General features: G+C 36.8%; 1 protein-coding gene across 1 annotated transcript; it reads left to right on the plus strand.

The window, feature by feature from the left end:
- Positions 1-65323: 65323 nt before the first annotated feature.
- Positions 65324-121207, plus strand: LOC134671238 (connectin-like). The gene is made up of 3 exons (XM_063529036.1): positions 65324-65390; positions 118111-119149; positions 119645-121207. The coding sequence occupies exons 2-3, from the start codon at positions 118120-118122 to the stop codon at positions 120139-120141; spliced, it is 1527 nt and encodes a 508-aa protein (XP_063385106.1). The 5' UTR covers positions 65324-65390; positions 118111-118119; the 3' UTR covers positions 120142-121207.
- The last annotated feature ends 7165 nt before the right edge of the window (positions 121208-128372 follow it).

The following is a 128372-nucleotide window of genomic DNA, read 5'->3' on the forward strand; positions in this document are numbered from 1 at the left end:
TGAGTAGGTACATTAGAACCTTGCTAATCCGTATGGGCAAGAAACCGGCCGTTGACGGATTACAGAGGTTTCCGGTTTATCACTATGGTATTAAATCACTTAATAAGTAAATATATGTATAAAAATAATAAAAATGTTCTTCTGTTTCATATTTTCGCTCTTAAGACGATCAGTGCTTCTTACCTAAAATAGGTAGGTAGTAGCAAAACTCAAATTGAAATTCTACTGCGTTTAATGTCTTTTACTGATAAGATTGGAAATCGAATGGCGTTCCGTTTAATTTTCTCTCACTGTTCTTGATAAGCAGCGTGGATGACCGCTTTTCCATGCAAACGTAGTTCCCATTTTCCTCTCTGGATATTGACATTCACATTGTGGACATACGACCTTGGGAAGATCGCTAAAAACAATTTGCATTGCGTGCCATGCCATTACAGTAACCATTTCGTATAGCTTGAATTTAGGCTGCGTTTCCACCAGAGATGTGCGAGAATGCGTAGCGAGGGATTTGTTTTTAAGAACAAATAGAATCACTGGACGTCGAGGGAGGAAAACAAATGAAGTGATTCTATTGGTTCTTAACAAGCTCAACCCTCGCTACGCATCTTCGCACATCTCTGGGCGAAACGCAGACTTAAGCCCTCGTATGTGAGCGCAGATCCGCGTACGAGGAAAATATTAGAAAAAAAAAATCACGGCACACGAGAGGTTAAGGCAAAGATGTCCTTCACCAACTGTGAATATAGGAAGGTAGGTATATTACCATAAGTACGAGTACATTGCCAAGCCAAAGTCGCCAGCAACATGCTGAGATGAGACCATTTCGTGACACTTTGTCTTTTTTATGTTTCTCTGTTTTGTATAAGTTTCTACTGTGTGTTTGTGCTCACGAATAAAATTATTTCTATTCTATTCTATTCTACATCAGTGTTAGGAAGCTCATTGGACGCGAACCCAGGATTCTATACACAATAAAGTACAAATAGACCGCTGTAAGTTACCAACTTGTACCCTAACATTACTGCATTGTTGCGTTGTATTCAAATGAAATCCGTGACTCCGTAGCACACATCTCTTTTTCTGCATGCATCGGGCAAAACGTAGGATTTAACTCTAGGTATCTTGTGTATGCGAGCTTTGTTTCAAGGCCTTTTTTAGACACAAAACAATACCTATATTGTTTCCCGGGTAACGGATTTTTTGGTTCAATGTATTCATTTTTATATTTCAATGAGGGTTAATGTTTTCTGAGTATAAAAACACTGTTTATCTTGGCTGAAATGGATATAGTTAGGATAGTCTTAGCAGAAAGAAAAAAATAATAAACAATAGAATACAGTCTGTAGGCTTAGCACATGCAGGAGCGCCGCTACAGTAAAAGTGACATTCCATTTCCAACTGCAGCTGCAATACTGTTCATTTTACTATGGAAACGCGTCGCTGTCATTGTCAATTTCCATAGTAAAATGAACAGTATTGCAGCTGCAGTTGGAAATGGAATGTCACTCTAACTTGCGCGCGAAATAGACTACCCGTTCCGTTCCTCTCTAATTAATACAGTAAGAAAACAGACGGGTAGTCTATCTTGCGGCGAGATCCTGTAACTGTAGCGTTTTGATCAGATCAAGCATTTGCATTAAAAAAAGTGCCATTATTGAAACGGAACTGGTTTTGTAGACCAGAACGGAAATCCACAACGACACGTATTTCACGTTTGGTTATTTGATTTATCTGTTAAGTTTGTTAAGCAAGTAAGGTTTTAAGCAACATTTTTGTTAAGGTCAATGTGCTGAAAATGAGTTCCAGGAAGAATTGAGGAAAATAATTATATTCGGCAGGGAAGTATAGTATTGTATATTATGTAGTAGTAGTCGTATCTTAGGCAAACTAAAATCGGTTTTTGTATTTTTATCTCAACAAATCAAGCATTTGCATTGAAACAGTGCTCTTTTTTTAAATGGAACTGCTGATGAAGACCAGAAAGGAACACTTTAGACTCATAGGTCGTTTTTATCACATTTTGTTCCTATTCATAGACATCATCATTGTCCTGTCACATCAATAAGATGATGGTTTAAACAGCGTCTATATTAAGAGTGCTGATTTATACTGCTTCGGCTCGATTCGGGAAATGAATTAGAGATTCACTAGATACGATATAGTAAAGATATATGTGACGTCCCACGGGAAAAAGTTACCTTATGGTGGTTGGCGCTTAGGCTATTATTAACGCCGCTCCAATATTATTGCGGCGCTATGCGACGTAAGCGCCAGCCGCCATAAGGTACCTTACCGTGGAACGTCACATAACGTCACATAATTCCCGAATCGCGCCGATAGAATGAGTAGACTTGTAGAGCTTAGAATTTATATTTCTCTACAAATAAATAAAATTATCCAATCCAGTGGTTTCAGTTATAAACTGTAGCAGTAAAACGCACTAGTCCCTTTTGTTCCCATTTGGCCTCAGCCGCGCGTATCGAATTCCATTTGAATTCGATTTCAAGTTGTAATTTAATATACTGTGCCTATTGTGTTGTGAAATTAATTTGATAGGTATTTGATTGAAATGTAACGTGACACTTATTTACATACATTTATGGTAACATTCCATTTCTAACCGCAGCTGCACTACTAGTACTGAACGCGTCGCTGTTATTGTCAATTTACATAGTAAAATGAACAGTAATGCAGCTGTCGTTGGAAATGGAATGTTACCCTTACCCCCTTATTCACAAACGCGCTACAAGCCTCAATTAGCTAATAATCGTTTGTCTTTATCTGTCATTTTGACTTATGTATTTGCAAGAAAGGGATAAAACATAAGTTTACTAAATCAGGCCCGAAAAGTTTTATGAATAAGGGGGGTATGTAGAGTTATTATGCAGAAATATTTAGGGAGTGAGAATTTTAGGTGGTTTATAGTGGGACATAAAATAGTAGAAATTAAATGAAATGGAACTAAAAAAATCCATACTAAAGTGTTGCCGTGTTTAAGAATTTTACGTCAAAAATGTGAGAGTTGCGTAGAAAGTGGTGCCCTCATTAATTTTCTACATTTTTTTTTGTCGGACTTATAATCTTATACGTTTAATTTAATCATGTTTTTGTCTCGATTAGGGCTGATTTAGACGGTGCGCGAACTCGCATGCGATTTTAGTTACATTGCGGACTGTTGGTTACGTCCAATTCAACCGACCATAGCCCGCAATGTAATGAAACTCGCATGCGAGTTCTCGCATCGTATAAGTGAGCCCTAGTGATGACTGACAACTGACATAGGTATCAAAAAAACCGGGCAAGTGCGAGTCGGACTCGCGCACGAAGGGTTCCGTACCATAATGCAAAAAAAAAACAAAAAAAAAGCAAAAAAAAACGGTCACCCATCCAAGTACTGACCCCTCCCGACGTTGCTTAACTTTGGTCAAAAATCACGTTTGTTGTATGGGAGCCCCATTTAAATCTTTATATTATTCTGTTTTTAGTATTTGTTGTTATAGCGGCAACAGAAATACATCATCTATGAAAATTTCAACTGTCTAGCTATCACGGTTCGTGAGATACAGCCTGGTGACAGACGGACGGACGGACGGACAGCGAAGTCTTAGTAATAGGGTCCCGTTTTACCTTTTGGGTACGGAACCCTAAAAATAAACCGACGCAGTTCTCGTTTAGCTATCATAATACTCGTAATATAGCAAGAGTTATTTGTTTCACTAGGGGGCAAAATTGTTATTTAACCACCCTCTTAATATCACGGAAACCATTCTACGCAGACGACCTTAGATAATGGTAGTGAACACGTATTGTGTTAATATAAACAATATCACAGCTACCAAACAATAAGTAATCGCGTATCATCGCCCACACTGTTAACTGTCCAAAGGTGGACCTTATTACAAAAGGCATAAGGTCCACCGATGGACAGTTAAGAGTATTGCTGTCTGTACCTTGACATCCTTTGAAGATATCCTCTTACTTAAGTCCTTGAGCTCCGAAGCGAGTCACACTTTCTTTTGTTTCGTGTTCTTGGCAATCTCGACGTAAGAAATTAATCTTCGTTCTCGCACGCACCAGTTAAGTGTGACAGTGACAGAAATCTTTGATCTACGACTGTAGGAACAACTGTGACTATGTTTGAGACGAGGGTGGGTCAAACAGATCACTGTGTTACGTTCTTTCCTGTAGATATACACAAGAGTTAAGGGCTATAAAGGTTAATTTTCTTATTTAACCCATACCCACGTAAAAAGGTCCTCCTTTTATTTACAGAACTATGATAAAATCATTACTTACATGCCCACAAGCTGTTAACTGTTGCCCACAGGAGAGAAAAATGTACAGTTCGCGCGAACACGCTAGTTTTCTCTCCTGTGGGCAATAGTTAACAGCTTGACCCACGTGGGTAAATACTAGATATTATGATGTTTTTTTACGCTCAGAGGTATTCAAACTAATTTTTGAATAAGTCACTGTAAGAACCTCTCAGTTTTAGGTATTATAAATTACTTATGATATCTATTCTACTTAAACAGCTATTTTGTTATCAGCATTTAGGGTATAGCAGTGGTTGTGCTTACTTAAATTTTGAAGTAAAACAAAAATTTCGACTACACAGTTTTCTGTTTTGTCGCATATTCCGTCATCTAGAATTCAAGTCTAATATTCACTTACCGTTATATTGTTCTTAAAAAAATACAAAAGAATAACATAATGTTTAACAGTTTACCCTTGATAAATATAAAAATATTTGTTTATTGGAATGCTACGCAATTATTTGACCTTTTATTAATGTAAATGTTTTGTTTTGTGAATAACCTAAGTACATTCAAAATATTTTTTCATCAGTCTATGAAAATAATTTATTGGCATTTAAGGCATTTTTGTGGTAAAATCGTTTTCTCCAATATGCTCGGAAATGTTCACCTTACTGTAGCAAAAATAGTACGGGAAGTTCTTCGTTAATGTCAAACTCTAACTAAAAAACATCAAACTATCGCTGTCCTGTTCTAGCGGACGGGAAGTAAAAAAACACTACAGTAATAACTTATTACTGTAGTGTTTTTTACTTTTTAATAATAAAAAACGCAAACAGCCAATTATTATTGCCGCGAGCCGCTTCTACACGACCCGATCAGCTATCATTTCACGTGTATGATCGTGCGAATACTGCTTAATAAAATCAAAGATAATAATCTTTATATTTTTTTTTAATCTCATCCTTGTTCATAAAGCTTACATAGTTTGTCAAAGGACTTTCTCAGTTCAAACATAGACAAAGAGAATCATACTATCTTTGTCTTACACTAGTACTAGCACCCAAAAGAAAAGGATGGGTGTAGTTTTCCTGGTTCTTACTGACTGAAAAGTTGGTTTGACAAACTATATTGCGCAATTATATTGAATGAACGAATATTGAATGGTACTGAATGGCAGAATAAGTTTGTGCCTTTAACTTTTAAAAATTAATTAAAGAGGGAAATTGTTTTTGACATTTTGGATGTGAAGGTTTGATTTGAGTGATGCTTGATGCTTAAATAATAATTATTTTAGCTTATTTCCTCGCATGTTTGGAGAAAAGCACTATATATGCCTCGGCAGGAATAGCAATTCGTGGATTCGTCTTCTTTGTCGGACTCCGCTTCGCGTCGTCCGACAAAATCGAAACTCATCCACGAATTGCCCTTTCCCGGCCTCTGCAATAATGTACTATTACAATAGCAAAATCTTTTCTCCTTGTTTACATCGGTGACTTTCGATGCCTTTTATTGTCTTTTATCAGTCTCGTTGCCAGTAATAGTTATTTGTTTTACAAGGGGGCAAAGTTGTTGTTTAACCGCTCGTGCTAATATTGATACCCGAGCAAGCGAAAGATTCCAAAATTGAACCACAAGCGTAGCGAGTGGTTCGAAAAATGGAATCTTGAGCGTTGCGAGGGTTTCAAAGCACGAGGGTTAAACAAAATTTGCCCCCGAGTGAAACACAAAATTTTTCACCACACCAACCCGAAGCAAATATTAAATGTTAAATATCAAACAAAATCAAACCAAATCAAATCCAAATGAATGTTATTACATATTTATCATCCAAAATCATCATTTAAAAGTCAATTCTGCCAGCAAACGTAAGAAAACAACTCAAAATTTGCATTAGATTACTTTGCTTCACATGTGAATAAAATTCAACTTTGCTATCAGTGTTTGAAGTGCAAAGTAAGCCTTACCGAGCTGGTGTGGTGAAAAATAAATTAGTCCCTAATTACAGATGTAGCGCATTATTTTTTGCCATCGTATTTTCACGGAAACGCACGAACGTGTAAGTAATGCCATTCCAGTCGAATGCTTAGTCAGGCGTGTCTCACTCCGCGATTTCGTCGCTTTGCTACAGGTAGCTAAAAGTACATCCGTTCGACCCCAATTTTGGGGTTTGCCATAAGCCGCGCGTGGCGCTGTCGCCACCTAGCGGCGATATCTGTGCTGATCGTGACAGACGCGTTTTGTTAGAGAGTGAGTCTTCCCTACCTAGTACTATTATTTATTCTGTGGTACTACATAGCGCTGCAAAGGGCAATCAAAATCTTGACAAGGTATAGTTTTGTAATAAACCTGAAGTTGATAATCACGATTTGACATCAAATGGAGGCCCTGTTTAGTTTTCACCATTTTGCCGCCGCAGGTCAACGAGATCTGCATAATAGAGAGGTAGGAAACTCAAAGTGACAGATCAAGGGGCCGAAATTCAAATTGCGTGTCAGATTGGATTTCAAGTGACGGTGTAAATGGGTCGACAGAGTTGCCGTTAGTAAGTGACACCATCTAGGATAGGTAATACCAAAGACATATGTACCTTCGTATAAGATGAATCCCACCAAAAACATAAATGTTAAAGAGGAGAGCCAAGTCCAATACAAAAATTATGCTTGGCTGTAGCGGAGTCAGTTATGAAATTGACCCAAAAAAATTTTATTAAGCTATGAGCTTCATCACATATGATCTTTGAGTAATTCTAAGCATTTCAAGCCTGGGAGGCCATAAGGGGAGGGGGGGTACAAAGATGGCCGCCACCCGTCATCATTCAAAAAAATCTGTTCTGGTCCTGGTTACTAGGGCAAGTTTGGTATCATTTTCGTATAAACCGAAGACGTAGAATTCATTGCTGATATTTGTTTTTTTCAGCTTCATAGTAATTTTACAAGAAAAACGTAAAAAGATGAAAATTTAGGATGGAGATATTTGCTTTGAGAGCTAATAACTTTTGTATAGTAGCCAAAAATATCATATAAAAAATACTATAATAAAGCGTAATTCATGCAGATTCTAAACATATACACGTTGAGTAATATCCTACTGCAAAAAGATGGTGAAAAAATTATTAAGTGACAGCAGCGCGGGTAGTTGGACTTTCGTTTATCTTGCGGACCGTCGTTTATCTTACAAAATGATCGAGTACGAGTATCTACGTAGGTATGCTTACTTTGCTAGATTTTATGATGACGAATAAAATACTTTCATCCAGACATAATTCATCATACAGACATAATTTTATGCACTTTAATTTTAATGCACTTGCAACGATTTGAGTGGGGCCTTGTGTTATTTGACCGGTGTTTTCTGTAAGGTGGAGGTAAGTACGTACTTCCCCAGTTGGGCTCTGCTCGGATCGATCTGGAATGACATCCGCTGTGCTGTGCCCTACCACACAAAGCGAGATGACATTTACAGTGCCCATACCTCTCTTTTGAACGTAGTTTAAGGATATACCCGGGTCCAAAATTGGGTCCGAGAAATAACTATTATAAATGAAATTATTCTAATAAAATAGCGCTCTTATTTTTGCTGATAATATTAAAACACTATTTATGAGAGAAATTGTACTACTTAGGAAGAGGCAAAATATTTATTTTCACGATAATGTTCATGCTATAACTCACTTTAAGTAATTTTATAGGAACTTACTTGTTGTTTTTAATAAATAACTTCAACCTGCACATAACATTCATTTGGATTTGATTTGGTTTGATTTTGATTGATATTTTACATTTAATATTTGCTTCAGGTTGGTGTGGTGAAAAATTCTGTCTTTCACTCGGCGGCAAATTTTGTTTAACCCTCGTTCTTTGAAACCCTTACAACGCTCAAGATTCCATTTTTCGAAGCACTCACTACGCTCGTGGTTCAATTTTGAAATCTTTCGCTTGATCGGGTATCAATATTAGCAGGAGCGGTTAAACAACAACTTTGCCCCCTTGTAAAACAAATAACTATTATGCGGAGAGCTTACATTTAGAAATCATAACAGCTATGTATATTTGTCATACTAATATAGGTTATGCAAGTATGACTTGGTGACAAACCAACGAAGCCCCGCCTCGCGGGGCTTCTATTTTCTGCTCTGAGGGATAAAAGGTAACTAACGAACCTAACCTAACCCAACCTGAAATTGCGGTTGTACATGATCTTATTTGTTAAGCGAGCTGCCCTCCTCTTTAGACATGGGGATACCTGTGTCTATTTTTTTAACCTATACCAGAATTATGTCTGTGTACTGGAAACTGCGGACATTAAATATACAGAAAGCATTTTATTCGTCATCATAAAATCTAGCAAAGTAAGCATAGTTACCTACGTAGATACTCGTACTCGACCATTTTGTAAGATAAATGCCGCCTAGCGAGAGTCCAACTACCCGCGCTGCGGTCATTTAATAATTTTTTCACCATCTTTTTACAGTAGGATATTACTAAACATGTATATGTTTAGAAGCTGCATGAATTGTGCTTTATTATAGTATTTTTTGTATGACACTTTTGGCCACTATACAAAAGTTATTAGCTCTCAAAGCAAAAACCTCCATCCCAAATTTTTATTTTTTTACGTTTTTCTTGCACAATTACTATGAAACTGAAAATAACAAATATCAGCAATGAATTCTACGTCTTCGGTTTATACGAAAATGATACCAAACTTGCCCTAGTAGCCACCAAGACCAGAACAGATTTTTTTGAATGATGACCGGTGGCGGCCATCTTTGTACCCCGCCCTCCTCGACTAGACGCACGCTTCTTATCGCCTCCGAGGCTAGAAATGCTTAGAATTACTCAGAGATCATATGTGATGAAGCTCATAGCTTAATTAAAAAATTTTGGGTCATATATGGCAGCGATCCGTAACTGACTCCAGTACTGTGGGCTTCGCCGCAAAAAGAATGGAGATGTAAATGAGTGCCAAGTTCTATGCAAAATCCAAATATGTATTTATAGGAACAAAATAACGTTATGATACTTATAACAATTGCTGATTTAAAAAAAATGTGAGATCTAAAAGTAGGTTAGATTTGACTTGGGATATCAGTGTAAATAATTTCACAACTTAGAGGATATAACCAACGGAGACGCCATGTCTAAAATTTTCGGTACAAAATAGTCTGCCGTTTTTTGCGGGGGAGGGGCACATCAAACGTATAGGTACGTCATGTCAGATAAACGTCAGTCCATACATATGGTTGACATGTGGTTGACCATTGGCCGCCTATTTTCGACAGAGGGGAACGCCTGTTAATGGCGGCTCCATTGTTAATTACTCCGAGTTTCACAACGATGTAACAACGGCCTACTTGATCTTAAGCTTAAATCAAATGTCATCAAAACGGACATCAATTAGGTTGCCGAGTTAAGCTATCATCCGTATCCGACAGTGTACGTCTAGATCAGTACAGTTAAGTCGTATACAGGTTGAGCCATAATCCAAATGGCTCATCGACAGAACCATGGTATATAACGCTCGATAGATATCCTGCATATAATAATTATATGAACTATATGAATAGGGTATTTGACTGTAGGTAGGTATTTAAAATAGATTATTTTACCACATGCATGAAATAAAGCACCAGGAGATTAATAGAGAAACGTAGACAGAAGTTATTTTTAGACAAAATTTCATTTTATAACCCGTATAAGACTATAAAGAGTAAGTAATGTGATCGTGACGTCACATGCTAGTGTTTTATATAAATTCCATAGTAGCAAAATCATTTTAACAGTTCGATAAAAGAAACTGAGCGGCTACCGCGAAAACCGAAATTCGGAAATTGCGGGGTTCTTTCTCTTTTACTCCAACGAAGGCGTAATTAAAGTGACAGAGAAAAATCCCCGCAATTTGCGAACTTCGATTTTCGCGGTTATAGCCCTGATTTGACTAGTACCTTAGTCACATACCTATATATCACAGCTTCTTGTAGCCAAGCTTTCAACGACGCCGTATCTGACGTTAGTAATTTCTTACCAACCGCCTATGTTTAAAGGTAGATCTCACAGACAAAATATTCTCTAGACTGAGCATAGTCGCGCTACCCCCTCTGCCACGCATACGGTAATTTTACTCCATGTTCGAGTCGAAAATGTCTTTGTGTGATATCCGTGTCTTTGAACGGACCAATCTCGGCACGGGACTTCGCTCACCTCGTCCCGCGCACCCTCGCATTTTTCGCATCATCGGTTGCAAGAAATAATTGCTCTAAACTCGGTCTAGTCCATGGTAGACCTATAAAGAGGCAAATTAGATATTTGCCTATTTTACCTTAAATGAAATATCACTGCACTAAATTACTTTACCCTTTTTAAAACCAATCAAGAGGGAAAGAAATGGTATTATGACCTAAGTCGCCAGTTGGTATTGCGGCTACTATAGTTGAATCAGTTTCCTTTCCAGTAAGGTAAATATGCGCCTTTATTGTATCGTAGGTATAACATATCAGCTCAAGGCTGTAAGCCGTCTATTAACTCCGTCCTTGGCACACAATGGTCAATCTTGACAGGCTCGAGTATCATTAGCCGCGCCATAGCCTTTGACAGACACTTAGCTGTTTTGATAGATCATCGAAAATGCCCCCTTTTTGTCTCGTCTTACTTGTAAAAGTCGTGTTGGCAGAGAAGACAGACTAGTCACTTCTATTACTCGCATACAAAAAAGCCTAGAAAAAAAGAGTACAAATTAAAAAGTGGTAAAACTGTAGTGTCGTCCCTTTTAAACCAATTTATACATATATGAGAAAACGGGACGACACTACAATGTTGCCTTACTTTTTAATTTCTACTCTTTTGCCAAGCTGTACAATGAGAATTGGTCCAGGCATCTGCCCGGTAAACAGAGGACGCTGGTTTGATTCCAGCTCTGGACGCTGGAGGTCTCCGTATTTTTTTTCCCTTCGTATCGTTTATTTCGATTTTAAGTTTAATTGTACTAGGTATTTAATAAAACACAAATTAAAATATTTTTGACATTTAATTTGTTCTGAGAATGAGAATTGGATTTGAAAGCACCACACAACAGTAGTAGCAGTAGATTTTTATTAACCTAATATATTAATTAATCAATCAATGATAGAGGTTTTTAGTCTTGAATATTTACTAGATTCTGGAAATGCCACTTTGGAAAGAAAAAAATGGATCGATTTTAAACCGTTGTGAGACATAAAAACATTTTATTATTTTTACTGTTTAGACTCATTTGTGTTTAGTCACTCGCACGACACGTTTTTGGAGAGCCTAGGTCTCCTTTCTCAAGCACTAACAGTGCGAGCAGCTAAAGGAGACCTAGGCTCTCCGAAACAGGTACGGCTGCCGTACCATCAAGATGACAAGCGTTTTTCGAAAACGCCAGTCGTAAAATAAAAAATACAGATTGGAAGATAGATCACCCTGCCAACGTATAGATTTTCAGAAGTATAGTATAGAAAGTTTGTGCCTATAAATGTCCAACAAGAAAAATAGGCTATTAAATGACCCAAGGAAGATGCATAGGTATCTAAGGCTAACTCACATTGAAAAAGTTTTAGAGCCACATAATTCAAGTGTTTTCCAACATGAACAAAAGTGAAGAGGCTCTTCCTACAAAATTCGAGTCAAGACAGCCTTAAACAAAAATGATTTATTACTGCTGTTTACTTTGACACTTTTATTAGGACATTTTTAACAAACTACAGAATAGATATAAGAGATTGAACAATCGGAGACATCTCTTAGTTTTAATTGCTTTGCAATATCATTAAGGAAACCTCTCAGTTGACTCTGAGGCCAATTTGAACTTTGAACTTGATCTCTACCTCTAAATGATGTCATTTTGTTAAGATTCCCGCGCGCTTTCGCTCGTTAGTGCTCATACATTAACTGGCGTGAGCAAGACTTACGGGTGAATGATAACAATCGGACTCATTTAGATAATGTACGAATCGGCCTCCGGAATTAATTGACCTAATTTATAAGGAAAAGGAAACATTTCCAAACAGTCATCATCTTAGCGGTTTTCAGATTATCTATAATCTCGGTTACTGACCCCTTAAATATAATGTTGTGTTGTTTTTTCAGCTTCACTAGGCACTAGCAAGAAACTTGGCATGACAACTTAGCGTGATCCAGCTCTATCAATCTGTATGCTGAAGCTAAGCTAAAACGTGTATTGATATCAACAATTGATATTGATATTGATTGATATTGATATTTATTGAAATCAAATTTTACAGCATTACAGCTAACACCAATGCACTGTAAAATTAAGTAAGTAATAATAAAGCGATTAATAAGCTACCTATTGCATGTTTGATTCGCAAAACGTTAAAAATCTTTTAAAAGTTTATGAGTTTCGTCGGCAAAGAAGTCGGAGTTAGGTGCAAAAGACAAGAAATTATTAAGGAGTTTACCATGATATTTGAATCATATTATTGAGTTACGCACGATAACTCCCGCGCTACAAACTGAACGATACCTATAACTAGTCTTACTGAAGGTACATGCCATTTCGATAAATACAATAGAGCTTCCTCTCACAATGGTGTGTGATCATTGTCAATTGAACGAAGTTCTGGAGCGATGCTATCGAAGTGAGCATTGCACGGTGCATTATATTTATATTCAATACATTTGGTCCTTTTATTTTAGGGGTTAAAAAAGATAAACTGCCCGATTCGAACTTTCAGATACGTCAAATAATAGATCTAGAAACGATAAGGATTAGATGTGTCAATGTCGAAAGTGACGTTTTTGTTTGAAGAAACGGCACATTTGACACTGGCATATATTACCTAATCCATATCGTTTCTAGATCTATTAACTGACGTATCTTAAAGTTCCGATCGGGCCGACATTCATTGTTTTGTTTCACATGTACACAACACCTCATACAGGATGTAAGGCATATTGTTTTCCTTCGTATTTTCTCGGGAACGCTCCTATTTGTCATGCTTTTTTGATCAACCTCAGTACTGTACCGAGAACGACTGAAATAGAAGACACGTTTTCGTGAAAATACGAAGGAAAATAATTATGCACTACATCTGTACCTAGAGAGCAAGTAGACAATTGTTATTTTAGTTGTACATGTTAATTCGTCATGATCTGTCAGTGTCAGTCAAAAAGTGACTTTTCTTCAACCAATACCATCACGGAAACTGTCTGACAAACTAAAACACGAATACTCGTAGGCGTGGTAGTTTTTTTCTCGATCTTACCCGTCCGATTGTTTCAGATTGTAACCTAGCATTATAATGTAGCATATGTATAACCCTATAGGTACTATAATTAGCCTCATGCATGACTTTTATTTTAATTTTAAAAATCATTATTTATGTCGTTTGAACACCAGATAAATTAAAAATACGTTTATAAACCTTCCCATAGTATTATTAAAAAAAAATTAAAAATGTTGAAATAATTTGCGCTGTTGAAACGCTCATAATTTTTGGCGCGAATTCGACAGAACTGATGACGTCACTCAGTGTGAACGCAACTGACGTTTGCTACTGGCGAGTCAGGTCATAATGCCATCTCTTGGTTGGTCTTAACAATTTGTTGAAACGAGTGATGTCACGTGACGTTTCGACTAATGGAGTTGCGTTTCGGTCACTAGCTTTTCGCGGGCAAAATTTTTGTACTTTTTATTAACTATATTTAGCAATTAAATGATAACTTAATAACAGAAATGCATTTGTAACATGATATAACGGCAACAAACACACGAATAAAAAATATTTCGTTCAAATGTAAACTTCATGCATGAAGCTAATTATTATTATTAACTGACCGCCGCCGGAGGATACAAAAGTCAATCGAACGCCGCTGATCTGAAAGTAATTTTACCGAACAATAATGAATGAACGATGTCAGGAATTTTCTTTTAGATTTTGCTCATAATATGACGTACATAATATGAAACATATTAAAATGTATGCAGCGCCGTTTTATGGAAAATTATTGATGAAGCCAATTGAATGAGCTGTTGAGAGACCATTAAATAAAGTAAAATAAAAATAGCCTTTAATCCCTGAAAAGTTTACATAATTATATTAATTATGAACTTATTTAACGTATAAAAATACAGTGAAACCTGGATAAGTGGGATCTCAAGGGACGAGCAAATTTGTCTCACTTAAAGAGGTTTTCCACTTACCCAGGCTCCCAGTTAGCCAGGTACAAATACATTTCTGTCTCATTTACAGAGGGTCCCATTAATAGAGGTGAGAATAGAGGATATATCTCAGTTATAGAGGTGGTAAATAAGGTATTTTGTAATTATCTTTAAATGTATAGGTAAAATAATCCTTGTCCCTAAATATTTTTAAGTCGGTTTAAATATTTCTTTGAATTTATTTTGAATGATTTTCCAAAGGATACATTTTTTCAATTAAATTTGATACGGACTTCATTGTGTCTTAGAAATTTATTAAATGAAAATTTGTTTATTCTTGTTAGTTATCAAGATTTCAGCTTTCGTTTCGATAGTTTTAACTACATAAAGTAACTAAATGAACCTTGATGTCGTTTAGACACAATTAGAGGATTGGATAGACTAAGAGTTAGTAAGAATACGGAAATAGATCAATAAAGTACAAGTTAGAGAGGTCATAGATTAACGTTATCTCAGATACAGAGGTAATTCGTATAAAATTCTAGAAAAACAATTAGGAAAATGTAATCTTATAAATATAGTCTCAGTTAAAGAGGTAAAATACACTCATTGTCTCAATTATAGAGGTAAATGTGACTATAAAATCACAACAACTAATCCCAGTTATAGAGGTTCGTTTTTTCTCAGTAACAGAGGTAATTCAGTGCTAAAGTGTCGGGACCGCACCATGAGTCCCAGCTATAGAGGTTTCTCACTTATCCAGGTCCCACTTAACCAGGTTTCACTGTAATAGGAAATTAGGCGGTAAACAATTAGTTAAGCGGAGATCATCCATTTCTGGACGAAGGCCTCTTTCATCTCATGCCAGTTGTTCATGTGTTGGGCCCCGTCACTGGTTGGGCCAGGCCGGTCCAGTGGTTTCCGGCAACTGACATAAGATTTTTGTTTTTAAGTTTTTTTATTAAATTATAAAGAGAGGAAGAGGAAGACCTATAATATATTATTTCAACCAAATAAACGAAAAGGTTCAGGTCGTGTCATACCAGAAGGTTAAGGAGTTGGCAAGGAGTTTTAGAAATATGATTTCGGTAAAATTCAAATACTTAAATGGAGTTTTCAGAATAAAGTCAATGTAAATGTAATTAACTTGCATATTATATTAATAAATCTAAGATATATTTTCAATAGGAAGATGCATTTCGCTTTATAATAAATAAACGCGTGCAATATTTTGCCGACCCATACAAAAGGATAGCATGGAATTATTTAATTTACAAATGGGTCCAGTAGTGATATGTATTTTTTTATAACCACAAAAAAAATTTACGTATTTTATTGTATGACGCGATTTAAAAAATGATATTTAATGTAGTAGCCTTCTCTACCAGAGACTAATTAATTTTAATTTATTTAAAAGTTGGTGTAAATGGGTTTCAACGTTTTTAACAACTTCTGGGCTAGTCTTTATATAATAACGTAGTAAAAATTCAAACGTACACTGACATCACAATGATATTTGAATTATGTTATTTAGTTATCGCGTATCTTGCCCGCGCCAATATATGTACGGGCACGGACAAGTACCTACAAGCGAAATGTACTATAACTAAATAACATGTTTTAAATATCATTCCGATGTCAAAGGCGAATTAACCTATTTTAGTGCAAACAAGGCAAAGCAGTATCACTTGTCTCTTTGAATACACCGAATTAGGTACCATCGTATCCAACTATATATTTGTGCACCTTATGCCTTTTGTAATAAGGTCCACCGATGAACAGTAAAGTTAGGAGTGTTGCTCTTTGTACATCGTTTGTCATTTGAATAGTGGATAAAGGAAATCCTCATTATCGAAAATGCGTTCAACGTAGCTTTGTAGTGTTACTTGGAAATGGGATTAACATAGATTCCCTTGTTTGTTTCGTGGAAATCAATGTAATACTGATTAAACAGGGTAAATAGGTACAGAAAATTGGAAATGTGAGTAAAATACGGAATCATTTAATTAAATACTTCGACGAAATAAATTTTACAACACTGTTATTATGACGGACAGTTAATATTATGAAACTAGCGACCCACCCCGGCTTCGCCCGAGTTAACAAATTATACACAAACCATCCTCAAGTATGATTCTATTGATAGGTGAAAATCGCATTAAAATCCGTTCAGAAGTTTTTGAGTTTATCGCAAACATACAAACAGACAAACGCGGCGGGAGCTTTGTTTAATAAGGTGTAGTGATTGTGTAACTGTGCCTAAAACCAGTGCTGTTGTTTTTCATTAATTCATTCCCATTTGTCCCCGCCTGGTGTATGGTGGTGGTCACATGGGGCGGGGACAAATGGGAATACACCCTAAAACCAGAAGTGGAATATAACCAATATACATTCCCCTACTTAATTTAAACCGGCATGTCAAGACTTGGTAGTAATATACCCATTCCTAAATCTTTCTTCCGAAAACTTATACTCTTCTCTTGTACTTCCATTAAAGTTTGAATTAAGACGAAGGTGGAGAACCCGCGCGTAAATTGCCTTTTCATACAAACGTATCTAGTCCTCATTTTCATTCTAGATATTACCATTATTGAAAATATTTTGACACAATTTGTTGTAAGTACATCAACCACATCTAACTTCGTCGGGTGATAAGCAAAAATCACTAAGTACTACCTATCAAAAAAATAAAGTAACAATGCACTTTATTACACTTGTAACACGGTTTATTGTCAAATAATTTCAATGGTGTTTGTTAGTGACTTTTGCTTGTCACCCGACGATTTCAAAATTTGTATGTAACCTGTTATCATCATCATCATCATCATCATCTCAGCCATAAGACGTCCACTGCTAAACATAGGCCTCCCCCTTCATGATGGGGGGTGAATGCCATAATCGCCACGCTTGGCAGGCGGGTTGGCGATCGCAGTCGAGTACACAGTACACCGAATTTGAGGGACGCTGCTGCCCGTCCACCGGTAGTTTTGGACGTAGTTTAAGGACCGGATCCACCGGGTAACCTGTTATACGCACATAATTTTTACAATAATCAAAAACTCGAAAGAAGGTAAACGTAGGTCACTATGTTTAATATATACATCAAATTAGGTAAAAATATTTTCAATATCCAGAGAGGAAAATGGGGACTACTTTTGTATGGAGAAACGGCTGTCCCCTTTCCACTTAATCAAACCAATTTCTGTTCAAAAGAGGTACCAAGCCCTTAAGTTAGAATACGAACACTTCGTTAACCATACCATCAAAGTATGCAAAATAGATCGACGGCATTAACTATAGTCCCTTCCAGATAATTTAAGCTTAACATTAAATTCACTTTGTTCGCAGCACCTCCACGTTGGGTGCCACGGGTTTGGTACAGTTATGACTCGGAGACTGCGCGAATTCAGTACCCCGCGAACCTCCGTACAGAACGGCCGTGTTGTGTGAGTGACGTTCCAATCTGCGCTTTGCGCGGCAAATGTGATTTAAAAAAAAAACGGTGAGTGCGGTGTTCCATTGTTTTTTTAATCGGTGTCCTGTGGATGTGCTGGCCATAATTTGTCGTAAGCTTTTGAATTCTCTCGAGTTTTTCGCCGTTCTTTGACAATAAAGCGGCGTGAGGGCTTATTAATACTTTGTGATGATAACTTGGGGATTTCGTGATGAAAAAATTGAATTTTTGAATTATATGAAATGTATTTAAGCCTTGAGATACCTATATAGCGGCTTAAATTTCTAACCATAAATTTCTACTTTTATCTATAAGTTATATACAAAAAATGCTTTAAGATGTCAAGATCTACACTTTAAAGGAAAATGTCTAAAATAAAGTTAACGAGCCACTTTTATTACCTAACACCTTTTAATAATTTCAAAATAAACGTTATTATTTTATATTTCATAAAGATGAAAGGGGCTAGAATGGAAATAAAAAGCTCGTGAAAGCTGTCAGCATCACTAAGCATCACTTCGTCGTCTCCAATTACCGTGGTTATTTAGTACAAGGCTCTTTTGTACAGTTTTTTGTGACTCTACTATTTAATTTAATTAGCATATTATTAAAATACCGTTGCTTTTTTCAGTTTATAAAATATGTAGCCTGTATTATAACACACGCAATATTAATAAAATACTAGGTATATTATTGTCTAAAACTAAAGTTTTTTTTTGGAAAATCGTGTGTTTTTACGCAAACTAATAATGAAGTTAATAAGAGTCTCGACCAACACCTAGAGAGACTCTCGCTGGGTGGTTGGATCAAGGGTCAGATGCAGAAGGCGGTAATTTTGGACACGGCGCGTATAGTACGTCGGTTCCTCACTCTGCGGCCCTGACCACCGGCAGCTTGGGCCCTGCCCCGCTGCCGGCGGCACCCTAGGTTAGGTCTTTTATAATGTGTTTATATGTATTTTTTATCGTTTTGTAAGTGTTTTTATATTTTACTTTTATATTCATATTAAAATTAACCTAACTTAAGACGAAAAATGAATAAAGAGAAGTTATATAAGTATTTAACCATTTTAACGTTTCTATAATAAATAAATTACGAATAAAGCTCAAACTATACGCGTAATCTCGTAATGCTTAAATAATTTCAGTGCCTAGATATTTAAATGTATTAAAAAAAATACATAAGTACTGAATATGTTCTTACCCTACTTATGCGAAAATAGAGTACTAAGTATGCGTTTCGGTTAAATATAAGCAATAAATAATATATCTGTACATTTTAAGAGTAAGCGTATCTTTATATATCTTTATTTATTGACCTGTACCTATAGAAAATTTAAAATTAAAACTCATCTTCTGAGTTTTAATTTTTCAATGGCACACTATTATAAGTCCTTTTTATTTCAAAGAAACTATCTATGTATAACATATTGAATATAAAATAACTTATTAAAATAAACTACTATATAGTCAAAATATTTAATAAGATTACAAAATGGATAATATTGTGGTAGAAACATTACTTATTTTATCTATTTTACCTTACTTTACCACTTGTAGAATATTTTCATCCTTATATTAATTTTTTTGCCGTTAACATTATCAGCAAAATAAATATTTATTCAATATGAAATCTCGTTTAATACTCTCTGTAATATCGTTAAAAACTCATTTACAAAGATAAATTTCTCTTTCACATTTTCTTGAATTAATTTCATTTCGAGAGAGGACTCTAGAAACGCTCTTCTTTTTATGGTCTTTGGGATATTCTGCATTTCCCACGAGGTTTTTCTGTTTTCCGAGAAAAACTACATTTTATCCTTAGATTCCGTTTTGTAAGCGTGTATTCATACATTTGTATAATTGTTTTCGCTCGTTTTGTTTGTATAGTGTTTTATAGGTTAACTTTGCGCTCGTTGTTCTTAACTGATCATGGTAAGATTTTTGACTGAACTGAGATTTTGGTGAGCGCTGGAGGCCTAGCGGTAAGAGCGTGCGACTTTCAATCCGAAGGTCGCGGGTTCAAACCCCGGCTCGTACCAATGAGTGAAGGAAAACACCGTGAGGAAACCGAATGAAATCTCAATAAGGGCCTAGTTTATCCTTTGGGTTGGAAGGTCGGATGGCAGTCGCTTTCGTAATAAAAAATAAGTTCAAAAACTAAAACCCGACTACTGCAAATCGCGCTCTAAAAAGTATGAAACAAGATAGAATTCTTATCTAAAATTATCAAGCAGGAAATATTATAAATGTTACCATTTTTTTATATAAAAATACAACGTAATATAATTTACTGAATTTTTTATATATTTACAGAGATTCAGAGGATCGCCGTGGTCGTATGCCACGATAGGTACAGTACATAGCATTATTATTACTTATAGTGTAGTTAAATCGAGGTGAACTGCTGGTATCTAGTTATACTTGTTTGCTTTCTGTGCACTTCTATTTCTATTTGAGTTTGTTAACTGTTGATTTAAGATAAAATATAAGAGCGCACCGCCAACAAACTGTTGTACAGTTTGGCGAAATTTTTGTTACTGTGTATGTATGTGTTTTTTATATAACAATAAATTTAAAAAAAAAAAAATTATAAACTTAAAATAAAAGTAATGTGGCATACGACCACGGCTATCCTCTGAATCTCTGAATATATAAAAAAATCAGTAAATTATATTACGTTGTATTTTTATATAAAATAAATGGTAACATTTATAATATTTCCTGCTTGATAATTTTAGATAAGAATTCTATCTTGTTTCATACTTTTTAGAGCGCGATTTGCAGTAGTCGGGTTTTAGTTTTTGAACTTATTTTTTATTTAATTAATTTTGGGGTCATGATTTCGTTACTAACTTTTTGAAGTCACTTTATATTACTTTTGCGAGGGCGTCCTCAGTACAGAAATGCACGCAGAGCGCCGCCTATATCGGGTTACGCCGGACTCCTTTAGTGCCTATGAGGGCGCCGATGGCGGCTGTCTTTGGATCGCGTTGGTCAGGTTACGCTCGACACTTTTAGTATGAGGGCGCCGAAGGCGCCCGGCTTTGGAACGCGTACGTCGGGCTACGCACGACACTTTTAGTATGAGGGCGCCAAAGGCGCCCGGCTTTGGAACGCGTACGTCGGACTACGCCCGACACTTTTAGTATGAGGGCGCCGAAGGCGCCCGGCTTTGCAACGCGTACGGCGGGCTCCGCCCGCACTTTTAGTATGAGGGCGCCGAAGGCGCCCGGCTTTGAAACGCGTATGTCGGGCTACGCCCGTCTCTTTTAGTATTAGGGCGCCGAAGGCGCCCGGCTTTGGAACGCGTACGTCGGGTTACGCTCGACACTTTTAGTATGAGGGCGCCGAAAACGCCCGGCTTTGGAAAGCGTACGTCGGGCTCCGCCCGACTCTTTTAGTATGAGGGCGCCGAAGGCACCCGGCCTTGGAACGCGTACGTCGGGCTACGCCCGACACTTTTAGTTTGAGGGCGCTGAAGGCGCCCGGCTTTGGAATGCGTACGTCGGGCTCCGTCCGACTCTTTTAGTATGAGGGCGCCGAAGGCGCCCGGCTCTAGAACGCGTACGTCGGGCTACGCCCGACAATTTTAGTACGAGGGCGCCGAAGGTGCCCGGCTTCGGAACGCGTACGTATCTTGTAAAAAATTGACTGTTTCATACATTTTGGCTGATCAGGACTTCTATACCTATTCACGTTATAAAATGCTGTAGGACATTAAAAAAACACCATGTATAGCGGCCAAACAAATTTCTTTTGCAAAAACCTTCTTGTATCGCCGTAGTCGCGTAACACGCGGATAGAATCCAGAGCGCTTGTAGATTCATAGTTCGAATCACCTAACCGATAAATTAATGTTTTATCTGGCGCATGCAAGCAAAGCCGGATGCAAAAGCTAACCATATTTATATATTTGAAATGTGCTAATTGAGCTCTTTCCAATGATGTATAACACATCATCATTACTTTATTTTAGTTTTTTGGTTCGTGACTTTATGACCTCTAGAGGGCGCAGTGTTCATTTTTTTGTGACGCCATATAACCTATAACCAGCGGACGATTAAGACGATTCAAATGACACATCGTTTGTTAAATTATAACAAGTACTTTAGAAGTTATGGGGGAACAGATGAACATACATACATACATAAGTACATACATACCCACATACATACCGGTCAAAATCATAACCCTCCTTTTGCGTTGCCGTAGTCGGGTAAAAACTAGTGCATAATTCTTGGGATTAGTTGCCAAGCGGACCACAGGCTCCCATGAGCCCTGGCAAAATGCCGGGACAAAGCGAGGAAGATGAAATAAGAATTGAATTCGTTGGTTCAAACTTTTCGTAGGCACACAATCTTAATATAGAGCTATAAAGCGTGTCATAGAACATAATTTATTAGATTTTTACGCGTTTTGTTGTACAAAAAATTATTGCTGCTGACTATACAGTCGCCATAGGAAATATCGGAGGGGCTGAGGTGCTCAAAAATATCTGAAAACGTATTTTAGCGCCTTAAAAAGCATGTTTAAATGTTTGTGACTGTACAAATAAAATTACACCCATAGGGATGCGCCTGAAATTATGAACTCGCTGTATTATTGAGTTTTCTCGGAACTCGTATTTCAAAATACGTTTTCCGATAATTTGATATTTCCACCGGGATACTTTGGTTGTGTATAGAACGAGTTTCTTATGGCATTTCTCGGATTTTCTGTATAATGGATGACTCACGTTAGACCGAGCCGTGTCCAGGCCGAAGCTTCCAGCGCTTACTTTTCTATGACATGACATGCGATCACGTGATGCTTTCCATAGAAAATACTGCACCGGAAGCTCCGGCCCGGACACGGCCAGTCTAACGTGAAGTCATTCTTAATCTAATCAGTATCAGAGGTTGCTATCAACAGTTTGACATCAAACCGACCGTTTGCTTTTTGTCTGCAAAGTATGTATATAAGAAGGTAAAAATCTACCGAATAACTTTGCGGGGGACTAATGTGAACAATTAATCACTAAATTCCCAATGATAATACGGTTCGTCAAGATATAAAGATGTCATATGCGCATGTTCGCGTCAGATTGCGCGTTTACGAGTAATATTACGCATTTGACGACCGGTCTGGCCTAGTGGGTAATGACCCTGCCTATGAAGCCGATGGTCTCGGGTTCGAATCCCGGTAACATTTATTTGTGTATGTGATAACACAGATCTTTTTTCTTGAGTTGTTTTCTATGTATTAAAGTATTTATATTTTCCCACAACACAAGCCTTCATAAGCTTACCGTAGGTCTTATTCAATTCATTTAAAAATGGCCTATAATGTTTAGTTATTTATTTATTTAGCAAAACTCGTGCAAGACTCGCGTAAAGCGCTCGTTTTATAGCAAACTACGTACTTACGTAGCATATTCGCTAGTTTGGTTGCACCTACATATTTATACATATAGAAGTGCTCTTGATAATCCGAAATCTATTTGGATTTCGTTCCTTTCAAACGCTGTAGGATAAGCTTATGCGTTCAGAAATAGATGCTTTAACACATTCAGTGCCAGTCCCGTGCTACACTATAGAACCCGCCTAGCGGGTCGCCGGCAATTAACGTGTTAAATGAAATCAATTTAGGTATTACCACAGAATAAATAATAGTACTAAGTACAGAAGACTCACTCTCTAACAAAACGCGTCTGTTACGATCAGCAGAGATATGGCCGCTAGGTGGCGACAGCGCAACGCGCGGCTTATGGCAAACCCCAAAATTGGGACCGAACGGATGTACTTTTAGCTACCTATAGCAAAGCGACGAAATCGCGGAGTGGGACACGCCTGGTATTACAGAGAATATTTCCATACGAAATTTTAAAACGAATTACTTAATAAAATATGATTAAATTGATTAAAGACCTATACAAACACAAAAATCAATATAAATGAAAATAAACTATTCTTAATATTGAGAGTCGGTTGTGTCTCACCGCTGGGCAAAGGCCTCTCCCCTTTTTTTCCATTTCCCCCGCTTTTGAGCAATCCTCGGCCATTCTTTTAAAAAGGAGTCCAGCTCGTCTGGCCGTCGCCGACATGATGCCAAATCACCGTTTTGAGTAAAAAAAAATGGTTGTCTGTAAAGTCGGTTAACGGACGATAATTTTGCGTGATAACGTCATAAGAAAACATTACCATTACATTACGTAACGTTACCATGGAGATCTGTCCACAACGTGACACTTTTTCGTGCATGCTACCGTTGTTCATCGATTTAGTTACAAGACGTTATCACGTCAAAATTATGTATAATCCTTTAAACCTTTAAACATATGACGACCAACGACATATGACTTACGTGCCAATATCGCCGACGTATGCAAAACCGAGTGGCATCTACCCTTGTGCTGGAATGCGCATTACTTCCCTTGGGAGCAGTTACTAATGGCCGGGTTGGGAGGTCAAGCCCAAAAATGTGCATAACATTTAAATGACGTGTGTTTAAGGGTAGGGGATGACGGCTTCTCTTTCTCTATACAAACTACTAACGGCGCGAAATGAAATATAGATTCACTAAGTATGAAATAGTAAAGATATGTGACGTTCCACGGCAAAAGGTACTATTGCGCCGGCTGAATATTGGAGCGGCGTTAATTATAGCGTAAGCACCATCCGCCATAGATTTAGATTCAGATATTTATTCTCATAGTATTAAATTACATTATAAATTATGCTAGACTAATCTACATGAATTTATATTATGATCGTCATTCATATTTACATAATATTATTTAATACATACAAATAAAAAATGTCTTACAATAATTAATCTTATGTCAACAATTTATCCATTCATGTCAAAACAAAATACGGGAATAACTAAGTACGACTACGAGTATCTCTTAATGATCGTCATGTTCTAAATAAAAAAAAACTAGGTACACATTACAATATACATAAATCAATAACTGAGAACATGTCAAATTTATACGATTCAAGGTACCTTTTGCCGTGGAACGTCACATATCTTTACTAGTTCTTATCTAGTGAATATCTAATTAATTTCCCGAATCGCGCCGTAAGTTTAAAATAGGGCCTACCCAATTTTAGCGTCCAACATTTAGCGCACGCACACGCGCACGTCACGCACACGCAAGCCAGTGTGGCTCGGCCTTTAACCTCCTGAGACCCAGAAGCAATTGTCTGGAACTTGAATTTGAACCATGGTTGTGAGTTGTGGACTAAAGCTACCTGATTTTACAATACATGTTTTTATTCTGCCAATGTCAATTATTAATTTATTATCATTGAACACCTTTTTAGGGTTCCGTACCAAAAGGGTAAAACGGGACCCTATTACTAAGACTTCGCTGTCCGTCCGTCCGTCCGTCCGTCCGTCCGTCCGTCCGTCCGTCCGTCCGTCCGTCTGTCACCAGACTGTATCTCACGAACCGTGATACCTAGACAGTTGAAATTTTCACAGATGATGTATTTCTGTTGCCGCTATAACAACAAATACTAAAAACAGAATAAAATAAAGATTTAAATGGGGCTCCCATACAACAAACGTGATTTTTGACTAAAGTTAAGCAACGTCGGGAGGGGTCAGTACTTGGATGGGTGACCGTTTTCTTTTTGCTTTTTTTTGTTTTTGTTTTTTTGCATTATGGTACGGAACCCTTCGTGCGCGAGTCCGACTCGCACTTGCCCGGTTTTTTCAAACTACACTTCAAACCCAGGCTTATTGACTTTAGAGTATCTATGTTTCCACTATTTCCTTCACATGTAATCTTTGTAAACAACCCTCAGGAGACAAACAATCACTTAAAGTGTTACCTTTCGTTCTAACGTCTCCTTTATTCGATCGGACAGTGTGCGGTCAAAAAGGTAAAATAAGATGGCAGTGTAGCAATAAAATGTACTTAGCTGATAAGGGAAGCAGGGATGCACTCATAAAAATTTAACTAAATAAAATATGAAGATAAGATAGTTCTTTGCTATTCAGAGGTGTGTATAGAGGTGTTATAGATAAGTAGGTAATTTCAATCGTGTGTATATTTCTTCTTTCTTCTTTTATTTTGGTGGGATGACGATCTGCGAAAGACTGCAGGCAGATGCTGGATGCGGCAAGCTGAAGACGCCCTGTCTTTGGCGCTCTTTAGGGGAGGGCTATGTCCAGCAGTGGACTAATATAGCCTGATGATGATGATGTATATTTCTTGGGTTACATGGTTAGTAGACGAAAGATGGATAAACCAAATTACTATGTTACCTTCCAAAATATAAATAGTAATGACAGCAACTAATATAATATTGTTGTAACGATTCACTACGATTGTTGTTCACAGCGATTTTTAACAAAAATTGTTAGTATTTTTTTGTGATTTCGGTGCTATCAACATTTTAACTATTTTCAACGTCCCAAGACTATGGGTCACAAATGCAGATACATTTTCTACACCTAAAAGCACAAAGCATCGACTATATGAAGTTTGGTACGAAAGCTATCATGGTCTTATGTTAGCATTAAACTTTTCAGAGCTAGCGATAAATCAAAACTAAGTTGAAGTAACACGGAGAATAGCCATGCTCAATATCTGTAAGTTAAAGGATTGTGCTGGAGATTTCATATGTGAAAGTTCAGGAAATAACTCCGATTGTAGGTCAGTTTACCCAAAGAATTGAGTTAATATACGAGTAATGTTTACTAGTGACACGCCCCAGCTTCGCATAGGTTACACAAAACTGAACAAATTTTACACCTAAACCTTCCTTACGAATCTCTCTTGATAGGTGAAAACCGCATGAAGATCCAATCTGTAGTTTTCGAGCTTATCGCGAACATACATATACGACGAACATATACTTAGCTGACGCTGCTCAATGCGCTCCTGACATCGGCACCTGAATGTGACTTGTTTGCTTGGAGATGGGCGACTGTGTGCCGTGAATGTCTGAAGTTCTGCGAGATGATGGATAACAGGCTGTCCAGCATTTATGTTTAATGTCACCTTATATATTTCATGTGTTTGTATATTGTGTGTGTTGCAATGTTTAATTTCTCGGTGTATTGGCTTGTCTGTAATGCCGTGTAAATATATTGTTAAATAATAAATAAATAAATACACAAGTAGACTGACGGGGCGGGTGACTTCGTTTAAGGTGTAGTGATGTAGCCGACCTATGTAACTATGCTTTTCTTTGACAGCCCAAACGGCATGAAGGATTTCGTGACTCGTGAGAGACACAAAAGCAAGGAGTGATAAGAACATTGACATAGATATCTAGGGACTGGCCTTACGGACAATAATTATGAAGCATGACAGGGGCCAGTACAGCGGTGTGACACCGGTACAACGCGATTGGTTGACGAGTACGCATTACGCGCGCTATTGGTCGCAACTAGTTGCGTTAGACTGCACGATTGGCTGGAATTCGTGGGTCACACCGCTAAACTAGTACCATTTTTAGTGCCCGTAAGGCCAGTCCATACCTATATACGTTAATGGATAAGAATATATTATTATCCCTCCATCTTAGTATTTGTTGTTAAAATACTAGGAATATTTATTCAGAAAAAAGTTTTGCCTTGGTATTCTCGCGTTTGAAATTTAGCTATGATAAGCAATAATTACTAGGTATAACTAACTCTAATCCACGCCGTACGACATAACGATTAACGATCTCTATTGAATCTTTGTAAAGTTTTAATAAATATTTTTGTCGTATTAGTAGGGGAGGTAGGGGACCAATTGGGCAGTCGGGAGGCTTTAATTCAGTAATAAACAACACAAAAGGAATTAACCAAAAAAAAAGAAAAAATCCATTGTTTTAAAAGTGTCGTTTCTACCCATCGAACCTACTCTATGCCTGCAAACAAAACTCAAAAGCGATCCGCAATCACATTACACATAACTCATAACAATGTAACGTAACTCGGCCACTCTTAACAAAATTGTTCCGACTGCGTTACCGCTCAGAACCGAAAAGTAGTAAGTCCCAACGAATAGGGTAACGAAATGACCTTTCGAGTTGTGAAGGCTCGTTGGAATTTGTTCGAGTTTTTCACGTCCATAGGCAGCGGAATAGTTGGAGCTAGTGTTGTTCGATTACATTATTTCATTGAACGATGTTATTTTAGTTAGTTTTTTTTTCCGCTTATTTTGTTAATCGTAATTTACAATTGAAGTAATATTATCTCTTCTTCTTCCTTGCGTTATCCCGGCATTCCGCCACGGCTCATGAGAGCCTGGGGTCCGCTTGACAACTAATCCCATGATTTGACGTAGGCACTAGTTTTTACGAAAGCGACTGCCATCTGACCTTTCAACCCAGAGGGTAAACTAGGCCTTATTGGGATTAGTCCCGTTTCCTCACGATGTTTTCCTTCACCGAAAAGCGACTGGTAAATATCAAATGATATTTCGTACATAAGTTCCGAAAAACTCATTGGTACGAGCCGGGGTTTGAACCCGCGACCTCCAGATTGCAAGTCACACGCTCTCACCGCTAGGCCACCAGTGTTTTTGAAGTAAAATTATCTGTGCGATAATATTTTGAGGTGAGTGTTTTTAGGCTTGTTGTTTAATTTTGAGATATAATCACAATAAAAAAATACAATCATTAAAAGTCTTTAAGAACTAAGAAATAATTTAGCACTAAACTTAAATGGATCCACTGATTAACAGTCCGCCGGACGGTATCGGCCTGTCAGTTAGAACAATATTTTGACAGTTCCGAACAACTGACAGGCCGATACCGTCCAGCGGACTGTTAATCAATGAGCCCCTTAAAACTATAAATAAAGATAAAAATAGTTAAATATTCGAATGGGCATAATTACAAAGCGCTTATGAATGTCCAATAAAGCTACACCGGCTCTAACCCTAAAAACTATTCGAACAAACCACCCGCTTGCTGCATTTCCGCGTTGAATCGCATACATATATAATATTGTTGTTTGTCTGTCGATTGGGGGTTCGCAAGGTTACATTTCTGCCCTGCTTATTCAATGTGCAGTACTTGCATGAAAATCATCGTTTAAATAAAGAACTAATTCAAAGAGAACAAGATAAACAATTGCATGACTTTTCAACTGCAATTACTGCGTATGTTGTTAGCACGGCAGATTTGTACATACCAACATAAATCACCGACACGTATGTTAGTTAAAGTAATATTTAACTGGTCACAAACTCACCACGACCCCTCCCTAGTCGCAGCAAATGGCCGAACGGAAACGGAACAATGTTGGGTTAGTGAGCGATGGATGAATGGCCATCACTTAGCCAACTGTTTTTTTGGTGGCGCGAAGTCAATTAGATCTTTTTTTATGGTGGGCTATTTGGGCTGCTCAGGTTCTGTATCCCTACTGTAAATTTTTATTCGATAGCGTGTCGTTACGTACGCGTTTGCGTTAAGTGTCAAAAACGTCCTGCTTGGCGCGCAGCTCGAAATCACATACAAATATAGACAAACACAAAACGCGATTTAACGCGGTTGCGAACTAGGGAATGCTCCCGGTACTGAGTTAGTATGGCGAGAACCGGGAATGCCCGGTTCTGGTACTGTATTTGTATAAAAAACCAGTACCGGGAGCACTCCCTATTGCGAACGCATGTCACGCTATCGAAAGAAATTTTCACTATGAGTACTGTTGTGACAAAATTTTCTGCGAGCATTTAATTGACAAGTGATATCATCTTCGTGGTGTTTAAAAAAAGTTTTCTATATTTTTCTACCGTTCTCGGTTGCCGGGCGATAATTAATATTAATCATGTTATACTGTTGAATAACAAGCTTTCTTTTAGTAATAATGTGATATTATCGTAATTATTGTCGTGTTATCAGCATGAAAACAATAATTAGGTAAAAAACTTCTGTCATGCATCTAAAAATAATATTTCTGACAAACCAGTGGCCGTGGGTTCAAGTCCCACACATCATCATCATCATTGGCCACAGCATCTTTGCAGATGATAGTTGCAGCGACTGAAGAAAGTATGACACAAGACAATGAATATATTCACTTAATTTATTTCTTAGCATAATAGCATCGTTCGCAGGCGTTTCTGTTTGATAGAAAATTAATGTAGTGTAGAACATAATTGGTAGCTTAATACATGCATGCTAATTGTTTCTGGGGCCACTGCAACATAAGCCAATCTGCAACGACGTCAAGCCACGTCGAGTGACGTCGTGTGACGTACAATGGCGTGACGTTAACGGTCCAGTTAAAGGCGAACTGTTCCACACATAACTGCCACTGGAACCAGTTTAAAATTGGGTTTTGAAACACAAGGAAACGGCTAATAATTGAATGAGTTGTCCTATAACTGGTATCTATGAATGAACTGCAAAAATAAATATACAAACTAACCCAAACTAACAATTCTATGGATAAAATTTATCTGAGATAAAAAATAAAATAAATATCGTGACTTTTCAAATGGTACTGAGAGTCACCAGTATTAGTTGGCAATCACCCAAACAATAGTGATCCAATTGTCGTATCTAGATAATTTTGCAACTAAAAGTGATCTAATCGTCATATCTGGGTCATTTAGCGACTGTGACTTCATGAACCTGTCCCGGACCGTAAACAATAAATCCTTATCTCGTAGATTATTGAAAGGGTACGTAATATCCACACGATATTGGAAAAGATAAACTAGATTTTGTACGCTTGGGCGGGTAGGTAAATTAAATATACTCGGGACAATAAATTTTTTTACTGAAAATGTTAAAGAAAGTTATACGTTCCCATTGTTCAACGGATTTCTATCAATATCAATAGTAGCTTTGTGAGCTGTAGAGATTGCGTTCTTATTTTGAAGAATTTCCTAAACTTGAAAGATTATATTTATATTTACCGAACTTGCTTTGGTTCGGCGAATTTAGTTTGCGAATCGGTTGTGAAATTAGACCTGCACAGCAGACCATCCAGAAAAATGTTTCCTCATACAAGAAAAGTGATTTATTTGTGATTTATGCCACATCTTTTAAAAATACATAAATAACTTTCTACCACATGGGAAATATAAAATTGTGTTATACGAATTACCAAGATATTACATTTATTACGTCAAAGGGAAAAAGTTAATCAAATACCGCTGTGAAACGAGGTATTTTTATTCAAACTTAAAATCTATTCAGAATCCGATTTTGAGATAAAACTTGATTTCAAACTTAACTAGCAAAGCTACTGCAAAATGCCGGTTAAATTTAAATGTGGAAGAGAAATAGAAATACCGGGAAATCGCGGTGGATTGTGGGTCATTTGAGGTATCTTACTAATGAATCGGGATGATTTGGAAACAATAAATATTTGAACGACTGGCAGAAAATAATTAAGTGTCAGATAACGAATAAAGAAAAAATAATGGTATTATTGATGGAATTTAACTGATTTTTATTTGATGCGACTGATTGAAAGCCGCTAGCTTTGCCGCCACCGGCAGCTTGGGCCCTGCCCCGCTGCCGGCGCACCCTAGGTTAGGTTTTTTATAATGTGTTATATGTATTTTTTATTGTTTTTTGTGCTTTTGTATTTTACTTTTATATTCATGTTATATACAACCTAACTTAAGATGAAAAATAAATAAAGAGAATAATAAATATATTGGAAAAAAACTGCAGTAATTTATGGAGCCTATTTCAATTTAATAGATCGATAAAAACTACAAAAAATTTAAATAGTAATTTTTATTTATTAGAATAAAGTGAAAAATCATTTATTTACAAACAAGATTCTCGTATATGCAGTGGTATTACTAAGTGAAATTAATTACTAGCTTAAATCTAAAATAGCTGGAAGAGATCGCTTTTTAGCGATAAGACCACTTGTTTACCTCTGCTTGTATTTTTGTTTTCTTGTATTGAGGCGTGCAGTAATAGTACATTACTACAGAGGCCGGGACGAAAGGGGTTGCCGGCCGAAGACATATAGACGGCCGAGCGAAGCGAGGACGGATAGGTCTGAGCGCGGGCAACCCCATTTCCCGCCGAGGTATGTATAGTGCTTTTCTCAAACATGCAATGAAATAAATAAAATAAAAAATCCACGAAACCCAAGTTTTATTTATAGAAAAAACTAAAAGTAAACTACACCCAAAATATAACCAACACGTACCTATATCATTATCACGCGTATGTTTTACACGAGTCGTGTATTTTTACTACCCGTACATTTTCATGTATCTTTGATTTTTTCGCCTTGTATCCGTCTGACTGTCGTTTTCGTCACATAAGTTTACATAGTATTTCATATTGATATCATGTTTCACATACATCGTTGCTTTATGCATGGAGTAAATAAGTATAATTTCCAGTGTTGACGAATTTGTAGTTACATTCATTTAAAATATGCCACAAAACTGTTTCTAATAAACTGTAAGCCATTTTTCTTAGTTTCTCAAATAATAAAATTGCCATAAGCAACCATATACATACTTCGTCTTTGACTTGGCGGCAGAGGCAGCAAGTTATTTAAAATCAATTCTGCTTACGCTGCCAATTCCAACACTTACGATTACAATTAATATTCATTTCATTATTTCGTCGGAACTCATATTAAAGTCAAAAAATCAACAACGCACCATAAATCCAATAAAACAGAATGAATATTTTTCAACTTTACCTCCATAACAATTTAAAAAATATAACTACGCGTGTTTGAGCAGACCGTTTTACCGCTAACGTTTAGATGAAATATTTTAAATGTTTTTATTTGTGTAGTTAAATTCATAATTTAAAATTATAAAATTATAGAATGTATTATTTATTAAGTTTATGTTGATTTTATACAAATAAAACTGCAAATTATAGCAAACATTGTTTTTTGTTTTTTTTTATAGGCGTAGTGGCAGAGTGTCATTGCGAACCATAAAGCAAATACTGCCTCTAGTTTTTTTTAATGGATGAATGCCACGATGCTGTGTCACAAATATCTGTGAAATGAAAATTAAAAAAGAGGACTTTGCCGGCCTAGGCCTGGAAGATGTGTATGAAATTCCATTAACGACCTTTTGTCCTAGCCGCACCTGAAACGTCATACTTCGCAGCCTATTATAAGGAACATAACATCAATATTTCATTGCATGTTTGAGAAAAGAGTATTTGTATTTAATTTTATTGTATTGTATCCCCATGTAGTATTTTGTACAAGAAGATATATTTTGCTATAAAAAGATAAATTAATAAAGTCATAGTAACTCAATTTTTTTATGTCCCGGGTAGGATACGTATAATTGACTTCCAAAATCAGGAGTTACTGAACAAAATAAACCGTTAGACAGTTGGATACTTTTTTTTACCTGTAGGTATTATCAACAGTTTTTGACGCAAATCTAAATTATAAAGTACTTTAAAAATATTTCGTATCCCAATTTCTGTCCTCACTTAACGAGTAGGTAATCCTTTTTAGTACCTAATGGAATAAAATTAGACTTATTGGATTTGTACTTGTACAGTAATGAGGTTCTAAATAAGGACGTTTTAATAGGGTTCATATTTACTTTAGTTGTGGTTCTCTTCTAATAACCTTATACTTCAAAACCAGTATATATTGACCCGCGATTTAACGTAGATGTTACAGATATTGAGTATCCTCTTATATTGGTTTGGTAATAATAAAGGACCGGCTAACAATGTGGTGACGAGTTGTTCAGTTACGTTATTAATCTCAACGTTTAATGAAAAGATGAAAGACAATATGAAACGTTTGGTTTCTGAGGTATAAGGGGATGTGACACGTGCCACGGATAGTGCCAGTAGTTCCGATATTAGGTGGAACGTACCTAAATAGAAACTTCAAAAAGAAAATTAGGTAATAATCCAAATAGGTACTTAAATAAAATTATGTAATAATTCCGAGAATGGAGAGTCCATTTGTTGGAATAAAGGATTTTTTTTCATGTTCAGATTTTTTTTTAATAGGAAGAAATATAAAGCATTAACTCCTCCGTATGTACAATTTTATATCGTGCTATAAACAGTGGCGGATTTGCAGTTTTTGCCCCAGGCCCAGCCGCCCCTTTTTTATGCGATGCACCGATGGGTGCATTTATTGACTACATTTTGAGTTATTTCTCGTTATCATCAGCGCATTTTTTGTCACAATTTGCCCTAATATCTTGCCGCGATTGAGCTAGGCTTCAGCCTATTAGCCTTATTAGTGCAAAGCCGCCAATAAAGTTTAAATAATATAAATAACAATAATATTGCGAGCATATCAAGAATATTAAATAAGTAATATATCACCCGACACTGTCAGTCTCGCTATGGTGTGATAACAATTGACAGTCTGTCAGTGGTTAATGGTTTTCACCGTAGCGAGGCGCGTGACATTTGGTTGATAAGGAAGAATAAATTACCCTAGAGATTTAATAGAAATTTATAAACGAATCATTCTTGGATTCTCTTTAAGAGCTAAAGTAGCGTTTCTGGCATTGCTTACACTTTTCTAGTCTAATAGGACTTCGGGATTGATTTTTCCTCACTACTCCATTTGATTTGGTTACCCTGTTTAAGAGTACCTACAATTTACAGTAAGCAACTTGCAAATCAGTTGTAGATTTTGAGGTAACGCGATTTGTGTTCCGACTCCACGTACTTGAATCTAGGCACTAATTTCATTCCTGCAGCCGCTTCATATCAAAACGTCGTATGTCTGTATGGAGTTGGAATGGAGGTACGACTTCATGTAATTTATTTCCTTTGAGGTTTGTTGGTAGCCGAAAACAGATTAGATGTAGGATAACGTTTAACGTGTGTTTGCCTTAAACGGTGAAGTTGGACAACTAGTTTGGTAAATGTTCAACACTGTATAATTTACTTGATTTTGTATGAAACCTCTGTAGCAGTAAGAGGTTTAAATAAGGTTGGCAAATTGCTTACCGTTATAGCATACGCTGCGACGAATATATTCATGAAATTTCCTGAAATTTTTTTTTTCATTACTTTTCAGTCTTACTCTTGTAAATGCAAGAAGGCTTATAAAATAATTTTCCGATAGGTGAAATTGTTCATGTTGATAAAAATATTTATAATAGGTATAGCATTGTTGTTTACTCGATCAAAAGTAGAAATAATAAGGTCGAAATAAATAAAAACGAGGTCAATTAAGAGTCAAGTGTCAGAAGAATGAATGTTGTCTACTTTAAAAGAATGAATACATATTTTTATTTAAATAAAATTTTGTTTTACATTCTAGGAAATTTTAATATTGTCTTCGGTTACCGCGATAGTTACCTACTCATGAAATAAAACGTATATTGAATTTATACTACATCCCGATGTTTCGAACCCTTTACAGCGTTCGTGGTCAACGGGTGACTGAAGAAGAACTACAATGTGCAAAACTACCCACATACAAAAATAGTGATTAATGAACCATCACAAACTATAAATTATAAGCCTGGTTATACATGCAAAATTGGTTCACAAGGCTACATACATCACAGCTTATAGTTCAGTAAAATTTATAGTTTATGATGCCGGCCGTGCCCGGGCCCGATCTAGCGTGAATCATCCTTTAGTCTTATGCTTTAATGAGAATCATATCAAAGCACGTCATCCGCAGATGACTCACTAGGATGACCACGTCCTAGTTTCCAAACTGCCATTACGTCCATTACTAGATTTTACCGCGTAACTGCCTCTAATCTTGTCTAGTGCGTCCATGAGTTACGACTCCGAATTTCCCTTGAGTACCGCTTTACTGTTTCATCGTGTGGCCACACTACTTATAGAAACGCAATTTACTGTCTATTCCTACTATTCCTAGTTTAACAGGCATTCTCTTTTAGCTGTCAGGTACACGAATGGTTAGTTAACTGAGTGCCTAGCCAAGATGACAATCGTTTTCGCTACGACAACGAAACTCTTGCTTCTAGTGGACCAATACCAAGTTTGGGCTCCCCTAGATACGATATTATGACTGATTTTTTTGTACGATATATTTACTGTAAATAATTCTTACGTGATAACCTCATATCTAATCCCATTTAGTATTTTTTGCTGACGGCGGGTCAAAAATTTTGTTTTGACATAGTACGAGTATCTGTGTGCCAAACGGCTAAACTGTACATCAATTTGCGGTTTTTTTTTGCGTACACCTTCCACTAATCGTATAGACCGGGAGATAGTGACACATTTTACTGGGTCATTTGTACCAGTATGGCGGTTCGTCAGGGGTCTAAGCATGTAATGAAGGAAAGAAAAATGATGGTCATAGCGCTGGTACCGGCGGCCCAATCGCGTGGGCGTTAGTCGAACGTGTCGGATAAAATACGAGTGTCGAACGATTTGTGCCACAAAAATCCTCGTATTATTCGATAGTCCATAAAAAAGAAGTAGACGGTAGCGTAATGCCATACTTCTCCGGTGTGACTTACAGCCCGCCATACTGAGGCGAACACGTTAATTTAAAAACAACAATTCAATCATTTGTGCCAAGCTAATTTTTGCACAGGTGATCATCGTCGAGCAGCCATTCATGGACATCACCATGCCATACTTTTCGGATGGTTCCAAATGGCCGCCATACCGCCGCAAAGGAGTTAATATTTTTTTTATTGCTGACGAACCGCCATACTGGTACAAATGACCCAGTAAAATGTGTCACTATCTCCCGGTCTAGTAGGCAGGATCACTACCAACTAGGCTATAATATAAGGCCGTCAATGTATTAACCCAATTCTACCAAGTGAAACGCTTGCCATACTAACCTATATTTTTCAGTGTTGGTTATCAAAGTAAATTATCGGAGAAGCTGGTTGCCAAGTGAATTCCAGAGAGTTCCGTAATAAAAATTAAAATTATACCCGCTATTGTATTTTGCTGACTGTACTTCGCGTCGTTTAAGTAAAGTGCACTTACATTAAGTGCACTATTTTAGAATTTTTAAGCTAAAGGAAGAAAATAAGCGGGACCTACTTACTTTTATTTATTACGAGGAATGAAAGTATATACTGCTGGAAAGTTAACTGTAACTTTTTGGCCAAGATACTTCAATACTAAGAGGGGAAGTATAAACTAGATACTAACTATACTCTCTACTCTATACTCGATACGTTAAATTTTTTTATTTGTATTTGAGGATACGTCAAACGAAGTTTTTAAGATACGTCAAATATTACATCTAGATACGATATGGATTTATGTCAGTGTCAAAGTGACGTTTGTTGTGTTTTGTTTCAAGAACCCAATCCATAGTTATTATCGTACCTAATCTATATCGTATTTAGATTATTCTAGATGTAATATTTGACGTATTTTAAAGTGCGAATCGGGCAGATTTACTGTTTTTCTGTTACTATAAATTGTCTAGAGAATGTGTGAAGAAAAATTGTTAAAATGAAACTCATTGTTGTACCGTCACATTATCAGCATTACAAAAGGCTCATACATATACATACTTAAAAAATACATATAAGCAAAGAAAGAAGAAAGGCTGATCTTATTCTCGTTACAAAAAATCCGACATAAAACAAAATTGTTTATGCATTCAATTCTCTTATTTATGAGTTAAAGACGTGCCTGCGTTAGTAACCATACAAAAGCGATATATCTTCGAACACACGTCGGTATCATTCATACAGGGTGTCCTTATAAAATGGCCATAAGCATAAGCCACGGCGTAAGTACCTGCCTGTGACTCATTAAATTTTGTTTTTATCTATTTGACAGGGTCATATTTCAACTGGCAATGTTGATATTTTCACGCCAAGAGAAAAAAACTGACAAAGGTCTTATTTTAGATACAGAAGTGGTAAAACATATGCCTTCCGCACCGAGCAGGTCCAGGGTCAACTCCGGGTCCTATTAATAAGTTTTAAATAATAGGATCTTGTGTTCGAAATATTATTTAAGATATGTCAGAAGCTCTTCGTACCCGAATAAATCAAACAAGGACTAGGTAATTTCCCTTGCGTCATGTCAGATTGAACTAGTTTTCTCGTTAGTTCTTGGGCTTAGGCAATTTGTGTAAATAGTTAGATATCTATTAGGAATTTTAAATTCAAACAGATACTTGACTTGGAAACTCCTCATTAGTTTCCAAACAGTTATAAAAATGAGTAATTGAATGAATTTAGTGAGCAAATAGCACAAAAAAGTAAACAAAATTATTACAACTTAGAATCCCGTTGGAAAAAAAATAATAAGTTATTATTGACATTGACGCACAGTACAGTTATTGGCACTCTATATATTTTGTCGGAAGTTACAGATGCCAATCATGGGCGGAAGAGGGGAATTTACCCTACTATGCAACGCCACAAATAAATAAATATTAAAGGACGAATATGAATATTATTTAGATACACAGCATTCAGAGAGGCAATTCGGCCAGCCTTCTAGGCACCCTATTAAGCGATCACGACTTAGGGCATTTCTTATTTTTAATTCTTTTTTCGTTTTACCTACTTGTGTTTCGTTGCACCAAATAATTTTCTAGATACAAAGTAAATCACTCACACTCGTACTCAACTACTCATTACAATCGATCCCCAATTTCAGCACACCCTGTATACGTTATATATTGAGGGGAAAGAGGTGTGTCAACGCCACAATGAATGGCCCCACATCCTGCCCTAACCCGTAATTTATGAATATTATATGTATTAGTATTTTGTAATGTGGCATTAACATATTCAGCTTGATGTTATTTTGCAGGTAATGTTCAACTACACGCCTTTTGTTTTGTTAGGCATAGTATTTTGTTAACAAGTAAATATGTTCGTGCAATAAATCGAAGTTAACACTAATTTTCTAATTTCAATTTCAATGGGTGTGTTTTAGTCTATGTCGTTTCTTATAATGAATGCGGTAGTATTTAAATTTTTTTATTTAATTCAAAAATGTTAACATGTACATTTGAATAGGTAGTTGACATATAAGCACACATGCAAGTTATAAAATATAGCATAGCACTGATGGTAAACTAGAGTAAGTTGTAGCCTCAAACCCTAAATAAATGTCTTATTATTAGATATCATCTTCAATTATCTACCCGTTTATTTGATACGAACAGAAGATACTAGTGATGTGCAGTAACCAAAAATATCTTTGAGGAATATTCTCTACAACAGGTTTTTTTTGGCATAGAAACATCACCAATATATGTATATTTTATTCAAGTTGGAAGTAACGGATTTGAAAAGATTTTTCTATTGCCCGTTCCTAACGATTTCAATCTAGTTTGGACACCTTATCTGCAACACCCAAGCAGATGCTCATATTCCCATTTACATACCATTCCAGACCATTTTACAGACCATTCCCCGGTTAATATATCTGTGATAAGTTATATAATAGGCTATACCACATTTTTAAAAATATATAAATCTTCGTATAGCTCCAACTGGTATTTTTATTTCTTGAAAATAATATCGCAACATGCTTATAATTTTTTTATAAAATTTCGCAATAATAGGTAAATGTTCGCACCATAAAGCAGCCGTCATTCTTGTGACGTCATAATAGCAGTGCAGTAAACGTCAAATGTGCAATGAAAGCTTTTCGCCGTTGTTATAAATTTAACACTTGTTTCTGCTATGAAAGGTCAAAAATCCTTAACAGGTATTTAGACAGACTTTCGAAGTCAAAAATGTACTAATATCTTATACAGGGTGGCCAAAAAATAAGTGCATTCCCGTTGCCAGGGTGTATTTGGGATTATACTGAGCAATTTTTATTATGGGACCAACCCCTAAACCGAGAAAAAAAAAATTGATTGTTTCATACATTTTGGCTGGTCCATTTTCTCAAATTTTTCATCCTGATTTCGGGGCATCCTGAGTCCCATAGTAAAATTTGCTTAGTATAATCCCAAAATCTCCCTGGCGACGGGCATGCACTTATTTTATTGTTACCGTGTATATAATATTCCGTCGCTCTGTCGCCCAACAATAATGGTTGCCATCTAAGAATACGAATAATAATTGGCAGACACATCACTACGCTATACGGAATGTACGGCACCGAGGCTTATTCACTCAGCGAAACACGTTTTCGCTCTTACGTTGCATGGCCGTAAACGCGAATGCTAGTTTATAATAATACTCCATACGGATTAAAGGTGCCTACAAATGTATATAGCCACATATCTAATAGTTTAAATACTGAATATCCTATTATTATTGCTAGTTCAATACTTTATATTTTATGACAGGAGAAGAAATCGCCAGATAGTTAAGAAAACGTCGCTTATGGACACCTGCAATACCAAAGAATCAATAAACTATTTACGAGAAGAGTGTTAGTATACTTATTTTTTACTACTTTGCCGGCTACATTTTTGTCCAAACAGATTACGTGCAGTACTTATTTAATATTATTACAAATAAATAGTGTTATATACCCACTAAGTCGGTAAACAATTATTGTATTCTGTATGATAAATAAGATTTCGAAAGGTCCCAAGAATGCACTTTATTAGTTGGGGTCTGCATTTGTCCTTTAACCAGACAACACAGTGAATCCTTGTAAAATAAAATAAATAAATAAATAAAAAAGAGTCCGCTAGAGTTAAAACCATCCATAGTCTGTATAAGCCGCTTACCATCAGACAGAACGCACGCTTATTTTCCTCCGTTATGGTACAAGCAGCAACACTCCTAACAGTTCTAACTGTACATCGGTGGACCTTATTACAAAAGGCATAAGGTCCACGGATGTAAAGTTAACAATGTGGGCGATGGTACAGTCAACGGTATAAATATGGGTGTACAAATCATTTCAAAAATATGTCCCATAACTCTTATGTCAGTGAATTAAGAACTATGGGACATATTTTTGAGTAAGTTGTCTACACCCATATTTTTACCGTTGACTGTACTTAAAAAAATATGAACGGCCCCACGTTGGGCGCCAATATTTTATTTTTGAACTTCACTTAAAAATATATACTTACCTACTTAGTTCTCATCAAATAATGATTTAATGACTCCTGAGGTCACTGTACCCAATTTACGTAGCCGCTGTGTTCACCTTCCTTATTACAAAAGGCATAAGGTCCACCGATGTAAAAAACGGCCCCACGTTGGGCGCCAATATATATTTTTTGACTTCACTTAAAAATGTCTATGTACCTACTTAATTCTCATTAATTCTCGTTAAATAATGATTTTATGGCTCCGGAGGTCACTGTACCCAATTTAAGTAGCCGCTGAGTACACCTTCATTTTTTTTACCTAACAACGTTTGTATAACTAATTGATGGGCTCACCCAAAGACGAAAGCTTTTAGGAGTAAATATTGACTTTGGTGGATTCCAAAAAATAAATTAAGGCCTTTCTAAGGTTCTCGGTCGAATCTAAATTAGTCAGTAACCTTATTTCCTCAAAGGGAATGATAGGTTTTTAAGGTTTACTGCCAAGGATTGAGTTTGAGAAATGTTGAGTTAAGATTTAAAATGAAGTACCCACCTATTTTAAAAACCTGACTACCAATGGGTCATAGGATTGATCAAGTTAGCTTACTTATCATAATTACGTAGTATCCTCGCACTTTCCAGGGTGCTGGTCCGTTTTAAGGGTAAAAACGGGACCCTATTACTAAGACTCCACTGTCCGTCTGTCTGTCTGGTCTGTCTATCTATATCTCATGAACCGTGATAGCTAGATAGTTAAAAATGTTCACAGATGATGTATTTCTGTTGCCGCTACGAGTATAACAACAAATGCTAAAAAGTATGGAACCCTCGATGGGCGAGTCCGACTCGGGTTTTTTAAAGAAAAAGTAGCAATTCACTTAATATTATTTTATTCGAGATAAATTTTCTCTCAACGTTACAGGGTGAACACAGGAGCAAATTCCGACTTATAAAAGTTATTCCAATTTACTCATGCATTTCACTTAAACAAATCCTGTCCAGGTTCAGCCCAAAACAAAAACCTTTCCTTATCTTTTTTTCGTCACAACAATTGATTATACTCGTAAATAGATGATATTGATATTTTATACGTCAGATAATGGAAATGTAGTAAGATATTTGCACCGACAAGGTATAACATTACGATCAATATGGTAAGAATCCGACCCTGGGCTGCATTCAGATTTACAAAATGGGTTATTGATATGATATTACTCTCAGTACAACTTGCCCGTATATTAAATTTATTATAACACTTTACACTCTCGCGTTTTCTGTGTACACAATATAATATAATATTTTTATTATTTATTTTCCGTGACCACAGCTGGTGCAACTTAGCTGAAACGTCGGAATTTAAGGTAAAAACAATGAAATTATATCACGGTAGACCCGTTTGTGTAATTAAATTTATTGGTGGTAGTGCGTAATAGAGAGTATCCGTATCATGTCAAATCAAAATATGATTTATAAAATCTCAATGCCGGCCCTGTTCATACATTCCTGTTTACGGTTTGGGTATCAACCTTTGAAACAGGAAAGGGAAAGGCTTCGATATCCAAGAATATAAAGTACCTCGAGACGCACCCTGTACTCTGTATCTATAGGTATTTCAATAAAAGTAAACAAACAATTTGTACATTTTCGAGTAGTTAAGACATTTATTGGTATTCAAACAAATACAAAACCGCCTGGATCAGTCACTGAACGACCTGACTTCAACCTACAATGTTTGATCATGCAGTATTTTCATCTACCCTCAACTGACTTAAGGAGACATTTGAGGGTAGATTTTGTTTACTTTTATTAAAATACCTAAATATACAGACTATAGTTGTGTGTAAATATTTTACTTTTATACACATATTATAAATAACTTACAGATGCATTGCATAATTGTTTTCCTACGTATTTTCTCGGAAACGTTCGTATGTATTTGTCATAATACTTCAATCAACCACAGTGCTTTTTGTACCGAGAATGATTGAAACAGCAAGACCTGTAGCCTAAAAAAAAACCGGGCAAGTGCGAGTCGGACTCGCGCACGAAGGGTTCCGTACCATAATGCAAAAAAAAAGCAAAATAAAAAAACGGTCACCCATCCAAGTACTGACCCCGCCCGACGTTGCTTAACTTCGGTCAAAAATCACGTTTGTTGTATGGGAGCCCCACTTAAATCTTCATTTTATTCTGTTTTTAGTATTTGTTGTTATAGCGGCAACAGCAATAATACATCATCTGTGAAAATTTCAACTGTCTAGCTATCACGGTTCGTGAGGTACAGCCTGGTGACAGACGGACGGACGGACGGACGGACAGCGAAGTCTTAGTAATAGGGTCCCGTTTTACCCTTTGGGTACGGAACCCTAAAAAAAGGAACGTACCTAATACCTATGGAATATCCATATCAAATAACAAATAAATATATTTTTGTAGCTATCATTGGTAATTAGTATCAATGAGATGAGCCATGATTGCCGAGACAGATATTTTATTACCGTGTATTTGGACGAAAATAACGACCAGATCGAGGGATTACATTATATCAGTCCTAATGGATAAAGGAAATATGAAACTATAAGACGTATTTTCTGTGAAGCGTCCATCAATATGTAATACTGGCTTCTACCCGCGATTTTTAGACACGTTGCCATTAGTTTTCTCCTGTAGATATAACAAAGCAGTTATAATTTTATTGTTCGACTCTGCGAAAAGGCAAAGGTTATGTAGGTGCAGTAGCCATCAGATATAACGGAGCGGCCGAGGTGCTCAAAAATATCTGAACACTCACACTAACACATTGATAATAGAGGTGTGTTCAGATATTTGTGAACGCTTTCGCCGCTTCGATATATCTGATGGCGACTTTACCCAAAACGTACACACTTATCTTATAATAGACATGACATGTGAACGAAAATTCTCAGTACTTTGACAATTATTAACAAACGGGTTCTATAGAATTTGAACTAAATAGGCCTCAAAGGTTATGTTAGTCAACTAATTTTAACACTAGAATACAAAAGCCATAATAAAATACTTACTACGATTGTCTCTACTCAATACTCACTTCTTACTTATTAAATACTAACTCGACGAAAAGTCGAATTCACAACTTCAGAAAAGTGCCATAACATAATTATATTTCAAACCAGATCAGATGTTATTATTACACATGTTACGGTACAACAATATTATAGCATTGTTGACCAAGAAACATAGTTGACCTTGGATAGTTAGTGAAAGTAGTTATAAGTTAAGGAGGCTTGACCAAAGCCATAAATGTGGTTGAGAACGACCTACCCAATGACTTTTATGGGAATTTTATTTTCCGCTGTGCGGTCACTGATTTTTCCCGTGCCCCATTTATATTTACGGATAATAGGGTAAATAAAACGGTTTATCTGTTTATTTTTTGTAGAAATTGCTTTATGAGGTCAAATGTTTTAGGGTCAAACAGATCACTGTGTTACGTTCTTTCCTGTGGACACACACAACGTTAAGGGCTATAAAGGTTAATTTTCTTATTTAACCCTAACCCACGTAAAAAGGTCCTCCTTTTATTTACAGAACTATCATAAAATCATTACTTACATGCCCACAAGCTGTTAACTATTGCCCACAGGGGAGAAAAATGTACAGTTCGCGCGAACACGCTAGTTTTCTCTCCTGTGGGCAATAGTTAACAGCTTGTGGGCATGTAAGTAATGATTTTATCATAGTTCTGTAAATAAAAGGAGGACCTTTTTACGTGGGTTAGGGTTAAATAAGAAAATTAACCTTTATAGCCCTTAACTTTGTGTGTGTCCACAGGAAAGAACGTAACACAGTGATCTGTTTGACCCTTAATAGCAAGTTTATTGCTAGGCTTCATGAATTTATTTGTGTCGCTTGTTATTGAGGTAAAATGTTTTGTAATATGCGATAACAAACTATTCAAAAAATCGTATAGGTTTAAGATATATTAATAAGTTTCAGCTATATAAATATCTTAATTGCTTTTATTACAAAATTAATTAAATTGCTTTGCAGACTTTTATTACTAAAATGTCAGGCGCTCAATTTGTTATCATACATTTTCCACTTTTATAAATTAATAACAGCAACACGAACAGAGGCAATCAATTAAGTTGATGAAAATTTCGTTATTTTTAACCCTCTTAATTTAGCTCGATTAACCTGAACTGTAAACTGAAATAAATGTCATATAGTATGAAATAGTTACCATAACCCCAGTGCCCCAGGTTGGAATCGAACCAGCGTCCTCTGATATCGCGGCAGGCGCCTGTGCCGATCGGCTATAGGTCGAATTTTTCCAAGTATATGCACTCCTTACTGAACGCTTATGACGCCCCCTGGCCTTCCCTAAGGTAGAACAGTATGGTTCGGACCCTCTAACTGGATCATCTCAGGTGATACCGAGTTAGCGAGAGAGATGGCGCTGCCATACTTCTAGTAGTATTGATTGTATTGATTGATTGATCGATTGATTATATGTGACGTTCTCAAGCAAAAGATACCATCTTGTCATTTACCATAAGGACGAAATTTGCTTGTATCTCTATACTAAATAACCTGTCAGAGCGTCCTTTTGGTAAGTGACACATATTATGTACAACCATCATAATATTCCGTACTGTACAGTAAAAGTAACTGTAGTATGTATGTACAGTCGTCATCAGATATATCGGAGCAGCCAAGGTGTTCACAAATATCTGAACACGCCTCTATTGTCAGGACGCTAGAGTGCGGATTAAGGATGGTGACTGGCTTAAAGTAAGTAAGTACTAAATGTAGGCCGTGACGACCTTCGTCGTCCCATTGTCTGTCGTATAGGACATCTTTTTTAGTTTATGGTCTGCGCACGCACTAATAAGCGGGGCAGGAGGCTTTTAAATGAGACGAAACCCTATAAAAACCGGCCAAGTACCAGTCGGACTCGCACACGAATGTTTCCGTACCATTAGGTACGCAAAAAACAGCGCCACTTAAATATTTATTATATTCTGTTTTTAGTAATTGTTGTTATAGCGGCAACAGAAATACATTATCTGTGAAAATTTCAACTGCCTAGCTATCACGGTTCATGAGATACAGCCTGGTGACAGACAGGCTTTTTAACTGTCACATTTGGTTTAAATAACATAATAATAGGTATAAAGTCATGAAGTGGAAATCAGTGAATATTATAACACAATGATAACGTAAGGTATACACCATTTTCATTCCAAGGGCGACCATACTTCACCAAAAATCCCAAACAACTTATTTTCCGGGTAAAAAACCGTGATTGTTAAATTGACGGGAAAGCCGGCCGATATTAATACTGAAATTAATAAAAAGGTTCTTCCCCACACTTCTGCGGCTTACATAAATTTTCCTCCATGCCCAAATTAATTTATACTCGATACCGGCAGGTGGGGGACACCTTTGGAATTTTTTTGGGTTTCGGCCTGACGGACAAAGTTTTCGGGGATCTGTATAGGTATTTGTATAATGTAAACTACACAAATATACATATATCTATTAGGTATGTTCAGCTCTATGTACACAGAAATGCACGTAGCTTTTGGTAAGCACTTGTAGCAAATTATAGACTTAACTTGTTGCAATAATAGATATAGTGAAGTTCGATCAAATTATATGAGTTAAAAATGGAACAAAACAATTATAAATATAAAGAGTGGTGAGTGTCGTGGAACACTCGGTTGGAACGAAGTTACGAAAGGATGGTGACGTTGTTGCTCATGCTCATATACTTATGACGCCAATATTTGACATTTGCATCTTCGCACTAGTATGGCTTGTGACGGTAAATCTTACACTTTTTTTCGCCCGGAAACCGTCTAAGGAACTTCGTTCCAAAAACACAAAACTAGCTTTACACAAACTTTAATATAATAAGCTGGCTCGGCTCAGCAAAGGCCTAGCTGTCAAGGCAAAGCCCACTACAGTCGTAAGAACGCAAACTTTAGCCTTGGCGGCTTGAGCCTTTAATGCTCAGTCCTAACTCACACGAGACCTTTTGAATCAAGGCCGCGATTTGGGAAGGGTCTTTGTGTTATGTCACCAGCGATGTCGAAATTTATAAAGTTAAATACCATCGATAAAATATGGAAAATACGAATAAAGTAATGCTAGAAATTATATTATGAATGAAAATGAGTTATATAAAAAATAAGTTCAAAAACTAAAACCCGACTACTCGCGCTCTAAAAAGTATGAAACAAGATAGAATTCTTATCTAAAATTATCAAGCAGGAAATATTATAAATGTTACCATTTTTTTCTATAAAAATACAACGTAATATAATTTACTATTTTTTTTATATATTTACAGAGATTCAGAGGATCGCCGCGGTCGTATGCCACGATTATAAACTTAATTAAAAGTACAGCTTGGCAAAAAAGAGTAGAAATTAAAAAGTGGCAACACTGTAGTGTCGTCCCTTTCAAACCAATGTATATCAGAAAACGGGACGACGCTACAGTGTTGCCACTTTTTAATTTCTACTCTTTTTTGCCAAGCTGTAATGTGGCATACGACCACGGCTATCCTCTGAATCTCTGTAAATATATAAAAAAAATAGTAAATTATATTACGTTGTATTTTTATAGAAAAAAAATGGTAACATTTATAATATTTCCTGCTTGATAATTTTAGATAAGAATTCTATCTTGTTTCATACTTTTTAGAGCGCGATTTACAGTAGTCGGGTTTTAGTTTTTGAACTTATTTTTTATTTAATTAATTTTGGGGTCATGATTTCGTTACTAACTTTTCGAAGTCACTTTATATTACTTTTGCGAGGGCGTCCTCAATACAGAAATGCACGCAGAGCGCCGCCTATATCGGGCTACGCCCGACTCCGTTAGTGCCTATGAGGGCGCCAATGGCGGCTGTCTTTGGAACGCGTACGTCGGGCTACGCCCGACACTTTTAGTATGAGGGCGCCAAGGCGCCCGACTTTGTAACGCGTACGTCGGGCTCCGCCCGACACTTTTAGTATGAGGACGCCGAAGGCGCCCGGCTTTGGAACGCGTACGTCGGGCTACGCCCGACACTTTTAGTATGAGGCTTTGGAACGCGTACGTCGGGCTCCGCCCGACTCTTTTAGTATGAGGGCGCCGAAGGCGCCCGGTTTCGGAACGCGTACGTCGGGCTACGCCCGACACTTTTAGTATGAGGCTTTGGAACGCGTACGTCGGGCTCCGCCCGACTCTTTTAGTATGAGGGCGCCGAAGGCGCCCGGTTTTGGAACGCGTACGTCGGGCTACGCCCGTCTCTTTTAGTATGAGGGCGCCGAAGGCGCCCGGCTTTGGAACGCGTACGTCGGGTTACGCTCGACACTTTTAGTATGAGGGCGCCGAAGGTGCCCGGCTTTGGAACGCGTACGTCGGGCTACGCCCGAATCTTTCAGTATGAGGGCGCCGAAGGCACCCGGCTTTGGAACGCGTACGTCGGGCTACGCCCGACACTTTTAGTATGAGGGCGCCGAAGGCGCCCGACTTGGTAACGCGTACGTCGGGCTCCGCCCGACACTTTTAGTATGAGGGCGCCGAAGGCGCCCGGCTTTGGAACGCGTACGTCGGGTTACGCTCGACACTTTTAGTATGAGAGCGCCGAAGGCGCCCGGCTTTGGAGCGTGTACGTCGGGCTACGCCCGACTCTTTTAGTATGAGGGCGCCAAAGGCGCCCGACTTTGGAACGCGTACGTCGGGCTACGTCCGTCACTTTTAGTATGAGGGCGCCGAAGGCGCCCGGCTTTGGAACGCGTACGTCGGGCTCCGCCCGACTCTTTTAGTATGAGGGCGCCGAAGGCGCCCGGTTTTGGAACGCGTACGTCGGGCTACGCCCGTCTCTTTTAGTATGAGGGCGCCGAAGGCGCCCGGCTTTGGAACGCGTACGTCGGGTTACGCTCGACGCTTTTAGTATGAGGGCGCCGAAGGCGCCCGGCTTTGGAACGCCTACGTCGGGCTACGTCCGTCACTTTTAGTATGAGGGCGCCGAAGGCGCCCGACTTTGTAACGCGTACGTCGGGCTCCGCCCGACAATTTTAGTATGGGCGCCTTTGGAACGCGTACGTCGGGTTACGCTCAACACTTTTAGTATGAGAGCGCCGAAGGCGCCCGGCTTTGGAACGCGTACGTCGGGCTACACCCGAGACGTTTAGTATGAGGGCGCCGAAGGCGCCCGACATTGGAACGCGTACGTCGGGCTCCGCCCGACTCTTTTAGTACGAGGGCGCCGAAGGCGCCCGGCTTCGGAACGCGTACGTATCTTGTAAAAACATTGACTGTTTAATACATTTTGGCTGATCAGGACTTCTATACCTAATATTCACGTTATAAAATGTTGCAGGACATTAAAAAAACACCATGTATAGCGGCCAAACAAATTTCTTTTGCAGAAACCTTCTTGTATCGCCGTAGTTGCGTAACACGCGGATAGAATCTAGAGCGCTTGTAGATTCATAGTTCGAATCACCTAACCGATAAATTAATGTTTTATCTGGCGTATGCAAGCAAAGCCGGGTGCAAAAGCTAACAATATTTATATATTTGAAATGTGCTAATTGAGCTCTATCTAATGATGTATAACACATCATCATTACTTAATTTTAGTTTTTTGGTTCGTGACTTTACGACCTCTAGAGGGCGCAGTGTTCATTTTTTGTGACGCCATATAGCCTATAACCAGCGGACGACTAAGACGATTCGAATGACACATCGTTTGTTAAATTATAATAAGTACTTTAGAAGTTATGAGGGAACAGATGAACATACATACATACCCACATACATCGACGCTTATCATTAACAGTGGCACAACTCAAAATGAAATGCTATTGCATTTAATATTCTATCTTTTACTGGTAAGATTTAAAATCGAATGGCATTTCATTTTGTTTTGTGTCACTATTCATGATAAGCAACGACATACCGGTCAAAATCATAACCCTCCTTTTGCGTTGCCGTAGTCGAGTAAAAATGATAGTTTGGCTAGTGCTTGAAAATGGAGTTCTACTATTAGACACCTATGATCTCCGAAACATATCGTGCGAGTGACTAAAATACGACCGTGAGGTAAACCGTACATAATTACTTAATTAGTTTAGTGTTAGTATTACTCACGACAGTTTAAATTCGATTAGAAAAAACATAGTTACCTGTATCAGAGATAACTGCGGTTCGATAACCGTCTATCAGTGTCAAAGTCACATTTCCTCAACCAAAAACGTCACTTAAATTTTGACACTGATTAATCTTATACCGCAGTGATCTCTTAGAAGCATTGTTCGAATAGTGCCGATAGTCTGAAGTACCTATTTATGTTGTGTATACCGGTACAAACCTAACAACTAATCACGACACAGACTAAACAAGTGACATAAATAATAATCATATAATTTGCATGTCCCACAGCCGCGGGATAAATCAATTTTATTGTCTGTGGAAACTAGGAGCAGCTGGTGCGTGCTGGGAAACACAGCAATATTACAACTGAGATTAATAACTGCGCGGCTGACGGGATGACGTGGCTGGGGCAACTGTTGTATATAAATAAATAAACAAGTATACTTAAGTATGGGTAACGGAAAAAAAAAACATTCATGTGAGAGTGACTCGCGTCCCAAACCCTTTTTTATTTTAACTTTCTTTACGTGGACCCTATGCTTAATATTAATTTATTTATGTTAAACGTCCGTTTTTGGCTCACAATCGCATAATATAATGTACCAAATTTCGCCTCAAGCAGTCCAGTAGTTTCGGGGCAAATTGGCTGTGACCAGAAGGACGGACGGGTTCATGAGTGATATAGGTTTCCGTTATGTTTTCTGGACTTATATAATTATTTGAAAAAATATTCCTGCCGAGTTACTTGCGCCGGGCTATGCTGTAGGGTTAGAACCGGTGGTAGTTTCTGACATTCATAACATTAGACAAGTGCTCAATTGAAAAATAAAGTTTCATTTTCACTTTCGTTTTTAGGTATACAACCCTAAAAATAGCAGTTACTGCATGTAAACCTAGGAGATGATTTAAGGGGCACACAGATTACCGTTTGCCGGACGATATCAGTTGTTCAGCACTGTCACCTTTTACGATTAACTGGCAGACTGATATCGTCCGGCGAACTGGTATAATCTGTAGGCCCCTTTAGAGTAACCACAATACCATTATTGCCTCAGGTGTGCTGAGCCTTCATAACGTCGCATCCTGCTTATCTCCAGCAATATCTTTGGCCACGCTCCAACTTTGTCTAACTGTTCGTACCTCGGTTTCGACGAGCCGCCGCTATGATGGTATTAGCAATAATACTCTTAAGTGACTATTGGCAGGCGTGGCTCACTCGCGATATCGTCGCGTCGCTATAAGTACATGCGGCCCACACCAATTTTGGTGTCTGATCATAGTAGGTACGTGAGCCATACAGTACATATATAGTTTCTGGATTCTGATATATGAGACGACTTATTTTTTCTAAGTGGCCAGTTTCAGGAATTCTCAGTACTTATGCCCTATCGCTAAGTAACTATCGCGCACCGCTACGGAACGGACGCCTGCACGCGCTTACGTTTGTATCTCTCGTAATAGACGCGTTTTGTTAGTGAACCTTCTGTACACTATTATTATTCTGTTCTTTTGGTTGAACTTATATTCTCTTTGCATTAAGGCTTACGAATGTCAGTTATAGTATTTTTCACATAGATTGCGTACGATGACAGTTGTCATCTCAATACATTTTTGCATTAATAAAAAGGCTATGAAGATGACAGAAATGAGGAGATCCGTAAACGAACTAAAGTCACCGACATAGCCCACCGGATTAGCAAGCTGAAGTGGCAATGGGTAGCCCACATTGCGCGCAGAGAAGATGGCCGATGGGGTCGAAAAGTGCTCGAGTGGAGACGGACTAGCAAGCGCAGCGTAGGACGTCCACCCACAAGATGGACGGACGACCTTGTTAAGGCCGCCGGAAGACGCTGGATGCGGGTCGCTTCCAACCGGTACGAATGGAGGTTTAAGGGGGAGGCCTATGTTCAGCAGTGGACGTCTTATGGCTGAGATGATGATGATGATAATGAAGATGACAGCTGCCACCCTACCAAAGCTGTGTGAAAAACACCATGTATCTGTATGGATAATGGTACGGGAAACCAGGGAGAAGCGACTCCGTCCGACTGTTTCCATCTCAAAGCGATTCTTACATTATTAGTTTCCTCTACAAATAATGTGACCTATCCTTCTTCATTTCCAAATCTTAGTATGCCGCTCAAGCCTTTCGACTATGTGCTCTAGTTACAAACGATTTGGGCTGAAAATACTCAAAAGGGTTTTTCCGTTGCAATTTTCATTGCTATTTGTTTCTTAACCGAAAATAAAAAACAATCTCATCTTTTCCTAAAATTCTAATTTTCCGGACGTAGGTAATTGGTGTTTTTACTCACCCAAAGTAATTACAAAATAGGTACTCAAAGTACTGAAAATATTTTTACGTTGTGTTATTGTTTTGGCTTTCAATATCAAAAACCTTCATAAAATTTAATTCATTGAACTTTAGACAGGCATAATTATTCTAATAAGTTTGTTTTGCCTTTGAATTCCATTAAAAGCTTGTTACTTTTTAAATTTACAGTCCACTGGTTTATTCTTTCGTCTACCGGGTGTGGCCTGTATTTTAATATTAACAAATCATCATTCTTTTCGTATACTTATTAATTAGTTATACTGGGCATTTACCACAAATCGACAACCATTGTGCCTATTTCGCGTGAAAAACGAGGTAGCGCTACTCTAACCACTCCAGCTCCTCCACAAAACCTAGCAGAGTTTTCAGGTTGCTAACTGCCTTTTTTTATTGTGCACAGAGACCGCTTCCTTTATAATATACTTTCCTTATTTTCATCAACCCTTTTACAATATATATGCCAAAATTCTCCATTAAATTCCCCTGTATCTCCTAAGAAGTTAAGCGCAATAAGGTAAGCTAATCTCAAAACGAATTACTTGAAATGTAATTAGGTAAGCGAGCGGGGATTGTTCCAAAGGGCTTACGGCTCCGTCGATGGAAGCTTATGATCAGACTGTGTGTTCCACTAGGTAATGTTAAGTCAATTTACGGACAAGCCAGTCTAATGTGGCCTTGATATTTCCCGTGATAACTTTTCTACGATATGCAATATAATCTAAAACATCTCTCTCACACAGACAGGCTTCCCATATCAATATTCCTCATTTTATACGAGGGGTTTCCCAAGGGAGTGTATTGGGACCTTTACTGTTTTGAAACTATGCGTATTAATTGGTCAGTTTACCTAAATAGTTATGTTAAACTTAACATTTGTTTAAACAATTAACTGGTACGATAAATAAAATAACACATGACATTTCCGATAGTATCTATCGACTTCGGTTTAAAGATCTTTATTTCCCAAAAGAATAACAATAATTCACTTATTTGAGAAGAGAAAACAACATGCATAATTTTTTAGCTATGATACTTAATCTATGCTTAATCTAAGCTAGCGAGCGTAAACATTAATACAATCACAAAACCATAAAAGTTACAATTTGCCGGTAGGATTATAAAAGCATACAAAACAAGTTTAAAGGTGAACACGATCGCTGTCTACTTGGAGCGCGCGCAGCGCTCAGCACTGTGTGATGCGTCATGCGAGCGTAGTAGATAAGTTTTACACGGATATAAGGAGTTTGGAAGTGTCTTAATAATAAGTGCGTACGTACATTGCATTTGCCGAGTTAAATTAACTAGTAAGTTGAGTAGTTTTATATTGTATGTGTATTTTACTGAACAGTTAATGAATGGTTAATTATTATTTATTTATTTAGGATTATTGTGAACAGTTATATGATGGTTTGAGACAAATATTTATTACCCGTAATTTTATTATGTAGTGTTTTTATTTTTATGCGTATTTTTTATTTTGTTTGTTTATTTACTTTATTTCTACGTAGGTAATCTAATGTAAGTGTAGAGGTATATTATATATATAAGTATATATATATATAAAGTGAAAGTATATTCATGGACGGCTTGAGAGATATTGTTTTAATAATCTTTTAAATGTGCGCAACGATTTGGCATCTTTGATGTCATTTGGGAGTTTATTGTATAAGTTGGCTCCCTCGTATAATATGCATTTTTTGCCATAATTGGTACGCGGGGGGCGTAAAATAAGGTTATTAGCGTTCCGTAGTTTAATTCTTTGAATTTGTTGCTTTTTCGTAAAAGAGATTTGTATATGCAAGTCATTTGATAATATTTTTCTTATAAGAATGCAAGTGTAATATACGTAGGCATGGTTAATGGTCATTATTTTGGTGTCTTTGTAAATTTTAACTGTTGGCGTACGGAAGTTATAGTTAAATAAGACTTTGATCAGTTTATTTTGAGCTCGCTGTAGACAGTTCAAGTTAGTGGGAGGGGCGGTGCCCCATATCTCAATCAGGTATTCAATATGTGGCTTCACGAGTGTGTTATATATTGTGTATCGGACACGTTTCGGAAGGCATCGTACTATACCCTTGAGTGAACCAGTTAAGGAAGTTATTTTATTTCTTATTTTGTCAATTTGCGGTTGCCATGTTAATTTTTTGTCCAGTATGAGACCCAGGTACTTTTCCTGGTCAACTTTATTAATAAGCTGATTGTTTACTATTAGGGGCTGGTTACTCGGATTTTTTTTGTTTTTTGGCGCAAATATTATGTAATTCGTTTTGCTAATATTTATGGTTAAGAGATTATTTTGAAACCACTTATTGAGTAGATTTAGGTCACTTTGAGCATCAGCTATTATGTCATGAATAGAGTGGCCGTAGTAAAATAGGCTAGTGTCGTCTGCATATAGGGTAGTGTCGCCTCTTAGACCTATTTTGCTGATGTTATTAATATATACTAAGAAGAGCAAAGGACCCAAAATAGAGCCTTGAGGGACACCAAACGTGACATTGCGCGGACTACTTTTATGTTCACCTATTTTGATTATTTGCTTGCGGTTTTCAAGGTAAGACTCGAACATTCCAAGGACCTTACCACCCAAACCAGCCTCCCTCAACTTATCTAGAAGGACCTGATGGCTGATAGTGTCGAAAGCCTTCTTTAGGTCGATAAACACCCCCACCGCAATCTTTTTTTGGTCAATACTGATTTTTATTTTGGTCACAAGATCTATGGTGGCGGTTAAGGTGTTTGATTGTGCTCTAAAACCATATTGCTTCGGGTAAAGGAAGTTTATCGACCTAAGATGACCTTCGAGACGTTTGTGTAACAAAGTTTCAAGGATCTTTGAGAGTACCGGTAGAACTGATATAGGGCGGTAGTTTCCCGGATCTGATTGAAACAAATGACTTGATGAAAACAAAGCAGGCTCCTCTTGCTAGGCCAAAGGTATGGATCATTAGAACCGCTGTTGGTCTGTAAGCGTTAGGAATGTCAACTTAGCCCCTGATTAAAGCCCGCCTTCACCAGCTATATCGCCATCGGAATTGATAGGAGGTTTATCTTCGATTCGTGTTTCCTTCGTATTCTAATTTTACAGCAATTTAAAACTTAGATAAAGGGCTTGAATTCTATTTTCGTTCTCTTCTTCCTCGCGTTATCCCGGCATTTTTGATGGGAGCATGGGGTCCGCTTGGCAACTAAACCGAGAATTGGCGTATTAGGCACTAGTTTTTACGAAAGCGACTGCCATCTGGCCTTCCAACCCAAAGGGTAAACTAGACCTTATTGAGATTAGTCAGGTTTTCTTCACGACGTTGTCCTTCACCGAAAAGCTGGTAAATATCAAATGACATTTCGTACATAAGTTGCGGAAAATATCTCTGGTACGAGCCGAGGTTTGATAATTATCTCTAGCAATACCGCACTACAAACGCGCGTCACTGCAGATCCGTAAAGGGACCCACTGATTAACAGTCCGCCGGACGGTATCGGCCTATCAGTTAGAACAAAATTTTGACAGTTCCGAACAACTGACAGGCCTATACCGTCCGGCGGACTGTTAATCAGTGGGCCCCTTTACACCTTTTAAAACAAAGTCACCCGCCGCATCTGTGTGTTCGCGATAAACTCTAATAATACTGAACAGATTATCATGCTTTCACCTATCAATAGAGTGGTTCTTGAGGAAGGTTTAATAGGTGTAATTTGCTAACCCGTGCGAAGCCGGGGTGGGTTTCTAGTTATTCTTAAAGTTGTCTATCCACACTAGAATTCGGTCTCGCCATGTGATTTAATTAAACCCGCTAAGGCACGTAGGCAAAATAACTCATGTCCGCCGTCCGAGCATTTAGGTCAGTTCTTGCTATATCCTAGCTTTGTTCTAAAAGGAAATGTCACCGTGCTCATAAATCGTGTGTCGCCTGTAATGTTAGACAAAGACGCATATACAAAGATGGCGTATATACAGTGTGAAAAAAGTTAATGGACCCTGCAGGGAAAGTTGGTATAGTCACACCAATAAAAGTCTGCAACGGATTTGATAGCCCACGCAGTGTAAGTGTTATTTATACGTCATAATTTCATAGAAGTTTGATAATTTCATAGGGCTATCAAAATCGCTGCAGACTTTTTCCGGTCTAACTCTAACATCAAACCTTAAGTTAGCTCATTTTACTTCAAGGCAAATTATTTTATTTTTACAAATAAACAAAACTGCATTCACAGATTTTTTTTATTCGCTTGTCTCGCCCGGGAATCGAACCGACTTAAAATTCAAAAAAAATATTAATATTCGATTTTATAGATATTTTGTACGATATTCGAGTTTTTTTGTGCGATATGGAATAAAATAGTGTTTTTTTAGCCGGGTCGATTCTCAAGCGAGACTCGCGTTGTCCCGGCAGTTAGCCGTGGCTCATGGGAGCCTGGGGTCCGCTTGGCAACTAATCCCAACAATTGGCGTAGGCACTAGTTTTTAGGAAAGCGTCTGCCATTTGACCTCTTACATCTTACATATTATCTTACATCTTAGTTAACTATGATGATATGGAACTCTAAAAGGAGTATTTTCTAAAATAGTACTTCCTGTCTCAGAGAGACAGAAAAAGCGTTTCTAGGAACGTGACCAGGCGCCTCACAGGCAGCGTAATATCGCAAATAATCTCCTAGTGAAATTGTGACACTGTCTCTGGGAACTCACAGAGTATATAATATTCGTTTCTTACAGTAACTGGACTTCATATAATTCTATGAAAATATTTTTTAACTACCAACTTATTAATTAGCTTAGGCTTAGCCAATTCTTGATAGAAGGTAGATACTGCACTAACATTAGAAGCGCAAGTAACTTTGTAATAACCACGTTACACTAGCAAAAGAGCACATTGTTATTTAAGCGTTAAGTTTTTGTTTGAAGAAACGTCACTTTTGACACTGACATATCTAATCCATATCGTATATCTGAAAGTTCGAATCGGGCCGTAGAACTAGTTTATTAATGGCGTCTTAACTTACTTAACATAACACAAATCAATTTCAGAATGCAGCAAAGCCTTCAACCAGTCTTTAGCTGACCATAACACATTCTTACCAACCGCCTCAGTTAAATGGCAGGCCTATGCTCTGTATCTTTAGGTATTTAAATAAAAGTAAACAAAATCTACCCTCAAATAGTTCCTTAAGCCAGTAAAGTTGCGGGTACATGAAAACAATACATGATCATGTCATCATAATGTACATAGGTTAAAGTCAACGACTTCGTCCAGTGACTGATCCATGCGGTTTTGTATTTGGTTGGTTAACCAATAAATGTTATAGCTACACGAAAATATAGAAATTGTTTACTTTTATTTAAATAAAAAAGAAAGAAAGAAAGAGGTGTGTCAGGATCGTAGCAAGTGGAAATCCGTGGTCTCTGCCTACCCCTCCGGGAAATAGGCGTGATTATATGTATGTATGTATGTATGTATTTAAATACCTAAAGATACAGATTATAGTTCCGCTACTGCTTTTGCTTGTTTGTGTGATGTGGGCAAGCGGACCATTGCAAGCATGTGTGATCAGTACGCACGAGTAGCCAAGTATACGTTGACGCCAGCCTCTCTACTGGCGCGAAAACCTCTGCCGAGAATTCTGAACGGATGCTGATACGCGGAAAAGGTTACGGTAAGCGAGGTTTTGTGGACCGTTAGGCTTATTTCGCCCTATAGGTAATGTTAGACATTTTAATGTAAGTACTTAACTATACTGTTAGGGTAGGAAAAAAGAAACATATCTGACATAAAATAATTTCAAAAATGACGGTTAAATATACTAATTACTTTATTTATTATGGAGGTAATCTTCTGCCGTTATGTTAGGCGAAACGTAGTGGTAAGGAATGGGCAATAATACGGGTATACCTGGTGGTATAGGTGATCACTACCTATAACTACTTATAAAAACTATTGGCATCTACATATATCGAGAACTTTTAATAAATTGCCACAACATTTATATCAGGATCGAAGAGAATACATAGGAGAAATAACATAAAAAATCCAAAATAAAATCGTCGCTGGGAAAGCTATGCGTACATACAGTGGTTCCGTAGTTCGTAGTATTTCTGAAAGCTCCTCTACACGATGGGCCAACGCCGGCCACTCCAAGGGACGCCTTTATGCGTTAGAAGGAGCAAGTGATATTGCTATCTCATCCTACCGCATGGCTGCGTCCCTTGGAGTGGCCGGCGTTGGCCCATCGTGTAGAGGAGCCATGAGAAGCATGTTATCATGTTTCCAGTTAAATAATCTTCTTCACGTTCACGTGTTATTCCGGTCGGATATACCTTTGTTTCTAGGAGGAGGAGGGGTGTCAAGAGACCAACACGTGCAGAATAAATTATTGTTCCGCGAAGAAGCGGTTGAATAATTAATAAATACAACCGAATTATTACTTCCTGTCGTTCATAATATGGTTTTACGATACACGTCTGTTGTATACAGTGAAACCTGGTTAATTGGAACCTGCATAAATGGAAAACCTCAATAATTGCAACCAAAAGTCCGGTCCCGGTCCCTTGCGACCAAAAGGCCTCTATAATTGAAATTTTGGAACCTCTATAATTGCAATTTAGATTTTAGTGCTTTTCGTAATTTTGCCTCTATAATTGACCACATCGCAACTTAAGACCTCTATAATTGACACTATGCAAAAAAAATCCGTTATTTTTGCTCTTGTTTTTACCTCTATTACTGAAACGAGTCTTGCTTACTACCTCTATAATTGAAATAATGTAGTTGTAGACAGCAGAAACAATATTTTCTCCATCCAGAATTTAATTTAGTTATTGGGTATCTATCACAGCCTGTAGTAGGTGAAATAGTTTTGATCAATAAAAAACAAAGTATGCTTTTTACATTCTAATAAAACTTTCTTCTACAATTCAAGGGAATTTTTGAAACCCAAATGATAAGAAAATAAAGTGGTAATTAATGTAGTGTAAAAGTGCAAGTATAGACAGAAGCAATATATAGACCAGAAACCCAGAACGTAAGCGTCTAAATCTACTTTAAATGGTCATTTGCACCTCCATAAAAGAAATTTGTCAGAACGCAACCTCTATTAATGAAAACCTCTATAATTGACACAACGATTTTTTGAACCTCGTTAATTGACACGACCTGCTTAAATGAAAAACCTGGTTAATTGACAAAAACTGGCCGGTCCCTTGAGATTGCAATTATCCAGGTTCCACTGTATTCCGTTTCGGTATTCTCATATGAATAAAACATACATGTTCACTTAAATAAGAACTTAGTAGTTTTAATCCACAATTTTTAATTGAAAGGTTTTTCCAAAAACGATGGAATGAAATTTCGGAGCAATTTAGGACTATGTAATAAAATCGGTATTTTTTATTATATCAAGCCATAATTTTTAAGGACCATCATTGGCAATACCATTGTAGCAATTGCATTCTTCATAATTAACACATATCTACTTTAGAGTCGCTTAGCTAACTTTGCATGACATTTGCAATGACAAAGTGCGGAAATGTCACCATTAATGTCCTATGAAAACGACTTCCTTCTATTTGAGTCATCACTTTGTCCTATTTGACTCGTGGAGCGCCCTAGTATCACACGTGTAATACTAACTCAATTTGGGTTGTAGCGACTCAGTTTCAGACGTGTGTTACTACAGATCAATATATCAATATCAATTCGGTGCTAACTTAGCTTAGACGGTCTCTAGATCTGATCATTTTACTCTAGTACATACAAGAGCCGAGAAAACCCGACTCACCCGAGTTCACGCAACAAATGTGACCAAATCCTTATTATTTCTAAGGCTAGATAAAAGGGATTTCGGCCGCTTCTTTCAATAACATATAATTGAGTGCATTATTATATTCTTTGGGAGTTTTCTTGTTACTTCGGGACTCGGTTTTGGCCGAAATTGGCCGCAAGGGTAACGATTTATGTCAATGACATAATCAGGAATAGGTAGTTTGCTTATTGGTAGGTACCGTGATAGCTAGCACGGTTCGTGAGATACAGCCTGGTGACAGACGGACGGACGGACGGACGGACGGACGGACGGACGGACGGGCAGCGAAGTCTTAGTAATAGGGTCCCGTTTTACCCTTTGGGTACGGAACCCTAAAAATAGTGAGTTTTCCCAGAGAGATGACCTAGTTAGCCCACATATTATTATTGTGATGTTGTGGGCCTTTGAGTGTCGCATCGACCAGCATTGATCTATTGTGGTAGCCCACATATAGCAAATTTCATCGAAATCGTTAGAGCCGTTTCCGAGATCCCCGAAATATATAAATACATATATATGTAAGTATACAAGAATTTCTCCTTTAATGGTGTAAGATATAATATCTAATTTTCATAAGTATACAATAGAAACATTTTCACCTCCAACGTTAAATTTTATTTTATCACTATTTAATCTAGGGAAGTAGGTAGGTACTTCAGAGGCTATTATCTGCTCATCTTTTGCCACAAATCATAATAAAATCAGATAACTCCAAAGCATTCGTCGCGAATAAGTTCAACCGTTCCACAAAATATCTACTCATCAAAAAAAAAAGCCAAAATGCCAAAGGGAGAAAATCAAAGAGATATATTTTAGTAGACCACTATCGCGTTCTGCGTTGTATACCTACATTCATGGACAGATGTTATCAACATTTTCAGAGGGATGAATCCAAGGACATTTTTCTAAAGGTGTTTTGTTTTTAATAATCTAAAGCATTTATTTTACGTTTAAGAGACTAGTTAATTTGAATACTCTGAATATAAGCGGAAGTCTTTTCAGTTAATTAATAATGCTTTAATCCATACAATTGATTGATCGATTATAATGCTATGGGTTGAGTATTCGAAAAAAAACTAGCTTAATTATTTTAATAGCACAAAGACTCCTAGGCCCAAGCTACTCGTGACGCAGCAGTGAATTAACGTATAGAGTATAGCGGCAATATTTACAATTTTTATACAACATATTGAAAACAAGAGCTTTTTAGAAAAATATGTGTAAGACGCTGATAAAGGATTTTTACCAATTTCTTCCGATCCCTAAATCTAGATTTTAATTCGTAGTGTTTATGCACCTAATGGTGTGTCTCAAATGACTGCTCCTATGCAATTAAAACTGCACGAGGCAATGCGCTTGGTGCGGAACAGAATTAAACCCATGGAGGAACCTGGTCTTCAACAGAAGGACACGATGTCACGATCCTCAGCATTGAGGGACCGACTGAAGAAAATGCATCTATCAATAATTCAAGACCAAAAAAAGTAAGACAATGTTGCCACTTTTTACTAGCGCTTCTTGTATTTATGTAAAAATAAGTAAATAAAAGTAGGTACTTTTTTATATCGTAGGAGTAAAATTACTAATAAATAACTTAGCGTGATTATTTATCAAAAGGAATTTACTATTCTATTTTACAAACAAATTAAGTAAGTAAGTAAATACACTTTATTGCACCACAAAGAAAAATACAATAACAGATTTACAGTGTAAATAATGATTATTACAGTGAAATTATTGCAGTGGCAACATTGTCTTACTTTTTTGGTCTTGATTACGTTTTGCAGTTTAAATATCTGTGGCCAAAACCCACTTAGCGCAAATAGTCGCGGCAATCTTACACAACGAGGCATTGTTCACAACAATGGCGTCTCCGATATTTCGAAGGATCATTATCTGTTCCATAAACAATGGCCTGAAATAATGAAGCGACAGTGTGGGTGAAAATCAACATTTTAATTGCACATGTGGCTTGAATACTAATTGGTCGCTGCGAGTGTGAATGGTTCCCCATTAGATAGTTTTTAGGGTTCCGTACCCAAAGGGTAAAACGGGACCCTATAACTAAGACTCCTCTGTCCGTCCGTCCGTCCGTCTGTCACCAGGCTGTATCTCACGAACCGTGATAGCTAGACAGTTGAAACGTTCACAGATGATGTATTTCTGTTGCCGCTATAACAACAAATACTAAAAAGTACGGAACCCTCGGTGGGCGAGTCCGACTCGTTTTTTCAGTATCATGCAGGTTTTTTTTGAGTCAAACACATTTCTGAATAAAATCATTTCTGTGGACAACATCACGCCAACGGGACATGTATCCCGCCGGTAAGGGTGCAGCGTAAAAATTAGCTTTACATTCACATACACAAAATAAATTAAATAAAGTAAATAAAATGTATTGTGTTGCAAATTGATCTCTTTAGGTCTGGAGAGTTATTTAGATTGGACGAGTGAATTTATTCACTTTTAATATATTTCTAAGCTTCATAACATCGTTTGCAGACGTTTCTGCTTAATACAAAACTAATTAAACATTTGCTTTATTAAAGTATTCAATTATTAAAAACAGGCAATAGAAGGTTGCTTATCTACATAACTAATTAAATCACAATGTCAATTTTAGATTTGGAAAATAATAAAACTTTTGTTTTTACAATTAAATTATAGCAAGATAAAGTAAATCTGCCTTGCATGAGGTTAGCTAAAGAATTTTTTTTCTGTAAAAGTTATTATTCGAAACTATTCATTCTAAATTCTAATTTAACTTAAAGCTAAATTCTTACATGCCAAATAGATTTCTAATGCAAATATTTTATTTCAACTCAAATCTTATACGAGTAAATGCAAAATTAAATGCTTTTCTATTCCTAGTCAACGAATACAAAAACGTAAAGTGATAAACGAAATACGCTGCAGAAAAATCTTAAAAGATCTTATTCCACTTTCAAGTTCTAATTATTTACTCTCAAAGTAATCTGAAATCATGTAAAATATAAATAAATCCTAGGCGTAAATATTCAATGTGAAAATATCGCGTTATTTTCACCAAGCCCTGAATAAATATTTACGTACGACTGAGTGTGTTAATAGCAAAATACTGACGGCGCGATTCGGAAAGTGAGCTAGAGATTAACTACATACGATATAGTAAAGATATGTGACGTCCCCGGATAAAGGTACCTTATGGCGGTTGCCGCTTACGATTTTTACGTCGCTTCAATATTATTGGGGCGCTGTGCGACGTATGCTCCAGCCGCCATAAGGTACCTTTTCTCGTGGAACGTCACATAACTTTACTATTTCATATCTAGCCAGCCGCCATAAGGTACTTTTTGCCGTGGAACGTCACATATCTTTACTATTTCATATCCAGTGCATCTCTTATTCATTTCCCGAATCGAGCCGTGAGTTGCCAAGTAATGTTAAAGCGGTGGATATTTACCTAAAGATACATACCTTAAGTCTGAAGAAATTGCGAGAAAACACGTGTTTATGACAAGAAAAAATATATTCTCATTTCAACTTAGCTTATTATTATGCCAAGAAATATATCGAATTACGCGAAAAACTGAAATTTGACGTAGAATAGAATAGAATTGATTTATTCGTAAGCACAAACAATCGGTACAATACATTATATACAAGAAAACACAAAATAAGATTAAAGTGCCACGAAATAGCCGCCGTAGGATTTAGTATTCGATTAGAAATGTAAGTACCTACTTAGTAGAAGCAAACGATTAATATGTTTCCCGAGTTTTAAATGAATTAGCAAAATAATGATATTATTCTATTATAACGTTTGTTAACATAATTTGCAGTGATACAATATTATACAGTTTTTCGACATTTAACTGTACCTACCTTATTCTGCTAGGCGGGTATATAAGTCCCACTGAACAAGTTTTAAATGAAATTTAACTTGAAAGCAGTAACGAATTATTATTATTTTTACCATACCAGCTCTTAAAGGCTCTCTTCTAAAACTGGTGAGGAAGTTTCCTTTTATTCACAACTGTAGCAAAGTAGTTTGATGAAAATTTTGAACTGTAACTCGTGATGGCTAGTATGTTTGACGATTAAGTCTGTAAAAAAAATCCAATATGTCTTATACTCGTACCTAATTATTCACCTTGAGGACTAAACTTTAAAAAACACTATCACTTTTAATCACCATTCTTTTTCCTGTGTCAACGATATCATTTAGCTTCGTAAAATCGCGTCTCAGGTTTGTAAACTCAGATTTTTCTTTTTCCCAGCACATACGAGAGCAAAATGTTAATGAGCTATCGTAACACGACGTCGAGTTTTTTTCTGAAGGAAACACACAACACGCCTCTTATTAGACGCCTTTGTTTATTATGAGATTGCATACTTTTACACGCAGTACGGAATTGAAGTTTGGGGCGCTTTGAACGAAGAAAGCGTTACGATTACTAGCGTGTAGTAGTTGCTTGGCTGCGGTAGGCCTTGTGTTATATGCTTTGACAGAAACTTTCGGGAAACCCGTACCTATTACAACCTAGTTTAATGCAGAATGAAATGTCTCTAATGTCTGTCATTTACTAAACATAGGTACATAGCATAAGTATATATATTTTATTGTCACCTGTCCTATTTTATAGTCAGCAGCCCTATATTAAATGAGCAACGCGTTAAGCCCTTGCTACACGGTCGCCGGCAAGCCCGCAGATCGCGTGGCCTTGGCCGGTCCCGGACCGGACAACAAAATTTGACCAAAACTGACCAAGGACAGACCAAGGTCAGACGGTTAGAAGGCTTGTCGGCGACCGTGTAGCAAGGGCTTTAATAGTATAGTCAGCCAAGCGTAAATATATAAGAGATAGTATTATTTAACCATACTTTTGACCGCAAACTGTACAATATGTACATGTAATGTGTTGAAACCTTTTGTATACTTACACAGTGGTTGCATAATTATTAAGATGGGAGTTTTATTTTGATTGTAATAACAGGTTATGAATTGGATCTGGATTTGTTATGAAAAGCATCTCTCAGCTGTCAAGAGTGACATTTCTTCGATCAGAAGAACAAAAACATACCAAATTCGTGAACCTGTTATTATAATCAGAATAAGCTTTCATAGCAGTAGACTGCTGGGTAAAAAATGACCTTTAACGCGTTCGCTGGCAATACGTCGACAGGCGGGGTACTTGTAGGCTTAACGACGCTTAACACTGTTATTATTGTCACAGAATGTGAAATACAAATTTCTTATGTTATTTCATTCTTTATAAGGAGCCAGACTTAATGAAAAATAGGCAAACATTCACATACACAAGTAAAAACTTAAGTGACTTTTTTATTTTCAGGCATGCGACGGCTTCTTTTGAGAGGTTATTGCTGTCGACAGTCTGTCCCGAGCTGTTTGTGAGAAGGTAATATAAGAAAAACGTCACAATTTTAATCTCTTTATTTATTCACTTCTATTACTACCTAAAAATACCTAAAATATAAATTAGCTTTGAGTTTTTCTTTCTCTGCGTCTATAATTTCTTTTGCGTCTTTTATTGAGAAAATTTACATTTGTAACATGATCGTAATGATGTTGTTATATTTTAGTTTGGTTTTCAGCTTGTGGGAGTAAAATAAATAAATAATAAATATTATAGGACATTATACATAAAAACAGTACCTAAGCTCAATAAGGCTTGTGATGATGATGAAGAAGAATAAGTAAATACTTAAATACATAAAAAACACCTACCTATGACTAATGAACTAATTTAATATCCGTGTTCATTACACGAAAAACTGTCCCTACCAGTATTTGAACCCGGGACCATCGGCTTCTTAGGCAGGGACACTACCCACTGTCTAGACAGGTCGTCTTTAATGCATGTATAGATAGCAATCACATTATTTATTACTAAATAATTGTTGAAATTTTATGAACACTTAATTTTATTATTTTGCTCATTTTACAGCCCTCATCTTATATTAAGTAAAATGTTTTATTTTCTTTCAAATACTTCATTTTACATTATATTTAACTTAATCAAGCCCCATAACAAAATATAAACTAATGAATAACACGGAAAGTGAATAGAAAGTGATGTGTCCATCACAAAATAAGCTTTTAAATAAATGTCACGCGATATATTGCTATCCCCTTGTCAGGGCTGAGACATGGTCGCTTGTATAAATCGGGTCATAGCGATAAACGACATGAGAGGTCCTTCTGGGAATCCTTGGGGAAGGCCTTCGTCTAACGTTTGACGGCATTTGGATGAAATGATATAAGTCATTTGCGTTACTGTATACATAAAACATTAGTATGAAACATTTAGATACAACATACACATGAGTATGTTACATACAGTGAATACACACAGTGTTACCGTAACTTCACAGGAACATATCGGTTTGACGTTTTGTAAATTTTGCCTGAACCATTACTAAAATAACCTACTTGTATTGCGTAAATGGCATTCGATCACTTAACATCACTTCACCAAGTGGCACTCAAACCGACCCACACCCTAAGGGTCCCTGTGACCTCAATACACCTCAATAGCTGACGTTTGTCAAAATGGCTATTTGCTCTAAAGGTATCTGAATAATTAGCCATGAATATGCTGAAAGGGTCTTTTGTGTTAGGGAGCTTAGTTTAGTTGGAAATAGTTTCACTTGGAGGGATTCGAATTACAGATCGATAAAATCAAATATGCCTACGCTATATATATATATATGTTTTATCGAGAAATAATTATAATTTTATCTAATAATATTATTGAACTAAAAAACTAAACATTTATTACGTCCAAAAATATTATTACACGATATAAAGTAGATATCTATATCGACGCTATATTGATATATTAAATAAAATGGGGAAGGTCATTAGTGCTTCAATTGGATACGAACTGGCATGTTCAGCTTTCGAGTACCTATGGCCATAACCACCCGATTAGGGCAGCATGCTTCAATTGAAAAACCGGGCAAGTGCGAGTCGGACTCGCGCACGAAGGGTTCCGTACCATAATGCAAAAAAAAAAAACAAAAAAAACAAAAAAAACGGTCACCCATCCAAGTACTGACCCCTCCCGACGTTGCTTAACTTTGGTCAAAAATCACGTTTGTTGTATGGGAGCCCCATTTAAATCTTTATTTTATTCTGTTTTTAGTATTTGTTGTTATAGCGGCAACAGAAATACATCATCTGTGAAAATTTCAACTGTCTAGCTATCACGGTTCGTGAGATACAGCCTGGTGACAGACGGACGGACGGACGGACGGACGGACGGACGGACGGACGGACGGACAGCGAAGTCTTAGTAATAGGGTCCCGTTTTACCCTTTGGGTACGGAACCCTAAAAACTAAGCTAAGAGACCTGAAATAAGCGGCAGATTCCTATAGCAGACCTGTCTCCGCGTGTATTGGCTCGCCTTTCCTGTGGGATAAAACAGTAAAGCCAAGAAGGTAATGTAGGTGCTGGGCATCCATGGGTTTCCTTAATTCCGTCCCAGGCGGTGTAATGTATGTTTATTTATTTAAACCTTTGGAAACAAACAGGCAAAAACAACACATATAGTAAATCAGATAACACATTCACAAGCCACACAGATTCCACTAATGAATAATAACAGTTATGTTGCTCAGAATCTAACATTAATACAATTCAAACTTAAACCTAATTTAACATTAATAGAATTTACAACATGAAAAACTCGAATACATAACTTGAATTGTTGTAATAACATAAAAACAACATGTGAACATTGGAAAGTATGATGTGTTATAATTACTACTGTACGTTTTATTGCAGAAACAAACTGTTGTAATGATAAATTAAATATATCAATATCAGAAAATGTTACAAATAGACGCAAAGTCCAATGATGATGAAGCTAAGATACTATTTCATATGTGTATTCTGGCACTTTACATAGTAATCCTCCAATTTCTATTATTTTTTTAATACAATTTCGAATAAGCCCTTTTTGATTCTCCGTGGCTTTTGATGAAGAGAATACCTACTTACTTTATAAAATAATTGTTTCGGAAGTTGAAAATATTATTCTTTTACAATTTTTAGGGTTCCGTACCTCAAAAGGAAAAAACGGAACCCTTATAGGATCACTCGTGCGTCTGTCTGTCCGTCTGTCCGTCTGTCACAGCCAATTTGCTCCGAAACTACCGCACCAATTAATTTGAAATTTGGTACACATATGTAAGTCTGTGACCCAAAGACGGATATGTAACGTCAACAAATGAATTTTAAACATAGGGGCTACTTTTGGGGGGTAAACGATAAAATTAAAAAACAAAGTTTTGAAAACTACATCGTGTTACATATCAAACGAAAGAGCTCATTTTGAGAATCTCAAATATATTTTACTTATAAATTTACGATAAAAAGTTTAGAAGTTATTCAAGAAAATAGACAAAAAATTACCATTCCCCCCCCTCTATCTCCGAAACTACTGGGTCTAAAATTCTAAAAAAAATACACAAAATAGTCCTTTACCTAAAGATGACAGGAAAACCTATTGGAAATCTAGAGTCAAGCGTGAGTCGTATTTAAGAACAAAAATGCGGTTAACGTTTTTTAGGGACACAGCCGCAATGGTTTAAGTGAAACGTGATGTAGACAGCTATTGCGAAGGCCCTAGGCCGATATCCGCATAAGGCCGAAGGCCCGAAGCGTCCCAAAGAGGCGTGCCTTTAGCTTCAAGCGTGAGTCGGACTGAAGACAAAAAATGCGACTAGGCTGTATCTGGCACATAGCCGCAATGGTACTTGTAGTACAGTCAACAGCAGAAGTTGCTAAGCGGGCGAGGTGTTCAAAATTACCTTGACATGCTCTTATTGTCTTAACTATAAAGTCGCGTCCAGATCATTTAAAACCACTCGCCCGCTTAGCAACTTCTGCTGCTGACTGTACTGATTGATTAGGTTACTATTGTTACGTGTTTTAAAAAGCACACTAGGTTATACAGGGTGGCTAAAAAATAAACTAAGTGTATTCCTTGCCAACGTGCAACCCTGAAATCGCGAAGAAAAATTTGGCTGTTTCATACATTTTGGCTGGTCCGTTTCTATGGGAGGATACTTCTATTTTCGCGATTTCGGGGTTGGTCCCATACTAAAAGTTGCTCAGTATAATCCCAAAACCTCCCTGGCTATGGGAATGACACTTATTTTTTGGCCACCCTACCACCATTGCGATTGGTGGATTTGGAATACCTACGTACCTATTATCTCTCTTCGGCCTTCGGAAGTTGTAGGAAGCGCGACCCGTCGGACACTTGTACTATTGTTCGGCATTTAATCTTCAGAGATGTAGAGATGTAAGCCACCACGCCAGAAAACTTCATATTACACCTGGTTTTTGATTGATCCATTCGGGTTTTTCAAGAAGTTTCACTCACGTCACGTTTCACGTACAAAAAAAAATGTTGAAAATTGTGTGTTGTACGGAACCCTTGAAACGCGAGTCCGTCTCGCACTTGACCAGTTTTTTTTTTATATTATGTAATTTGTAGAAATGTAGTAATTATTTTTATAATTCATGTAATTTGGTGTAATGTATTAAATTGTAGTATCTTTAATTATGCTTTATTAATAAAATATTTACAATTAATTTAAGGCAGTTTTCAGAACAAAAACTCAAATTAATTTTAAGCAGTTCACAGAACCGTGAAAATCGTGGAGGGCTGGCCAGAATATGGAATCATTGTTAAATTATGAAAATCTTAGTACGCTTTAATCTCTTTATGAAATTGCATAAAACATAAATTTCTATTCAATCGTCTCAGGTAGCAGAAATAAAGATTTAAATTCATTGTCAGGTACCAAGAACGATCCTTGAGCCTAGAAATAAAGCAGCTTTAGTTCAAAAGAAAGCACTCAAGTGAAATAGAAGAACTGAGTGAGTATAACTTGAGCGCAATATTAAAGTTGTATATTGAATCCTGGACATAACTGTATTCAAAGCACAGGAAAATGTAAAGATCATTGCATATAGGAAAAAAATGCAATGTTAAGGTACTGCTAGCAGGAAGCTGCAAATTCTACCTACCTACCCAGGTCTACCCAGGTAGGTCTACCAACACAGGTAGGTACAATTTGGTTGTTTTAATTACTTCAATTTCCATAAAAAAAATCAATTTCGTTCAGTAGCTTTCTGCAAACACCGCATAAAAATGTTTTTAGCTTCAAAAATGTTTTCATCTACTTATTTATTATCAAATAAACGATACCTAATATTCCTTTAAACGGATCCCTAGTACGTTGACGTAGCATTTCTTACTCATAATATAATATAGCATCATACTACCTAAATAAATTAAGCGAAAAAGGCCTAGAACAAGGCATCAGTCAGTACACACGTATAGAACCAAGAGGCAACCGTATTACTAAGTCGTGTATCGATCATGTATTCATCCGTTACCAACCGCCGGCCGGCCGTAGTAACAATACTAGCCAGATAAGAACCACAGTAATTAACAATGCGCTCGCCGACCACCTCATAACAGGTTTTGCATTAGTAGATAACTCGCCCGCGCCAACGCAAGCAAAATACGCACTTAAAATAGATAACAAAAAGGTGACAATGGAACTGCGTGCGACTGACTGGAGCCTTGGTTTAGAATATGATGACCCAAACGATGTACTTAACTTCATAACAGATAAGTTTAAATTAGCATATGAAAAATGTAAATGTAAGACTAAAATACACATAAGTAAAAGGAAAAATGTAAATTGGTTAAACGACAAGGCAATAAAAATGTGTAAAAAAAGGGACGAATTGTACAAAATATGGCATCAAGATCAAGGTAACGCGGAAAAAAGACTCTTATATAATAAATATAGAAATAAAACAAATAAATACATAAATAATTTAAAAAATAAAAAAATAAAAACCGACATACGCGATAATTTTAAAAATCAGAAAAAAGTCTGGGAAATCGTGAACAAACTATGCGGAAAAATCTCAAAATCAATTGACGAAATCATAATAAAACATTTCAAAAAGTATAACATCCACTCCATAGTTAATAAATTTGCTAACGACTTCAGAGATAATGTAAACAACATATGTTCGTCCTGTGAAAAGCCAATCTTAACAGAAAGTTCGTACGCCCAAAACTCCACAGCATCATTAAATGTAAAAAAAAGCCACCGAAAAAAAAGTCTCATTAATCATAAACCAGCTCAATTTAAAAAAAAGTCCAGGCATAGATGGAATACGAGCGACGGATATTAAAAATATAAACACGGAAATTACCCCTATTATTACTCATCTAATAAATACTTGCATCAAAAGCTCAACTTACCCCGACAAACTAAAAATAGGCACCATTAGACCGATTCATAAAAAAGGGAGCTATTGCGACACTAATAATTACCGACCCATAACCATATTATCTTGCGTTGATAAAATAATTGAAAATTTTTTTGGAACCCAAATTCAGGACTTTTTACATAATCATAAAATTATTAATCATAAACAATATGGCTTCCAGAAGGGAAAAAATACTTCTCAACTATTATGTAGCTTTACAAACGAAGTCAATACCTACCTAAACGACAAAAAACATGTACTTGTCTTATTTATTGATTTCAGCAAAGCCTTTGACACTTTGAGGTACAACACACTTTATAACAGGCTTCTGCGAAGTGGTGTACAGGGCCCTTTTCTAGATCTAATGAAAAACTATCATACAAATCGTTTCACAGCAGTTAAGGTCGATAACACATATAGTAACTTAATTCCCACAGAGAGAGGCACCGCACAGGGCTCGATTTTCTCAACAACCGAATACCTACTGTACGTAAATGAAATGTGCAATATATTTGCTGACGGTTCTGTGTACCAATTCGCAGACGACACTTGCCTCTTGGCCGCCCATTTGGATATAAAAATAGCAGAAAATATTCTACAAAAAAACTTCAATCTATTATGTGCCTGGGCCCACGATGTAGGATTAGTCATTAACTACGACAAAACAAAAGTTATGTATATACACTCCGCTCACAAAAAATGCCAAATAAAACCGAGGATCATAGCACACAAACACCAGTGCCTACACCGCGTTACCACGAGCGCATGCGATTGCGAACCCTTGGAGCAAGTGGATAAACATACTTACCTTGGTCTTAGAATAGACAATACATTTAACTGGGGCCCCCACATTAATTATGTCTGTAATAAACTGAGATCCATATTGTCCAATTTATCCCTTTTGAAATATAAAATACCTTTTAGTACCCGTAGAATGCTATATATGTCATTAGCCGAGTCTATAATTAGTTACAGCTTAAGTAGTTACGGCAGAACTTATAAAACCTACCTAGATAATATATACAAACTACAGCTAAGCCTGATAAAAACAATTGTACCTAACTCGATACGGAGAAAGTATAGAAATAACGAAACAAAGCTATTTGAATACTGTAATATAATTAATGTATATGATAAGTTTAAAATGATGCTAGTATGTGATGAAATCGCTAACTTACCTAACCTTAAAAATAGATCAAGGTCACAAAAATTGAGAAATATCAGTATACCTATGTATGTACTACCACCTTATAAGAATACCTACGGAAAAAGAATATGGCAATATATGTTACCCTATACACTAAACTCATGGACTGATGATGTAAATCAAAATATACTTAATAACACACATAAGACCAAAACAATTATAAAAAATATGTTGTTATCAAGTACAGGTGCGCGCTCGAGTTGTTTATCAACAACTCAGGTAACCTAAAACGATATTTGTACTAACCATTATTTCCTTATTATACATTTAGATATAGCTACTAACCGGAATGTAAACGAGCGACAATGGCGGCAGATAAACCGTACGCGGTTTTCGTTCGCTGTGTCACCATGTTAAATTAGTATGTAAGAGTTATTTTGGATAAATAAATTAAAAAAAAAAAATACATTTTATATTTTTCTGGTTATCTTGTAAAGATGTTAATTTTTGCCTGAATAGCCGCATCTAAAACTAAAAAGTTACATTAAATCCATCAACAAAGCTTAATAACAAGTATAAATAAATAACCAAATTCAACGCTGTCACCAATGAATCCCTTCATTTATAACTCCGTAATAAGAACGAATTATCATCAAACATAAAACTGAGCACATACGCTCTTTTGAAACTCAGAGTAATATGTTCTCTTCCATTTTGCTTGAGGCTGCTACTGTACCGCAAGTCAAGAAAGTCACAAGCGCCATGCACTTTGTATTAAACTTATGACGTTTTCGCCTGCGCGACAGGTTCAATCTACATAATACCTTTAAGTGCAGACCCAGAATAAGTTGGCCCTTTGTAGCTGTGACCTTCATTTAGTTCAAGGTCCTAATGTTGTTAATCCGCATATTAACATAACTTTGTTACGTGTGTGTTTTACTTATAACTATTAGTCATAGAGCCTATCAGCCTAGCATAGTCCGGTTTTTCGGGGGCAAAAATGTACAGTGCTAGTGAATTATTAAACATCGACGAACAATACCTACCAAACTAATCATATTAAATAAATGTGTGAGTGTGCTCCGATGCACAAAGGAAACGTAGTTACGAACGTGCCTTGCTATTTGAGTCAGTCTCGGTACAAAAAGCACTGAGGTTGACTGAAGTAGCATGACACATACGAAAGTTTCCGAGAAAATACGATTGAAAACAATCATGCATTACATCTGTATAGTTAAGAAGGCCTTCTGCCAGGGATTTACACAGACGCCTATTATTAGAACGGCGAAAAAACGTGCAAAATGGAGAGCTATGGTGCCAGTGTTGTGCCAACGTTCTCCGTTTTGTATGGGGAATGTTCTCGCTCGAGATTATTTCCCATATCAAATGGGGAACATTCTCGAGAACGGCACAACTATACATGGTGCACACAAAACGACATGTGGTAGCGGTTCTCAATCATGAGAAAACGAGCAAGGAACACATAGTTAGGAGTATGTCCCAGATAACGTTTAAAATAAACATACAGGCGTATTCGGGAAACGAGATAAATGCAAGGTTAGAGACGAACTAGAGATTTTTGGGATCTACATTAGATATCGACTAGATGTGACTTGGATAAAGAAGAAGTCAATTCATAACTTGTGGAAATCGTTCAAGAGGACGTCCAGAATCGCGAAAACGTCAAATTTGACATATATCTACCTTACAAATATCTTTAAATTATCCATATCGTAACTTCTTGATGTCTAATAGATATCTTATTCATTTTCCGAATCGAGCCGATACTCAATGACCGTGACGAGCTTCAAAATCTACCTAATTTAATGAAAAACCTACCACGAAGATGTAACTGACACACATTTCGAATTCTCTTGAGGAATAACAAAAACACATGACTTGCGTATTTGAACTCGATCGACACAGGGCGCGCCACGCTTTGAGCCTTAGGGAACATAATAAAATTGCAATACGATGTGCTACAAATAACAATATTTATGTCTATCTTTCGAGGTGATCTTTTACGACTATTATAAAAAAAGGTTATGCGAATACGCAGTACCAAAAGGGTGTTGGAAAAGGTATATTTTTTGGGAATACCTACTGCTTTATTTGGCTATCTGCCGTATTCGAACTTCAAGATATTCACAAGAGACGACACGTGCTAGATCCATTCTAGATACGTTATAGTTAGGGCTTGCAATTCGAATATTCGAATTTGTCGAATATTCGACCTGTTTTGATATTCGAATATTCGGCCGCTCAGTTTTCAAATATTCGAATATTTTTTATTACTATAAAAAATCTATTTCATCCTCTGTAGTTACAGTTTCTGTGTGTTTTCCGGGTATTTATACAGTGAATGAGGAACGGTAGGTACCCAAACACGAAGGAAATAATATTTTTACTGTATTCCTCTCGATTGACTTCCTGAATACACTGAAACTTAACTCAATTTGAAAGAAAATGAAATCAAAAAGTATGTTATTTTTACGGTGCGTAAGTTTTAAGTCAAAGGGTCATTCTGTTTATTCAGTGCAAGCGTACGTTAAGCGATTTTTTGAAGACAAAACCTTGCCCGCACTTATCGCAATTCTCAAATTTGATCATACCAAACCTGCCCAACTAGATAATCTAACTTATCTAAGTAACTATGCACCTTTAGCTGACGAATAATCCACCCAGCAGTCAACTTTTTCCCTTAAATATTCCAATATTATATAATTAAGTCGAGCATTAGGAATAAAAACTTGCCAAAACAAATAAAGTCAATAAAGATTCCAAATACAATGGAATTAAAGGCCTTTTTACATGCCTCTGAGTGACTACAAGTTAATTTAAATCAGAAAATAATTAACTATTTACTAAAAACCGGGCAAGTGCGAGTCGGACTCGCGCACGAAGGGTTCCGTACCATAATGCAAAAAAAAAACAAAAAAAAACGGTCACCCATCCAAGTACTGACCCCTCCCGACGTTGCTTAACTTTGGTCAAAAATCACGTTTGTTGTATGGGAGCCCCATTTAAATCTTTATTTTATTCTGTTTACCGATTTCTCGTTCTTTTTCTTATTTTTTATAATATTCGAATAATTATTCGAATATTCGAATATGTCGTCAGAAAAAGTCGAATATTCGAATACCTGAAAGTTTCGAATATTTGCAATCCCTAGTTATAGTTTAAATATCAACTAGTTCTCTTTTGCTGCGCAATTCGGGCAACCAATGTCACTTTTACGTTAGATAGAGTAAGATATCTATTAGATGTGAATTGGATCTCTAAGTCATATCCTGTGGAAATCGTTCAAGAGTATCTCCAGAATCGCGCAAATGCCAAATTTGACAGGTTAGATCTTATACATATCGTTATCGTATCTTGGTGGTGTCTAAAAGATATCTAATAGATGTCTATTTCAAAATCCGAATCGGGCCATATGATACAGCGTCCTGTCGCGGTAAACAGAACGGCAAAATTATGTACATATCAATCATCCACCCGGCGACGTGTCCGCATGTTGTAGGTAGGTACTTACCAAGCGTGTTTTTTTATTTTATTTTATAAACAGAAGGACATGTACCATCACGCTCTGCGATTGTTGCATAATTCAGGGTCCTACCCAAATTGGTTGTTCAATACTTACGCTATAGAATTTCCAATTTAGCATAACAATCCCGTGTGGTGACTGTACTTTATCAATGTTAAATTTCATTACTACGAAAACCAGACGACGAGACTTTTGAAAGACGAATGGAACAATTGTTGTACGCACTGCGCAGCGAATACCAGATTCAAGCTACCTGCCTAGCTTTTCATTAACTTCTACGGCGAATTCATATCATATTAACGATGTAGTACATTTTGTAAGAGTTACATCATATTGCTATTACCTAAGAAGTGGAAGATTTTTAGGAAGAATGTTAAGCTTTAAAGTCTATTTTATGACGTCCAGAGCAACACGGCCGTTTGAACAATGCTTATAAGATGTCACAGCGATACGATACCAGTCTGTTAGTGTCTAAAGTGATATTTCCTCAACCAAACACATCACTTTTGATATTGACAGATCATATATAAAAGTGTTATCAGGCAAGTTCTCATTTCTGCTAACTACGTCAGCCGCGTACTTTACACACAGCGCAGGGAAGTTAAAACCCAAAATAGTCAATACCTAAGGTCACGCGTAAGTGTACCGATTGCTTCACTGAGAGCCAAACCATGTTTCTTAGATCCCGTGGGACTTGTATTCCGTGAGCCGTGTCAGGCTAATTTGCAAGATTGTATGCCTTCAATGCCAAGAATTGATGGCTACGTACGTTTGAAGATTTGGGTAGGTGATCGGATTTGGGATGAAATAGGTTTGTGTACGCTGATTAAACAACCAGAGGGATGTAATCCTTAGACGTAAACTAGTATAACCTTTAGGAATCCACCATACAAGGAACATTGGTAATCGAATTTGAATCAATGAAATTGTAGCTATCAGAAAATAGAGATAAATTTGTTTTGTGTTAAAATAGATCGAAACTAAACGGAAGGAACTCTGTTTCATTTAATTAAGATTTAAATTTCATTGTAGGTTACTTGTACTAGTATTAAAACATAGAACCCCAAAAGTTTAGAGTATTTGTTGTGTAGGGAAAATTGCGTTACAATTTTACTAGTCAATTTCCCCAAATTTACAGTAACTATGACTGTCATGTGTCTAGCTATATATTTTGTTTTACTAAATGTAGTTATTTTATATGTATACTTTATAGCACGACGAAAACTCAATATAAAAAAAGGCGGATATAAACAAAGCTACGAGGCAAACTATAATATTTGCAAGATTACCTCAGTGTTCGTCTGTCCGTCACAACCGTTTTTATCTTCATCATTTTCTTCACCCCTTTAACCACACATGTCAAAATAACGCGTTTACGTTGGGGGTTAAAATGTGCAGTAACATGACGTGACCCGCCCGTGGGATCACTATCTCTCGCGGCTACAAAAACTTTTGACAATATCCTTGTCAAGTGTTCTTACTGTCTACGTAAGCTATGCTCCCCTGGTACCCTTGGTTAGCTGTTGGGAGGACAATATGATGTTTTTAAAGCGAAAAGCTTTGGCATATATATTTTTTATTGTTATTTTTATTTGTATTTAATTTGTTTTTAAAAGGACTGACATTTAAATTACCTACGAGTATTCCCATAATAAGGAATAAGAGAGACGATGTGTCACGGCCTAATTCGAACTTTAAGATAACTTCAAAATTTTGCTAAAGATATATATTCATTCTTTTAAAATTATGGCTTCGGTCCAGTGGCACGATTTCGCCAATATCAAGATATAAATAAGGAGCTAAATACGACGACTAAAATTATTGTACGGTTAGTACTTACAAGACAGTGTACGGTGATTTTATCAGCCATTGTAAATCGATAGCTAGATTTTACAATTAGCACGTGGACTACCGGCCGTTGACTCCACAATGGTGGTTAAACGAATTTCAAGATTAATTCTCCATTCACTGCACACTACCACATTACTGTATAATAGGCTATCGATATTACACTTTAAACAATATTAATGAGCAAAATCAAAGGAATTAATCACGACGCGTGACTATCAAGATGGCGATCGAATCGGAAGACCCTAAAGATACGATAGGGATCGGAAATCAGTGTCGAAAGTGAAGTTTTTGTTTAGAGAAATGTCTGGAAATGTTTGGAATGTGTGAAATGTTTGGTGAAAGGTCAGTATTGTATCGCTGTGACATATTATAAAAATTGTTCGGATACGGCCGTATGTTTTACCGAGCTTTACAGACTGCCCTTTAAACTAAATTACTCCCTATGTATAAAGTTATATATTCTCTCTCAAAACGTCTGTAGTCCGTCACATGATAAAGTCATTAAACGCCCCACGTCGATATACCAATTACAAAACACATTAGCCCTAATGATTATTATTATAGTTTGGGTATAATTTTAGTGCGGGCACACCCTTACTTAAACCCGTTGTTTTGGGAGTTAGGGTCGCTCAATTTCGTGCACATTTCCTTTGACCTTTTGAGGGTCTATTATAAAAATAGGCCACGCGAAGATTATTTTCGTAGGGCGTCGTTGGACCTTTAAAATAGAAAAATGTGTGGTTACTGATGAGGCTGGTGAAAAGGAATATTTTAAGAGATTATTATAGACTAAATTTTGACCAACACAGAAATAAAGGTCTTACCTCATTAAATTTTTTTTTGTACGTAAATGTAGTCAATCAGTTAAATTAATGCTAGTAAACGATACACATTGTAACGGATCACTTGATTTATAAGAATAACGCGAGCAAAGTTAGCTATATAAATATATAAACACAAACTGAAGCATAAAAAACAATTTAGCACGTCCTACTTATATTCAGTAGGTAAGTATTTTTTAGTCCTTTTTGAAATTAAAACAGACTCTTCACTTAAACCAGCCAACTCACTAGTAACCTATCTACCTATTTTCATAAAATAAAGTTATGGAATAAATTTACTCCTCACACACTAGGTTGAGTGAGCTTCCTTCCAGGCAAGTTTGCTTTTGTACCCATATTTTGCTTCATAGAGCGCTGCAATACCAACAAAGTGAGGAATTTTGGAGCTAACACAGCGTGAGAGTCAGTCGCCCTTGCTCTTAGGCTGAAATAATAGTGGCCAAGATTACGTTTGTGCTTTAAATTTCAATGGCAACGGCACCATGATTTAAGTGCGAGATGAACATTCAGTCAGTTTCACAGGAAATACATTCTTCATGAAGAATAATTATACAGATTTTAGTGCCTCGTTATACTTCTAGTGTGAGTGGTGTATGTGTGAGTGGCTTCTAAATCTGAGCCATTTTAAATGACCAGTTTTCCCCTTAGCGGGAAAAACGTTTTCGAACATTTCGACAAAAAAGCATTTAAGTAGGTACTATGTCAGGAAGAACTAAACCTGTAGATGACGAAAAACAATTTTGTTTGAATAGGTATTTTATGGAAACATTTACATCGCACAAGCAGAATTAACACAACTAGAAACTATTGACGGCACTAACCAGTCTAACAAAAAATTCAATAGACTTTTAACAAAACAAAAAACAAATTAGTCATTTCGAATATTAATACTTCAAATAAATAGTTCATATAGTAGGCCGCAGCCGCCGTTATGTACGTAACTAGTTGGCAAAAACCCAGCGTCATGGAAGTAACAAAAGCCAGCTCAGTAACGTTACAAAGCTAAATTATCACTTCAAAGGCACAGATAAAGCTAATAAGTTAATATTAGAGATGCCACGAATATTCGGCAACTATTCGGTATTCGGCCTATTCGGCCACTTTGCCGAATATTCGGTATTCGGCCGACTGTTGCCTACTATTCGGCCGAATACCGAATATCTGTTACATCTGCCTAAAAAGAAAAATTAAACAAAAAACTAGGTATATTTCATGTTTAAAATGTATTCTTGGAAAGTAGTTAAATACGAAGCCACGTTTTTGAACATTTGTTGATTACAAAATATTTTATTTTCATGGGTCTGATTTGATTGACTCTAATCACATTCATTAATTCTGTTCAACATAAAAATATATTTTAGCAAACGTTGTGCTTTGATAGCGAACAGTTTTCATAATAATTGTGACTCAAAATGGTCGTATGTCATGCCGAATATTCGGTCGCCGAATATTTGGTATTCGGCCGAGAGAGAGGCCGAATATTCGGTATTCGGTATTCGGCCAAATTCACTATTCGGGGCATCTCTAGTTAATATTACACTATTTTATCATAGTTACCTATAGCCCGTCATGTACTTTACCCAATTTGAGTCTTCTGTCCGCAGCCTAAGGCTCAATGTGCCATGTTTTGGGTTAAGTAGGTAAAGGTATATTGCTTTATAGGAATATTCTTGAATAATGTAATTCGTGGAACGATAGTTTTATCACCGTGAGTTTATTTATATTAAATAAACTCATACAATAGGTTCATTCATTAGTTTCGTTACAAAGCAGATTTTCCTTTGTCATGAAAGTCTCTTTTATATCAGTTACAATTGATTAATGTTTCAGTAACTAACTTAAAAAATCTAGCTTCAGACAGTTACTTAATAGAAAATGTTGTCTACGTTATAAATCTTTTTCGTTGTTGTATTTAATCAAGCTTATTACCTGATAAATGAACATTGTATACCTAGTCTAAGGTCCTGCTACAGGTTAGGTGTTATTACTATACATATAGATATTATTGATTTCACTTGAAGTAATGACACTTTATTAAATGAAAATTTATACTACGTTCACAATTTTTTAGCTTAGGAACAAGATGTAGGTAGTCAAGACCGAGAATTCAATTTTCTTATAATAGTACAGTCATTATATCCAAAAAACCGACCCTATCCGTGAATAATTAGTTCTTGGATTTTTTTTTCGTAGGTCCCTCGGGGGGGTCACTGGGAGTGTAAATTCAAAAAGTAGGCTTAATCAGGCTCCTGCGTATATTCGAAAAATGGTTTTTTCCAAGAAAACGGTTTTTCTTCAATAACTCGGCCATTTTTGATTTTACAGTAAAACCGTAAGGACAAAAATTGTAGGAAATTTGATTCTCTACAAGTTAGTCCAGTCATTATATCCAAAAAACCGACCCTTCCCGTGAATAATCAGTTCTTGGATTTTTTTTCGTACGTCCCTCGGGGGAATCACTGGGAGTGTAAATTCAAAAAGTAGACTGAATCAGGGTCCTGTGTATATTCGAAAAACGGTTTTTCTTGAATAACTCGGTCATTTTTGATTTTACAGTATTACCGTGAGGACAAAAATTGTTCAGAATTTGATTCTCTACCACTTTGTTTCCCTTCATTTATGCCGTAAAGCGTGGAACATAGGAGATAATGATAATATTTTGAATTTGTCGCGTTTTTCAGGTTTAATTTCTAAAATATCGATTTTGGGGGAAAGAAGGTGGGAACCAAAATTGTTCAGAATTTGATTCTCTACAAGTTTAGTCCTCTTCATTTATGTCGTAAAGTTGAAAATAAACGAGATGTTGAAAATATTTTGAATTTGTCGCTTTTTTCAAATTTTATTTCCAAACTATCGATCCTAGAAGAAAAATTGTGAGGACCAAACTTATAGAGAATCAAATTTTCTATAATTTTTGTCCTCACGGTTTTACTGTAAAATCAATAATGACCGAGTTATTCAAGAAAAACCGTTTTTCGAATATACACAGGACCCTGATTCAGTCTACTTTTTGAATTTACACTCCCAGTGATTCCCCCGAGGGACGTACGAAAAAAAAATCCAAGAACTGATTATTCACGGGAAGGGTCGGTTTTTTGGATATAATGACTGGACTAACTTATAGAGAATCAAATATCCTACAATTTTTGTCCTTACGGTTTTACTGTAAAATAAAAAATGGCCGAGTTATTGAAGAAAAACCGTTTTTTTTCGAAAAAAACCATTTTTTGAATATACGCAGGAGCCTGATTAAGCCTACTTTTTGAATTTACACTCCCAGTGACCCCCCCGAGGGACCTACGAAAAAAAAATCCAAGAACTAATTATTCACGGGTCAAAATCTATAATGACTGTACTATAACCAAAACGTAACATAAAACAAAACAGTGTTATGATAAGTAGTAAAAATTGCCATAGCTTTAAAAAAAAATCTTTTTGAATCATTTCAAAGCGGGTTCATCTTAACAATGGAAGCAATGCGTCCAATATTTGTGACGTTATCTATGAAAAGGGACCTTATTGTCGATGGCGCTTACGCCATTATTAACGATGCTCCGATATAAATAAAATACCGCGCGACGCTGTGCGGCGTAAGCGCCATCGACAATAAGGTCCCTTTTCATAGATAATGCCCCATTTTTATTTATTCTAATTTGAGTTTCTTCATGCACAGTCAGCAGCAGAAGTTGCTAAGCGGGTGAGGTGTTCAAAATTACCTTGACACGCTCTTATTCTCTTAACAATAAAGTCACGTCATGAATGTCATGATCATTTTGAACACTTCGCCCGCTTAGCAACTTCTGCTGCTGACTGTGGGCCCGATTCGGATTTTGAAATAGACATCTATTAGATATCTTTTAGACATCACCAAGATACGATAACGATATATATAAGATCAAACCTGTCAAATTTGACATTTGCGCGATTCTGGAGATACTCTTGAACGATTTCTACAGGATATGATTAGAGATCCAATTCACATCTAATAGATATCTTACTCTATCTAACGTAAAAGTGACATTGGTTGCCCGAATTGCGCTGCAAAAGAGAACTAGTTGATATCTAAACTAGAATGGATCTAGTACGTGTCGTCTCTTGTGAATATCTTGAAGTTCGAATACGGCAGCGTATATGAGAAACCAACTTCTTGCCCCAAGCAGATTTATTTTCTTATAGAAACTTTACGAAACCACTTAGTAATAAAGGTCCCGCGAATACCCGCAAAATTTTAAGACATTACCCAAGTCAAAAGTGGGACAATTGCCACGGGACCATGGGGACCTTTTACCCGGGCACTACGGATGTGTTATCCTAGCAAAGCACAAGCAAGTTAAATAACCAGTATAATATTACAAGTTTTGAAATAAAAGGTATCTAATACCTTTAAATGAGCAATTCTTGTTTATTTATTTATAATTATGTATATTTATTTATACTTAAAATTATATATTTGGGGGATCTCGGAAACGGCTCTAACGATTACGATGAAATTTGCTATTTTGAGGGTGGTAAATTGATCTAGCTAGGTCTTATCTCTGGAAAAACGCGCAATTTTGAGTTTTTATGTTTTCCGAGTAATCCCAGATTAATAAGAACACTACCTACATCACTTTTTTTTCTTAATAGTCTTTTTTTTATTGAATCTTTATTGTACAATACAATATGATGACACAATGGCGGACATAATGCCTTAAGGCATTCTCTACCAGTCAACCAAAGTTATGCATAGTCGTAGTATTGTCAGTTTCGAGGTCACTTTAAACTGGTTGGTGCAAGAACTCGATTTCCCACACACACGATACCAGTGGCAATAGGGCCGGTGCCCAAGAAACCGTAAAACTGCGCATGCTGTACAGATTACATTTACGTTCCTTTTTAAGGCGGCCACACACTATCAGTTTTAAAGTTTAAACTAACAATTTTCACTTGAGAAATGCCACTGTGCGTGTGCACTGTCGTCTTCCAGTATTCTCAAGATCATTTTACACCTTAAGTCCGAACCTCAAGGCAGGCTATTTGAAATTTCATTTAATAAATCTTTAAATGCTATAATTCAGAGGACTCTAACATGATGTATTTACCTAACAATGGGTTAATTTATGGATACATAATAGTTATTTACGATACAATTGCGAAAAATAGGAAATTCGCAACGAGTGGCGAATTTTTAACACATTCAGGGCCAAGAACCCGACTGTCGGGTACACTGTTCGTAGCGATTACGCCGCTCCATACGGCGAAGCCGTAGGTGGCTACGCGCCACGAGCGTAACCCGTAGCACTTAGTGGCAATGAATGTGTTAAGCACGACCCAAGGGAGTGTTTATAATCGACACGAGTTGCGAATTACCTATTCGCACGCGTATCGTACAACGTTTTACAGTACATATGGCCCTTTAAATTTTTGACGCAGTTACATAATGTGCTTATTTTTGCACAGGGCGTCGTAATGGAGCACCAAATGTACTGAAAATAGTTATTTTTAATACATTTGCTCAAAAAGTGCTACTTTACGTAGCTGTTTAGCGTGCGGAAAGTTGGTTATCTCGAACTAGTGCTTTTTACTTTTCCAATTTTTTTAAATTTATACTTGTTCCAATTCACGACTATTTATTGATGAGTGTTAATATTAGTTTCCTTTAAACGTCGTAATCAGCATAAAAACCTACCGTTAATGTAAGAATACGAAAAATATTACATATTTCATATTTAATTACTTACCTCTTCATCATTATAACACGTTTATTTTTTAATATTCAATATTGAAAATTCCGTTCTTAATAAGTTGACTGAATGGAACGGAATAGCTGCCAAACGCCCATAGATATAATATACTTAAAGACGACGTCTAACCGAGCTGTCACTGTTACCACTTTTGTTTAGTGTACGATTAACAATGTTTTTCTTATTTTTTCGCAACTGTATTAAAAAACGTCGTTCGATACACGTGCGGAAATGTCATTCTTCACTCGTCCCGAGTCTTGCCACTCGCCTGCGGCTCGTGGCAAGATATCTCGGTACTCGTGACATACCTTCCGCACTAGCATCGAAATGTACTATTGTTTTACAAGGGGGCAAAGTTGTTGTTTAACCGCTCGTGCTAATATTGATACCCGAGCAAGCGAAAGATTCCAAAATTGAACCACAAGCGTAGCGAGTGGTTCGAAAAATGGAATCTTGAGCGTTGCGAGGGTTTCAAAGCACGAGGGTTAAACAAAATTTGCCCCCGAGTGAAACACAAAATTTTTCACCACACCAACCCGAAACTATCAAACAAAATCAAACCAAACCAAATCAAATCCAAATGAATGTTATTAAATATTTATCATCCAAAATCATCATTTATAAGTCAATTCTACCATCAAACATATGCCTCACATGTGAATAAAATGCAACTTTGCTATTCGTTTTTGAAGTGCAAAGTAAGCCTTTCCGAGCTGGTGTGGTGAAACAAATATAGTTTCCTTCCCACGAACAGTTTTGTCAGTACTTCTCCTCAGACTTCTCCCACTGTTAACACTTATGTACCTATTTATATGCTTTTCTCTTTTGTTCTTCTCGTTCACTGTGTAAATCTATTCTCCCTGTCAAGCATGATACGCAAAATATAATTGTAAGTAAGTATTATTTATTAAATTTGTAAGTTCGCACGCTATATACTTTATACAGTTTCTACCTGTGGAAACTTGTAATTGGCTTACTGTTTCTATGTTATTACCTAACTTGTTACTCAAGCTGTAAGTTTTCCTAATAAATAAAATAAAATAAAAAATCAATAAAATAAAAATGTCGTGCATAGCTGCTTTAGCACGTAACGACGTACCCACACGTCGGGGACTTTTAAGGAGTTTAAGAATTAAATTTGTTAGAAATAATGGGACTTCGTGTGACAGTTTACGTGGGCTCTGGTGGTAATCACAAAGGTATTGGTCTAATTGCTTTTCTGTTCTTAGAAACGAAACTCGTCGCTACTGGGAAAATAATTTATTTTCCTGAAGGGTTAATTAGAAGTGTACTGCTTGTTAATTTATTTATTAATTATACAATGTTAGTGATTTTACTAAAACTTTGATTGTCAAAACTCTGCTAACCTAATAGGTACCTTTTCTCAGGCGCCTTGGAGACCTATCGTAGTTGAATTAACAACAAATTTTTAATAGGGAGCTACTAAAGTATTTTAGTTTGCTTTAGCAAATTAAAATATATTTTTCAGAGCCTAGTTAAAATTACTATTACTAATTTTGAAATTACTTTAGGTGATATAATAAATTAAACTTTTAGCGATCGTCTAAATTTATCGATGAGTGTATTTAAATTTCGCGGATTCACCTATTTATTTTCGTCAACCTATAAACAAAGGAAATACTTAATTTACAATAAGTACTTCAGAGATAAGGGTCGAAAGTCTATACTGGGAAACCTTTTCAAGATTGTAATCTAAAACGCTATCTAATCTCATTGTTTTATCTTCATTATGATGTAAAACAATGTGCTGCAAACATAAAGACATCACCAGCCCATATTTTGCATATGAAAACAATTGAGTATAAAGTGTTTCATGTATGAATTCTGTTTAGAAGCAAGATTCAGCGTAATCGCTCGGCTTGGTTTTATTTTTCGCTGGATCATAATATATTTTCATGTGGGAGTTTTTGTTTTTATTTCATTTGATATAAATTTTATCATAGCTTACTTCAACGCTTATCGTAAATCAGAATTTGTAACAAAACTTTACCATTTGACATCGAAATCTTACTAAGTATCTTTAGGCATCTACCAGCAGATTGACACTGTCACATTCGCTAGAGTGTGCGTAACTTTATTTCTACTCATCTCGCTCGTACTTTTAAATCGCATAGTGAAATGTGGCCTAGTTTCCCCTCTGAGTTGGAAGGCCAGATGGCAGTCTCTTCCGTAAAAACTAAAGCTTACGTCAATTCTTGGAATTAGTTGTCAAGAGGACCCAGCGGCTACCGCGAAAACCGAAATTCGCAAATTGCGGGGATCTTTCTCTTTTACTCCAACGAAGCCGTAATTAGAGTGACAGAGAAAAATCCCCGCAATTTGCGAACTTCGATTTTCGCGGTTATAGCCCAGGCTCTCATGAGCCGTGCCAAAAATGCAAAAACGCGAGGAAGAAGAAGTGAAATCTGTGTACGCAATACATTGCCGCTTGTAAAATTTAGAAAAAAATAATAAGACTGTTATTTGTGGCTGAATATTTCTTTTAATATTGCGCCATAGTGCTCATAACTAACTACGCTTTGTTTCAATTTGCGGTGATATTAAAAATGCGCGCCGTATAAATACGCCGTAAAGATATTATAGGCCTAATTTGAAATGGTCAGTACTTGAATATTTACCATTCGAAATTTAGGTCTGCTGTCCACCAAACAAATGATGAATTAGATTATTGGATTCCTGCGGTTATCTAAACCTAGTTCTAATTGCGGTTACCAGCGATGGATCGGTGTCCTGGTTTCAATCAGTTTTCAATTTAATAGTAATAGCAGAGCAAATTTGCTTGGCGCTGAATTGAATTATGACTAGGCCTTACTTTAATTATACTTACTTACTTCCCTGGCTCAGCGACCTGGAAGTGGATATTGGCCTCCGACACTAGATTTCGCCATTCGTTCCTATCCTGTGCGATCTGACGCCATTCAGCCGCTTGTATGCCACAAAGGTCTTTCTGGACCTCATCAATCCATCGGTACCTATTAGGCCTTCCCAGTTGGTCGCCCCAGATAAGCTCACTTGCCTACTTACTTTAATTATAGCTTGACAAATTCGTACGGGACACTCCTATAGTCGCTGTCAGTCCCCGTCACACGCACACTTACCCACCCCCGCTGTCTTTCGTCCCCCGTGTCACGCTGACCATGGTAGTGTCACGTACAATTTTGGCAAGCTGTAGTTGGTCACAGTATACTACCAAATTATGGATGCAATTATAATTATTTACCTAATGCAATTGACGAACTAAAGTGAACAAGCTTAGAGCATATAGTAACTGGAGATGCTTTGGCTGTCATTGTCTGTACAAAACAGCCTGCCGATTTTTGCGGGGGACGGGACGTCAAATATATGGCTATTTCTACATGATTTGTACCTAACGTACAAATAGCCATGGCAGATAAACGTCAGTCCATACGAAAGTGTGCACAATTGTGCAAGGTTTTTGGCAGTAAGGTAAGCTCTTAAAGGCGACTCCAGTTATTAAATGCTCTAAGGTTTAGCAAACTATATTGTTAGAGATCATCCACAATTACCACACACAACCTTCCACACAACTAAAACTAGTTCAAAATTCACAATCTAATCAAGTAATCATAGCAACCAACATTTGGCAATCCAGTGACCACGAAACATAATTATAGCGCATATACTTTAAAGCTGTCAAACCTGAAGGCACGCTTTTTTCTTAGACGTATAATATTTCTTTATTACTCTTAGGTAATAGTCTAAAAATATAGCCTAATTTGGCTTTGAAGACTTTTTTGACAACCTGACAAAGTGTTTGTTAAGCCAAACAAACGAAATATTATTTTTATGGATCCAATTTAATGGAAATGAGCCAATTTGGTTGAAATGACATAATTACTCTAACAAGAAAGGAAACCAATGAAAGCTTTGAAAACATTATTCAATAAAGAATGAAACGAAACAATTTTCCTTTCTGCTCTGCATTTTATTGCGTGCACTGCTTTATAAATGTTAACTTTTTAATGCTTTTTAATACAAAGAGGCATATTGTATTGGAATTAAAAGCTTTTATTTAAAGTTTCAATTTCGTCGTGTACACTTATCACAATGATGATGAAGTTAGTTGCTAGCTTTTTAATTGGGGAAGTTAAAAATGCTTTCTTGTGATTTAAGGATAACTTACGTTAAACCGGGCTGTGTCCGGGCCGGAGCCTCCCGCGCACCGTTTTCTACAGAAAGCATTACGTGACCGCCTGTTATGTCATAGTAAAGTAAGCGCCGGAACCTCCGGCCCGGACACGGCCTGGTCTAACGTGAGTCCTTTACACATTACCTAATATTATTTTTTGCGTATTCTTACTTTCAACATTCTGAAAAATTTACTTTCAGAGAAGCGTCCGTAGGAAGAAATTGCTCTTAAACCGCGCAGTATGCGACCATTTACCTAAGTATGTTCTAGGGTGTAAAGATGAACACCCTGCCGACGACGAACGATGCCGTGATAGCAAGCCGCCATTAGCAATATGTAAAACAGTTATAATCATCGGCCTTACAATCCTTTTCTGCTTTTTGATTCCTAAAACTAGCGTAGACATAGAAACAGAAACAGATTCCTTTTGTCACAAACACAACCACCTGATTCCCAAAGGAAAACTAGGCCTTATTTGGATCAGGCCATTTCCCTCTAACTTGAATTATCACAACATTAGCACCAACTGTTTCCATACGCAGTTAACTGTAAATTGAAACACCTTCTCTCTCACACCCAAAATTTAGAACGGGACAAAGCTAAGCATCAACCATTTGGATAAACGACGTAGTAATGGACGCAGGCGCGACTGCCGCATGTGCTCAAATATATTGAGGCAATATGTTTTAATCTAAATATTCCGCAATCATTCACAGCAACATTGAAACAGTTACGGCAGTATATTTTATACTAGAAGAGAGGCCTATGCTCAGCATAGCCTATGATAAAGGGCTGATATGATGACGATGATGATGATGATGATTTTATAGGGTCATTTATTATGTAGACCTATATAATACCTGTACCTACACATAAGGTTGAATCGTGAGGAAACCGGACTAATTCCAATAAGGCCTAGTTTCTCCTCTGGGTTCTAACCTTACAAGGTCAGTCGCTTTCGTAAAAATTTGTGCCTAGTGCCCTAGTCAAGTCTCGGGATTAGTTCCCAAGAGGACTCCAGGCTCCCATGAGCCGTTGAAAAACCTGGGATAGCAGCGCCAGGTTATGATAAATAATATGTACCTACATACACAAAAGATTTTGAGCTCAAACCCCAACTCATGCTTTTGGAACATACGAATATGATGAAATGTCATTTGATATTGACCAAATGCATTCGGTATAGTGAGGAACTCTGAAGATTTTCCACAATAACGCCTAATTGCTTTTTTAAAAAGTGAAAACCTAATTTCATAAGTAAGTATGTTTGAGTGTCAAGGAAGTTTAATTTTTAAGATTCTGTATCATTGTCATTTTGAAAGAGAGAAAAAAAAGTCATTTATTGTATAAAGCACATACAGGGGACAGGAAGATGATCAAGTCAAAACAAGAAACGTTAACAATAAGTAGGTACGCAAAAATAACCGAGAAAAATTATATACACACAAACAGCATAAAAAAAAATGAAAATTATCTACACTAAGTAATAGACAATAAAGTCTTAATACACATTTGTAAATTAAATTGGTATTTTTTGTGAGTCTTTTCATTTATTATCAGGTCGTCCCAACTATAATAACCTTCTTTTCGTATTATTTGAAATTTTAAGTTGAATTTAGAGTTATTTGCTTATAAATTACGTACCTTTTACATATTTTTTAATGCAATAATACTTTCAATATTTTTTTACCACTCCACACCCTCATACTACATTTGAGTGAGCTATCTGCCCCACACCAATTTCGCTTACATAATTAAATTGAAATTCGCCAACTAAGCTACTATATTTGTTTCAACTGCCATATATTTTGGAACTTTCCTCGGCAAACTATTTTGGGTCCGTGCGCGATTTAACTACAGTTACCTACATGAGTAATTAGTCGAAGTAAACGAGTATGTTATAAGCATGTATATGATGTTTAATTAGTACCACAGGATAGTTAAGTTAGGACGTTACATAAGTAGCGGTTTGCGCGTCAAAAGTCAACTATCATACTCTAATAGCTCAACAAAAAGGTATATGTATGTTAATAAAACAATTAGATTATCATTCATAACGACTGGATGGATTGTTTTTATTATTTTTATTTTTATTTAATTTTATTTTATTTAATTATAATGTCTAAATGTGAATTTTGAATTTTTGAATTTTAATAATTTAAATTTAATTTTATTATGACTTAGGTGTTAATTTAATTTAAGGACTTGGTGATAATTAATTATTTATTTTTAGTTATTTTTGTAATTATTACGTATATGGACTGTTTGTCTGAAATAAACGTTACATTACATTACATTACATTAATCGCGCGCGCAAAAAAACAGTTAATAAACAAAACCAAGTGCGAGTAGTTCGATAGTTTGTTACTAATTTAAGTTAACTTATTTCCACTTTAACTTAGAACTAGGTAATGGTCTAAAGAGGTGAAATTAGCACCCTCATTTGAGTTCACGCACGAATGTACAGACGCGATCATAATTGCATATCCTAATCGAAGCGCCCTTCAAGTTGTTCACAAATATCTGAACGAAACATCCATTAATAACACGTTAAAGTGCATGTTCAGATATTTTCGAGCACTTTGGCCGACACGATTTATCTGATGGCGACTGTACTGTACATTGCATTGTTTATTTATATAAGAGCTGCCAAAACCCATCAACACTATTAATGAGCCCGCGGACAGCTCAGACCACCGGACTGAAAAACCGCCTAATTAATTAAAACGGAGCCACGATCAACTATTAACATTAAGCCTTATACATAATGTGTGCCCAGCGTGCGGTCAACTCTATAGCCCATATATGCCCATTGGGTCGTTTTCGACCCACTGAGTAAAACTAGGGGCCCGATTCGGATTTTGAAATAGACATCCGTTAGATATCTTTTAGACATCACCAAGATACGATAACGATATGTTTAAGATCTAACCTGTCAAATTTGACATTTGCGCGATTCTGGAGATACTCTTGAACGATTTCCACAGGATATGACTTAGAGATCCATGTCACATCTAATAGATATCTTACTCTGTCTAACGTAAAAGTGACATTGGTTGCCCGAATTGCGCTGCAAAAGAGAACAAGTTGATATCTAAACTATAACGTATCTAGAATGGATCTAGTACGTGTCGTCCCTTGTGAATATCTTGAAGTTCGAATACGGCAGTAGCTCCTACACATTAAAATGAGTAGGGGAGTGAGCCTGTAATCTTATGTGGGTCGAAAACGACCCAATGGACATTATAAGAATTAATGGATTCTATAGCTTTTATATAGAGAGTCAAATCAAACAGCAGGCTGCTCGAGCAAGATTTTGATGAAAAAGAAAATATATATTAGTATATTTTTCAGTCAAATGTCAAAAATAAAATAGGAAGAAACTTGTCAAATGGGTCTTTCCCACTTTTGTGTCCCGTTTTGGATTTTTTCATTGTTATTAGAAAAATGGTTAAAATTACAAGAAACTGCCATGAACAATACCTATATATATTATTTTCTATACATTCTCTACAATTTTGCCTTTGCAGTATATTGCTATGAAATATGAATTATGCGAGGTGCAAATTTTAATGAGTGATTATGTTGATACGGTATGAAAACATATCTAGTAAAAATTTGGGCCACATAATATATACCTAATTCGAAAACTATAAGTCCTAATGATCAAGGTAACAAGTTGCTTCCCTTTCAATATGTTTTACCTATATAAGCTATATGCATGCCAAATTTCATGCTTTCTTTCGGATTGGACTATACTTTTGAAAATCGTTAGTTAACTGAGCCAGAGTCTGGCTGCCAGACTACGCAGTACTGTCACGAGTAGGTATCTGTTCTGTCGTGACGTAAGCTTACACGTGTCTCATTTGTTTTCGGCAATGAAGCGATTTTCCCACAAAGGGGTACGAATAAATTATATATTGTTTACTTCGATGTTTTACCGTTTATGTATGTTTTGTCGCCCACACTGCTAACTTACCATCGGTCGACCTTATGCCTGTTGTAATAAGGTCCACCGATGACAAGTTAGGAGTGATGCTGTGTGTACAGGAAAGTAGAATAAAATTATGCGACGGAAATAGGCTGTTTGTGTGTGTTATTATTTTACTCCAACAATAATTAGTACCTGTGTGTTTTAGAGTTATTTTTAAATGCCTGTTTTGATAGATTGGTTAAAAAATATATACATTGTCTATATTCTTTACGTAATTTGAGATTTTTTAATAGGGCAAAAGTGGAGTTCTGTCGTGTCAGAAGCCAAGATTATTTTTGTGTTACTGAGCCAGTGAAGTAAGATTTTTGCTGATTTATATTACAGAGGTCTATTGAAACGTCACCCTAACTACCCCATGATATTTTATTTTATTTTAATCGCTCCCATCTCTAATTAGTTTTACTAAGTTGACAAATGCCATAATCTTATATAAATACATGGCATTTCAGTTGCAGCCAAAATTTCCGTTATTGCGATCTCAATCATCCGCGCGATTAATCTAGACTTAGTTTCCACTTGGAGTTACTCGAGTACCAGTTCTCGAAACTCTGAAGTGTAATTCCAAATACCTACGAAGTGTTAGCGAGTCGAGAGTTCGGTAACCCAGTTCTTCGCTTTTATCAGTAACTATAAGTATTTCTTTTAACTGAGGCGGTTGAGAAGAAGATTTATTGTGGTCAGCTATGGACTTATTGCGGCTTCGCTGCATTAAGCTGATTTGTATTACATTTAGTAAGTAAAAATGAATATAGTCCGTTTTTTTTAGCATTAGAAAGAACTTCGCAGAAGTTCGCTTGTGGTTCTAAATCTGGCACTTTTAGCGGTAACAATTTGAAGTAAATTATATGTATTGACCATGTTACATTAAATATTATTATTATTTTTAATTTTATTATATTTTATTATATATTATATTATAATTATATTATATTTAATTATTATTAACAATTAACAAGCCTGATAAAAACTGCACGCTTGCTTCTGCGGAGTTCTTTCTAATGCTAAAAAAAACGAACTATAGTTTTAATTACAAAAGTCAGCTACCTTCTACTAGAAAATCACCGCGCAACTTTACCGCCTGAGATAAATGGTAGACATAAAGCGTATTTTATAACACCATGTCGGTAGAAAAATAACGCAGACACGCTTGATGAGATACAGATTAACCCCCTTATTCATAAACGTTTACTAAAGTTAGCAAGCCGATAATAATCGTTTGTCCCTTTCCATCATACCAATACGTCGGAAAGGGACAAACGATTATTATCGGCATGTCAACTTTAGTAAACGTTTATGAATAAGGGGGGAAAACACGTGCAACTCCCGGGGTTTCACTAGGAAATTGTAGACGAGATAAAAAACAGATCACCGTCAAAGGCAATATTGACAAGCTTAAGGGCAGATCAGCGCATTTTAGCTCCAGCAACCTTTTTCATCGAGACACAAAATCACCACGCACGTACGTAAGTAATAGGTACACGAGTGTCATGACTGTTATAGAACCGTCGGTCATAACAATCATTGAAAAACTTATTTAATATTTATCGAATTATAGCGCATCAAATCTCGAATCATCCTGTTTTTAAATAGCATTTGAAGAAAGCAAATTAAAATTGGCGTAGACTGCGGCAAAGTGCAAGCAATTTACAAGAAGTAAAAGAGCACCTATGTGACCTAATAGCGTTCTTTGGAAACAATGATCGGATCCTGTGGTCTAACTGGTGCATTATATCCTTACGCTTTGATGCTAGTACCCCAAAATTCTTGTTACACCGGTTGGCCTGGGGCCGTGAATCGCTTGACAAATAGGAACACAGCGTGATTATTAGATCGGTTACGCGAGATGACTACCACATGCAAATTGATATGAAACTCGGTATTTCCGTCATGATTAATAAGTCGTTAATTTCATGAATTAATTCAATGATTGTATGAAATTATTTGATTTATGTTAGTTTAATAGTAGAAGCGGCACTTAAAATTAATGTTGCATTTACCGACTAAAGTCTTCAAACGTATGAGTTGGTCATTTATTTCTTTAGTTATACTAAGGCGGTTATGTTTAAATTGGGGGTCATCCATTAATTACCTCACACGTTTAGGGGGAGGGAGGGGGTCAAGAAAATGTGACATATTGTGACATGGGGGAGGGGGGAGATACAAACTTTGTGACGTCACTTTAACTTCATCAGTAACCGAAAATTTATTTAAATTATTTAGTTCGCTGCACATTTAAATAACAAGTTTTTAAAACGAAAATAGTTTTTAATCGTTTAATTTTCTTTCCTAAGCAGTTTTGGGTTATAAAATTACTAATATTTATATCGTCAAAAATATTTTGATAAAATATTAATTATACTTAGGTACTTACTTAATTCGATTTGGCGATTTCGTAGAAAAAATGTGACGTCACACTAGGGGGGAGGGGTTTGCCAAATGTGACCAAGTGTGACAAGGGGGGGGGGAGGGGTCAAAAAACCTAGAAATTGGTGTGACGTAATTAATGGATGACCCCTTGGGTAGAGAGAGAAAAACTTGAAAATGTATAAGATATTGCTTTTTTTAAGAAGTTACGATGTCGATTTTAGGAAAACAATAATTAAGTATGTGATATTTGCTGGTTATCGCATCATATGTGTAGTACGTAGTACTATAGCTAGTACAAAAATAACAAGAATAATATGAGACAAAAAATTTTACTAAAAATCGAAATCGTACCTATGTCTTGACTTCACATAAGTATGATTATTGTGCCTACTTAATTATAGTTAATATAATAATAATAATTCAACCTATATGCGTCCCACTGCTGGGCACAGGCCTCCTCTCATGGGCGAGGGCTTGGGAGTCCCCACGCTAGCCCAATGCGGATTGGTGACTTCACATACACCTTCGAATTTCTTCGCAGATGTATGCAGGTTTCCACACGATGTTTTTTTCACCGAAAAGCTAGTGGTAAATATCATAAGCAGGAAAGTAAGGAGTAAGTTTGTAAGTAGCTATTACAGTTACAGTTATAGCAGCATATCTATAATCGCTCCATCAACAACGGACGGAAAACAAATTGATCGATACACAAATACCTATTAATAGAAAACAACCCGCAAAATATTCATGAATAATAATCGTTGCAAAAAGGAACTCTTTGGAAGACATTCGTTTGAAGCACCGGTTACACAATGAATCAAATTAATCCTCTTGTATAGCTTAGAGCTGCCTTGCCTTGAGGGGCAATTCAATTTGTGCTACTGTCGGAAGCTCATTGATTTTATTGCTTTTCTTGTAACAAATTATTCCCGGTTTGGAAACTGGGTTATTAGTAAAATGGAATTTAAATAAGTTCATAATTTACGCACTAAATAACGCAGATTTTATTAGGTACGGAAATCATACCTAGAGAGAGAGTGAATAGGGAAGTGGAATTTATTATGGAACTACTACCTAATTCTACGCGGGCAGAAGCAGTCTATAATATTGCCAAACTGTTATTTTTATATGTTGTTGTTGTTCTGTGAAATAGAAGAGGTGCAAAGTGCTTTCACAAGCTCGCGCCACGCAATCCTAGGCTATCTTCAGCGACCATTCTTCGCATCAGCTCAACTTATTTATTTCCATAATATATGACATTAGGAAAAAGCCGTGATACTTATGTACTCTTATAATTTAAGCAAACTCAACCAAGAGTATAATCTCAATAGGACAATCCACAAAATCGCAAACAAAAAAACTAAAGGACACCTTAGACTAGTAGTAGTAGATTTTATGTCGCAATATATATTCCCATGGGAAACCTTATTCAGTATGACTATCTGAATGAACTCAAAACAAAAACGGCCGTTTTAACTTTGGACGCATCCAGCAATATAAAAACTAGTCTGATGTATTTAAAAGTTACTTAAATACAATACATAGCGGTCCCCTTTTTTTAATAATATCTTTCGTTAAATTTAAATAATCACGATTATTTAGCTGTGGCGCTAGTGTGCACGTTGATGGGTTCTTAATTGATGTTCGACGTCAGGGATCATGAACCCAAAATCACCCAGTATACATATGTACTTATAGTAATTGCAAGGGTATTTCCATAAAATAACCTCCTCTAATTGAAGTGTACGGTCAAGTAAGCAAGACGATTGTTCCTCAAAGGATAAGGCTAATGCCCGTTTAGGGCACAAAGAAAGCCTGACGTTGACAAAGGGAGGGACAACTTTAGGGTTTTGTTGGCTTTCGGGCTTTAAGTGAATGTATAAGTTTATTGTGACGTTGTAGTTGTTACGGGCTGACGTCGAATTGACGGAGAACAAAGACATATGTAACTTTCTAAGAAAAAAACGTGCCTCAGAAAACAAGAAAAAGTCATTCTCGGATAGATGGCGCACTCACCTTTAGCCTATTTTCGGCTAGATGGCGTGACGACACCGTTTCATATTTAACAATTTTAACACATAGATATCAGTGAATGAACATGGGTCAAAATGATATAAAAATAACAAAATCATTTATCCATAATTATATATTCATTTTTTTGATAATTTTATACGTGTTTATTTTGAGTTATAGTCGTGTGTCGATAGATGGTAGTAAATTTACAGTGACTACAACATTTACTATGACAGGACCCCTCTATACTATCTATTCTTTTTGACGGAGATGGAGATAAAAACATCACATGATCAAATAATGTACCTAGGTTAAAGTCAGGTAGTTCAGTGACAGATCCAAGTGGTTTTGTATTTGGTCGGTTAATCAATAAATGTTATAACTACCCGAAAATGTACAACTTATTTGTTTACTTTTATTTAAGTACCTAAAAATATAGAGTAGGTATAATTACATTTAAAACTAGTTTGTATTTTTTTTGGTTAAATCAAATTAATTTTATACTTTGACGTTCTATTTATTCTAAAACTTTATCGAACTTTTAACTTTAACAAAGCACCTTTTACTTCAACTGAACCGTAAATAAAAAACAACTTTTCCACTAAAGTAGTAGATTTAATTTAAAAAAAGTGGCTTATTTTGTTTTCTACAAAATAGAACACTTCGATTAATTAAATTGTAGAAAATGCTTGGCTCTCAGTTTTTTCGTTACCTACTCATATTTCATTTTATTCGTTTTGTTAAAAAAATAAGTTCAAAAACTAAAACCCGACTACTGCAAATCGCGCTCCAAAAAGTATGAAACAAGATAGAATTCTTATCTAAAATTATCAAGCAGGAAATATTATAAATGTAACCATTTTTTTTATAAATAAATACAATGTAATATAATTTACTGCTTTTTACATATTTACAGAGATTCAGAGGATCGCCGTGGTCGTATGCCACGATTATAAACTTAAAAGTAATGTGGCATACGACCACGGCTATCCTCTGAATCTCTGTAAATATATAAATAAATCAGTAAATTATATTACGTTGTATTTATTTATAATAAAAAAAATGGTTACATTTATAATATTTCCTGCTTGATAATTTTAGATAAGAATTCTATCTTGTTTCATACTTTTTGGAGCGCGATTTGCAGTAGTCGGGTTTTAGTTTTTGAACTTATTTTTTATTTAATTAATTTTGGGGTCATGATTTCGTTACTAACTTTTTGAAGTCACTTTATATTACTTTTGCGAGGGCGTCCTCAGTACAGAAATGCACGCAGAGCGCCGCCTATATCGGGCCACGCCCTTTAGTGCCTATGAGGGCGCCGAAGGCGCCCGGTTATGGAAAGCATACGTCGGGCTACGCCCGACTCTTTTAGTATGACGGTGCCGAAGGCGCCCGGATCTGGAACGCGTACGTCGGGCTACGCCCGACTCTTTTAGTATGAGGGAGCCTTCGGCGCCCGGCTTTGGAACGCGTACGTCGGGTTACGCTCGACACTTTTAGTATGAGGGCGCCTTCGGCGCCCAGCTTTGGAACGCGTACGTCGGGCTACGCCCGACTCTTTTAGTATGAGGGCGCCGAAGGCGCCCGGCTTTGCAACGCGTACGTCGGGCTCCGCCCGACTCTTTTAGTATGAGGGCGCCGAAGGCGCCCGGCTTTGGAACGCGTATATCGGGCTACGCCCGACTCCTTTAGTATGAGGGCGCCGAAGGCGCCCGGCTTTGGAACGCGTACGTCGGGCTACGCCCGACACTTTTAATATAAGCGCGCCGAAGGCGCCCGGCTTTGGAACGCGTACGTCGGGCTTCGCCCGACACTTTTAGTATGAGGGCGCTGGAGGCGCCCGGCTTTGCAACGCGTACGTCGGGCTCCGCCCGACTCTTTTAGTATGAGGGCGCTGGAGGCGCCCGGCTTTGGAACGCGTACGTCGGGCTACGCCCGACACTTTTAATATGAGGGCGCCGAAGGCGCCCGGCTTTGGAACGCGTATATCGGGCTTCGCCCGACTCTTTTAGTATGAGGGCGCCGAAGGCGCCCGGCTTTTGAACGCGTACGTCGGGCTACGCCCGACACTTTTAGTATGAGGGCGCCGAAGGCGCCCGGCTTTGCAACGCGTACGTCGGGCTACGCCCGACACGTTTAGTATGAGGGCGCCGAAGGCGCCAGGCTTCAGAACGCGTACGTATCTTGTAAAAAAATTGACCGTTTCATACTCGTACATTTTGGCCGATCAGGACTTCTATACCTATTCACGTTATAAAATGTTGCAGGACATTTAAAAAACACCATGTATAGCAGCCAAACAAATTTCTTTTGCAAAAACCTTCTTGTATCGGCGTAGTCGAATAACACGCGGATAGAATCCAGAGCGCTTGTAGATTCATAGTTCGAATCACCTAACCGATAAATTAATGTTTTATCTGGCGCATGCAAGCAAAGCCGGGTGCAAAAGCTAACAATATTTATATATTTGAAATGTGCTAATTGAGCTCTTTCCAATGATGTATAACACATCATCATTACTTAATTTTAGTTTTTTGGTTCGTGACTTTATGACCTCTAGAGAGCGCATTGTTCATTTTTTTGTGACGCCATATAGCCTATAACCAGCGGACGATTAAGACGATTCGAATGACACATCGTTTGTTAAAATATAATAAGTACTTTAGAAGTTATGAGGGAACAGATGAACATACATACATACATACATACATACATACATACATACCCACATACATACCGGTCAAAATCATAACCCTCCTTTTGCGTTGCCGTAGTCGGGTAAAAAGTACGCGTAATTCTAGGTAAGATTAAAAAAGTTCTCCAATAAAAGCTCAAATAAAAGCTCTAAATACAAGCTCTGAATACAGACATAAATTGAATTTGAGACTTGAATCTATCATGTTTATTGAATTCAAACGTCAAGTTTAGTTTTAAGCTCACTTCGTATTTCTTTATTATTTATTCATAATGGAATTTACTAAAATTCATTACGTAATATAATTCACACGTGAAATTAGTGCCGTAGATCAAAGCATTTTAATGAAATTATGCTCAATTAGCATTTGAAATTAATTATTCTTTTAAATTAATACATTTTATTTTAACGCGACCGTGCTAAACTAATTTCTTGCGTAATTACTGTGCTTAGAGATTCATTGAGTAAATTATTCATTGAAAATAGCTGTCACACAACTAAAGAATAGGTACAGTATTTCATTTTAAGTTAGATATTTATCAATTTTTTATTTAGTACCTATACAATCTTTATCGCTAAAACTGTCGAGTAGGACCAAGCTAACTTTGCAGTGATAATGTGGAAGTGCTGTCATAAATCGTCAAATTTTTATGAAAATTTGACTTTAGTTGGTTGTGCCACTTTTGTCGATCCAAAGTCGGGTCAGATTAGATAAAACAAATGAAAAAAAAAACCGGACAAATGCAAGTCGCACTCGCCCACTGAGGATTCGGCACTGTTTAGTATTTGTGGTTATAGCGGCAACAGAAATACATCACCTGTGAAATCACGGTATCACGCTATCACGGTTCATGAGATTACATCCTGGTGACAGACGGACAGTGCAATCTTAGAACCTAATAGTGTCCCGTTTATACCCCTTGGACACGGAACCCTAAAAAGTAGTCTCAACATTTATCGCTCGTCTTACATTCCAACTTCAACCGAATAACAAACGAAAATCAAATCACGGGACCAAAAATTTCTCCACGCGTCAATAGCGAAGACAAATGGTCGAATCCGAAGATTTCTATCACTCGCAGGTTGTTCTTATTCCTACCCTAGCATAAAACCAGTATCAGTAAGACCTCATTATACGTAAATACTTTGCGATATTAGAGACCAGATTAAATTGGTTTATCGGAGAGTATAAAAGTCCAGGGTTAGCCGATAAATTATGCATCGGATCCCTTCATAACCGCTGCGATTGTAAGGGACCGAGTCTATTCTTTCCGTCTGAATTTAATTCTAAGTCAGCTGAACGAATTTGGTGAGGTGTCGCGCGTAGCTACGTATTTCAACAAGACGTGGTACACAATGCGACAGTGACAACTGTTTTTATAATCATTCATTCACTCATTCATTCATTATAATAGGCATTAGACACCGTGCGGCGGAAACCTGTCCGTATTAGGATACAATCGCTATCACTGTACCATCATTGTAGTATATATACATATGTCGATCCGAACAATGTATTAGATCTATATTGACGGCAAAAGCCTACGTTTCTCTACTTACGAACGGAAAATCACTCTAAAATTTATGAGCTTTATGCGTTGTAGGTAGTATTTACGAACCAAAAAAAATTCAATCCACACGTTTTCCATTCGAGAATGGAGCGAGTCGAAGACTGAATACGTGAATTAATTTATAGGCAAAATTCGATCCCACAATACTCGGCAGGTGGAAAAAAGTTATTTGTTTATGAATAAGTAGAGATGGCGCTATAGCATTATTCAGCTATTGAAAAAACCTAAAATAAACGGCAGATTCCTGCAGCAGTCCTGTCTCCACACGTATTGGCTCGCCTTTCCTGTGGGTAAGATAGTTAAACCGAGTTGGTGATGCAGGTGCTGGGCATCCCTGCGTTTCCTTAATTCCGTCCCAGGCGGTGTAATGTATATTACACCATAAATCGTCTCTGCAATAGACGCAAAAGTCAATGATGATTGGAAAAAATTAAGTAAGGTTACTACCTTAGTAGTAAGGTACCTAATGTTTTTCAAACTCGAAGGGTATAATGATACCTGTCATTTCAATACAATTTTGAGAGATTTGGCGTTTTTAGATCATAAATTATAATTATGGAGATAACAGGTGTCATCCTACCCTTCGAGATTGAAAATATTATAATTTAATATGTAGTTGTATGTGAAGATAGACACGTCGTCTTAAGATATCGTTCGGATTTAGACTAAACCAGCATTACATCTGTCAAAAAAGTCATTTTATCGAGATATTTTTATTTAATTAGACGTTAACTGCAATATTGCATTCGCATTTGCTAAAATTCACAGGCTTCGATGTCCTCTACGATCAATCCGCCCGTATACTTGTTGTCCATCATCTATAAAACTATCGCTATCAGTTCCCATTTTGTTGACCAGAACCGAAAATAACTGAACAATAATTCTCCTTTGCAAACTGTCCAGCCGTGGCTATAAAGTGCAGGCTGCGGACGGCGAACGGCCGACACAAGGAACTCGGTAATATACCCAGTGAACACGACGTATTATTGAGCTGTTCCACATCGCCTACCAAACACTCGCCTAACGGCCCGATTCCAACTTTAAGATACGTCAGTTAATAGATCTAGAAAAGATATGGATTAGATATGTCAGTGTCAAACAAGTGTCAAAATTGACGTTTCTTCAAACAAATACGTCACTATTGACACTTATTTGATACTGACATATCAAATACATATCGTTTCAATATCTAGTATTTGACGTATCTCATTGTTCGAATACGGCTGTATCACTTTGTACCACTTTGTTCTTTCAATGCGTCTGGGTTAGCTTTGTCATGCATATTCCAAATTTCAAATCGATAGCTTACTGAAAGTAGTATTGAAATGTCCTTCATCGGTTACCAAACACTCGCTGTTAGGAGGAATTTCGGAAGTCTAAAATTTTGAACCAATGGAAAAATTATAAATCACAAACATGACCAAGGTACTTGGTAATATACCCAAAAAACATGACGTACTCGTATTCATCGTCAGAGTGACATTCCATTTCCAACTGCAGCTGCAATACTGTTCATTTTACTATGGAAACGCGTCGCTGTCATTGTCAATTTCCATAGAAAATGAACAGTATTGCAGCTGCAGTTGGAAATGGAATGTCACTTTTAGTCTACAAACACTCGCCTAGCGCTAGCTAGACTAAGCATTTTTGGATACCTATATGTACACATCGGTAACTCGTGCCATTTACGAGTAAATAGCACTCAAAAGATTTATTCTTAACTATTATTTGGGTTACTTAGTTAATAATATTAAACAAATTTAAAAATTAATAAACAACACTAATTCCTATACGAGTCGAGAAAAAGAAACCACTAAGGCCCACTTGCACCATTCCACTAACCCGGGGTTAACCGGTTAAACCTGGCGTTACCATGGTTACCAGTACATTTTGACATTAGGTTAACGGTTTAACTGATTAATCCCGGGTTAGCGGAATGGTGCAAGTGGGTCTAAAAGAAGGAATTAATTAAACTAATCTTTTAAGTGCTACCTAAATGCCACGAGTTACCGATGTGTACCTATATGCATTGCAACGAACCAAAAAAATCGTATTTTCTCAGAACCACAAATACAATATTGCGTTTCAAACATCGGAGGAATTTTTTAAGCTTAAGACGCGGTCAATTCCCGTCTTATTAAGTAATTACTTATATTTGGAGTAAAAATATAACGTGAAATAATAAAATGTATAACACCAAACCAACAGACCACTAAACCGCCACCAGTCTTTTCAAAACTCATTCAATTTTACACTGTATGATCTTGCCATTAATTTCAAGCTAAAACTGATTTTCTAATATTGCATACGCTCATGCGTCGTGGCAGTGTACTGGTTCCAGAGCCACATATTTCATCACCAATAGAATAGCATCCTGCAGCCTGCGGTCTTGAAATTTATAGTACCTTCTCGTTTATGATTAAACATCCCCCATTTGTGGAGCAGATTAATGATGGCTAAGCACAGTAAAAACTTGGCTCAATCCATCTTCGAACCCTTTTAGCTGAGTGGTTTCTGGCGCTAAGCGTAATGAGAAGCTGCAATATAAAAAATGGTGCAATCATTTTACGCTAATTTGGTATCTGATCTGGGGGCCTAGCCAAGACGCCAATCGTTTGCGCCGTAGCGAACGAAACGCTGTCTCTCTACCACTCTTCCATGTTAGTGCGAAAGAGAGACATTAGCGTTTCATTTTGATACCCTACTCGATAGGTTTGCACGATATTTTTTTCTAAAGGTTGCGTAATATGGCGTATTACGTCCGCCATATTGTTTTTATAATGACGTCATATAGCCTATGTCACCCGGGATGACGTAAGGATTCTAATGATGTATCATACGTCTAAATCGGCGCAAACGATTTTCATCAGAGCTAGGCCACGTGGGAATGTGATATGGCTGAGACCAATCCAGTAAGGAATTTAGTGCGATCTACGAATTACAAAACTTTAGTTAGCTAGAACAGGAACCAAACGCGTTGCCTGACCGACGCAAACTCCCTATATTGTTAATCGGTGCAATAGGATACCCGATTGATAAATCTATTAATTGACGTATCTTAAAGTTCGAATTGGGCAGTGAGTGATCAGATGCCCCGAACTTTTCGTGATATAATTTTGATAATTATTAATTCCCTGTAATATATGATTTTTTCCTGTAATTTAGTCATGGCCATGGCCCAAAAACTTGGATAATTAATTGTGAAGTTCCACGGCAAAAGGTACCTTAAGGCGGCTGGCGCTTAAATCGCATAGCGCCGCAATAATATTGGAGCGGCGTTAATAATAGCGTAAGCGCCGGCCGCCATAAGGTACATTTTGCCGTGGGACGTCACAATTCAGGATAATACATCTAAACATTAAAGCTAAAATAGATTTTCCGTCTGTCCCAATAACTTTCCAATATAATTATAAAGGGTGAAGGAGCAACCTATTGGTTGCTCTAACTTTCTAACGATCAATTGCAACTTTTTAACTAATTTAAGTCAATAAAGGTGAGTTTGGTAACTTTCAAGCTAACTTGCCCCCAAGGTCTAACTTTACATCTACAGGATCGTTATTGTAACCTTATTAGTATGGTTATACTAGTTCAACGAGTTTTATCGCTTCTAACATCTTTTGTAGTCACGAAAACCTAACTTTCTGTACTACTTACCTACACTCAGTATAAAGGATGACTCACGCTAGACCGGGCCGTGCCCGGCCCGAGGCGTTCAACATGTTATTTTCTATGACGGCTGATTGGTGATCACGTGGTGATTCCATAGAATACGAAACGCCGGAAGCTCCGGCCCGGCCCGGTCTAGCGTGAGTCATCCTTAAAGTGGGTGGTAACAGCCAAAGTCCTAATACACAATATACATATACGCCAAAATATAACAAGATTTAGAAAAGCAGTACCTAAAAGTCTTCCAAAATTCTGTAAAAGGTAATAATGAATATTCATCTTGAATACTAAATCTTTTTAATACCTATGTATGTACGATGTTTACCGAAAAATATCTGAATACCTAAGTTACCCGAGACTTTGTGAGAAAAAGTATTTAAATGTCGAAGGCTTGCGAACTGTTGTTTATTAAGAAAGTTCTCACGTTCCACTTGAAGGTTATGCCAGAGACACGTATATAATAGACTGCAAGTCGACCGCTTTACGCAGTCACTTACAAAGTCACGGAGATGTTACTAAACCATTATCATCCGCTCTTACCTAGGTAGGTAACCCACTGAGGTAATTAACTGAGTTGTGATAGTCAGTAGAGAAACTTCCATTTTTCATCATTGCTGTAAATTACTTCACTTTTGGGGACGAGCAAATAAGGAGCAAATATTAATGGATGACTAAAATTATTAAACGTAGGTATTGTTTTTATTTTTGAGCCCAATTTTTATTTGGTGAGATAGGATTTAAATTGCCATTCAAAGGATAATACCTACTTAATGTCAATTAAGTACGTCGCTAATTAGGTACGAGTCTTACGGCGCGATTCGGGAAATGAATTAGAGATTAACTAGATACGATATAGTAAAGATATGTGACATCCCACGGATAAAGGTACCTTATGGCGATTGGCGCTTACGCTATTATAAACGCCGCTCCAATATTATTGCGGCGCTATGTGACGTAAGCGTCAGCCGCCGTAAGGTACCTAGCTTTTTCGTGGAACGTCACATCTCTTCACTATTTCATATCTAGTGAATCTCTAATTCATTTCCCGAATCGCGGCGTCAGCCGCCATAAGGTACCTTTTGCAGTGGAACGTCACATATCTTTACTATTTCATATCTAGTGAGTCTCTAATTCATTTCCCGAATCGAGCCGTTAGTTAATACTACATATTTCAAACCAATTCTAATTTGTTATTTTGCTGTATAATTTTATCTCGCTGATTTCTCATTTTTTTGCTGATTTTTTTTTTTGATCTATTTAGATGATTAAAATTAAAATAGCCGTTACAGTGGGATCGACTACTACAAATTATAATTATGATATCGAGTGAGTTTACTCTAAGATATGCGTGGTATGATCATTCATCAATAACGATTTAACCCTTCATATGTCTCGTGTGTGGTGGTCAAAAAATGGCGAGTTCAAACCTTTTATACTGTTAGAGCATATAAAATCGGCCTCAAAAGAAATGCTAAAACATGACTAAAAATTCGGTCTGTATCATAAAATAGACACACACAAGAGGTTAAGCAGCTTTGTTGTAGAGGTTGACAGTCTCATATTTACTGGTCTCTAGTTATGTGTCACTTGAATGAAGTTTGTCTTTAGTTGTTTACCAAGAAACAGCTTCTCATCAAATGCCGTTTCATTACAAAGATTAGATTCGCCAGATGTCAGTTTACTGTAAAGGACGAAAGTTTCATCTTTGAAATGCAAAGTTATATATCTTTTGTTGCGTTGTAAATACGGTTGTAAGTAATAAGCAATATGTGGGCCTCATTATGAAGAAAAGATACTCAAAGGACAAAAGAGCTCTAAACGGAAATGAGAACGGATTAAAATAAATGAAGACGGATTACTTTTTATCGAAATATCTATACAAAGGTATACTTGTCTTCATTGATCTTGAGTATGAACGTCAAGAAAATGTATAAATAAAATATTTTTGATTACCTACTACCGCTTTTCAAAGGATGGATCTTTAAATAGAAGGTATTTTAATTCAGATGGATGGAGAAAGTCAGGAGAGTAAGAAAAATGGGGGCAAAATTATATAAAATATTAGAAACTTGCACGTCATTCGTGAAAAAAATTTCTCTTGGGGCTACCACTATTTTGCCGCTTGCGCAAAATATGCCAAGCTAAGCCGCGGCCGACCAAGAGCATTTCAAGCTATTAATTGTCAGCTACCCTCACAAAATAGGTAGTTTTAATTTTTTTATCAGGTGGGTTTCATGCAGCCGGCCACCGGACTATAATAAAAATAGACCGGAATAAGTTATCTAATATTCCTCAGATAAATCTTTACGGTTAGTTATTATATAATTAATGAGCTGTAGCCGTGAGGCAGGAGTCTAGATTTTACAAAGGAATCTAGGACGTAGCGCGGACTTCTTATGAGGACATTTTATTTTATACAGACTAGCTAGAGATATTGATACCTGTTATTGGAGATAATACTCAAAATGGGTTAACATAATGGAGCCAAACGGTTTTATAAAATAATATTGTTGAAAAAGGCCTAGTTAAAATTGGATATCGCTGAAGTTGGCATTTTATATTTATTTATATAAAAATACTAGTTTTAGTTGCTTCTGTCAATATTTTATTGTCCTTGCTTTTTTGTTACAAGAGACGTGTGTTCTGACATAATTCAGAACTAGACATATTTAACATCGGAAAGTTACATTTTAAAATAAGTCTTTTTGATGTAGTATTTATTGCTCAAGAATACGGTAAACAATTTCATGAGTTTTCGAATGTCACATAAAGGTGACATTAGGATCAAATCGTCGGGTGACAAGCAAAAGTCACTAAGTACTATCAAAAAATTAAAGTAACAATGCACTTTATTACACTTGTAACACGGTTTATTGTCCAATAATTTCAATGGTGTTAGTGACTTTTGCTTGTCACCCGACAAAATATAGCTGCATTAATGTTGCGACATGCGCTGAATTGGTTGATGTCAACCAATAATTGAGTGAAATGTAAGAGTGTAGTATAGTCACCTGCAATATTAAGTTACTCTCCGGAGACCGCAAAAATATGTAAGACGCTCATATGGCTTTACAAATAAGATTGTGTCAGATATTTTTGCAGCCTACGTTGTGTAACATATTATTGCCATTGCCATATATTGCTAGTACGGACGCCACTGCTCGGAAATGTGTGTACTATAGTATATACCTATGTACAGTCAAGGAATTTAAATTCCGACCCATTTCGTACTTTGTCACAGTGACAATCAATATGAAAGCCGCTAGAGACCTCATACGGTTGTCACTGTGAAAAAGTACGAAATGGGTCGGAATTTAAATTCCTTGACTGTACAAACTATAGTACACACATTTCCGAGCAGTGACGTGAAAAAATTAAGAATTTTAATACCTTTTTCACTTCGCAATGTCACCACGTCTCGAGACGTATGGATCCATTAGTCACAAACGCCCACGTGGAATTACGTTGACTAATAGTGCTGAAAGGTCACGCTCATCAGATTACTAAAATTGATTGGGATTCAATTAAGATTCCTTACTGAGATTTTACGTACGGTAATCCATAAAAACTACAGTTGTAACAAAAATGAAATTGACCTCAAGTTTTTATTCCGTTTTGTGATTAACCATGACATAAAACACAAAGCCACAAGAACCCACCGCTAAATGAAAAATTATATTGCTCCTCTACATTTATGACGACATCTACATCTACGCGATTTTGACAATTTCTTTCGATCGTCTATTTCTATTATCAAACTTGCATAGTCGAGCAATAGAGAGCCAGAAACGGGAGTTCAATTTTCGGTTTTAACGGACTCAGATAACGAGTCCATCTTCAAGAGTCGTCACAAGGTGAATGTTATGCCGAGGCGGCTACCATCGGTTATTATAGTTATACAACCCACAGTCCCATTCAGATGATTTAGCGATACAGCGATGAATCGAAAAGAAAATAGATAAGTCGTGACCATGGTCACAGCGTACTTACAAACTGCACTATACTTGCATACATTTTTAACTCTGCCTCTCCGCTTACCAACTCAGATCGCAGTGTAAGTATTCGAATTGCTCTCTGGCAACTTTCTAAGCTAACAGCGGCCCATAAATGTACAGTGTTAACTTTGAGCCAAGTGCAGTGTAACGCTCCAAAATACGTCGTTAAAGTGCCAACACTAACGCCATTTGACACCCCATTTACCCACACGTGAACTAAATAAATCATTCCATAATTACCAAGTCCGGCTCGTAAAATTTAATCTGCAAGGTGCTTTGATCAGAAGTTGAAGAGAGTTGGCGTTTCGAGTTTAATAGTTCGTAATGCCTAAATGAAGTGAGTTGAGAGCTGTCGAGTGTTATTTAAGTGGGTCCAGGTTGCTTTAGGTAAATGATTTCATGTTATTGGTTTAGGGTCCAATTGAAATAGTTATTGAAATTTGAAACTATTGGCTTTATGTGATTAAAATATGATAATAAAAGGGTGATCGGTGATCAGCTTTCAAGTTAAGGGGCATAGAGTTTATCTTCTGAATCGTTTAATAGGGATAATTTTCTATTCATTTGCGTGATTTAATAATAATTAATGCGCACATAATCGACGTCTCTGAAAATGCAAGAACAACATTAAAACTTATATGATTTTGACTCAAAAAACCACCAAATATAAAAATGGAAGAGTTTTTCTCAGTGAAATATTTCATACAGGATTTGTGTAGACAGTGCATAAATCTAAGTACGAGACTTAAAGTCACCTACTTTGTTTTCTTTCTTAATGTGAGCTCGTGTTGCGACCACACAAATATGTTGTTTTCGGGATCCGTATTCTACTGTTTCCTGCTCTTAAACTAGAACTTTAAATTATTTTTTGTATCTACATTTATTAAGTACTATGTCACCAAATTGCTTTAACTTTTTTTGGGTGCCCTGGAAACCAGCGCAGTGGCTTACTACAGACACTGCTTATGCTGAGCGGCATCCTATTTGGTGTCTATTTTTTTATTTAACTTTATGGTGTACTTACTTAATATATGTTTTTACGCCAAATAAATATTTTCTATTTTCTAACTAACCGAATTCTATTTTAAGATAGAGTTTTCTATATTTGGACGTGACTGTATTTGTTTATGTAACTATGTACACCAAGAATTCCGAATCATTATTTATTATTACCTTTAGTTTGCTAAAATATTAATTCAATTAATTGAACGTTTACAAAAGATACTGAAAACGTAATTAATTTTACCAACCCGTAACTGGCAAACACAAACACACATCTATCATCACAAAGTTTCTGTTTTGTAATACATATTATCAGAGTAGAAAATAGGTAGAAAAAGTTTAATTCATCATCAATGTTTAGATTAGAATAGAAAAGAATTTAAAACATCTTAATATTCAAAATAATTTATCTTTCTTCTAAAATAATCTCATATTATTTTCTCATAAGCGTGATATATGTACCCAACTCAACTTCACGGCTCATGATTTTACAATCGCACCGTCAGCAGTAACTATTTGCAGATTAACGTATATACCCACTGCAACATAAAACAGTTACTCAATCACAAAAGGTCGTAAATATCTTTTCCTAGCAAAAACTTCCGCTCTTTTGTCACCGAAAGGTCGCAGTTCAACTTTCCGGTGACCCGTGCACTCGCTCCAGTTTCCAGGGATGCCAACTTAGTGGTTTTACCACTAAATTTAGGGGAAATAAACCAGCTAGGGGTTTTGAAAAATGTAGGCGCGAAAGGATATCGTCTCATAGAAAATTTGGATTTCGCGCCTTTTTCTAATGACAAGATTTGCTTGACCATCTATAACGTTCATATGTATGTATGATCACAAAAATGTCGAACCGGTGGAAAATCGGTACTAAATTTTGAAAAATGTATAAATAAATAATTAATTAAACGTAAAATTTCCTTTATTTTTTATTTAGTGGATTTTTCAAAATAATAGTACAGTTTTAGGGGTTTTAAGTTGAGCTCTAGGGGTAATAAAAAATTGGAGTTGGCAACCCTATTTCCAGTGGCTATAAGTCAAATAGAAAGTTGCAACTACGGCCAACAACTCAGAAATATGTTTACAAATTTGTGGGGCAATATAGGTTCTGTGGAAACGAGGGGGGCTGGTGAGTTTCCCTCGTGAGAGCGCTGACTAGGTAGGTGGAGGTTTTTACCTAGTTGGCACTCTTATTGGATGGTAATGGGTTCAGGCCTGGCTAATCAGGACAACACAGATTTTCCAATAAGGATTTTATTGAACACACACACAGTATTTACAGAGTTCTCTTATGACGTATTGATAACGTCCGTAATGTCACTAACACTGCACAAGGGTCTTTGTTGTGTAGGTGCACTGTTCACTACGCGACCGTATAGGCGACACGGGTATGGCGAATTAGCTGTGACGAGACGTACTCCGCACTAGGCTTACGCCTTACTAGGGTAGGAGTTACACCGTGTGTGATCGGAATTGCGACCATATAGGGTTTACGCAATGTGTGATCTGGACGGGCTTGCTCCGTACTAGTAAGGAGTTCGCTTGGAGGACTTGGTCTAGTAGACAGCCGTGTGAATCGGAATTGCGACCATATAGGGTTTACGCAATGTGTGACTCGGGACTGCCGTGCCTAGAGCAAGGTCCTAGCTAGGAGCCGACTGGGATGTTAACTGATTTAGGTCGTGATCCGGCGACCTTTTATACCACTTGACAGCGTGGGTGAAGCGATGCTCTCGAAGCTTGGCGTCACCCCGCGGTGGGGGTGTAACCAACGTTTGGCGCGCGAATCTGGAGCGCGCGACAATTGCATCGTAGAGAAAAAATGGCGTGGCGGCGGCATTACTGGAACGCGCGCCCGTTGCACTATAGAAAAACGGCCTGGCGCCGGCTCTTAGCGGAAGGGCCGGCAGGATCTGCTACCTGCATTACGCGTCGAGGTCATTTTGGGTCGAAGTTGAGTTGGCTGGTGCTACAGTCTCCCCCTCTGGCTCCGACGACGTCCCGACGAGGAGTCAGCAAGTGGTAGCACTTTTTCCTTGCTTGCTTTCGACATCTTCTTTGGTCGACCTCGCTTTCTGATAGGCTGCAGCGGCTCTGGCGGGGTGTCCATATTCCCATGATACGGCGTCAGTGCTGAGGCGTGATAGACCCCAACCTTTTCCAGAGAGTCACCATTACGTGTGACTTCATATGAAGCTGGCCCGTGGCGCTGCAGAATAACGTAGGGACCATCTCTTCGTGGTGCTAGCTTTGCACTCACTCCACGAGCTGAATTGCTAGTCGCATGATTGGTGACCATCACCAAATCTCCAGGCTGATACTTCGGAGCTTCACGGCGCTTTTTGTCCATTGCTTCTGTTCTTCTTTCTTCTTTTTCTTCGCTCATTTCACGAGCTTCTTTTAAGGTATCTGCCATTTGTATTAGTTTTGGCATAAGTTCAGGAACAATATTCTCTGACGTTACGATCTGTTGTAGATCTCTTGATGCGTCATCCGGTGTCCTTAATTCTCTACCGAATGTTAAGTAAGCGGACGAGTGTCCTGTGTCGATGTATCCGACCCCGGGTACTCTGCCAACTTTGAATTGTACCGTAGGGCGAGGTCGAATGTCACTCGGGGCGGCTGGTCCCCAGAAGCTGAATTCCGGATTCTGGGCTGATGAGGGCGGTTTACCCGAGCAGGTGGGACACTTGCTGCGAACGACGCCAGGTTTCCCACACCCATAACAAGTGATCCCGGTTGGCGCTGATACTGCTGGAGGTGCCTTCTTGCTCTCCTCTCCCCCTGCTGACGAGCCCGATGATTGTTGGCGCCGCTTGGTTCGGCAATCTGCCTCCACGTGTCCATGCTTGCGACAGTAATCACATTGAAGGCGTCCAGAGGCGTCCCTGTTCTCGATTGCAGGTAGTGGGGGAACCTTCCGTTCCCAGCTGGGCCTCTTCTCCAGTAGGATTTCTTCTGCGCTACGCGCAAGTTTCAGGAGCTCTTCAATGGTGCTAAATGCGCTTCTTGGCACCATTTCCCGGATGCCTATGTGGAGTTGACCATAGATCATGTGTAACTGATGGTTCTCCGGCGGGGTTGGTGCGGGCAGCTGTGCTATGAGTGCCCTCTTCCTCGCGACGAACTTCTCGGTGGGGGTCTTCGCATCCTGTTTCTGCTCTATAATCCGTTGATACAGGACGTCAGCAGGTACCTTTGGAGCGAACGCATGCCTAAGTCGGTTCTGGAAGTCTGTCCAGGTTTCGATATCCGACTTGGCGCCTTCCCACCAGATAGCGGCGTCCCCTTTTAGTAGTAGGGTGAGCCCTTCTAATGCGTCCTCGTCTGCAATGTCTTCCAATTTCTTGTAAACATTGATCGCTGAGAGGAACGTCTCTACAGCGGCCTGGCGCCGGCTCTTAGCGGAAGGGCCGGCAGGATCTGCTACCTGCATTACGCGTCGAGGTCATTTTGGGTCGAAGTTGAGTTGGCTGGTGCTACAGTTCGAATTATAAATAGTGGTTTGGAGAAAACTTCGGTGTTGAATTAAAACTTGTGCGGAATACGTTGTAACTGGAAATAAGAACGTCTTCAGGCTGTTTTGTTTTAAACTTCATGTTTTAAGTTTTTTACACTGTTGGTAAATTCTTATTTTAATTTAAATTATAGGTTATGAATTCGATCGGATTAGATGAGGATCGGATCTGTCGGTGTCAAAAGTGACATTTATTCTAACCATTACCAAAGACATATGTAACTTCGTATAAGATGAATCAAGTCTAAGAAAAAAAATGTGCCTCGGAAATCAAGAAAAGGTCATTCTCGGATAGATATCATAGATGCCGCACACACCTTTAGCCTATTCTCGGCTAGATGGCGTGACGACACCGTTTCATATTTAACAATTTTAACACTTAGATATCAGTGAATGAACATGGATCAAAATGATATAAAAATAATAAAATCTTTTATCCATATACATAGGTACATTTTTTTGATAATTGTGTACGTGTTTATTTTGAGTTATAGTCGTGTGTCGATAGATGGCAGTAAATTTACAGTGACTACAACATTTACTATGACAGGTCCCCTCTATTCTCTCTATTCTTTTTGCCGTTACATTACGTTGTGTTATGAAAACATATTTTTTTCATAAACAATGGCCCAGTGGCGATACTTTGAAACGTTTAAAACAGTTTCGCTTTACAAATACGAGTATGCATCACTTTTTTTAACATTGGCGGCTTTTTGATTAACAGCCGTATTCGAACAATGAGATACTTCAAATACTAGATATTGAAACGATATGTTTTAGATATGTCAGTGTCAAACTAGTGTCAAAGGTGACGTATTCGTTTAAAGAAACGTCAATTTTGACACTTGTTTGACACTGACATATCTACTCCATATCTTTTCTAGATCTATTAACAGATGTATCTTAAAGTTGGAATCGGGCCGTAAGTAGCGGTACGGGTACCTAGGTACTTACGGGCGATATCGGACAAAGACGTCAAAAATAAATGGATTCTTGGTAAAATTGAATAGAGTTAATGACCTTTATGACTGCCGGCATAAATCTGTATTATTAGCTACAATATTACAACATTAATCCAACGTCCATTCAGAAGAGTGCCCTGTTATTATAACATCTAGAACAAAGAAAAATTTAATTGCGTCCGCTCGGACTGGGAATTGAATCCTGCCCACTGGGCTTTTTGTAGGTACTAGTATTTGAAAAAATAAAACGCAAATTAACCCTATATATATTTTATTTCAAATTGAGTATAACTTATTAACTAACTATCTGAAACCACTATAATGAATATAATTAAATGGAGTTTAAAAATAAATAATAATTTAAATACAACCCTGCAAGTTATTTTGGAATATCCAAAATTATCTTTTATTAAAAGGCTATTGGGATTTCCTCTATTTAAAGTATTAACCTTTTGGTTAAGAAGCAAAACAAAATGATAAATGCGATGATTCTGATTCAAAACATCCAGTAAATTTTTCTTACGAATTCTTCGAAAAACACTATGGATATCTGCTTTGATTTTAATTTAAGTACCTACTCTTATACGCATAAATCTAGTCGGGCCAAAGATAAATAAACTAGTTTGTTTTCCTTGGTCAGCTTCTCAGAAACAGACATCGTCACAAAAAGTTCATTTAGAAATGGCCGCCGTACCTTCAAAAATTCATTACATTTTAGTTAATAAGAAAGCCAGAAGTCCTCAAATATTCATGGCGTGGGTCCGCGGGCTCTCGTGTTAACTTGGACCCGAAACATTAGACGGTTTCATTAAAGAAAGGTTCATTACACCTGCTCCTATTTATTAAGGTTTCTTAAGGTACTCGCCTTTTTTTAATCAAAGATTTCGAGGAACGTGTCCGGCCGTGTTTATTTGAAGAGTACGAAAACATGCTTCGTTCGGATTTGCTCGACGAAGAAACCTATAGGTGGGTCCATTACATTGGATATAAAGACGCTTGAAGTATTTTCCATTACCGAATTTCCAATTCTTGATGAATCACAGATTCAATTGCATGATGTACATGTATAATATGAGCACGTTATCAAAACGTAAGTACCTATAGGTAATAGGTAAACCAAAGACACTTTATGGGAAACATTACATTGTGTAATTAATAAGAAAAACAAATTCAATCTAGATTCTTCTAAAGTAATAAAAAATCTTATAACAAACAAGCATGTAAAATGATGTATGAAAGTAAATGGTTTATTAGTGCCTAACCTAAGGGAATAAAAAAACATTTACTCCTGTTTTTTCTCAAAACCTAGTTAACTGCAGTAAGTAAGCCATTTTTTAAAAGTACATTGTAACTCATTACTGTAACTGAATATACATTATTTATGAAAGCTCCTTCAAAAAGAGAGCGCAAAAAATTGCTTTTTAACCTTTAATTTTTACTCCACACGTGCTTAAAATTCAGAAAGCGCTCTTAATATTTAAATGTAGGTAAGTGAATGAATTAAAATGCTACAACTACTTCGGACGTAATTTAAAGAGTCAAATTTGGCTGTTTTAAGAGATATATTATATATATGACATTATTTTAAGACTAGGCACCTACGCACTCAACTTGTAACACCTACTTTAACCTCTTTCTATTCTTTAACTTTAGGTAAGCACAATATCGCCTTATTGTAACATTATATATATATATATACACAGTGTGTTTTTTTTAAGTGGGACAGTATGGGGAAATCCTAAAGTATAAGAGATACAGGGAAACTGTCTTAGGAAACATTAGGTACTTTTTTGTGAAAAAAAAATTGGTATAGTCAAAATTTTGGTCAAGTGTGAGTTGTCCCTAAAAATGATTAATTTTGATGAAATTTTTTTTTGACGCACATCTACTCAGTTTCATGAGGGGATCATTTTATTGTATGGGAAGAAAAAAATCGGGACAGCAGAAGTTAGGTAAATTTAATAAAATAATTTTACATTAAAGTAAATGTTCAAAGTGGCCTCCCTCTTGTCGAATGCAGGCACGAGCGCGTTTCAGAACACCTCTGGTAGCTTTAGACAAGGCGTTGTGATGTATGTTGTTCAAATGATAATGCACTGCGTCTTTTAACTCTTGTACCGAGTTGTAAGTATCTGCATAAATTCGACCTTTAAGGTACCCCCAAATGAAAAAATCCAACGGTGTTAAATCGGGTGAACGTGGTGGCCATTTAATAGGGCCATTTGTGCCCATCCAGCGATCAAGAAAATGTTCATTTAAAAACTGTTTCGTAGCGATACTATTGTGGGCAGGGGCGCCGTCTTGTTGGTAGATGATATTATTCAAATTATTTAATGGAATTGCCATATCTACTAAATCCACAGCCATGTTTAATATTTCCTGATATTTTTGACTATTCAATGTTCCATGGTAAATTTTAATGGCAAAGATTTTATTATCTAATATTGCACACCAACAATTAAAGGAAAAGCGGACCTGGTTATGGGTTGCCGTAGTTCGGAAGGGGTTTGTACGTGCCCAAAAATGATTATTTTTTCTATTGTACATGCCATTGTTTGAAAAATTGCATTCATCTGTCCAAATAATCCGGCTTGGAAAAGACGGGTTTCTAATCGAGCATGCTACAAACCACTGGCAAAATGCTAATCTCCGGTCAGTGTCTCCTGGAAGCAATGCTTGTACAAGATGACCTTCTATGTAACACTTGTACTTGTAAGCCTTCAATACCTTTCGTACTGTAGATTTATGCACACCGATAGTGTTAGCAGCTTCCCTCAATGAGGCTTTTGGGTAGGCTTCAAAATATCCTAAGATTGCGATAGTTGTAAATTCATTTATTACTGTGGCTCGTCTCTTCCGTTTTAATTTAAAACAGCCTCCCTTTCTTAAATTTTTCACCAGTTTGTCAAAAATTTTGCGGTCCGGTTGATCGCTGTCCGGATAACGTTCCCGATACCACTGTAACGCATTCACAGAGCTACGATAATTTACAAAATACGCTTCAATTAAATCTACTTTATGCGAGTTTGGTAATTCCATGACGAAAACTTAACATAATGTTAACTTTAAACAATGAAATATCAAGTAAAATACTGTTTGTTTCAAGAAGTTCCAAATTTAAAATTTGTTTTTTTTTTAAATTAGATTTGTAAGGTAAGGCTCGCGTAAGAATATCTTAAAGTATTTTAATCCTTTTTAAACCAAATAAAGTGTTCCAAATTCAAATGTAAAACTGGAATAGGCAATATTTTTTAAATAAAAACCTTGCAGTGGGCAGTGGTTTTCAATTTACACGGGTTGTAAAAATGAAAACGATTTTCTTAAATTTGACTAACTTCTGCTGTCCCGATTTTTTTCTTCCCATACAATAAAATGATCCCCTCATGAAACTGAGTAGATGTGCGTCAAAAAAAAAATTCATCAAAATTAATCATTTTTAGGGACAACTCACACTTGACCAAAATTTTGACTATACCAATTTTTTTTTCACAAAAAAGTACCTAATGTTTCCTAAGACAGTTTCCCTGTATCTCTTATACTTTAGGATTTCCCCATACTGTCCCACTTAAAAAAAACACACTGATGGATGGTCCGTGCCTTGGGTAACTTCCTGTTCACACCAAACTATCCTAAAATAAACATCCCTGTTTGTAAACTTAATGTTACCTTTTACTGTTCGCCATTAACCCTGTCCGTCCAAACTTTCAACTAAAACGCTGACCCAATTCCATTTGTTCCAGGCAAAAGGTATGCGGGCTCGGACGGTCCCCGCTACCTTGCTAGTGCTGCTCATCGCAATAGGCACGCTGCACGCCAACCGGCGGAAACAAAAAGACAAATACGTGCCAACAACCATCAACATATGTGACATCAGCGACCGAGACTCCAAAGTACACTGCTACTGCGAACACAGCCAAGAAATCAACGAAGCACTAAAAACAGAATGCTGGGTCTTCAACGGCGGCATACAGAAATCAGACCCGCTATGGACGAGCTTCTCTTCTCAGTCAAATATAGAAAACCTAGCGTTCAACGTCCGAGCAGACGGCGGATTAGATTTCGTCCCTTCAAAAGTACTAAGATACTTGAGAAGATTGAAGCATTTCAGCATGAAGTACAGCTCGATACCAAAAATAGACACTAACACATTCATGAATTTGACCTCAGTGCAGGAGATGACGCTGACGAAAAACCAGATTATTGTTCTAAATAAACATGCGTTCAATAATCTCCCTAACTTGACCGTGCTAACACTCGACGAAAACAAAATAAAAGAATTGGTGACAGAGACTTTTTATGAACTCCCAGTGTTGCAAAAACTGTATCTAACTAATAATAGTATAAGTGTGATCCAAGATGGCGCATTCAGACATCTTGTTAACTTAGTGGAGTTAGAGTTGGATAGGAATAATATAGTAACTCTTAAGAAAGAGTGTTTCGATGGCCTGGCGAATCTGAAGCGGCTCGATTTGAGGAAAAACAAATTAGCCGTTCTCGAGTCGTTCACATTCACTGAACTGTGGAATCTCCAGGAATTGCTATTAGACTATAATGAAATTTATATTCTGGCTCAGAGAACATTTGATGGATTATCTCTGTTAAAGAAATTAAGTTTAAGTCATAACAAGCTAGTGACCCTCGCTGGAGGTCTCTTTGAAGGAGTACGAGGGTTGTCCGCCCTCGATTTAAGACATAACAAACTACAGAGATTCACAATGGACAACCTACGACCGATATATGATAACCTGAAAAATCAAAACAGCTACATCAATCTAGATGGTATGTATATTTGACCTATATCCAACAAAGATGAAAATTGCTTTGATCAACAATAACTAATCAAATTAATCATAATCGATTTTAATCTGCGTAAGTCGAAAACTAATTATTTAAACCAATTAGAAAAGTTAATATCAAAGCTTCTAGAGTAATCGATAGCTAAGCAGCGTCCATCTTAATTAACTGTACAATTTGTACGTAAAATTCGTTAATAATGTTAGCTTGGATTATAAAGGGGGTTTTCCTTACCCATTAATTAATAATTATAAATTTGTGGTATGTGTAGGGCAGATGTGCTCCGAAAATGTGAATAAACTGGCTGTTTGATACATTTCGGACAATCTTATATCTGAATCGTCATTTAGCAAAAATTTGCGATTCAGGGGAGGTTTTATAGTAAAAACTTGTTCATTGAGTATAAGTAATTTAATTTTTAATTTCGACAACTAGGTATCGCAAAAAAGTTATCCTAACGCCACATTTTTTTTGTTATAGGGAACGACTTCAACTGCGATTGCCACCTGGCCTGGATGCACAAGCTCCGACATGAAGCCAGCAGCATCAAAGTACGCACCTCCCTAGAGAAATTCGTTTGCAAATTCAACTCTAATCCCACCCTCAACGCGCACTTCGCTTACTTCGAATCCAACGCTATAAACTCGAACATTTTACCGGAGAATGATGACAAAAGTCAAATAAAAGATTACTCCGACGAGCCGGATGAATTTTTTCAGGAGGAAATCGATGACACTGATGAACCTAAATTGACGAAGGGTGAGAATGAGAGGACATTACTGCAGATACCGGTGGAGTTACTGCCGTGCCCGCAGGACGTGAAGAGCGTCACAGATAGAACATACACGTATCCGTCTCAGAACGAGGCCAAAGACTACAGAAACCTAATTCAGCCGTCGACGGCGGCCGCGTCGCAACTTATATTAAATTTCGCTCTCCCAACGCTGCCTGTTGTTATGTTACTTAGATACGGCTGAAGGGTAATGAGAATTTGCCGTATTTCTAATGTTTTGGACCAGTCACTTTGTAAAGTAAAAGAGAAGTTAGCGTTTCAATAAATTACTGTTTTATACTTGTTCTGTCGACGTCATTTCGTTTATATTCTTCCATTTGAAACGTTTTGAAAGGGATATTAAATTGTTTCGCGAGATCACTTTCTCGTCTGTTCGGAACTTCACGAGAAGGTAAATTTTAATGAAAATTTTATAAGAAAATGTGATATAATTATAAGTAATGTAACTCTTAAAGATAAATCCTTAGGAGAACAATTTAATGTACCTACTTTTCTAAAGAGAAAAAAATTACATTTCGTAATGTAAATATAGTTGGTAAGAATTTTGGCTTATTTTTCTTGTTAATAATATTATTGAGAATCTGTAAAATATATGTGGAGCGTTATAATCCTTACCGTATTTCTTGTTAACTTTAACATGGTAATTATGAGATTAAAATTACGGTAATGAATAAGCTGTGTTAGGATAAAAAATAGTATAGTAGCCGTTAATTATTTCATACTTTTTGGTGAATGTTAAATTTATTCATAAACTGACGTAAACAATTGTAAAAACCGATAAATACTAGATGACCAGAGGTCTGGCAGGTACATTCGGCCAGAGAATAAGGCTGGCCATCCAAAGACGTAGCTTCTGCTATCCTTCTGGGCATCTGAGAATATTTTTTTATTTATAAGTCCCTATGCCTTTTTGACGTCAAACATATACAAGAATATCTACATAAAAAGATTAATTCTGTGGTATTCATACTAATGAATACCGTACTAACGTTTTTATGCCAAAATTGTTAGAGAGAATTACAACAGAAAAATACACATAATGTACCGAAAAAATATAGATTTTTAGGACGAAGTTGTTTTTTCATATCCTTTTACTACTACTAAACTACTAGTTTTTACTATTACAATACGTCTGCAAGTTAAAATTTACACGAAATATGTTATTCATCATCAAGCAAAATATTCTGTATTTTACTTGCACTAAACTTTAAGTCATAACATTTAACCTTATCCTAATTGTATTAACAGAATGAATACCTATGGTAAAAGCAGTACATTATATATTTATTTGTTTCATACTTGATATTTAATGTAAACAACTCTAAGGTTGTGGTAAAGTATCAATCATAGTTTGAAAATAAATAAAAGTTATCGAGGAATATTTCCATTGAATAAGAAAATAGAATAAAATGTACTCCACAAATTAAATTCCGTTGCACTTTAAGATAATTAACTCTGAATAGGTATTGTAAATATTATTATCATTCGATATGGTAATGTTTGGATAAATGTTTTGGTTTTGTAATTAAAGAGTTAATTTAAAATAATTTAATTAAAGATTGATGTTGGGAAAGTTGTTCTTTTATTTAATATTGTCGTTATTTGATTAAAAATCCAGTAAAACGGTGACCGTCCATTGAAATAGGTTGTGATATTATACTCATTACCACACATACTGGAACACACCCAAAATATATTTTAGTTATACTCATGGTTAAAAATAATGAAAACAACAGTCATGACTTATATGAATGAAACTTAGGTATTTATAGTCTTATAATTAACAAGTAAATAAAATCCCAACGAAATTAAAAGCATAAACAGATTTTGGTAAATCGTTTCTAAAAACAACGGGTAGAAAACCTGCTTTAAAATTTAAAAAAATACCGATTCCAAATCGCTTCACCTGTTTAGAAGCTGCCACAGACAGACACACACATATAGCGGTCAAACAAAAAAACACTCTCTTTTGTATCGCATGTTAAAAACTAACGCCTAAAAATAAATTTACCTACTTTGTACTTTGCAAGAACTTTAACAAATGCCCAAAAATACAATTCCGGAACAATTACTGTCTTTTCGTTTTTCCACTGTACTCTTTATGTTTTTTCGCAAAAGATTTACCAATGAAGCCCGTACCAACATTCTATTTTTAATTTTGTATTAGGAAATAGATTATTCACAACGTCCGAGCTTACAAAATCTTAACAAAAGTCTAATTTAAAGTCTATCTGCTGCAGAGGATTTAATTTCAAATGAAAGACTGAAAAACCCGACGCTTTAAAGAAAGATTGGACAAGTAATATTACAACTCAAAGAGAAGCCCACGCTGAAAAAACAGTGAAAGCTGTGTCAAAGCTTTGGTAAGTATTATTTTCACCGTACGGACACGAATACTTCAACTTGTCTTTATAGGTTGTTAGGTTAACTTTATTTGCGAACGCTAAAATGTTTTAGACTTAAGAATTTGACGTATAAAATTACGCTTCCGTTCCTGCTAATACTCTTAAATGTTTATACGAGTAAGTAGTTTATTCTTTCCTTTCTTATTTTTTTTCTTCTTTAGTTCTTTTAATAGCGATAATAACATAGGTAGGTCATAAGATAAACTCAAATACTACTATTTTATTTTGGTTAGTTAAATCAGCAACATTATTTACATTCAAATCTATCTATCCTTTTATATGAAAGGATTAGATAGAGCCTCAAAATACCGTCAAAGTATCTATTAACTATTTAAGTATAGAAATAGAGATACTTACACTATTAAGTAGGTATATTTTTAAAGCTCTGATTTATTACTTGTTGACGTGCGAAAACATAACACATCTGCTATGTTTGAAAACAGAACAAAAAATATGTAGGTAATAAATAAAACGCGGAAATTTAGATACCTTTGGTACGATCTTTTATCCTATTTATATTGTTAGAAATAACCTATAAATTCCACCTACCTATTTTGGTTTTATGTCACTTTTAAATAATAAAGTGACTCCAAATATAAAACCCATTTACCGATGACAGCTTCATCAACACAAACACGATATTTGTTTGTACCCCAAAATTGATGGAAACGATTTTTCAATTTCCAATTAAATGGGCCCGCCGGCATAAACTTTTTCGCATGAAAGGCCCGCATCGATTAAAACGTTTGCATTCCGAAATAACGAAAATTTTATTGAAATAATAATATTTACTACAGGTATTGAAATAATAATATTTACTACATAATGATGTTGAAAATGTTTTAAATTTCCGTCGCGGGAGATCCGTAATACCTACAAACTAAAATTCAAATCAATGAAATAGAAGAGCCCGTCAAAGTTAACTCTGCGTCAACTTTGATGTGATATGTAGTGTGGTGATGTCACTGTTAACGTCATAAATATGAAAATTTATAGGACTTTGGCTTTATTCTCTAGCCGCTCGGAGGCCTATAAAAAGTCTTCCATTCCATTGTATTTTGAATCTTTCTTCTTCTTCTTTCCCTGTTCCCTTTATTTGGGGTCGGGCCTCCTCACTCAATCAATCTCAATCTTTATTTTGACATATCAATATTGCATTTGTATTCACTAGTTTTGACGTATGAGCGGCTACTAGTAGAGGTAAAAGTTATATGAACTTAAAAAAACATGTGTACAAAATGTTATCAAACTCCTTACCTAATAGGATGCTACTCATAGTTCTCCAACATTTAAACATTCTAGATATCTGCCTCAATATTAATTAGATAGTTAATTATTATTTATTATCCACCTAATTACTAAATGAACCCTACTGTTATTCCCTACTACTTCAATTCCGTAACAAACAATCAAATTATGTAAACGAGTTGTATTTTAACATTTAACGCGGCAGGAGGCAGATTACTCCTCGAATAAAATATTCAATGTCGATTCTTGTAATTGCGTTAACCTATTTTCGGTAATTCGATTCCATTTATTATTTATCTTGTTCTTACGTCAAGGAGGATATCTTTTTAACACGTTCACTGCGATAGAAGGTCTAAAGACCCCCTGCTAGTACTCCCGGGCCGTGCGGGCAAAAATATTGTGGTTTCGCTCTGGTGCGGACCTCGTAGCTTATAGAATTGTATAGGTAGAAAAGAGTCCAATATATGGTTCGATTTCTATTATAACGTAGAATTTTTTGACACTTTAAAATATGCAGGAGGTCTTAAGGCCTCTCATCGCACTGAGAGTGAAAAGTGTGCGTCCAGTGCGGATAGGGGGTCTAAAGACCTCATATAGGTCGTACGGGCTTATCCGCCCCCTCCCGCACCTGTATGTGTCTATGATAATCGAACTATGACCCAGTGATGTGCACGCGTCGATGAGCAATGTACCTACGTAATGTATTGCATTTGCTCGTGAGACAAAATACGTACATTCTCAGTAGTAAGCGTCAATTGTGTTCAGTGTTTAAGTTAAATACCCAAGAAGTGCTGTTGGTCAGTACAGCAATAAAAACACAACATACTAACGTCATTAAGTATTGAATGTGATGAATCATTGGTCGTGTAAACAAGAGATGTCGGAGAATTCTACAATTAGCACAGAATCAGAATGAAGTGCAAGACGCATCAACCTCTGTGCCAAAATATCGCGAATTTACCAAAAAGTTACTGCAAAAGCGAACACAGTAAGTAAGCCGTCTTCTAGTAGAAATTAAATCTTACTGCCGTGATTGTAACAAGCCTCTGTGTCTTAAATGGTTCTATAACGTCATACGTGATTCACTTACAGTATATAATAAAGTTTTTTGATTTATCGATAAAATGCATTTTTATTAGGAACATCACTAGAAGTAAATACAAATGTACCTCAAATTCAGTGCTGTAAGAGGTCTAAAGGCCTCCTAATTTTTATTAGTAATTATTCCATATTCTGACATCAGAACTTCGGGCGAAGCCAAAACAAGACAAAACAGTCCTTTAGCAACAGCATTATATAAATATCATTCACAAATTTGTGAATTTCATGAGAAAAAAAGGATTTTAATATTCTTGTTTCTTGAGTGGTCTTAAGGCCCCTAACCGCACCGGTGAAATGGTACAGTTAAGGCGTAAAGACCTCTTACAGCACTAGTTGAAAGTTAGCAATATTTTGAGCCGCAGTGAACGTGTTAAGTAGGTCATTAAAGTAAACAAATAACCCGGTTGCTACCGCCTTTTGTTATTTTACTTATTGGTGCAATAACTTACTCGCACCTTCTTAAGGCCACTTGCATCATCCAGGGTTAATCACTGGGAGTTAACCGTTACCACAGGGTTCCGTTTAACCGGTTAACCCCGGTTTAGTAGCTAACCCTGGATGGCACGAGTGCAGTGGCAATTACGTAGTTAAATAAATATTATTTACATGTAAATTAAAAGATCAAGAAGCGGTCTTATCAAGTTATCACTATCCGAACAGTAAGTAGGTACCTATCCAGAAATGATGGTCTACGTCTACGTGCCAGCGTGATAAAGACAGTTCGTCTCTTTCAATCGCTTGGTGTTAAAAAGTGACACTTAAACACGTGGATAAAGCCATCCTTGCGTATATAAAGCGTGCAGGTTTGCTCCATTAACATTCACCAACTTGGGAAGTGCGTCACTTATCACGCATAATGTCGTCAGTTGAAACATGTTCCGCGTTTCACTCGACAGCGTTCAACAGCAAAGTTTTTATGGCGCCCCGGCGTTTTAGTCCTATGCAGTACTTAGTTTGTTGGTTCACTTTCGCAGAAAATTAGCTAACTTGGAACTGTGTAAACGAAAGATCTTATGTAGGTTATGGTCTTTTGGAGAAAATTAGCCAACATAAAATTGTAAGCGAAGGATCTTACGTTAGTTGGAGTGTTAGGAATTTGAGTGATGAGGTTTTGCTCTGTTTAGACATGAGCATTTTATCTTGTTTTGCCTGCGACGGGAAGAAACGTAATTTTTTTACAAGATAATGTGATTCACTGACATGAAGTGAGATTTCTAAATCTTGTGACGGAAAGTACAACAACTGCAAGGTCTGCCTACCTTTCAGACTAGTGATTATTAACTGGACGTGCAAAGCTCGCTTAAGATTAACGTGAGGAAGAAAACCTTCTACAAGATGTTTCGTCGCTTTTAACCCTTGACACACGTACTCCACTTTCAGAAGGTCGGTAGAGAGAAGATCTTCCTCTCTGGCTGTCTGCCGTATTCGAGCTTCAAGATATTCACAAGAGGCGACACGTACTTAGGGTTTGCAATCCGGATCCAAAATGTATGAAATTATCCGGATCTGGATCCGGATCGGCGGATCTTCCCATACATTTCGGATCCGTCGTGCAAACCCTACACGTACCAGATCCATTCTAGATACGTTATAGTTTAGATATCAACTAGTTCTCTTTTGCAGCGCAATTCGGGCAACCAATGTCATTTTTATTTTTACGTTAGATAGAGTAAAATATCTATTAGACGTGATTTGGATCTCTAAGTCATATCGTGTGGAAATCGTTCAAGAGTATCTCCAGAATCGCGCAAATGTCAAATACTACAGGTTAGATCTTAAACATATCGTGGTGATTTCTAAAAGATATCTAATAGATGTCTATTTCAAAATCCAAATCGGGCCCAACGTCTTAGTTACGTACGTATACAAATACGAGAGTAAAGTTATTGTCCTATGATGTGACGGTCTTCTGTGCAAAACATTTTGTATGCCGGTCTTACCCACGTCGACCTTAGGTGCAGGTGCGTGAAATATGGCGAGTGTTGCGCTAATTTATGTTACTGCACTTTAAGATAAGGTAAGGTAAGAGGAATCTAATGAGTAGGTACGATAAGATTTTCTATCGGGAAAGTTTACTGTATTGTACGTAGGTAGGCATACCTATTTATTTAAGCTATGTAGAAACAAAACTAATTCATTCTTATTTATTTTTGTTAATTTAAATAAAACAAATTATTCTAACAGAATTTAGAGTAGTCTCCTATTTACAAGATTACGGGAATGTCTTGCGACAAACTTTTATATCAGATAAAATAGTATACTATAAAAATTTTATGGGCTTGATTTAATTCAAAGTTTGTTTTATCTTTTAGGGCATTAAAAATACATTCAGTTTCATAGTTTTTTGCTAAAAAGAATGAGATCTTCTTAATACCTTACCATCCGATAGAAAAAGTTAGACTAACAATTTGATTTCACCAATAACGTAGCAAAAACCTATCCCATTTAAAACAAATGATAGCCAATATGGACAATCCGATCGCCACAAAATGGTCAAAGGAAAGTATTGAAATACTAACGATCTAATTTACAACAATTTTTCAGGAAATAATGCCTTATCTTAACCGAATAAGAGTCAATATCGTGAACTGGATTTGAGATTTAGTCTCACCGAGGGAGCGAGTAAAAACTCTTCCCTTTGATATTCGTATCAGCGACGCTATTTATTTCAGTTTTCTTTGGCCCTTTTGGTAACTCAGACATTATCAACGTCTCCAAGATTACCAAAAAGTTTTACAGTACTACTCTTAAAGTAGCAGCTTGGGGCCTATTTGGGTTGTGTTGTATGGACAGGGGAAAAGACACTTTATGCCACAAGAGTTACGGCTTTGTTTCAGTTGTTTATTGTTTGTTGTAAATGTACAGAAGAAAGTGTACAAAGTACGAGTAAGGCTCCAGGGAATTCAAATAAGAAACACCGCTTTGCGTGGCAACACGCATTTGTAAGACGTTTGAAAACGGCTTGTGTTTGTCAGATCACTCAGATCAGTGAGCATTTTGATCGAATGTTTTTAGGATTGTGACAGAAAATGTAGACGTAGGTACAGTCAGTACCAATAGTAGCGAATTGGACTATGCGTATATAGCTTAACAAAAAGCTTATCTGCATGAACAATAAATAGACTGTAAAAGATACTTTTGAATGCGAACTGTCGAGATTTATCTCCGTTTAGAAAAGTACATATGGGTGCAAGATATTTTTGGAGTGTTGATTCATCCGCTACTATTGATGCTAACTGTACCTACTATTTACCAAGGTTTATCAAAGGTCAGTCTTTGGTTGAACAACAAAAAAAAATCCACTTTAACTGATTTTTTTTTAAATAATGTGGAAGAAATTAAAATAGAAATTAAAACCAAAATAGGTATTACTTTGCTAACCCGCTAAAAAAGTGCCGATAGAGCTATTTTAATTTTAGTACATAAATACGTATGAGGGAGGCTTATCGTACCTTGTCACTTTGTCACCTTGTGACAATCGATATGAAAGTTGCTCCTCACGCTATTGACACTGTGGCGAGGTTGCGAAACTTACTTCGGTTATCGGTAGGTAGGTATTCATCGTATCACTCACAAAAGCTATAAGTAAACGTCTAGATGCGTTTGAGATGTGGGTGTACAGGAGAATCCTGAAAATCTCATGGACGGATAGAGTAACCAA

The sequence above is a fragment of the Cydia fagiglandana genome, chromosome 15, assembly GCF_963556715.1.
Source record: "Cydia fagiglandana chromosome 15, ilCydFagi1.1, whole genome shotgun sequence".
Classification (NCBI taxonomy): Eukaryota; Metazoa; Arthropoda; class Insecta; order Lepidoptera; family Tortricidae; genus Cydia; species Cydia fagiglandana.

Bases quoted from the DNA above. Each gene is read 5' to 3' on its own strand.
- LOC134671238 (XM_063529036.1), top strand. From the start codon at position 118,120: ATGCGGGCTCGGACGGTCCCCGCTACCTTGCTAGTGCTGCTCATCGCA. The intron at 119,150-119,644 runs GTATGTATATTT...TTTTTGTTATAG, and splicing joins CAGCTACATCAATCTAGATG to GGAACGACTTCAACTGCGAT.